Here is a 144,179-nt window from a genome sequence, read left to right on the forward strand (position 1 = left end):
ACATAGTAGACTCTTCTTGTTTGTTAAGTGGACAGATATGCTAGTATACACAAATAACAACATCAACTACCTCTCTGTTACTTGTATTGAATTTCTCAGCAAAGCTGAACATACATATGAGAAGGTGCTTTGAGGCACAGAACAAGGCAGTGGCCCTAACTCAAGGCTGGAAAGCATGCAAGGCTGCTTCTTCAGACAGTTTATCTTGCATCTCTTCTAAAAACAAGCTAAATGGTGCTGCTAAGGAGGGACTATTGAATAGGCTGCGAAGGGAGGTTGGGATCTAGACAGAACCCAGGGTTGAGGTGAATGGTTCTGCCAAATAGTCAACACAAGTATGCCAAGGACAAAAACTGGAATGCTGCTGCATCATCTTTAATAGGATAAACAATGGAGGCAATACATTCCAAGCGAAAAAACAAGGAATAGGTCTGGAGCAAGCTCAAGGAGATCAGTGTAAAACAGCATTCTATTTGAGGAAAGAATGGGAGAGGGCCTATTAGAGAAACATGGAAGTATATTTTTATATGATCTGGACAAGGGCATGTTGTATTTACTAGAAACATGTGAAGCAATAATAACTTAACACAGGCCCAAAGTGGTAGGATCCTCCAGAACTGAACTTGAGGTAGAGTGCAGAGATACCCAAGTGAAGATCCCATAACATCCATATACTTTCATAGCCAATGTTTCCCACTCCCTTTCATTACATATGAAATTCCTATGAACTCACTTTCCATATCATCTAATTCCTTTTAATATTCCACATGGATTAAAATTCCATACCATCCAAAGGGTTATAATTTCTCTGACTCCTAGGACCCTAGGTTAGTATCCCTGTTTTTAAATTTTATGGAAATGAAGAGGCACGATAATACTTTGTGTCTAGTTCCTTTCACTCATTGCTACACTTGTGTAATTCATCCATGTGGTACGTGATGTTAATTTTGTTCCTTTTTGGTATATGTATATCATTTCACAAATATTATTTCTTCATTGATTATAATCTTCTGATCACTCAGGTTGCTTTGACTTTGGACTACTTGAAAATGTGATGTTCTGGGCAATCTATTACATATATTTTTCAATATGACCAAAATTCTATGTGGTGAATGCTGAAAAATTAGAATGCTAGGCCATAGAGGCCATATTCATTTTAACCTCCTCGAAAGTCAATATTTCACATTTTACTTTCTAATGCAATTTGCTGTAATGGCATATTACAAAATATTCTCTGCATTCTCTGCCTTTCTTTTTAAAGCATAGGTATTTTTTCTCTTATAAACTTTCATTTCACATCCCCACATTCTATAACTATTGTCTCACATTTTGGAAATATACTAACTGCTCTAGTCTCAAAGACAATATTCTTAGTGATAACATTCCTTATCTAAACAACATAATATATAAAGCACGTGAGTACATTATTATTGATAATGCAATCTACACATTATGCAATAACTATGTGCTGAACTAACACAGTGACAGAAAGCACACATACCCTCCTCAGTCACACAAAGCTCATTCCACATTTACATTTGCAAACACCAAATCAATAACACATTATACCTCAACCCAGTTTTAACCAACGCATCAGAAATGTAAACACTAAGCACATTACATTCACCATGGCATTTAGCTGTAAATATGAATAATACTATAGTACACACATTCAAGAGGCATGAAGATAATCTTAAACAGTGAATTAAGCAGCACTGAGCTTGCTAAGATTGAAACAGGGACAGTGACAAAATAGTGTATAATTTTTTCAAAACTAAAAATTTATCCTTTTACATCTCTGTCTTTATACTGGTGTGTATATATATATATACACACCAGTATAAAGAGCAATGTAAGTATATGCATATTCATTAAGAACTTCATAAAAGTCACACCATATGTCTGCTAAATGCACAATTTTTCATGAGGAATTTGAATTGATATCCACCTTTTAATCCCTGCATATTGTCTTTCAGGCATGATTCGTAGTTGTTGGTAATGTGTATAGATAGATCTCCAGAAATATCACATGCAAGATACCCAATCCAACTGACATCCACCAAACACACCATTCAATAAGAGTTTACCAATAGTTTGGAATAAATATAATTTTAAATGGGAAAGTCCCCTGAATTACTGTGAGAGCAAGTGTCAAGTGAAATGATGATACCTGAAATGTATTGTCCACTGAACATGCAGTTTTTGAATTGACAAAAATGCCAGAAAATGCCTCATCTCAGTGTTCTTTTTTATTCCATTGCCCAGGACCCTGCAATACTCAAGACAAGGCACCTCTACCCATGTCACCAATGGAGGCCCCAGCCTGTAGTCAAGCAGCAGGGAATCAGTCTGCCTTCTGTAAACCTTTGGCCGTTGTTTTCGGACCATCTAAGCCCTGTAGGAAGGTATTCGTGTACGGAGATATGAGACTGGATGAGGATGGTAAGGAATAAACAAAGCAGCGATCTGCACTTGATCGAGAGATATAGCTTAATTGCTCAGCATACTCTCTACTTAGTTCATTTTCCCCTCAAAAGCAGGAAAGGGCTACAGGAAAGAGCAACTAGGACGAAGGCTCCTGCAGAGGGACAAACAGGCAGTGTGCCTTCAAGGACAGGGCAAGGTCGCTCAGCACAAATTTCCAACATAGCGCCAGCTGAAACTGAGGCAATAGACAGTGCTGATGTGTGTACATGACATTTTACTCAGAACTTACTCTCTGAGAAGCACAAACTGAGATCCCCACACACACACTCACTCATCTGTCATCCCCAATATCAAGTAAGGCTCTGTATGTCCTTCTTTTCCCTTGTTCTCCCATATACACAGGCTTTCCCGCTTCATGTCTCTTTCCCATTCTCCATTCCCATTACAGAGATACAGTCTTACCTTCACTGAATCACAAAATCATTATCAGATTCACTAATTCCATAATATGCACACACTAATCCCATGAATATGCCACATCCCCTCACATAGAAAACCTCTTTAGGTCAAAGTCTAATAAATTTATATGCCCTGAAGAGAATTTACTTTCATCTGTTTCCTTTCTAATCTATATGGCACTTCAGCTACCAGGCCTTCAGATCTTCACTGAACTGAACACTCTGAGATCTCATACACCTTTCCCCTAATACTGTCCGTCTCACTGTCTTACAGTAAGAACAAGTACCAGTCCTGCACCATTCACATATGCTGTCATACCACATTGCAAACATGCACACACTCATTGCCCATCCTCTTTACCAACATGGAAAACACTCACCAGAAATACTCTAATACATGCATACAATTCCAAAAATACTTGCACACAAAAATACATCCTTATTCCCACATTGATATGCCATGTAAACAACTCTAAGTATCCCACACATAGAATTCTGAAATATAATATGCATATGAACTTTCACTCCAAATTCTCGAGTGCGTCTTGGACATCTTAAACCCTATAGACTTCACACACATCTTCTGGCTTGCTTATGTTAAAAAATTTTCTTTCCCAGTAATCCATCAACTATATCAAAAAATTGCGTCTACTGGAGCCTCTGAGATGCCTGCAATCCAGCCAGTCAGGAAGCAGAAGAGCACAGAGGGTCACATTCAAGGTTTGTATGGCGAAGCCTGAAATGGCACATGTCATTTCCATTTATTTTCCATTGTAGAAAAGTAATCTCATGGTCAGAACTACCTTCAAGGGAAGCTAACAAAGATAACATAGTTTTATGTCCAGGTTGAAAGCAGACAGCAATCTCTGTTCCATTTTCAAAGAAGCCACTTTGAACAAACCCAGGACATATATTAGCACAATAACTACTCCGTGCATTGAATATTTTAAAGGAACCATATAACAGTACCCATCCATGCCGTGTGTGCTCAATGAATGTGGTACACGGTCAACTCTTTGTTTAATGGACTGGTAAATACAGGAATTACAAGAATGTTCTGTATATCTATTATTTGTATTTAATTTCTCAGCAAAGCAGAATTCAGGAGATGCTTTGAAGCGCAGGCACAAGGCAGTGGCGCCAACTCAATGCCAGAAAGCATGGAAGGCCTCTTCTATAGAGAGTTTTACCTCCATCTCTTCTAAAGTAAAGCAAAATGATGCTGGTAAAGAGGGACTATTGTGTAGGATGCAAAGGGAGGAGGGATCTAGATAGAACCCATGGTTGAGCCAAGTGTTTCTGCCCATTAACCGACAAAAAGCTGCCCAGTACAAACAGATACTCCAATGATTCTGCATCTTCTTAGTAAGATCAGCACTGGAAGCAAGGGAAAACACCGAAAACAGCTGGAGGGAGCCCAAGGCGATCAGTGGAGAACAGTGTTCTATTGGAGGAAATAATGGGAGAGGGCCTAAGGGGATGAGAGTTTTATCAGAGAAACATGGAAGAACATGCTCCTATGAGTTGGCCAAGCACTTGTAATATTATCAGGATCCTGTGAAGCACTAAGAACTTACCACAGGCCCAACGTAGTAGGATCCTCAAGAACTGAACTTGAGGTAGAGTGCAGAGATACCCAAGTGAAGATCCCATAACATCCATATACTTTCATAGCCAATGTTTCCATTCCCATTCATTACATATGAAATTCCTATGAACTCACTTTCCCTATCAACTAATTCCTTTTAATATTCCATGTGGATTAAAATTCCATATTATCCAAAGAGTTATAATTTCTCTGACTCCTAGGACCCTAGGTTAATATCCCTGTTTTTAAATTTTATGGAAATAGAGAGGCATGATAATACTTTGTGTGTAGTTCCTTTCACTCATTACTATCTTTGTGTAATTCATTCGTGTTGTACGTGATGTTAATTTTGTTCCTTTTTGGTATATGTATATCATTTCACGAATATAATTTCTTCCTTGATTATACTCTTCTGATCATTCATGTTGCTTTGACTTTGAACTACTTGAAAATGTGATGTTCTGGGCAACCTATTACATATATTTTTCAATATGACCATAATTCTCTGTGGTGAATGCTGAAGAATTAGAATGCTAGGCCATAGGGGCCATATTCTATTTTAATCTCCTCAAAAGACAATATTTCACATTTTACTTTCTAATGCAATTTCTTGTTATTGCATATCTAATATTAAAAAATATTCACTGCCATGAATTTCAAAGCACAGGTATTCTTTCTCTTATAAACCTTTATTTTCACATCCCCAGATTCTATAACTATTGTCTCACATTTTGGAAATATACTAAGTGCTCTAGTCTCAAAGACAATTTTCTTAGTGATAACATTCCTTTTCTAAATAACATAAAATATAAAGCATGTAAGTCCATTATTATTGATAATGCAATCTACACATTACGCAATAACTATGTGCTGAACTAACACAGTGACAGAAAGCACACATACCCTCCTCAGTCACACAAAGCTCATTCCACATTTACAATTACAAACACCAAATCAATAACACATTATACCTCAACCCAGTTTTAACCAACGCATCAGAAATGTAAACACTAAGCACATTACATTCACCACGGCATTTTGCTGTAAATATGAATAGTACCCATGTTCAAGAGACATGAAGATCATCTTAAACAGTGAATTAAGCAGCAGTGAGCTTGCTAAGATTGAAACAGGGACAGTGACAAAATAGTGCACAATTTCTTCAAAAATAAAAATTCATTATTTTACAGCTCAGTCTGTATATATATATACAGTATATATATATATATATCAGTATAAAGAGCAATTAAATATATTGATATTCATTAAGAACTTCATAAAAGTCACACCATATATCTGCTTACTGCACAATTTTTCCTGAGGAATTTGAGTTGATATCCCCCTTTGAATCCCTGCATACTGTCTTTCAGGCATGATTCGAAGTTGTTGATAATGTGTATAGATAGATCTCCAGAAATATCAATGCAAGATACCCAATCCAACTGACATCCACCAAGCACACCATTTGCTAAGAGTTTACTTATAATTTGGAATAAATATAAACTTATAGTTTTAAATGGGAAAGTCCCCTGAATTACCGTGAGAGCAAGTGTCAAGTGAAATAATGATGCCTGACATGTAATGTCCACTGAACATGCAGTTTCTGAATTGACAAAGACCCCAGAAAATGCCTCATCTCAGTGTTCTTTTTCATTCCATTGCCCAGGACCCTGCAATACCCAAGACAAGGAACCTCTACTCATGTCACCATTGGAGGCTCCAGCCTGTGGTCAGGCAGCCAGGCAAAATTCTGCCTTCTGTGAACCTCTCACCTCTGTTTCATCACCGTCTATGCCGTGTATGAAGATAAACGTGTACGGAAAAACACCTCTTGATCAGGATGGTAAGGAACAAACAAAGGAGGGATCTGTACTTGATCAAGAGATGTAGCTTAATTGCTCAGCCTACTTTTCACTTAGTTCATTTTCCCCTCAAAAGCAGGAAAGGGCTTCAGGAAAGAGGAACTAGGACTAAGGCTCCTGCAGAGGGACAAACAGGCAGTGTGCCTTCAAGGACAGGGCAAGGTCGCTCAGCACAAATTTCCAACATAGCGCCAGCTGAAACTGAGGCAATAGACAGTGTTGATGTGTGTATATGACATTTTACTCAGACCTTACTCTCTGAGAAGCACAAACTGAGATCCCCACACACACTCACTCATCTGTCATCCCCAATAACAAGTAAGGCTCTGTATGTCCTTCTTTTCCCTTGTTCTCCCATATACACAGGCATTCCTTCTTCATCTGTATTTCCCATTCTCTAGCAGCATTACGGAGATATACTCTTACCTTCGCTTCATCACAAAATCATCATCAGATTCACTAATTCCATAATATGCACATACTAATCCCATAAATAATCCACTTCGCCTCACACAGAAAATCTCTTGAGGTCAAAGTCTAATAAACTTATATGCCCTGAAGATAATTTACTTTCATCTGTTTCCTTTTTAATCTATATGGCACTTCAGTTAACAGGCCTTCAGATCTTCACTGAACTGAACACTCTGAGATCTCATACACCTTTCCCCTAATACTCTCCGTCTCACTGTCTTCCAGAAAGAAAAAGGACCAGTCCTGCACCATTCACATATGCGGTCATACCACATTGCAAACATGCACACACTCATTCCCCATCCTCTTTACCGACAAGAAAAACACTCACCACAAATATTCTAATACATGCATACAATTCCACAAATACTTGCACACAAAACTACATCCTCATTCCAACACATGGATATGCCATGTAATCACCTCAAAGTATCCCACACATAGAATTCTGAAATATAATTTGCATATGAACTTTCATTCCAAATTCTCATGTGGGTCATGGACATCTGAACCCCTATAGACTTAACACACATCTTCTATCTTGCTTATGTTAAAAATTTTCTTTCCCAGTATTCCATCAACCAAATCAAAATGTTTCCTCTACTGGAGCCTCGGAGGTGCCTGCATTTCAGTCAGGTATGAAACAGAAGAGCACAGAGCAGCACTTAGGAGGTTTGTATGGAGAAGCCTGAAATGGCACATGTCATTTCCACTCATTTTCCATTGCAGAAAAGTAATCTCATGGTCAGAACTACCTTCAAGGGAAGCTAACAAAGATAACATAGTTGTATGTCCAGGTTGACAGAAGACAGCAATCTCTGTTCCATTTTCAAAGAAGACACTTTGAACAAAACCAGTCACCCAGGACATATATTAACATAATAACTAATTCCGTACATTTAATATTTTTATAGGAACCACATAACACTACCCCTTCAGGGCTGTGTGAGTTCATAAATGTGGTCGATGGTAGATTCTTTGTTTAAGGGACAGGTAAATACACAAATTACAAGAATGGGCTGCCTACCTATTATTTTTATTTAATTTCTCAGCAAAGCTGAATTCAGGAGATGCTTTGCAGCGCAGGCACATGGCAGTGGCCCCAACTCAACGCCAGAAAATATGGAAGGCCTCTTCTACAGAGAGTTTTGCCTCCAGCTCTTCTAAAGACAAGCAAAATGATGCTGGTAAGGAGGGAGTATTGAGTAGGATGCCAAGGGAGGTGGGATCTAGACAGAACCCATGGTTGAGCTGAGTGTTTCTGCCCATTAACCAACAACAAGCTGCCCAGCACAAACAGATACTACAGTGATTCTGCATTTTCTTAGTACATTGATGGCGAACCTATGACACACCTGTCAGAGGTGACAAACGACCTCATTTTTTTTGGTTGGTTTTTCTTTGTTAAATGGAACTTCAATATATAAAATAAATATTAAAAATATAAATCTTTGTTTTACTATGTATTAAAATATCAAAAAATTTCTGTATGTGACATGGCACCACAGTTAAGGGAGGGTTTTTCCAAATACTAACAGGCTGAGCTCAAAAGGTTCACCATTACCGCCTTAGTAGGATCAGCAGTGGAAGCAGAGAAAACACCAAAAACAGCTGGAGGGAGCCCAAGGAGATCAGTGGAGAACAGTGTTCTATTGGAGGAAATAATGGGAGAGGGCCTAAGGGGAGGAGAGTTTTATCAGAGAAACATGGAAGAACATGTTCCTATGAGTTGGCCAAGCACAGGTCACATTACCAGGATCTCGTGAGGCACTAATCACTTAACACAGGCCCAATGTGGTAGGATCCTCAAGAACTGAACTTGAGGTAGAGTGCAGAGATTCCCAGGCAAAGTCACGATCAGATCTATGTATTTACATAGCCAGAGTTTCCCATTCACATTCATCTCATATAAGACCCCTTTGCTGTCACTGTCCCTGTCATTCATTTCCCTACAACATTCCACTTGCATCTAATTTCTTCATGCTGGATTTTTGTCCATGCCATGCAAACCGTTATAATTTGTCTGACTCTTAAGTAGCTAGGTTAGTATCCTTGTTTTTAAATTTTATGGCAATACAAGGGCACAATATATACTTTTGTCTAGCTCCTTTCACTAATCAATATATTTGTGGAATTTCTCCATGTTGTGTATGACATAAATTTTGTTCCTTTTGGGTACCTGTATATCATGGCATGAATATTATATTTCCATTGACTATAATTATCTGGTCATTAGGGTTGCTTCCAATCTGAGCAACTTGAAAAGTGATATTGTGGGTAATATATTGCATGTATTTTTCACTACGCATACATTTCTGTTTGGCGAATGCTTAAGAGTGAGTTTGCTGGGCCTTAGATCCCATATTGTATCTTAATCCCTTCAGAACTCAATCTTTCATACTTTTCATTTCTAATGTTACACATCCTCCCCTGAACTCTCTGCCATTTTTTTCAAAGCACAGGTAAGTTTTATTTTATAGAACTTCATTTCCACATCCCCTTTAATTATTCCCTCACATTTTCACAATACACTAATTGCTCTCGTCTCAAAGAGTATATTCTCAATAATAACACGCCTTATCTAAACAACATAATATATAAAGCACATAAATACATCATTATTTTTAAAGCATTCTACATACATAAATGTGTGCTGAACTAACATCAGACAGAAAGCACACATAACCTTAACCTTTTCAGTCACACAAAGTTCATCCCATATTCACATTAGCTAATACCAAATCAACCTCACTTTAAACCTTAACCCAGTTTTAAGCAACACATTATGCATTGAAACAGCAAGCACATTACATTCAAATTTCATTTTAATACCCAATCCCACTGATATTCACGAAACACACCATTTAGTAAGTTTACTAATAGTTTGGAGTGAATGGAATTTTAAATGGAAAACTCATATTTCTATGAGAAGAGGTGTCATGTGTAGCAACGATGCCTCACATGTCATATCCACTCAACATGTACTTCTTGAATTGACACAGACCCCAGGAAATGCCTCGTCTCAATGTTCTATTTCATTCCATTGCGCAGAAGGCCGCATCAGCCAAGACAATGTGCCTCAGCCCGAGTCAACCGTGGAAGCCCGAGCCTGCAGTGAGGCTGCAGGAGAAAAGACTACCTTCTCACAACATCCTATCGGTGTCTCCACCCCATCCAAGCGTACCCGTCGTGATGAGGATGGTAAGGAATAAACAAAGGTGGGATCTGATCTTGGTCATGAGCTGTAGCTCAATTCCTCAGCCTGCTCCCTATTAGTTCACTTTCACCTCAAAAACAGGAAAGGGCTTTAGGGCAGAAGGACTAAGACTGAGGCTTCTGTGGAGGCACAGGTAGAGAGTGTGCCTTGCAGAACTGGGCAAAGTCCTGCAGCACAAATCCCCAACACACAGCACTGGGGCAGATGTGCCTGAGGTAGAGCACAGTGTGACATGGATATGAGAGTTTCCTCAGAACCTTCCCCTCAGATGAGCACAAAATCAGATCCTCACACAGTCACACATCGGTCCTGCTCCATACCAGGTAATGCTCTCATGTCCTTCTTTTCCCTTGTTCTCACATACACACAGGCTTTCTCTCTTCTTCTCTTTCCTATTCTCTAACAGCATTACCAAGATACACTCTTACCTTCGCTTCCTCACATAATCATTATCAGATTCACTAATTTCGTAATATGCACACATTAATACCATAAAAAAGCCACATCCCCTCACACAGAAAACCTCTTCGAATCAAAGTCTAATAAACTTATATGCCCTGATGAGAATTTACTTTCATCTGTTTCCTTTCTAATCTATATGGCACTTCAGCTACCAGGCCTTCAGATCTTCACTGAACTGAATGAACACTCAGAGATCTCATAAGCCCTTCCCCTAATACTGTCCGTCTCACTGTCTTCCAGTAAGCACAAGGACCAATTCCTGCACCATTCACATATGCTGTCATACCACATTGCAAACATGCACACACTCATTCCCCATCCTCTTTACCACCTTGGAAAACACTCACCAGAAATACTCTAATACATGCATACAATTACAAAAATACTTGCACACAAAACTACATCCTCATTCCCACATGGATATGCCATGTAATCTCCTCAAAGTATTCCACACATAGAATTCTGTAATATAATATGCATATGAGCTTTCACTCCAAATTCTCGTGTGGGTCATAGACATCTTAAAACCTATAGACTTCACACACATCTTCTAGCTTGCTTATGTTAAAAATTTTCTTTTCCAGGATTCCATCAACTATATCAAAAAATTCCCTGTAAACGACCCTCTGAGATGCCTGTATTCCAGCCAGTCAGGAAGCTGAAGAGCACAGAGGGTCACATTCAAGGTCTGTATGGCGAAGCCTGAAATGGCACATGTCATTTCCATTCATTTTCCATTGTAGAAAAGTAATCTCATGGTCAGAACTACCTTCAAGGGAAGCTGACAAAGATAACAGAGTTTTATGTCCAGGTTGAAAGCAGACAGCAATCTCTGTTCCATTTTCAAAGAAGCCAACTTTGAACAAACCCAGGACATATATTAGCACAATAACTACTCCGTGCATTGAATATTTTCATAGGAACCACATAACAGTACCCATCCATGCCGTGTGTGCTCAATGAATGTGGTACATGGTAGACTCGTTGCTTAATGGGCAGGTAAATAGAAGACTACAAGAATGTTCTGTATATCTATTATTTGCATTTAATTTCTCAGCAAAGCTGAATTCAGGTGATGCTTTGCAGCACAGGCAAAAGGCAAGGGCCCTAACTCAAGCCCAGAAAGCATGGAGGGCCTCTTCTTCAGAGAGTTTGCCTCCATCTCTTCTAAAGACAAACAAAATGATGCTGGTAAGGCGGAACTATTGAGTAGGATGCAAAAGGAGATGGGATCTATACAGAACCCATGGTTCAGCTGAGTGCTTCTTCCCATTAATCGACAACAAGCTGCCCAGAACAAATAGATACTCCAAGGATTCTGCATCTTCATAGTAGGATCAGCAGTGGAAGCAGGGAAAGTGCCAAAAACAGCTGGAGGGAGCCCAAGGAGATCAGTGGAGAACAGTGTTCTATTGGAGGAAATAATGGGAGAGGGCCTATGGGGAGGAGAATTTTATCAGAGAAATATGGAAGATTATGTTCCTATGAGCTGGCCAAGCACAGGCCACATTACCAGTTTCCTGTGAAGCACTAAGAACTTAACACAGGCCCAATGTGGTAGGATCCTCAACAACTGAACTTGAGGTAGAGTGCAGAGATTCCCAGGCAAAGTCACGATCAGATCCTTATATTTAAGTAGCCAGAGTTTCCCATTCACATTCATCTCATATAAAACCACTTTGCTGTCACAGTCCCCATAATTCATTTCCCTACAACATTCCACTTGCATCTAAATTCTCCATTCCGGATTTTTGTCCATGCCATGCAAACCGTTATAATTTCTCTGACTCTTAAGAGGCTAGATTTGTATCCTTGTTTTTAAATTTTACGGCAATACAAGGGAGCAATATATACTTTGTGTCTACCTCCTTTCACTAATCAATATATTTGTGGAATTTCTCCATGTTGTGTATGACATAAATTTTGTTCCTTTTTGGTACCTGTATATCATTGCATGAATATTATATTTCCATGACTATAATTATGTGGTCATTTGGGTTGCTTCCAGTCTGAGCCGCTTGTAGCGTGATATTGTGGGTAATATATTGCATGAATTTTTCACTAAGCATACATTTCTGTTTTCGAATGCTTAAGTGTTAGATTGCTGGGCCTTAGTTCCCATATTCTATCTTAATCCCATCAGAACTCAATCTTTCATACCTTTCATTTCTAATGTTACACATCCTCATCTGAACTCTCCGACATTTTTTTCAAACTTCAGGTAAGTTTTATTTTATATAACTTCATTTTCACATCCTTTTCAATTATTCCCTCACATTTTGCAAATACACTAACTGCTCTCTTCTCAAAGAGCATATTCTCAGTAATAACATACCTTATCTAAACAACATAATATATAAAGCACATAAATACATCATTATTGATAACGCATTGTACATGCATAAATGTGTGCTGAACTAACATCAGACAGAAAGCACCCATAACCTTATCCTTTTCAGTCACACAAAGTTCATCCAATATTCACATTAGCTAATACCAAATCAACCTCACTTTAAACCTTAACCCATTTTGAAGCCACACATTATGCACTGAAACAGCAAGCCCATTACATTCAAATATCATTTTGATACCCAATCCCACTGATATTCACAAAATACACCATCTAGTAAGTTTCCTTATAGTTTGGCGTTAATGGAATTTTAAATGGAAAACTCATATTCCTATGAGAAGAGATGTTATGTGTAGCAACGATGCCTCACATGTCATATCCACTCAACAAGTACTTTTTGAATTGACACAGACCCCAGCAAATGCCTCGTCTCAATGTTCTATTTTATTCCATTGCCCAGAACGCCGCATAAGCCAAGACAATGTGCCTCAGCCCGAGTCAACCGTGGAAGCCCCAGCCTGCAGTGAGGCTGCAGGAGTAAAGACTACCTTCTCACAACATCCTATCGGTGTCTCCACACCATCCAAGCGTACCCGTCGTGATGAGGATGGTAAGGAATAAACAAAGGTGGGATCTGATCTTGGTCATGAGCTGTAGCTCAATTCCTCAGCCTGCTCCCTATTAGTTCACTTTCACCTCAAAAACAGGAAAGGGCTTTAGGGCAGAAGGACTAAGACTGAGGCTTCTGTGGAGGCACAGGTAGAGAGTGTGCCTTGCAGAACTGGGCAAAGTCCTGCAGCACAAATCCCCAACACACAGCACTGGGGCAGATGTGCCTGAGGTAGAGCACAGTGTGACATGGATATGAGAGTTTCCTCAGAACCTTCCCCTCAGATGAGCACAAAATCAGATCCTCACACAGTCACACATCGGTCCTGCTCCATACCAGGTAATGCTCTCATGTCCTTCTTTTCCCTTGTTCTCACATACACACAGGCTTTCTCTCTTCTTCTCTTTCCTATTCTCTAACAGCATTACCAAGATACACTCTTACCTTCGCTTCCTCACATAATCATTATCAGATTCACTAATTTCGTAATATGCACACACTAATACCATAAAAAAGCCACATCCCCTCACACAGAAAACCTATTCAGATCAAAGTCTAATAAACTTATATGCCCTGATGAGAATTTAGTTTCATCTGTTTCCTTTCTAATCTATATGGCACTTCAGCTACCAGATCTTCACTGAACTGAACACTCTGAGATCTCATACGCCCTTCCCCTAATACTGTCCGTCTCACTGCCTTCCAGTAAGGACAAGGACCAGTCCTGCACCATTCACATATGCTGTCATACCACATTGCAAACATGCACACACTCATTCCCCATCCTCTTTACCGACAAGAAAAACACTCACCACAAATATTCTAATACATGCATACAATTCCACAAATACTTGCACACAAAACTTCATCTTCATTCCAACACATGGATATGCCATGTAATCACCTCAAAGTATCCCACACATAGAATTCTGAAATATAATTTGCATATGAACTTTCATTCCAAATTCTCATGTGGGTCATGGACATCTGAACCCCTATAGACTTAACACACATCTTCTATCTTGCTTATGTTAAAAATTTTCTTTCCCAGTATTCCATCAACCAAATCAAAATGTTTCCTCTACTGGAGCCTCGGAGGTGCCTGCATTTCAGTCAGGTATGAAACAGAAGAGCACAGAGCAGCACTTAGGAGGTTTGTATGGAGAAGCCTGAAATGGCACATGTCATTTCCACTCATTTTCCATTGCAGAAAAGTAATCTCATGGTCAGAACTACCTTCAAGGGAAGCTAACAAAGATAACATAGTTTTATGTCCAGGTTGACAGAAGACAGCAATCTCTGTTCCATTTTCAAAGAAGACACTTTGAACAAAACCAGTCACCCAGGACATATATTAACATAATAACTAATTCCGTACATTTAATATTTTTATAGGAACCACATAACACTACCCCTTCAGGGCTGTGTGAGTTCATAAATGTGGTCGATGGTAGATTCTTTGTTTAAGGGACAGGTAAATACACAAATTACAAGAATGGGCTGCCTACCTATTATTTTTATTTAATTTCTCAGCAAAGCTGAATTCAGGAGATGCTTTGCAGCGCAGGCACATGGCAGTGGCCCCAACTCAACGCCAGAAAATATGGAAGGCCTCTTCTACAGAGAGTTTTGCCTCCAGCTCTTCTAAAGACAAGCAAAATGATGCTGGTAAGGAGGGAGTATTGAGTAGGATGCCAAGGGAGGTGGGATCTAGACAGAACCCATGGTTGAGCTGAGTGTTTCTGCCCATTAACCGACAACAAGCTGCCCAGCACAAACAGATACTACAGTGATTCTGCATTTTCTTAGTACATTGATGGCGAACCTATGACACACCTGTCAGAGGTGACAAACGACCTCATTATTTTTGGTTGGTTTTTCTTTGTTAAATGGAACTTCAATATATAAAATAAATATTAAAAATATAAATCTTTGTTTTACTATGTATTAAAATATCAAAAAATTTCTGTATGTGACATGGCACCACAGTTAAGGGAGGGTTTTTCCAAATACTAACAGGCTGAGCTCAAAAGGTTCACCATTACCGCCTTAGTAGGATCAGCAGTGGAAGCAGAGAAAACACCAAAAACAGCTGGAGGGAGCCCAAGGAGATCAGTGGAGAACAGTGTTCTATTGGAGGAAATAATGGGAGAGGGCCTAAGGGGAGGAGAGTTTTATCAGAGAAACATGGAAGAACATGTTCCTATGAGTTGGCCAAGCACAGGTCACATTACCAGGATCTCGTGAGGCACTAATCACTTAACACAGGCCCAATGTGGTAGGATCCTCAAGAACTGAACTTGAGGTAGAGTGCAGAGATTCCCAGGCAAAGTCACGATCAGATCTATGTATTTACATAGCCAGAGTTTCCCATTCACATTCATCTCATATAAGACCCCTTTGCTGTCACTGTCCCTGTCATTCATTTCCCTACAACATTCCACTTGCATCTAATTTCTTCATGCTGGATTTTTGTCCATGCCATGCAAACCGTTATAATTTGTCTGACTCTTAAGTAGCTAGGTTAGTATCCTTGTTTTTAAATTTTATGGCAATACAAGGGCACAATATATACTTTTGTCTAGCTCCTTTCACTAATCAATATATTTGTGGAATTTCTCCATGTTGTGTATGACATAAATTTTGTTCCTTTTGGGTACCTGTATATCATGGCATGAATATTATATTTCCATTGACTATAATTATCTGGTCATTAGGGTTGCTTCCAATCTGAGCAACTTGAAAAGTGATATTGTGGGTAATATATTGCATGTATTTTTCACTACGCATACATTTCTGTTTGGCGAATGCTTAAGAGTGAGTTTGCTGGGCCTTAGATCCCATATTGTATCTTAATCCCTTCAGAACTCAATCTTTCATACTTTTCATTTCTAATGTTACACATCCTCCCCTGAACTCTCTGCCATTTTTTTCAAAGCACAGGTAAGTTTTATTTTATAGAACTTCATTTCCACATCCCCTTTAATTATTCCCTCACATTTTCACAATACACTAATTGCTCTCGTCTCAAAGAGTATATTCTCAATAATAACACGCCTTATCTAAACAACATAATATATAAAGCACATAAATACATCATTATTTTTAAAGCATTCTACATACATAAATGTGTGCTGAACTAACATCAGACAGAAAGCACACATAACCTTAAACTTTTCAGTCACACAAAGTTCATCCCATATTCACATTAGCTAATACCAAATCAACCTCACTTTAAACCTTAACCCAGTTTTAAGCAACACATTATGCATTGAAACAGCAAGCACATTACATTCAAATTTCATTTTAATACCCAATCCCACTGATATTCACAAAACACACCATTTAGTAAGTTTACTAATAGTTTGGAGTGAATGGAATTTTAAATGGAAAACTCATATTTCTATGAGAAGAGGTGTCATGTGTAGCAACGATGCCTCACATGTCATATCCACTCAACATGTACTTCTTGAATTGACACAGACCCCAGGAAATGCCTCGTCTCAATGTTCTATTTCATTCCATTGCGCAGAAGGCCGCATCAGCCAAGACAATGTGCCTCAGCCCGAGTCAACCGTGGAAGCCCGAGCCTGCAGTGAGGCTGCAGGAGAAAAGACTACCTTCTCACAACATCCTATCGGTGTCTCCACCCCATCCAAGCGTACCCGTCGTGATGAGGATGGTAAGGAATAAACAAAGGTGGGATCTGATCTTGGTCATGAGCTGTAGCTCAATTCCTCAGCCTGCTCCCTATTAGTTCACTTTCACCTCAAAAACAGGAAAGGGCTTTAGGGCAGAAGGACTAAGACTGAGGCTTCTGTGGAGGCACAGGTAGAGAGTGTGCCTTGCAGAACTGGGCAAAGTCCTGCAGCACAAATCCCCAACACACAGCACTGGGGCAGATGTGCCTGAGGTAGAGCACAGTGTGACATGGATATGAGAGTTTCCTCAGAACCTTCCCCTCAGATGAGCACAAAATCAGATCCTCACACAGTCACACATAGGTCCTGCTCCATACCAGGTAATGCTCTCATGTCCTTCTTTTCCCTTGTTCTCACATACACACAGGCTTTCTCTCTTCTTCTCTTTCCTATTCTCTAACAGCATTACCAAGATACACTCTTACCTTCGCTTCCTCACATAATCATTATCAGATTCACTAATTTCGTAATATGCACACATTAATACCATAAAAAAGCCACATCCCCTCACACAGAAAACCTCTTCAAATCAAAGTCTAATAAACTTATATGCCCTGATGAGAATTTACTTTCATCTGTTTCCTTTCTAATCTATATGGCACTTCAGCTACCAGGCCTTCAGATCTTCACTGAACTGAATGAACACTCAGAGATCTCATAAGCCCTTCCCCTAATACTGTCCGTCTCACTGTCTTCCAGTAAGCACAAGGACCAATTCCTGCACCATTCACATATGCTGTCATACCACATTGCAAACATGCACACACTCATTCCCCATCCTCTTTACCACCTTGGAAAACACTCACCAGAAATACTCTAATACATGCATACAATTACAAAAATACTTGCACACAAAACTACATCCTCATTCCCACATGGATATGCCATGTAATCTCCTCAAAGTATTCCACACATAGAATTCTGTAATATAATATGCATATGAGCTTTCACTCCAAATTCTCGTGTGGGTCATAGACATCTTAAAACCTATAGACTTCACACACATCTTCTAGCTTGCTTATGTTAAAAATTTTCTTTTCCAGGATTCCATCAACTATATCAAAAAATTCCCTGTAAACGACCCTCTGAGATGCCTGTATTCCAGCCAGTCAGGAAGCTGAAGAGCACAGAGGGTCACATTCAAGGTCTGTATGGCGAAGCCTGAAATGGCACATGTCATTTCCATTCATTTTCCATTGTAGAAAAGTAATCTCATGGTCAGAACTACCTTCAAGGGAAGCTGACAAAGATAACAGAGTTTTATGTCCAGGTTGAAAGCAGATAGCAATCTCTGTTCCATTTTCAAAGAAGCCAACTTTGAACAAACCCAGGACATATATTAGCACAATAACTACTCCGTGCATTGAATATTTTCATAGGAACCACATAACAGTACCCATCCATGCCGTGTGTGCTCAATGAATGTGGTACATGGTAGACTTGTTGCTTAATGGGCAGGTAAATAGAAGACTACAAGAATGTTCTGTATATCTATTATTTGCATTTAATTTCTCAGCAAAGCTGAATTCAGGTGATGCTTTGCAGCACAGGCAAAAGGCAAGGGCCCTAACTCAAGCCCAGAAAGCATGGAGGGCCTCTTCTTCAGAGAGTTTGCCTCCATCTCTTCTAAAGACAAACAAAATGATGCTGGTAAGGCGGAACTATTGAGTAGGATGCAAAAGGAGATGGGATCTATACAGAACCCATGGTTCAGCTGAGTGCTTCTTCCCATTAATCGACAACAAGCTGCCCAGAACAAATAGATACTCCAAGGATTCTGCATCTTCATAGTAGGATCAGCAGTGGAAGCAGGGAAAGTGCCAAAAACAGCTGGAGGGAGCCCAAGGAGATCAGTGGAGAACAGTGTTCTATTGGAGGAAATAATGGGAGAGGGCCTATGGGGAGGAGAATTTTATCAGAGAAATATGGAAGATTATGTTCCTATGAGCTGGCCAAGCACAGGCCACATTACCAGTTTCCTGTGAAGCACTAAGAACTTAACACAGGCCCAATGTGGTAGGATCCTCAACAACTGAACTTGAGGTAGAGTGCAGAGATTCCCAGGCAAAGTCACGATCAGATCCTTATATTTAAGTAGCCAGAGTTTCCCATTCACATTCATCTCATATAAAACCACTTTGCTGTCACAGTCCCCATAATTCATTTCCCTACAACATTCCACTTGCATCTAAATTCTCCATTCCGGATTTTTGTCCATGCCATGCAAACCGTTATAATTTCTCTGACTCTTAAGAGGCTAGATTTGTATCCTTGTTTTTAAATTTTACGGCAATACAAGGGAGCAATATATACTTTGTGTCTACCTCCTTTCACTAATCAATATATTTGTGGAATTTCTCCATGTTGTGTATGACATAAATTTTGTTCCTTTTTGGTACCTGTATATCATTGCATGAATATTATATTTCCATGACTATAATTATGTGGTCATTTGGGTTGCTTCCAGTCTGAGCCGCTTGTAGCGTGATATTGTGGGTAATATATTGCATGAATTTTTCACTAAGCATACATTTCTGTTTTCGAATGCTTAAGTGTTAGATTGCTGGGCCTTAGTTCCCATATTCTATCTTAATCCCATCAGAACTCAATCTTTCATACCTTTCATTTCTAATGTTACACATCCTCATCTGAACTCTCCGACATTTTTTTCAAACTTCAGGTAAGTTTTATTTTATATAACTTCATTTTCACATCCTTTTCAATTATTCCCTCACATTTTGCAAATACACTAACTGCTCTCTTCTCAAAGAGCATATTCTCAGTAATAACATACCTTATCTAAACAACATAATATATAAAGCACATAAATACATCATTATTGATAACGCATTGTACATGCATAAATGTGTGCTGAACTAACATCAGACAGAAAGCACCCATAACCTTATCCTTTTCAGTCACACAAAGTTCATCCAATATTCACATTAGCTAATACCAAATCAACCTCACTTTAAACCTTAACCCATTTTGAAGCCACACATTATGCACTGAAACAGCAAGCCCATTACATTCAAATATCATTTTGATACCCAATCCCACTGATATTCACAAAATACACCATCTAGTAAGTTTCCTTATAGTTTGGCGTTAATGGAATTTTAAATGGAAAACTCATATTCCTATGAGAAGAGATGTTATGTGTAGCAACGATGCCTCACATGTCATATCCACTCAACAAGTACTTTTTGAATTGACACAGACCCCAGCAAATGCCTCGTCTCAATGTTCTATTTTATTCCATTGCCCAGAACGCCGCATAAGCCAAGACAATGTGCCTCAGCCCGAGTCAACCGTGGAAGCCCCAGCCTGCAGTGAGGCTGCAGGAGTAAAGACTACCTTCTCACAACATCCTATCGGTGTCTCCACACCATCCAAGCGTACCCGTCGTGATGAGGATGGTAAGGAATAAACAAAGGTGGGATCTGATCTTGGTCATGAGCTGTAGCTCAATTCCTCAGCCTGCTCCCTATTAGTTCACTTTCACCTCAAAAACAGGAAAGGGCTTTAGGGCAGAAGGACTAAGACTGAGGCTTCTGTGGAGGCACAGGTAGAGAGTGTGCCTTGCAGAACTGGGCAAAGTCCTGCAGCACAAATCCCCAACACACAGCACTGGGGCAGATGTGCCTGAGGTAGAGCACAGTGTGACATGGATATGAGAGTTTCCTCAGAACCTTCCCCTCAGATGAGCACAAAATCAGATCCTCACACAGTCACACATCGGTCCTGCTCCATACCAGGTAATGCTCTCATGTCCTTCTTTTCCCTTGTTCTCACATACACACAGGCTTTCTCTCTTCTTCTCTTTCCTATTCTCTAACAGCATTACCAAGATACACTCTTACCTTCGCTTCCTCACATAATCATTATCAGATTCACTAATTTCGTAATATGCACACACTAATACCATAAAAAAGCCACATCCCCTCACACAGAAAACCTATTCAGATCAAAGTCTAATAAACTTATATGCCCTGATGAGAATTTACTTTCATCTGTTTCCTTTCTAATCTATATGGCACTTCAGCTACCAGATCTTCACTGAACTGAACACTCTGAGATCTCATAAGCCCTTCCCCTAATACTGTCCGTCTCACTGCCTTCCAGTAAGGACAAGGACCAGTCCTGCACCATTCACATATGCTGTCATACCACATTGCAAACATGCACACACTCATTCCCCATCCTCTTTACCGACAAGAAAAACACTCACCACAAATATTCTAATACATGCATACAATTCCACAAATACTTGCACACAAAACTTCATCTTCATTCCAACACATGGATATGCCATGTAATCACCTCAAAGTATCCCACACATAGAATTCTGAAATATAATTTGCATATGAACTTTCATTCCAAATTCTCATGTGGGTCATGGACATCTGAACCCCTATAGACTTAACACACATCTTCTATCTTGCTTATGTTAAAAATTTTCTTTCCCAGTATTCCATCAACCAAATCAAAATGTTTCCTCTACTGGAGCCTCGGAGGTGCCTGCATTTCAGTCAGGTATGAAACAGAAGAGCACAGAGCAGCACTTAGGAGGTTTGTATGGAGAAGCCTGAAATGGCACATGTCATTTCCACTCATTTTCCATTGCAGAAAAGTAATCTCATGGTCAGAACTACCTTCAAGGGAAGCTAACAAAGATAACATAGTTTTATGTCCAGGTTGACAGAAGACAGCAATCTCTGTTCCATTTTCAAAGAAGACACTTTGAACAAAACCAGTCACCCAGGACATATATTAACATAATAACTAATTCCGTACATTTAATATTTTTATAGGAACCACATAACACTACCCCTTCAGGGCTGTGTGAGTTCATAAATGTGGTCGATGGTAGATTCTTTGTTTAAGGGACAGGTAAATACACAAATTACAAGAATGGGCTGCCTACCTATTATTTTTATTTAATTTCTCAGCAAAGCTGAATTCAGGAGATGCTTTGCAGCGCAGGCACATGGCAGTGGCCCCAACTCAACGCCAGAAAATATGGAAGGCCTCTTCTACAGAGAGTTTTGCCTCCAGCTCTTCTAAAGACAAGCAAAATGATGCTGGTAAGGAGGGAGTATTGAGTAGGATGCCAAGGGAGGTGGGATCTAGACAGAACCCATGGTTGAGCTGAGTGTTTCTGCCCATTAACCGACAACAAGCTGCCCAGCACAAACAGATACTACAGTGATTCTGCATTTTCTTAGTACATTGATGGCGAACCTATGACACACCTGTCAGAGGTGACAAACGACCTCATTTTTTTTGGTTGGTTTTTCTTTGTTAAATGGAACTTCAATATATAAAATAAATATTAAAAATATAAATCTTTGTTTTACTATGTATTAAAATATCAAAAAATTTCTGTATGTGACATGGCACCACAGTTAAGGGAGGGTTTTTCCAAATACTAACAGGCTGAGCTCAAAAGGTTCACCATTACCGCCTTAGTAGGATCAGCAGTGGAAGCAGAGAAAACACCAAAAACAGCTGGAGGGAGCCCAAGGAGATCAGTGGAGAACAGTGTTCTATTGGAGGAAATAATGGCAGAGGGCCTAAGGGGAGGAGAGTTTTATCAGAGAAACATGGAAGAACATGTTCCTATGAGTTGGCCAAGCACAGGTCACATTACCAGGATCTCGTGAGGCACTAATCACTTAACACAGGCCCAATGTGGTAGGATCCTCAAGAACTGAACTTGAGGTAGAGTGCAGAGATTCCCAGGCAAAGTCACGATCAGATCTATGTATTTACATAGCCAGAGTTTCCCATTCACATTCATCTCATATAAGACCCCTTTGCTGTCACTGTCCCTGTCATTCATTTCCCTACAACATTCCACTTGCATCTAATTTCTTCATGCTGGATTTTTGTCCATGCCATGCAAACCGTTATAATTTGTCTGACTCTTAAGTAGCTAGGTTAGTATCCTTGTTTTTAAATTTTATGGCAATACAAGGGCACAATATATACTTTTGTCTAGCTCCTTTCACTAATCAATATATTTGTGGAATTTCTCCATGTTGTGTATGACATAAATTTTGTTCCTTTTGGGTACCTGTATATCATGGCATGAATATTATATTTCCATTGACTATAATTATCTGGTCATTAGGGTTGCTTCCAATCTGAGCAACTTGAAAAGTGATATTGTGGGTAATATATTGCATGTATTTTTCACTACGCATACATTTCTGTTTGGCGAATGCTTAAGAGTGAGTTTGCTGGGCCTTAGATCCCATATTGTATCTTAATCCCTTCAGAACTCAATCTTTCATACTTTTCATTTCTAATGTTACACATCCTCCCCTGAACTCTCTGCCATTTTTTTCAAAGCACAGGTAAGTTTTATTTTATAGAACTTCATTTCCACATCCCCTTTAATTATTCCCTCACATTTTCACAATACACTAATTGCTCTCGTCTCAAAGAGTATATTCTCAATAATAACACGCCTTATCTAAACAACATAATATATAAAGCACATAAATACATCATTATTTTTAAAGCATTCTACATACATAAATGTGTGCTGAACTAACATCAGACAGAAAGCACACATAACCTTAACCTTTTCAGTCACACAAAGTTCATCCCATATTCACATTAGCTAATACCAAATCAACCTCACTTTAAACCTTAACCCAGTTTTAAGCAACACATTATGCATTGAAACAGCAAGCACATTACATTCAAATTTCATTTTAATACCCAATCCCACTGATATTCACGAAACACACCATTTAGTAAGTTTACTAATAGTTTGGAGTGAATGGAATTTTAAATGGAAAACTCATATTTCTATGAGAAGAGGTGTCATGTGTAGCAACGATGCCTCACATGTCATATCCACTCAACATGTACTTCTTGAATTGACACAGACCCCAGGAAATGCCTCGTCTCAATGTTCTATTTCATTCCATTGCGCAGAAGGCCGCATCAGCCAAGACAATGTGCCTCAGCCCGAGTCAACCGTGGAAGCCCGAGCCTGCAGTGAGGCTGCAGGAGAAAAGACTACCTTCTCACAACATCCTATCGGTGTCTCCACCCCATCCAAGCGTACCCGTCGTGATGAGGATGGTAAGGAATAAACAAAGGTGGGATCTGATCTTGGTCATGAGCTGTAGCTCAATTCCTCAGCCTGCTCCCTATTAGTTCACTTTCACCTCAAAAACAGGAAAGGGCTTTAGGGCAGAAGGACTAAGACTGAGGCTTCTGTGGAGGCACAGGTAGAGAGTGTGCCTTGCAGAACTGGGCAAAGTCCTGCAGCACAAATCCCCAACACACAGCACTGGGGCAGATGTGCCTGAGGTAGAGCACAGTGTGACATGGATATGAGAGTTTCCTCAGAACCTTCCCCTCAGATGAGCACAAAATCAGATCCTCACACAGTCACACATCGGTCCTGCTCCATACCAGGTAATGCTCTCATGTCCTTCTTTTCCCTTGTTCTCACATACACACAGGCTTTCTCTCTTCTTCTCTTTCCTATTCTCTAACAGCATTACCAAGATACACTCTTACCTTCGCTTCCTCACATAATCATTATCAGATTCACTAATTTCGTAATATGCACACATTAATACCATAAAAAAGCCACATCCCCTCACACAGAAAACCTCTTCGAATCAAAGTCTAATAAACTTATATGCCCTGATGAGAATTTACTTTCATCTGTTTCCTTTCTAATCTATATGGCACTTCAGCTACCAGGCCTTCAGATCTTCACTGAACTGAATGAACACTCAGAGATCTCATAAGCCCTTCCCCTAATACTGTCCGTCTCACTGTCTTCCAGTAAGCACAAGGACCAATTCCTGCACCATTCACATATGCTGTCATACCACATTGCAAACATGCACACACTCATTCCCCATCCTCTTTACCACCTTGGAAAACACTCACCAGAAATACTCTAATACATGCATACAATTACAAAAATACTTGCACACAAAACTACATCCTCATTCCCACATGGATATGCCATGTAATCTCCTCAAAGTATTCCACACATAGAATTCTGTAATATAATATGCATATGAGCTTTCACTCCAAATTCTCGTGTGGGTCATAGACATCTTAAAACCTATAGACTTCACACACATCTTCTAGCTTGCTTATGTTAAAAATTTTCTTTTCCAGGATTCCATCAACTATATCAAAAAATTCCCTGTAAACGACCCTCTGAGATGCCTGTATTCCAGCCAGTCAGGAAGCTGAAGAGCACAGAGGGTCACATTCAAGGTCTGTATGGCGAAGCCTGAAATGGCACATGTCATTTCCATTCATTTTCCATTGTAGAAAAGTAATCTCATGGTCAGAACTACCTTCAAGGGAAGCTGACAAAGATAACAGAGTTTTATGTCCAGGTTGAAAGCAGACAGCAATCTCTGTTCCATTTTCAAAGAAGCCAACTTTGAACAAACCCAGGACATATATTAGCACAATAACTACTCCGTGCATTGAATATTTTCATAGGAACCACATAACAGTACCCATCCATGCCGTGTGTGCTCAATGAATGTGGTACATGGTAGACTCGTTGCTTAATGGGCAGGTAAATAGAAGACTACAAGAATGTTCTGTATATCTATTATTTGCATTTAATTTCTCAGCAAAGCTGAATTCAGGTGATGCTTTGCAGCACAGGCAAAAGGCAAGGGCCCTAACTCAAGCCCAGAAAGCATGGAGGGCCTCTTCTTCAGAGAGTTTGCCTCCATCTCTTCTAAAGACAAACAAAATGATGCTGGTAAGGCGGAACTATTGAGTAGGATGCAAAAGGAGATGGGATCTATACAGAACCCATGGTTCAGCTGAGTGCTTCTTCCCATTAATCGACAACAAGCTGCCCAGAACAAATAGATACTCCAAGGATTCTGCATCTTCATAGTAGGATCAGCAGTGGAAGCAGGGAAAGTGCCAAAAACAGCTGGAGGGAGCCCAAGGAGATCAGTGGAGAACAGTGTTCTATTGGAGGAAATAATGGGAGAGGGCCTATGGGGAGGAGAATTTTATCAGAGAAATATGGAAGATTATGTTCCTATGAGCTGGCCAAGCACAGGCCACATTACCAGTTTCCTGTGAAGCACTAAGAACTTAACACAGGCCCAATGTGGTAGGATCCTCAACAACTGAACTTGAGGTAGAGTGCAGAGATTCCCAGGCAAAGTCACGATCAGATCCTTATATTTAAGTAGCCAGAGTTTCCCATTCACATTCATCTCATATAAAACCACTTTGCTGTCACAGTCCCCATAATTCATTTCCCTACAACATTCCACTTGCATCTAAATTCTCCATTCCGGATTTTTGTCCATGCCATGCAAACCGTTATAATTTCTCTGACTCTTAAGAGGCTAGATTTGTATCCTTGTTTTTAAATTTTACGGCAATACAAGGGAGCAATATATACTTTGTGTCTACCTCCTTTCACTAATCAATATATTTGTGGAATTTCTCCATGTTGTGTATGACATAAATTTTGTTCCTTTTTGGTACCTGTATATCATTGCATGAATATTATATTTCCATGACTATAATTATGTGGTCATTTGGGTTGCTTCCAGTCTGAGCCGCTTGTAGCGTGATATTGTGGGTAATATATTGCATGAATTTTTCACTAAGCATACATTTCTGTTTTCGAATGCTTAAGTGTTAGATTGCTGGGCCTTAGTTCCCATATTCTATCTTAATCCCATCAGAACTCAATCTTTCATACCTTTCATTTCTAATGTTACACATCCTCATCTGAACTCTCCGACATTTTTTTCAAACTTCAGGTAAGTTTTATTTTATATAACTTCATTTTCACATCCTTTTCAATTATTCCCTCACATTTTGCAAATACACTAACTGCTCTCTTCTCAAAGAGCATATTCTCAGTAATAACATACCTTATCTAAACAACATAATATATAAAGCACATAAATACATCATTATTGATAACGCATTGTACATGCATAAATGTGTGCTGAACTAACATCAGACAGAAAGCACCCATAACCTTATCCTTTTCAGTCACACAAAGTTCATCCAATATTCACATTAGCTAATACCAAATCAACCTCACTTTAAACCTTAACCCATTTTGAAGCCACACATTATGCACTGAAACAGCAAGCCCATTACATTCAAATATCATTTTGATACCCAATCCCACTGATATTCACAAAATACACCATCTAGTAAGTTTCCTTATAGTTTGGCGTTAATGGAATTTTAAATGGAAAACTCATATTCCTATGAGAAGAGATGTTATGTGTAGCAACGATGCCTCACATGTCATATCCACTCAACAAGTACTTTTTGAATTGACACAGACCCCAGCAAATGCCTCGTCTCAATGTTCTATTTTATTCCATTGCCCAGAACGCCGCATAAGCCAAGACAATGTGCCTCAGCCCGAGTCAACCGTGGAAGCCCCAGCCTGCAGTGAGGCTGCAGGAGTAAAGACTACCTTCTCACAACATCCTATCGGTGTCTCCACACCATCCAAGCGTACCCGTCGTGATGAGGATGGTAAGGAATAAACAAAGGTGGGATCTGATCTTGGTCATGAGCTGTAGCTCAATTCCTCAGCCTGCTCCCTATTAGTTCACTTTCACCTCAAAAACAGGAAAGGGCTTTAGGGCAGAAGGACTAAGACTGAGGCTTCTGTGGAGGCACAGGTAGAGAGTGTGCCTTGCAGAACTGGGCAAAGTCCTGCAGCACAAATCCCCAACACACAGCACTGGGGCAGATGTGCCTGAGGTAGAGCACAGTGTGACATGGATATGAGAGTTTCCTCAGAACCTTCCCCTCAGATGAGCACAAAATCAGATCCTCACACAGTCACACATCGGTCCTGCTCCATACCAGGTAATGCTCTCATGTCCTTCTTTTCCCTTGTTCTCACATACACACAGGCTTTCTCTCTTCTTCTCTTTCCTATTCTCTAACAGCATTACCAAGATACACTCTTACCTTCGCTTCCTCACATAATCATTATCAGATTCACTAATTTCGTAATATGCACACACTAATACCATAAAAAAGCCACATCCCCTCACACAGAAAACCTATTCAGATCAAAGTCTAATAAACTTATATGCCCTGATGAGAATTTACTTTCATCTGTTTCCTTTCTAATCTATATGGCACTTCAGCTACCAGATCTTCACTGAACTGAACACTCTGAGATCTCATAAGCCCTTCCCCTAATACTGTCCGTCTCACTGCCTTCCAGTAAGGACAAGGACCAGTCCTGCACCATTCACATATGCTGTCATACCACATTGCAAACATGCACACACTCATTCCCCATCCTCTTTACCGACAAGAAAAACACTCACCACAAATATTCTAATACATGCATACAATTCCACAAATACTTGCACACAAAACTTCATCTTCATTCCAACACATGGATATGCCATGTAATCACCTCAAAGTATCCCACACATAGAATTCTGAAATATAATTTGCATATGAACTTTCATTCCAAATTCTCATGTGGGTCATGGACATCTGAACCCCTATAGACTTAACACACATCTTCTATCTTGCTTATGTTAAAAATTTTCTTTCCCAGTATTCCATCAACCAAATCAAAATGTTTCCTCTACTGGAGCCTCGGAGGTGCCTGCATTTCAGTCAGGTATGAAACAGAAGAGCACAGAGCAGCACTTAGGAGGTTTGTATGGAGAAGCCTGAAATGGCACATGTCATTTCCACTCATTTTCCATTGCAGAAAAGTAATCTCATGGTCAGAACTACCTTCAAGGGAAGCTAACAAAGATAACATAGTTTTATGTCCAGGTTGACAGAAGACAGCAATCTCTGTTCCATTTTCAAAGAAGACACTTTGAACAAAACCAGTCACCCAGGACATATATTAACATAATAACTAATTCCGTACATTTAATATTTTTATAGGAACCACATAACACTACCCCTTCAGGGCTGTGTGAGTTCATAAATGTGGTCGATGGTAGATTCTTTGTTTAAGGGACAGGTAAATACACAAATTACAAGAATGGGCTGCCTACCTATTATTTTTATTTAATTTCTCAGCAAAGCTGAATTCAGGAGATGCTTTGCAGCGCAGGCACATGGCAGTGGCCCCAACTCAACGCCAGAAAATATGGAAGGCCTCTTCTACAGAGAGTTTTGCCTCCAGCTCTTCTAAAGACAAGCAAAATGATGCTGGTAAGGAGGGAGTATTGAGTAGGATGCCAAGGGAGGTGGGATCTAGACAGAACCCATGGTTGAGCTGAGTGTTTCTGCCCATTAACCGACAACAAGCTGCCCAGCACAAACAGATACTACAGTGATTCTGCATTTTCTTAGTACATTGATGGCGAACCTATGACACACCTGTCAGAGGTGACAAACGACCTCATTTTTTTTGGTTGGTTTTTCTTTGTTAAATGGAACTTCAATATATAAAATAAATATTAAAAATATAAATCTTTGTTTTACTATGTATTAAAATATCAAAAAATTTCTGTATGTGACATGGCACCACAGTTAAGGGAGGGTTTTTCCAAATACTAACAGGCTGAGCTCAAAAGGTTCACCATTACCGCCTTAGTAGGATCAGCAGTGGAAGCAGAGAAAACACCAAAAACAGCTGGAGGGAGCCCAAGGAGATCAGTGGAGAACAGTGTTCTATTGGAGGAAATAATGGCAGAGGGCCTAAGGGGAGGAGAGTTTTATCAGAGAAACATGGAAGAACATGTTCCTATGAGTTGGCCAAGCACAGGTCACATTACCAGGATCTCGTGAGGCACTAATCACTTAACACAGGCCCAATGTGGTAGGATCCTCAAGAACTGAACTTGAGGTAGAGTGCAGAGATTCCCAGGCAAAGTCACGATCAGATCTATGTATTTACATAGCCAGAGTTTCCCATTCACATTCATCTCATATAAGACCCCTTTGCTGTCACTGTCCCTGTCATTCATTTCCCTACAACATTCCACTTGCATCTAATTTCTTCATGCTGGATTTTTGTCCATGCCATGCAAACCGTTATAATTTGTCTGACTCTTAAGTAGCTAGGTTAGTATCCTTGTTTTTAAATTTTATGGCAATACAAGGGCACAATATATACTTTTGTCTAGCTCCTTTCACTAATCAATATATTTGTGGAATTTCTCCATGTTGTGTATGACATAAATTTTGTTCCTTTTGGGTACCTGTATATCATGGCATGAATATTATATTTCCATTGACTATAATTATCTGGTCATTAGGGTTGCTTCTAATCTGAGCAACTTGAAAAGTGATATTGTGGGTAATATATTGCATGTATTTTTCACTACGCATACATTTCTGTTTGGCGAATGCTTAAGAGTGAGTTTGCTGGGCCTTAGATCCCATATTGTATCTTAATCCCTTCAGAACTCAATCTTTCATACTTTTCATTTCTAATGTTACACATCCTCCCCTGAACTCTCTGCCATTTTTTTCAAAGCACAGGTAAGTTTTATTTTATAGAACTTCATTTCCACATCCCCTTTAATTATTCCCTCACATTTTCACAATACACTAATTGCTCTCGTCTCAAAGAGTATATTCTCAATAATAACACGCCTTATCTAAACAACATAATATATAAAGCACATAAATACATCATTATTTTTAAAGCATTCTACATACATAAATGTGTGCTGAACTAACATCAGACAGAAAGCACACATAACCTTAACCTTTTCAGTCACACAAAGTTCATCCCATATTCACATTAGCTAATACCAAATCAACCTCACTTTAAACCTTAACCCAGTTTTAAGCAACACATTATGCATTGAAACAGCAAGCACATTACATTCAAATTTCATTTTAATACCCAATCCCACTGATATTCACGAAACACACCATTTAGTAAGTTTACTAATAGTTTGGAGTGAATGGAATTTTAAATGGAAAACTCATATTTCTATGAGAAGAGGTGTCATGTGTAGCAACGATGCCTCACATGTCATATCCACTCAACATGTACTTCTTGAATTGACACAGACCCCAGGAAATGCCTCGTCTCAATGTTCTATTTCATTCCATTGCGCAGAAGGCCGCATCAGCCAAGACAATGTGCCTCAGCCCGAGTCAACCGTGGAAGCCCGAGCCTGCAGTGAGGCTGCAGGAGAAAAGACTACCTTCTCACAACATCCTATCGGTGTCTCCACCCCATCCAAGCGTACCCGTCGTGATGAGGATGGTAAGGAATAAACAAAGGTGGGATCTGATCTTGGTCATGAGCTGTAGCTCAATTCCTCAGCCTGCTCCCTATTAGTTCACTTTCACCTCAAAAACAGGAAAGGGCTTTAGGGCAGAAGGACTAAGACTGAGGCTTCTGTGGAGGCACAGGTAGAGAGTGTGCCTTGCAGAACTGGGCAAAGTCCTGCAGCACAAATCCCCAACACACAGCACTGGGGCAGATGTGCCTGAGGTAGAGCACAGTGTGACATGGATATGAGAGTTTCCTCAGAACCTTCCCCTCAGATGAGCACAAAATCAGATCCTCACACAGTCACACATCGGTCCTGCTCCATACCAGGTAATGCTCTCATGTCCTTCTTTTCCCTTGTTCTCACATACACACAGGCTTTCTCTCTTCTTCTCTTTCCTATTCTCTAACAGCATTACCAAGATACACTCTTACCTTCGCTTCCTCACATAATCATTATCAGATTCACTAATTTCGTAATATGCACACATTAATACCATAAAAAAGCCACATCCCCTCACACAGAAAACCTCTTCGAATCAAAGTCTAATAAACTTATATGCCCTGATGAGAATTTACTTTCATCTGTTTCCTTTCTAATCTATATGGCACTTCAGCTACCAGGCCTTCAGATCTTCACTGAACTGAATGAACACTCAGAGATCTCATAAGCCCTTCCCCTAATACTGTCCGTCTCACTGTCTTCCAGTAAGCACAAGGACCAATTCCTGCACCATTCACATATGCTGTCATACCACATTGCAAACATGCACACACTCATTCCCCATCCTCTTTACCACCTTGGAAAACACTCACCAGAAATACTCTAATACATGCATACAATTACAAAAATACTTGCACACAAAACTACATCCTCATTCCCACATGGATATGCCATGTAATCTCCTCAAAGTATTCCACACATAGAATTCTGTAATATAATATGCATATGAGCTTTCACTCCAAATTCTCGTGTGGGTCATAGACATCTTAAAACCTATAGACTTCACACACATCTTCTAGCTTGCTTATGTTAAAAATTTTCTTTTCCAGGATTCCATCAACTATATCAAAAAATTCCCTGTAAACGACCCTCTGAGATGCCTGTATTCCAGCCAGTCAGGAAGCTGAAGAGCACAGAGGGTCACATTCAAGGTCTGTATGGCGAAGCCTGAAATGGCACATGTCATTTCCATTCATTTTCCATTGTAGAAAAGTAATCTCATGGTCAGAACTACCTTCAAGGGAAGCTGACAAAGATAACAGAGTTTTATGTCCAGGTTGAAAGCAGACAGCAATCTCTGTTCCATTTTCAAAGAAGCCAACTTTGAACAAACCCAGGACATATATTAGCACAATAACTACTCCGTGCATTGAATATTTTCATAGGAACCACATAACAGTACCCATCCATGCCGTGTGTGCTCAATGAATGTGGTACATGGTAGACTCGTTGCTTAATGGGCAGGTAAATAGAAGACTACAAGAATGTTCTGTATATCTATTATTTGCATTTAATTTCTCAGCAAAGCTGAATTCAGGTGATGCTTTGCAGCACAGGCAAAAGGCAAGGGCCCTAACTCAAGCCCAGAAAGCATGGAGGGCCTCTTCTTCAGAGAGTTTGCCTCCATCTCTTCTAAAGACAAACAAAATGATGCTGGTAAGGCGGAACTATTGAGTAGGATGCAAAAGGAGATGGGATCTATACAGAACCCATGGTTCAGCTGAGTGCTTCTTCCCATTAATCGACAACAAGCTGCCCAGAACAAATAGATACTCCAAGGATTCTGCATCTTCATAGTAGGATCAGCAGTGGAAGCAGGGAAAGTGCCAAAAACAGCTGGAGGGAGCCCAAGGAGATCAGTGGAGAACAGTGTTCTATTGGAGGAAATAATGGGAGAGGGCCTATGGGGAGGAGAATTTTATCAGAGAAATATGGAAGATTATGTTCCTATGAGCTGGCCAAGCACAGGCCACATTACCAGTTTCCTGTGAAGCACTAAGAACTTAACACAGGCCCAATGTGGTAGGATCCTCAACAACTGAACTTGAGGTAGAGTGCAGAGATTCCCAGGCAAAGTCACGATCAGATCCTTATATTTAAGTAGCCAGAGTTTCCCATTCACATTCATCTCATATAAAACCACTTTGCTGTCACAGTCCCCATAATTCATTTCCCTACAACATTCCACTTGCATCTAAATTCTCCATTCCGGATTTTTGTCCATGCCATGCAAACCGTTATAATTTCTCTGACTCTTAAGAGGCTAGATTTGTATCCTTGTTTTTAAATTTTACGGCAATACAAGGGAGCAATATATACTTTGTGTCTACCTCCTTTCACTAATCAATATATTTGTGGAATTTCTCCATGTTGTGTATGACATAAATTTTGTTCCTTTTTGGTACCTGTATATCATTGCATGAATATTATATTTCCATGACTATAATTATGTGGTCATTTGGGTTGCTTCCAGTCTGAGCCGCTTGTAGCGTGATATTGTGGGTAATATATTGCATGAATTTTTCACTAAGCATACATTTCTGTTTTCGAATGCTTAAGTGTTAGATTGCTGGGCCTTAGTTCCCATATTCTATCTTAATCCCATCAGAACTCAATCTTTCATACCTTTCATTTCTAATGTTACACATCCTCATCTGAACTCTCCGACATTTTTTTCAAACTTCAGGTAAGTTTTATTTTATATAACTTCATTTTCACATCCTTTTCAATTATTCCCTCACATTTTGCAAATACACTAACTGCTCTCTTCTCAAAGAGCATATTCTCAGTAATAACATACCTTATCTAAACAACATAATATATAAAGCACATAAATACATCATTATTGATAACGCATTGTACATGCATAAATGTGTGCTGAACTAACATCAGACAGAAAGCACCCATAACCTTATCCTTTTCAGTCACACAAAGTTCATCCAATATTCACATTAGCTAATACAAAATCAACCTCACTTTAAACCTTAACCCATTTTGAAGCCACACATTATGCACTGAAACAGCAAGCCCATTACATTCAAATATCATTTTGATACCCAATCCCACTGATATTCACAAAATACACCATCTAGTAAGTTTCCTTATAGTTTGGCGTTAATGGAATTTTAAATGGAAAACTCATATTCCTATGAGAAGAGATGTTATGTGTAGCAACGATGCCTCACATGTCATATCCACTCAACAAGTACTTTTTGAATTGACACAGACCCCAGCAAATGCCTCGTCTCAATGTTCTATTTTATTCCATTGCCCAGAACGCCGCATAAGCCAAGACAATGTGCCTCAGCCCGAGTCAACCGTGGAAGCCCCAGCCTGCAGTGAGGCTGCAGGAGTAAAGACTACCTTCTCACAACATCCTATCGGTGTCTCCACACCATCCAAGCGTACCCGTCGTGATGAGGATGGTAAGGAATAAACAAAGGTGGGATCTGATCTTGGTCATGAGCTGTAGCTCAATTCCTCAGCCTGCTCCCTATTAGTTCACTTTCCTCTCAAAAACAGGAAAGGGCTTTAGGGCAGAAGGACTAAGACTGAGGCTTCTGTGGAGGGACAGGTAGAGAATGCGCCTTGCAGAACTGGGCAAAGTCCTGCAGCACAAATGCCCAACATACAGCACTGGGGCAGCTGTGCCTGAGGTAGAGCACAGTGTGACATGGATATGAGAGTTTCCTGAGAACCTTCCCCTCAGAGGAGCACAAAATCAGATCCTCACACACTCACACATCTGTCCTCCTCCATACCAGGTAATGCTCTTTTGTCCTTCTTTTCCCTTGTTCTGTCTTGTACACAGGCCTTTCTTCTTCATCTATATTTCCCATTCTCTAGCAGCATTACCTAGATGCACTCTTACCCTCATTCCTTCACACAATCATTTCCAGACTCACATATTTACACACTAGTTCCATAAGGAATCTACTTCCCCTCACACAGATAAACTCTTTAGGGCAAACTGTAGAAAACTCACATGCCCTGAAGGAAATGAACTTTCATGTGTTTTGACGCTACTAATCATATGTCACTTCATCCACCAGGCCATAAGACCTTCATAGAGCTGAACATTCTCAAAGCACATAACACACTCAGTCTCACTCTCTCACATTAAAGCAGGCACCATTCCTACACAGTTCACATGTGCTGCCACACTACATAACAAGCATGCATTCACCAACTTGCCATTCTCTTTTTGAAACACAGAAACCCTTCCAAGTTATGGCTAAGAATATACATACAACTGTACAAGAACATGCTACACAACCCATATCCTCATTCTGATATAGTTATACCATGTAAACACGTTAGATATAGCACACCACGTACAGAATTCTGAAATGTCACATATATATTTACTTCACATGGTCACATACAGCATGTGTACTTTAACTCCTACAGTCCTTACATATATTTTGTAATCTTTTTATGTTTCAAATTTTCTTTCCTAGAAATCAAGGAGATGCCTGTATCCCAGGACTCGGAGCAAACGGACAACTCCTCTGACTATTCACATACCTACATTCCTTCCCCTGCACCTAATAATGACGAGCCCTTTATGTCCCCAGTACATGGGACAGATGTAAGGCCCATGAAAATTTACTATATGCATGTACAGCTGAAAAGGGGTGTGGCCGTCTTATACCATACAAAGGAAGGGTGGGAGCCCCCCTCAAAAAAAATCAAAATGGAAGAAATGACCTACATTGGAAAGGTCCATAAAAATGTCCCCGTCTATCACATGTCTGAGAAGAAACACCTAATTGCCCATGAGCCCATGTTAGACAGCGGAGCCCAGGAGAACAGGGAGGAGGCTCACACTCCTGGACAGCCTCCAGCTCTGGGCGGATATCCCAGAGCTAAGACGCCTGAGTGGCTGGTGGCCCAGAACTTTGGGTTCAGGTGCATGGCCTGCTGCAGGGTCTTCCCCAGCTTAGCAATCCTCCGGGACCATGTCGAGTATGGGGTCAGGGAGGGCTTCAGCTGCCATGTGTTCCATAATGCCATGGCTCATGTAAAGTTCAAAGCACGTAAGAGGAGGAACAAGGAGAAAAAAGAGAAGGCGCTCTTTAGACGCTAAATGACAAACATTTTGCCATGAAGACAACCTTGTACAACTAGAGAGACTGTCTTTCAGCCCCTAAAAGAGAGGATGTGAAGCTTAGACTCCCCTGAGGAGGCTCATTCCCTTCCAGCAGACAGAGTGTCCAACCTGGATACTCACATCTACCGCCACCATCTCTACACCCTACCACCTGTCTCCGCAGACAGCCCCTTTGAATACCATCCACCATTTCCTAAGGGACAAGAAGTCACACCACACCATTCCAGATACTGCCTTTCCTCTCTCCAACTTTATTATATACCATCGATGAAAACATTCTTAATGCATGAGACTGCTAACACTACACTAACTTGATAGTACAGATTGTAATTCTTCTCCCCTGTATTCACCCCCACGTTTCTATGCAATTGGTCTTTGTTAACAAATTTACAAATTTACATATTTCTCTATATCCCTTTTTCCAATATCTTCCTCTAATGTATTCAGTTGCACCATTATTTGGCTAGAAGATAGACATTGTGGAAGTATAAAAAGGTACTGCATGGATGAAAGCAAAAGCAATTATACTCCACCTCTAAACTTCTATGAACTTGTGGAAACACAGGTGCATATACACCCCTTATACATATGTATCCATGGGGAAGGATGAGCTCACAATGAACAATTACAAGACATTCTAATATTTAGATTAACGTGTATATATACAGGTTTCTAAAATGCCATAGTGCATATTTAAGTTTAGTAACTGTAGAAGCGTGACAGCTACCAACAGTTGAAAAACACAATTTCCATTTTTATTTTCATGCATGTCATTTATACTTATTTGACTTTGTATATTTTTAACTACCAATGTTATTTTTACTCTCTGCCATCTTCAGAGAATATGAAATAAAAAATTAAAATTCAAAAAGTATTACTTATAATTCCCAAAACTATACAGGAAAATGGAAAATAAAATAGATCCACTTTTAAATGATCTATAATTTGTAGCTTTTACCCTTTTAAAATTATTAAAGCTTAAACCTGTACTATGATATTTTGGACACCTTTATGTATACATATTAGATTATCTTGTAACTTTTCATTTTCTGCTGCATTATTCCCCATAAAAACACACGTAAAGGAACTATATGTGCACCCGTGTGTCCACAAGTACACAGAAGCTAAGAGGTGGATTACAGTTGCTGTTGTTTTTATCTGAGTACTTTTTACTTCTTCCTTTGAAAACAGGCTCTGTTTTCTGCCAAATATGTACTCAAGCCAGACTAGTTAAGTAAAGTCATTACTTCTCTACCCTCCTGTCATCATCCGACCTAGTTATCCCGAGTAAACAACTATCCATGACCAATCTGTACTGATAACTTGGAAGAGTAAAACAGGAGAGCGAGAGATTGGAGATGGTGGTAGTGGTGAGTTATCCTTTGTCTGCAACTCAAATGAAGGTTTTTCCACTGCTTGGCTTGCTTCAACTCCTCTCCTTTGAAATACTGGGCTGTTTAAACTGTGACTAAGTCATTAGCCTTCCTTTGCTAAGTTCAGTTAAGTTCCTGATTTTTTTTCCTCAATTAGCCTAAGCCATTTCCTATAGTTTGGAACATAGAGTTCCTTAATTAATGCAAGTTTTTTTCCACAGAAGAACTTCTTCCATTTTAATAGCTGAAATGATATAACCTAGAAAGGAAGAACACATTCTACTCCTCTGACTTTATATTGAAAGAGTAAGGGCTATACTGGTAGTCAGTACGTATACTATGTCCTTGATTAATTAGGAAAGTGCATTTGCAGATCTAGAGCCAGCATTGTTATGCACATCTACCACCTCCATCTCTACAACCATCCCAGCAATATGAGCAGACGGCCCCTTTTAATACCACACAGCACTTCCCTGAGGAAGAACAAGGCAGAGCACACATCCCAGATACGGCCTTACCCTGTATCCAACTTACTATACCCCCTACAAATGCCAGCCATGAATACATTCATGATGCAAAAGACTTTATAAACACTTTAGAATTTTTAGGATAGAAACTGCAATACCCCTCCCTTCCACTCAGCCCTAACATTTCTATGATGGTGTACTTTGTTAAGATAGCATGTACTGGAGCCTAGAATGTCATTGCAAAGTATTATATATTGATCTGTTCCACAAGCAATTTTGTTAAATGGGCAAAGCAAATAAAATTTCTTACATGCTACCAATTTCATTGTTGGCATTTATTATTTGTTCTTATTTTCTATATGATGTCTAATAAGTATTTTCTGTATATATTATACCAAGTTATTTCCACCACTTTCTAAAAAAAATGGCATATATATATATATATATATATATATATATATATATATATATATATCTCCTGTTGAGATTCAAAATCCTCTCTATGCTTGTCATCATTTTATGCCTCATTCCGGTATACCTAATACTAAGTACACTATAAAACACTTTTTAAAAAGTCTCGTAGCCGAACCGGTTTGGCTCAGTGGATAGAGCGTCGGCCTGCGGACTGAAGGGTCCCAGGTTCAATTCCGGTCAAGGGCATGTGCCTGGGTTGCGGGCACATCCCCGGTGGGGGATGTGCAGGGGGCAGCTGATCAATGTTTCTCTCTCATCGATGTTTCTAGCTCTCTATCTCTCTCCCTTCCTCTCTGTAAAAAATCAATAAAATATATTTAATAAAAAAAAAAAAGTCTCGTACTCTCTACAGTGTCTACCCAAGAATGATTAAAGTACCTAAAATGATGTTTTGTATAAGGATATCTTTAGTTTTTCTACAGTGCATCGAGTGCACTCTAAAAACATTTTCCCTTATTATTGAGTTGGCCTTTGTTTTAAATTCGTAGTAATTTTATATTGTATAATTTTTATTTATTCATAGTATAGTAATGTTTTGAAAGTTTTCTCTTGAAGATACCACATGATCTCGCTCATTTGTGGAATATAGTGAACAACATAGACTGAAGAACGGGGACAGATCCAGAGTCAGAGAAGCAGCAATCAGACTGTCAAACCTCAGAGGGAAAGTAGGGGAGGGTGCGGGTAAAGGGGAGAGATCAACCAAAGGACTTGTATGCATGCATATAAGCCCAACCAATGGACACAGACAACAGGGGGATGAGAGCATGAGTGTGGGGGGGGAGGGTGCGGGTTAAGGGGGGATGAAGACATGATTACATATGATTACACATATGTAATACCTTAACCAATAAAGAAGGTAAAGATTAAAAATTAAAAAAAGAACAATACTGGTAATTAATTAAAAAGAAACAATTATTAAAAGGTCTCACTTGCATTTCAGTATGCAATTCTTTTTATTAAAAAGTCTTGTGGAAATAAAAAACAATCAAACTGTAACATTTTCCCAAAGAATAAACCATTTCAGAACGTGGTGGAATATTTTATATTACTCATGCAGAGAAGCCTACAACTTAAAACTTATTTTCTTGTTTAAAATATATAGATCTATAACTCAAAGTTTTTTCTATGAATATTATAAAGAGCTTACATCTATATGAACAATGTGAAGTGAACAACTGAATTTCACAAATTGAGAACAAATATATTGACATACTGAGAAGTTACCATTTGACTCATAACTTGGTTTATGAACTACATTCTGTAACTTATTGGAAGGTTTAACACAAATTATGAAGTGATCCCTTTCACTTGTCTCATTATTGCTATATATGATATATTTCCTAGCGGCAGAGCAAACTGAGTCAAGTGTGATTAAAGCAGATACTACTCGCCCCCCTCCTCTGGCCTGCCAGACAAACTAATTTTCATCCTAAAAGACAACTCAAATATGACCTCCTCAGTGTAGATTTCTGGGATTTTTTTTTTCTTGCACACTCCATCTGTGCTTCTAGAACATTAGTACATAGAGCTGCACTTGCTGCATATTCTGGTGGTTTGCTCGCTGTTCTGTGCTCCTTGAGAGCACCTCTGCATCCAGCAATCTCCATTTTGCTGTGTTATGACCTGACAAATAAATAGTAAAGATCTGAGATTTCCAAAACCACATTATTGGTTTTCTGATTGTAAAGACTCTTAACTTTCTGAATGAATAGTAACTGAAAGTGACTTCTTAAGAACTCTCCATCACACAGATTGTTCCTATATATCATTCAGATTTTTCACTATTGATTTAAATGTATCATCTATTATAAAACACTAGAGGCCCAGTACACAAAAAATTTGTGCACTCAGGGGAGAGGGAGGGTCCCTCAGCCCAGCCTGTGCCCTCTCACAGTCTAGGACCCCTCCGGAGATAATGACCTGCTGGCTTAGGCCTGCTCCCTGGTGGCAGAGGGCAGGCCCAATCCCTAGGTGCAGCCCCTGGTCAGGCTCAGAGCAGGGCTGATTGGGGAGTTAGGGCGCCGCCCCCTGTCATGCACAGAGCAGGGTGGATCTGGAGGTTGTGATGCCGCCCTCAGTCACGCCCAGGGTAGGGCCGATTGGGGATTGGGGCACCGCCCCCTGTCACACTCAAGGCAGGGTCAATGGGGAGGTTGCAGTGCCACCCCCTGTCCCACACAGAGCAGGGCCAATCAGGGGATTGGGGCACTGTCCACTGTCACTCACAGAGCAGGGCCCATCAGGGAGGTTGGAGAGCCCCCCCATCACGCACAGAGCAGGGTGGGTCAGGGGGTTGGGGCGCCACACCCTGTCATACTCAGGTCAGGGCCGATGGGGAGGTTATGGCTCTATACCATCACACACAGGGCAGGGACCGTGGGGGGTGGGGGAGTTGGGGCACTGCACCCTGTCACACACAGAGCATGGTCAATCAGGGGGTTGGGGCGCTGCACCCTGTCACACACAGAGCGGCAGGGCGATCCGGAGGTTGGGGATCTCCCCCCTATCAGGAACAGAGCAGGGCTGATCAGGGTATTGGGGTGCATTTCTCTGTCACGAACACAGCAGGCAGAAAGGGAGGTTGTAGCCGCACAGAGCCGCAGGGCGATCAGGGGGTTTGGGCACTGCCCCAGTCATGCTGATCTGGTGCCTGGAGGCCTCGCGGCTCCGCTGATCCCGGTGCTGGGAGGCATATTACCCTTTGACTATATAGGATAGAGGCCTGGTGCACGGGTGGGGGCCGGCTGGTTTTACCCGAAGGGTGTCCTGTATGACGGTGGGGGTCCCCACTGGGGGGTCCTGGCCAGCCTGGATGAGGACATGATGGCTGTTTACAGCTGGTCACACACCCTTCAGGGTGAGGGTCCCCACTGGGGTGCCTGGCCAGTCTGGGTGAGGGGCTGAGGGCAGTTTTCAGGCTGGTAGGTGACTGTAGCTCCCAACCTCTCCTATTATTCTTTTCTCTTTTTTTATTCTTGGCCAGCTTTAGCTCTGAAGCAATTACCAGGACACTAAGATGCGGTGCCCCTTAGGGCAGGGCTGAGGATCATCCATAGCTGCTTACTCTGCCCTGTTGATTCCCTGAGAGACCTTGCCCCACTCAGGCTGTGGCAGAGGCTTTGCATATGAATGCCCTGGCCCTTTACAATCTGAAAATTACCTAAAAAATTGCAGCTGTGGCAGATAGACCCAGAACTTCAAAGAGAAGGCCCAAGGCCCTACAGCAGCTTGCAATTTTTCACAGCTGGGCCTCATCTGGGCACCACCAAACCCCAAACAAGGAAAGGGAATCTACAGATCTCTTTGTAGCTCCAGCTGGGTATCCACAGGCAGAGGAGAAATTAGCACCTCCTTAGGTCCAAGAGCCAGTGTACCCAGTGGTCAGAGTGGGACCATCCAGATTACAACTCCTCAGACCCATAAGGGACAGACTCAGGGGGCAGACTCAGTGAGTACCAAAGCCCCACTGAAGCAATTCTTGCCCCAGAAGGGTATCTTCAGCACACAAGTTCTCCCACTGCAGACACAGCTGATTCTCACAGCCAATTCGCCTGGAGGTCAATTCCTCCCAGTGATACCTACAGCAATCAAGGCTTAACTACAACAAGACTGTGTACAAAGCCCACAAAGGGGTGCACCAAGAGTGTCCACCTCAGGTAATTGGGGAGGCTGAGCCACTGGACCCTATAGGACACCTAGCACACAAAGCCACTCTACCAACACAGGGAAGCATAAAAAATGCGGAGACAAAGAAACAGGTCACAAATGACAGAAATGGAGGAAAGCAAATGACTGGATAGAGAGTTCAAAACCACGGTTATAAGGTTTTTCAAGAATTTTCTGGAAACCGCCAATAAATTTAGGGAGACCCTGGAGAATATGAAAAAAGACCAACTAGAAATTAAGCATACACTGACTGAAATAAAGAATAATATACGGAGATCCAACAGCAGACAAGAGGATCCCAAGAATCAAGTCAAAGATTTGAAATACGAAGAAACAAAAAATACCCAATCGGAAAAGCAAAAAGAAAAAAGAATCCCAAAATATGAAGATAGTGTAAGGAGCCTCTGGAACAACTTCAAGCGTACCAACATCTGAATTATAGGGGTGCCAGAAGAAGAGAGAGGGCAAGATATTGAAAACCTATTTGAAGAAATAATGACAGAAAACTTCCCCCACCTGGTGAAAGAAATAGACTTACAAGTCCAGGAAGTGCAGAGAACCCAAACAAAAGGAATCCAAAGAGGACCACACCAAGACACATCATAATTAAAATGTCAAGAGCAAAGACAAAGAGAGAATCTTAAAAGCAGCAAGAGAAAAACCGCCAGTTACCTACAAGGGAGTACCCATACAACTGTCAGCTGATTTTTCAACAGAAACTATGCAGGCCAGAAGAGAGTGGCAAGAAATATTCAAAGTGATGAATGCCAAGAACCTACAACCAAGATTACTTTATCCAGCAAAGCTATCATTCAGAATTGAAGGTCAGATAAAGAGTTTCACAGATAAGAAAAAGCTAAAGGAGTTCATCACCACCAAACTAGCATTATATGAAATACTGAAATGTATTCTTTAAGAAGAGGAAGAAGACAATGGTAAAGATATAAATTACGAACAGCAAATACATATCTATCAACAAGCGAATCTAAAAATCAAATGAATAAGAAATCTGATGAACAGAGTAAACTGGTGAATATAATAGAACCAGGGATATGGAAATCGAGTAGACTGACAATTCTTGGGGGGAAAGCGGTGTGGGGGTGCAGGAAGAGACTGGACAAAAATTGTACACCTATGGATGAGGACAGTGGGAGGAGTAAGGGCAGAGGGTGGTGGTGGGAACTGTGTGGAGGGGAGCTCTGGGGGCAAAAAAGAGGAACAACTGTAATAATCTGAACAATAAAGATTTAATTTAAAATAATGACATTTTGCCAAGTCCAAACATAGAGGTGACCCTTAAATTCAAAATCAAATTGTGGAGGATGAAGTCTAGTAATTGCTTTGGTATTCTTTTACAAAGATTTTACAATTGACAACTGACTTATTCTAAATGACACAACACTAAGATGAGGGGTGGTATAATATAATACCAGGAGAATATAGCATAGAGTACATTTCTCCAAAACCAAAATATAAAGACTATAATCTCTAAGGCTTTTGAAAAAGTTGGCAGAGTAAAACATAGGGTAAGACATGGAAAAATAAAAAGATCTTTTTGTTTCATCAGTAAGCATAGAAACAGAAGATCAGACTGTAAGGATTCATAGGAAGAATGCAATATAACCTTCAATTTACAGGTAAGAACACTGAGGAAAAAGAAAAGGAAGAATATCGCCAAGAGCATAGGACAGAAATAAAAGAGCAAAACTTGAGAACTTGAAATTGGTGTCATATGTAAAAACAGCTGCAATACCTGGCTTAGGTATTGGCACAGTGTAGGCCTCCAAAACACTTTCATTCTCTTATTCCTTCCCTTCACCTGTTCACTGCTGTGAAGGGTGTTGTAACACAGTGATTGAGAAGAGTGGGATTTCACAAGCCAGACTTCCTGGGAATGTAATTAGTGTTCTGTCCCCAGGAGAAGGGAAACCTGTCCGTGCCTTGGATTCCTCATGTGTAAATAAATTGTAAGTCATGACTTTTATTATAGTGTTCCTGGGAAAATTAAGTTAATAAACACAAAAATGCTTAGAAGAATACCTGGCATGTAGAAAATGATAATGAAGTTTACTTATTAATATTATAATAGTAACTAGGGGCCTGGTGCATGAAATTCATGCATGGGGCAGGGGCCCTCAGCCCAGCCTGCCCCCTCTCACATACTGGGAGCCCTAAGGGGATGTCCTACTGAAGGTTTAGGCCTACTCTCTGTTCCCCTTGGGGAGCGGGCCTAAGCCGCAGTCTGGCCTCCCTTTATGGGAGGCAACCAGGCTGATCAGGGGAAGACACCAGCCCCATCACCCTGTTGCTGTAGCCACTGCCAGACTCCGCAGCCACCAAGGTGTTTTCTTCAACACGGACTCCAGGCCCTTTACCATGAAAAAATGACAAGTTTCTTTAGGTATTTTCAAGACGTGTCTTTCATAGGATATGGCATTTCTTTATATTTTTTTATACTCATCTGAGAATATGTTTATATTGATTTTTAGAGAATGTAGAAGAGAAAGGGAAAGACAGAAAGAAACATCAAAGTGACAGGAACACTTTGATTGTTTGCCTCCTGCATGAGCGCTGACCTGAGCCCCAGCAAGGGAGGAGCCTGCAGCCTAGGTACATGCCCTTGGTCAGAATTGAACCCAGACCCTGCAGTAGGCTACTGAGGCATTATCTACTGAGCCAAACCAACTAGGGCAGGATATGATATTTCTTAGCCCCTGCAGCAGCGGACCTTCGTTTTTTCTCCAGGAGTGAGGTGGAAAAACCATACATCACCATCTTGGATTCTTATTACCCAAGTTACTAAGAATATTACCAGTGGCATACAGGAGCTTAGCCAATGAGCGGTCAGAAAAGGTGTTTCCTTTGTAGTTCACACCAATCCCGGCTCAGCCCCTGCCTAGGTCTGCGGCCTTAGGCCGGGTGTTAGGACTGGGTAGGGGACCCCCAGTCCAATCTGATCACCTCCCAAGGCCTAAGATCTCTGGCCTGGGCCTTAGGCCTAGGCAGGGCACACCCAGCCTGCTGCAATCACCTACCCAGGCCTCAGGTCTCTGGCCAGAGCACTTGGCCTGGGCAGGGGACCCTCAGCCCCCTCTGATTGCAGGCTCCGACTTTGCCCAGGCCAGAGGAGCATTAGGTCTGGACAGGGTACCCCCAGACCGCTCTAATCACAGGCTCCGTCCTTGTCCAGGCCTCAGGCATCTGGCGGGGCGTTATGCCTGGGCAGGGGACCCCCAGCCCTGGGAAACTGCCAGCTCCACCCTTATCCAGGCCTAAGGCTTCTGGCTGGGGCGATCGCCAGCTCCGCCTCCCTGGGCAGTGTCTTGCGCTGCCCGCCCCGCCTCCCCAGTCCCTGATGTGGCACAGATCCCACGGGTGGCTTCTGGTGCTGCCTGCCCCAACAACAGTATGCAAATTTAATGGCCATTTTTGTTGGGTTAATTTGCATACACTTCTGACTGTCTGGTGGCTGTAGCAAAGGTATGGTCATTTAGCATCTTTGTCTTTTATTACTGTAGATATCCTATCTAATAAAAGAGAAACATGGCAATTGGCATACGACTGCTACCCTTCCCATTGGCTAATCAGGGTGATATGCAAAGTAACTGCCAGCCAAGATGGCAGGCAGCAGCCAGGCAGCTTAAACTGAACATGAGGTTTGCTTGCTTCAGTGACAGAGGACTGCAATGTTTCCCGCCTGCCTTGCTGGCCTCTGAGCCTGCAGTTTGAAACATTGTAACAAACGTAGAAGCTAAACCAAACCCCAGAAACCAGCTTTCAGTGAGCTGGGTTCTCAGAGCTGGAGTTGATACAGAGTTTTGATTATAGAACCGAAACAAACCAGATACCTGCTTTCAGCAGCTGAGGCCTCAGAGATGGAGCCAAGCCTCAGAGCTAAAGCTGGCCCAGAATAAAAAAAGAAAAAAAGGAGTAGTTTCGAGCTTCAGTCACAGCCTGAAAACAGCCCTCAGCCCCTCACCCAGACTATCCCGGCACCCCAGTAGGGACCCCCTACCCTGAAGGGTGTGTGACCAGCTACAAACAGCCATCATCCCCTCATCCAGGCTGTCAAGGGACCCCAGTGGGGACCCCTACCCTGATCCAGGACACCCTTCAGGGCAAACCAGCCAGCCCCCACTCATGCACCAGGCCTCTCTCCTATATAGTAAAAGGGTTATATGCCTCCCAGCACTGGGACCAGCGGAGCCGAGAGCCCTCTTGGCACCGGGATCAGCGTGACAGGGGGCAGCTCCCAAACCCCCTGATAACCCTGCGGCTCTGTGTGTGACAGGGGGCGGGGCCACAACCTCCTTATCCGCCCTGCTCTTTTCTTGACAGGGGAAGGCGCCCCAACCCTCCCACCCCACGGGCCCTGAGCTCTGTGTGATGGGGTAGAGCCATAACCTCCCCAAAGGCCCTTCCCTGAGTGTGAGAGTCGCGGTGCCCCAACCCCCTGATCCACCCTGCTCTGTGTGTGACAGGGGGCGGTGCACCAACTCCCCTATTGGGGTTAATCATCAGTATTTTTTAATGACCTCTTTAAATACTTTGAGGGTTTAGTTAAGGTTATAACCTTGCTGAAGGCTGCCTGTGTGACATCATACTCTGCTAAGCATTTCCTTTAGCTTCCATATTATCTCTCTTTTATAGACCTCAACCTTTATCATAGCCGCTTCCACAGGGAGTAGGAGTGCATCTAAACCCTCCTAAGTATAGCCAGAGGTACCAGCAGAGGTGAGAAGCCCCCTTGGCTCCCAAAGCACCCCAAAGTTCTGCACTGCTCCAAAAGCACAACATCCGTGATGTTTGCTCTCTGTTTCTTTGCCCCTGGGTTGGTTTTACATCAGGTCGACGACTATGTTTCACAGGATGGAATAAATTGGTGCAGCATGTTCTGCTTGATAACGTCCACTTTCAGGCTTGGTAATGACCCACCAACACAGACTGTTAGGTGAGTCTCTATTACAGCTGAGTGAAGTACAAGAAGAGCTCCGATTGAGGGAAGACAGCCGGCTGTCCCCCGTGTTCTCGGAGGCCAGGAGACGCAGTGAATCCTGAATCGGGGGCTGCAGCAGTGAGTGATAATGCGCATCACAGGGACATTTAGATCGTTTGGTCCAAAGACCTGGGGGAGCAATAGGTGGAGGCTGCGTTGAACCTCTGAGCACGACTGTCCAGGTATATTGTTCACCTCCCTGACTCAAGGCAAAAGGCATTGACATTTCTGGGCTAGAGGCACAGTGAGGAAGATAGAGCAAAATTTACTACAGAGAAGCAGGAATGATGATGCCATTAGGTTGGGGTTATGCATTAAAGCAGAATGGAGGGTGCTGAATTAGTTGGTGGCCTTGATGTCTTGAACAATCAACATCCTTGTCCATTACACTTCTTTCCTGGCAGGACCAGAGTGTTATAGGTCTGGTACAGAGTACGACAAAGGCTTTAAATAGAAGGCATTTACTAAAGGTCTGAGTCCTTCCTTTGCTTCTGGTTTCAAGGAATATTGAGGAAATTTGTATAACAGTTTAGTGGATCTATCTGAACTTTAATAGGTTCTGCTCCAATTATTTTTCCTATTTCAGTGGAATTTTTAATCCCATAAAATATCAGTATGGTGTCAAGAGTTTTACTTGGGATATAAATCAAACATAATGAAGAAGGCAAAAGTATATCCAGAGCAGAAACCACCCAATTATAAGTAGAGGAGTCCGTTAGAATCTCAAGAAATAGTCCATTTGCCAAATAAGTCTCTCCCTATTAAATGTACAGGGATGATATTACAAAGCAGGAAGGAATGTTTGCATTCAAGGGCTAAACATTGCCAGTGAAAGCTGGGAGACTGGAAAGAGCTGTGGGTGACTTAAAATGTCTACCAGCTATTGTAAGTATAACTTGAGGAAATGTTTGAATAAAGGTAGTGGGAGAACTTAGTGTAGAAAGAGTAGCAGCCATATTCACCAGGAGCTGATCAGGTTAGCCATCTATATTGATAGTTAATTCACATTGAGTATTTAAGGGTAAAACAAGAGAGTGGGTAGATTCTTTCCTTGTTGGGTCGCGCTCACACATCTGAATTAAATGATTTTTTTGTCTTGTTTTTACTTTGCACGATTTACAATATCTGTCAGTGTCCTTGTCAGAGGTGATCACCTGGGCAGTGTGCCACCTAACTATTTGACCTGCAGGGCATGCATCTATTTTAGGTCCTATTTCATTTTCACTCTAAATACTTTCCCAGGTGTTGTATTTCAAATAAAGGAGCTGATTCCCACTCTAATTTCTGTTTTTGAATTAGGTCTCACATTTCAGATTTAATTTTATGACACAATAGAATGAAGTGGCCACTGCTCCCCAGGACCCTGCTTTAGCTCCTGGTGCTGCTGGAGAATGTTTTACTGTCAATCCTGAGAATCTCCTAGAGTTGCTTGTTTCTCTGATTTTCACATACTAAACTGAACCAGAGTTTGTCTGCTGGTTCACACACAAAAAGCAGTGTGCAAGCGATAGAGAACTTCCCTGTGATGCACAAGCCGTGCATTAGCATCAATGCCAGTCCAGAGAACAGGGAAGCTTGTGCAGCAACACACCCAGCCCCCCGGCTCACAGACAAGAGGCTCCAAAGAGCCAAAATCATGTCATCAGAAGTAAGGGGTGCTGGAGAAGATGTGGAGCAAAAGGAACACTCGTGCACTGCTGGTGGGAATGCTGACTGGTGCAGCCACTATGGAAGACAGTATGGAGTTTCCTCAAAAAACTACAAATGGCACTCCCATTTGACCCTGTGATCCCACTTCTAGGAATATATCCCAAGAAACCAGAAACACCTATCAGAAAGGATATATGCACCCCTATGTTTATAGCAGCACAATTCACCATAGCTAAGATCTGGAAACAGCCTAAGTGCCCATCAGTAGATGAATGGATTAGAAAACTGTGGTACATCTACATGATGGAATACTATGCTGCTGTAAAAAAGAAGGAACTCTTACCATTTGCAAGGGCATGGATGGAACTGGAGAGCATTATGCTAAGTGAAATAAGCCAGTCAATGAATGAAAAATACCACATGATCTCACTCATTCATGGATAATAAGACCATTATAAACTTATGAACAATAATAGATACAGAGGCAGAGCAGCCTCAAGCAGATTGTGAAACTGCAGCGGGAAGGTCGGGGAGGGTTGGGGGGCAGGAGGGAGGGGGGTAAGAGATCAACCAAAGGACTTGTATACATGCATATAAGTATAACCAATGGACATAAGACACTGGGGGGTAAGGGAGGCCAGGGGACTGTCAAGGGCGGGGGATAAAAAGGGGCACATATGTAATACCCTTTGTAATACTGTAAGCAATAAAAAAAAGAAACAACTAATGAATGCATAAATAAGTGGAACAACAAAGTGATATTTCTCTCTCCCTTTCTCTCTCTCTCTCTCTCTCTCTCTCTCTCTCTCTCTCTCTCTCATAAATAAATAAATAAATAAATAAATAAATAAATAAATACCTCTGTCCCTGAATCTTCCTTCTACGTTAGTATGATCTTTAGTTAATCTTCGCATCTCCTTGTTGTAGTTCACTTAAAAGATAAAAAGGAATGGCAATACATTAGTCTTTGTATTTTCTCATTCATTCATCGAATATGACTACCTATTATATGCCAGAGGCTGTTCTGGTTACTGAGCATATAGAAGAAACTAAAACAGACCAAAAAATTCTTGCCCCATAAAACTTACATTTTCATGGTTTAAATTTTTTCCAGTTTTATTGAGCTATAATTGACATACAAAACTGTGTAAGTTTAAAGTGTACAGCAAGCATGTCAAACGTGCAGCCCATGGGCCGTATGCCTCATTTTATTGGCCCATGTTAGCCTTTGAGTTTGACATGCTTGGTGTACAGCCTACTGACTTGACTATGTATACTGTATATGAACATGTATATTATGAAGTGATGCCCACCTGAAGTTCAGTTAATATCCATTATCTCATACAGATTTTTTAAAAAGTTTTTTTCCTAGAGGTGGTCATCTTTTTGTCATTCATTCTGTTATTGTGGTGTATCACATTGATTAATTTTTCATATTTATTCCCGCATCCCAGGAATAAATCCCACTTAGTCAGGATGTACAATCCTCTCAAAGTGCTGTTGCATTCAAACTGCTAACGTCTCTACATTGTTTCAATTTTAGTATGTGGGCTGCCAAAGCAAAAACTCCAAGTGGCTTTATTTTTGTAACGGGGCACAATGCACTCTGAATTTTATAATACACGTTGGATTTCAGTTATCAACGAGCAAATGCCTCAAGGAGCAAGCAGCTTTTCCCCTGCTTGGAGCATTAACAAAAATGAAGACACACTTGCGACTTCTGATCCTTTTCTTTGCAGACTTGGCATCACCTCCTACACACATACCTCAATGGAATGGAAGGCGCTGTGCAACAATTTGACCCACGGCAGCATCCATATTTGCCGCTGCCACAATACTGTCTGGAACTTGCTTGTAAATACACCAACATGGCTGAAAACCAATAAGATGTACTGGGAATTCAGTTCTCCTCCAACGGACGCAATAATTCGCCCTGTAGCATAAAGCCTGGCCCCAGGAGCCTGGTAATGTGCTGGTGTGCGGGGCGGGGCGTGGCCGGGACACGCTGGCTGCGAGATGCTGGCATTCACCAGGCACGTGGGAGCGTGAAGTCCACGGTTCTTTAGGGGGAAAGTTCCAGGGACCAAACTTTTGGAAACTGGCAACCGCTCCTGGGACGGAATTTCTGCTTCTGTTTCACAAACCTCGGCCTTGCTGGGCCGGGCCCAGAGCTGGGCAAGGGTAAGGGTTTACCTAGGGATGGCCTGTCCACTTCCCGGAAGCCTCCTGCTGGCCGCGTCCCAAGCAGCAGGACACGGAGGAGGATGAGAATCACTCCACAGGGCGCGGATCCAGGAGGAAATAAAACCCAAAGCCATCCCTGAGGAAAGTCCGCGCCCGCTTAAAGGAACTGACCCTCGCCCTCCCCTCCAGTGCAGCGCCAGCATCCCCCAGCGGCGCCTCGCAGCCTCGCGAAGACGCATGCGCCCCGCGCAGCTAAACGCCCTCTGTGCTGGCCTCCGCGCCTGCGCAGCCTGGGTCTCCAGCCTCTTCCCCCGCGTGGGGGGCTGGTGGCGGCCGCGGACCCGAGTGCGCTGCTTGGTTGCACCCCCAGTGGGTAGCTTCCCTGCAGGCGGTGCTCCTGCCCAGAGGGAAAGGGGAACCTGCAGACCAGAGCCCATGTCTCTGGCCTTGTCCGCGCATCCTTTTGTTTTACCCCAGGATGCTCAGGCGCCACTGCCTCTCCTGTTCTCCAGTATCTGCCAAGCAGCTGTAAGTCCTCTCTCGGGGAATTTTTAACTTGTTTGGAGGCAGCCTCGGTGCGGGGTTCCTTTTTTTATTTTTTGTTTAATCTAGAAACATCCAGGGCGGCCCTGGCCGGGTAGTGCAGTTGGTCCTCCCCATCCAAGTTGGCAGTTGGATCCCAGTCAGGGCACAAAAAAGAATCCACCAACGACGAATGCATAACTAGAGCAACAAGTCCGTGTCTCTCTCTCAGATCAACACATTTTTTAAAAAACACAATTTTTTTAAGAATGTTTACAGAAGCATCCCGGACCTGAGGGACGCCTCAAATGTCATTTCTTCAATAGGAAACTGAATTATAAAGTTGAGTGATACTTTGCAGAAAGGAAGTAAAGGAGGAAATCCCCTCCCCACGTTTACATAAGCATATACACAGGGTAATCTCAAAGAATGAACCAGCAACTGCTAACTGATCAGAGTGGGGGGTTTGGGGGGGAGGGTTAGGGTTGTATTGTTTTAAGTTTGTCCAATGCGCATGGATTGTTTTGTAAATGTTTGAATGTTTGACTCCATCAAAATGTAGACACCAAGGAAATTCAGAAATTTAAGAAGTCTGAGTAGAATTGAGTAATGCTTGATAGAATATGTATGTTTGAAGAAGAAATGTCTTGTGTAAAACAAAACAAAACAAAAAAAATCAGGACTGTGGTTTACAACACGGAGGAACAGTGTATCACAGGGAAATTCAACACTCTCCTGAATACCTGGCAGGACTAAGGCAAGCCAGACTGAAGAGCAGAAGAACCGAAGGACCTTCACTACTGCAAATTTTTTTTATTTTTTCACCTTTTAACTACGAAACCAATTTTTTTCTTCTTTTTTCCATCTCCTGATTATACCCTTTTAATTACTACATTTTTATTTTTAACCAATATTATTACTGCTACCATTTTACCATTTTTTAAAGTGCTATTTTATTTTCTCTTTATTTTATTTTGGGATTAGTGTTCTCCACTCTATTTTCATCATTCCTTTAGCATCAATTTTCCCTACCTCAATTTTACCTCTATGCTAAAACCCTTGATCTCACTTTTCCCCTTTTGTTGTCCTGTATCTCTTACCCTAGTCCTGCTTTAGATTTTCCTGAATCCTTCTTTTTACACCCTGTCAAAATTTCACCCTACTTATAAATCCTATTTCCACTCCACTGCTCTAAATCATTATACACCTATCCCTTATCTTTATTCACTATCCAAAGTTTTTTCTTCTTTTATCTTTCTATTGTTTTGTTGCTGTTTGCTTGATTCCTGAGTATATTGTTTTTTGGTGTGTGTGTGTGTGTGTGTGTGTGTGTGTGTGTGTGTGTGTATTGTTTTTTAGGACTGCTTGTGAGGTTGTTTTGCTTTTTCATTTCATTTTTTTTTCTGCTGCTTTTTGCCTCCGTATACCCCCCCACCCCTCCCACCCCCGGTTATTCTTGTGCTCTGTTTTCCCTTCCCTCTCTTGATATTATTGATTATTTGTAGTTTGCATTCATCTCCAGGGATCTGTTGCTGGAATGTTTTGGGATTAGTGGCGGTTCAATCAGAGTTTTCTCCTCATATAAATGGTCTCTTTTCTTCTTCTACTTCATTCTCTCTTTTTGCTCTTTTTTTTTTCTTTTTTCCCCCCTCCTTTTTCACCAATATCATTTTTGCATTCCTTTTTTTCCTTAATTTTCTTTTCTTTTCTTTTTTCTCTTTTATCGTTTTCTATTCTTTCTTCCTTATCCCCTAATCTTGTTAATTCCAGTGTTCACCTTTATTTGGGGTTATTAATATCGTGAATATATTTGTGTTCAGTGCCTGGTACGTGGTTCCTTGTTGTGTTGTACTATGTGCCCTTACATCAACGCAGCAGATCCAAGCAACAGCAGCCTCCTGATCACCACACCCTCTGAGGAACAGCACCTGTACGTGATGCATCCCCCCACCAGCCAGAAGAGCCACCACAGCTGTGAACAACACCCACCAGAGGAGCTGCTGCCAACTGAGGAGCAGCTGCTACCGCAACCACCCGAGGAGCAACCACAGCCCAAGGAGCCACTGCCGCTCAGGGAGCAGCCACTGAACGACTCAACGTCTAGTTATGACAGTGAGATCACACATGGGTAGACAAAGAAACCCCCAAAGGAAAGAAAAGGAGGACTCGCCAGAAAAGCAGCTAAGAGATACAGAGGCATGCAACATGACAGAAAAAGAATTCAGAATAAGGGTCCTAGAGGGCATAAACAGGATGGAGGAAAAAATCAACAACATATGCAAGAAGCAAGAAGAAACAGATGAAAAAATCAACCACTTATGCAAGAAGCAAGAAGAAACAGATGAAAATCAACAACTTAAGTAAGACCCAAGAAGAAATGAAGAGCAATATAGCTGCAATAAAAAACACCATTGAAAGTATCAACAGTAGACTAGGAGAAGCGGAGGACCGAATTAGTGAATTAGAAGACAAAGAAGCAAAACACACCCAAACTGTACTGCAATAGGAGAAAAAAAATAAAAGACAGGAGGAGAGCCTAAGGGAGCTTTCGGACAACACGAAACGAAACAACATACGAATAATAGGGGTGCCAGAACAACAAAAAGAGGAACAAGGATTAGAAAACCTATTTGAAGAAATAATATCAGAAAACTTCCCTGAGGTGGGGAAGAAAAAAAGTCACACAAGTGCAGAGAGTCCCAAACAAGGTGAACTCGAAAAGACCCACACCAAGACACATCATAATTGCCATAACAAATGTTCAGGACAAAGAGAGAATCTTACAGGCTGCAAGAGAGAGACGGAAAGTTACATACAAGGGATCTCCCACTAGATTATCAAATGATTTCTCAACAGAAACACATCAGGCCAGAAAAGAATGGATGGAAATTTACAAAGTGATGCAAAGCAAAGGACTGAACCCAAGAATACTCTATCCAGCCAGGCTCTCATTCCAAATTGAGGGGGAAATAAGAAGCTTCACAGACAAAAACAGGCTAAGGGAGTTTATCACCACCATGCCAGCAATGCAAGAAATGCTAAAGGGACTGGTGTAAAAAGAACTAAAAAGCTCAGAAAGAAAACAGCCACACACAAAAAAGAATTGGCTACAAACAAGTACCTTTCAATAATAACTTTAAACTTAAACGGACTAAATGCTCCCACCAAAAGACATCGAGTGGCTGAATGGATAAAAGAACAGGACCCATACATTTGCTGTCCACAAGAGACCCACCTCATTAGAAAGGACTCACACAGATTGAAAGTGAAGGGATAGAAAAATATCTTTCAGGCAAATGGAAAGGAAAAGTAAGCTGGGGTAGCAATACTTATATCGGACTAAATAGACCTCAAAGTGAAGGCCATAGCAAGAGATAAGGAAGGCCACTTGATAATACTAAAGGGATCAATACAACAAGATACACCCCTGATAAACATATATGCACCCAATGCAGGAGAATGCAAATACATGAAAAAAGTATTGGAAGATATCAAAGGAGAGACCGACAACAACACAATCATAGTAGGGGACTTTAATACACCACTGACATCACTGGATAAATCCTCTAGACAAACACTCAGCAAAGAAACAGCAATTCTAAATGACTCACTAGATCAGATGGACTTAATTGACATCTTCAGAACGCTTCACCCCAAAGCCATGGAATATACATTCTAGTCAAGTGCTCATAAGACACACTCAAAAATAGACCACATATTGGGTCACAAACACAAAGTCTCCCCAAACTCAAGAAGATTGAAATCATACCAAGCATCTTTTCACACCACGGTAGCATAATATTAGAAGTAAGCTACAATGAAAACAACCCCAAATACTCAAACACTTAGAAGCTGAATAGCATGTTATTAAATAATGATTGGGTTACCCACGAGATCAAAGAAGAAATTAAAAACCTCCTGGGAACTAATGACAATGAAAACACAACAGTCCAAAACGTATGGGACGCAATGAAACCAGTCCTGAGAGGGAAGTTTATAGCCGTACAGGCATATCACATTAAACAAGAAAAAATGGTAGTAAATCATCTAACTCTACAATTCAAAGAATGAAAAGAGAGCAACAAGAAAACCCCAGAGTGAGCAGAAGGAAGGAGATAATAAAGATTAGAGCAGAAATAAAAGAATTAGAGACCAAAAAATCAATACAGAAAATCAATGAAACCAAGAGCTGGTTCTTCGAAAGGATAAACAAGATTGACAAACCTCTAGCCAGGCTCACCAAGAAGCAAAGAGACAGGACCCACATAAACAAAATCATGAATGATAGACCCCACAGAAATACAAATGCTCGTTAAAAAATACTATGGACAGCTCTACTCCAACAAACTAGACAACCTGGAGGAAATGGACAAATTCGTAGAAAAATACAACATTCCAAAACTCAAACAGGAAGAATCAAAAATCTCAATAGGCCAATAACTATGGAAGAAATTGAAGCAGTCATCAAAAAGCTTCCAGCAAACAAAAGCCCAGGAGCAGATGGCTTCACAGGGGAGTTTTACCAAACATTCAAGGAAGAACTAAAACCTATCCTACGCAGACTACTACAGAAAATTCAAGAGGAAGGAACACTTCCAAGCTCATTCTATGAAGCCAGCATCACCCTAATACCAAAACCAGGTAAAGACAACACAATGGAAGAGAATTACAGGCCAATATCCCTATGAACACAGATGCCAAAATCCTCAACAAAATCTTAGCAAATCGGATCCAGCAGTACATAAGAAAGATCATACAACATGACCAAGTAGGATTTATCCCAGGGATGCAAGGATGGTACAATATCCGCAAATCAATAAAAGTGATACATCACATAAACAAATTGAAAGAAAAAAACCACATAGTCATATCAAATGATGTAGAAAAAGCATTTGACAAAATCCAACACCCATTTTTGATAAAAACTCTCAGCAAGGTGGAAATAGAAGGATCATACCTCAACAAAATAAAAGCCATACATGACAGGCCCACCGCCAACATCATACTCAATGGACAAAAACTAACACCATTTCCCCTAAGGACAGGAACAAGACAGGGATGCCCACTCTCACCACTCCTGTTAAACATAGTACTGGAAGTATTAGCCATTGCAATTAGACAAGAAGAAGAAATAAAAGGCATCCAAATTGGAAAAGAAGAAGTAAACCTGTCCTTATTTGCAGACGACATGATATTATACATACAAAACCCTAGAGACTCCATCAAAAAACTACAAGACTTAATACATGAATTTGGCAATGTAGCAGGATACAAAATTACCCCCAAGAAATCTGAGGCATTTCTATACACCAATAGTGAACTTTCAGAAAAGAGAATAAAAAACAATCCCATTTACCATCGCACCAAAAAAAATTAAGATACCTAGGAATAAACTAAAGAGGTAAAAGACCTCTACTCAGAAAACTACAGGACATTGATAAAAGAGATAGAGGAAGACATAAACAAATGGAAGAACATACCGTGTTCATGGATTGGTAGAATCAACATCATTAAAATGTCCATACTACCCAAAGCAATCTATAAATTTAACGCACTTCCCATTAAAATACCAATGGCATACTTCACAGATCTAGAACTAACTCTCCAAAAATTCATCTGAAATAACAAGACCCCGAATAGCTGTATCAATCCTGAGAAAGAACAAAGTAGGTGGGATCTCAATACCAGATATCAAGCCGTATTACAAAGCCACTGTTCTCAAAACGGCCTGGTACTGGCACAAGAACAGAAATATAGATCCATGGAATAGAATAGAGAGCCCAGAAATTGGCCCGAACCAATATGCCCAATTAACATTTGACAAAGGAGGCAAGAACATACAATGGAGTCAAGACAGTCTCTTCAATAAATGGTGTTGGGAAAATTGGACAAATATATGCAAGAAAATGAAACTAGATCACCAACTTACACCATACACAAAAATAAACTCAAAATGGATAAAGGACTTAAATATATGGCGGGAAACCATAAAAACTCTAGAAGAATCCAAAGGCAATAAAATCTCAGATATATGCCGAAGCAATTTCTTCACTGATACAGCTCCTATGGCACTTGAAACTAAAGAGAAAATGAACAAATGGGACCACATCAAAATAAAAAGCTTCTGCACAGCAAAAGAAACCATCAACAAAACAACAAGAAAACCCACTACATGGGAAGACATATTTGCCAATGTCATATCTGATAAGGGCCTAATCTCCAACATTTATAGAGAACTCATGCAACTTAACAAAAGGAACATAAACAATCCAATCAAAAAATGGGCAAAGGATCTAAATAGACACCTTTCAAAAGAGGACATTCAGCAAGCCAAGAGACATATGAAAACATGCTCAAAGTCACTAATCATCCGAGAGATGCAAATCAAAACAACAATGAGGTACCATCTCACACCTGTCAGACTGGCTATCATCAACAAATCAACAAACGACAAGTGCTGGAGAGGATGTGGAGCAAAAGGAACACTCGTACACTGCTGGTGGGAATGCTGACTGGTGCAGCCACTATGGAAGACAGTATGGAATTTCCTCAAAAAACTAAAAGTGGAACTCCCATTTGACCCTGTGATCCCACTTCTAGGAATATATCCCAAGAAACCAGAAACACCAATCAGAAAGGATATATGCTAAGTGAAATAAGCCAGTCAATGAAGGAAAAATACCACATGATCTCACTCATTCATGGATAACAGAGACCATTATAAACTTTTGAACAATAATAGATACAGAGGCAGAGCTGCCTCAAACAGATTGTCAAACTGCAGCAGGAAAGCCGGGGAGGGTTGGGGTGCAGGAGGGAGTGGGATAAGAGATCAACCGAAGGACTTGTATGCATGCACATAAGAATAACCAATGGACATTAAGACACTGTGGGGTACGGAAGGCCAGGGGATTTTGCAGGGCAGGGGAAAAAAAGGGACACATATGTAATACCCTTTGTAATACTTTAAGCAATAAATAAATAAAAAAAGAAAGAGGAAGAAACTACAATAAAACAAAACCCCACAGTCAAGAGATGCCGAACTGAGATTAGAACCCAATCTTGTAAGAGAAGAAATCATTTTTTAGTAATTTTACTTACAGTGAATCTTTTAATTTCATTTGTGGTAGTTTCTGAAACACGATTTCTCTTCTTTGAACACTTAAGGGGAAATCTGGTCCTTGGGCAGGCGTTCCTCCCCCGCGGTGTGCTGGCCGAAACACCATCTGGGGGACAGGCTGCTGAGGTGGAGCGGTTCCTGGAAGCCTGGCCCTGGGAGTGCACACAGGAAGTTCCCTGGCTTTCTCCAGCAGCTGGCACCTCCTTACCCACCCCCACCCCCGCTGGGCATGTCTGCAGGGGCAGTTATGCCTCCACCCAGTGCCAGGCTGCCCTGAGGCACCCTGAGCTCTGATTGGCCATTAGCCACATGCCCCGTGGCTGTTGTTGCTGCTGCCCTCCAGGCACCAGCACTGTTGACTGTTGGCCCTGATTTTGTAGAGTCAAGTGCTCTGGGGAAGTGAGCTGTGTCCCCAGGTTTCTGAGCTAGTCAAGTCTTCCTCTTCTCAGAGGAACTGCTTTTTGGCCAAAGTGATCCCAATTTGTGATGGTGGCGCCCTGAGGACATGCTCCGCCCTGACTGCCAGCTGCAGAGGACCAGGGCCACACCCGCTTCCTTTTTTCTCTTGTCCCTGGTGAGCTCACCTGGGAGCAAGCCGCCAAGGGAAGAGGGGAGACCCCCAGTGCAGGAGCAGGGGCCCCGTGGGGAGGAAAGGTCACTCCCTCCCTGAGGGAGAGCCTCGCCCAGCATGACGCTCAGAAATTCCAGGTGCCAGTGTCCCCTGGGCCAGTGGAGGACAGACCCGGGTGAGACTCAGACGGGTGAGACCTGGGACAGCGCAAGGGGCAGCGACATGGATAAGCCCTTGTTAAATGCAGTCTATTTCAGCTTTTTCAAACGAAGCAAGAAATTGGTATTTTGATACAAAATACCCAAATTTATAAACTATTTTAATTTAATGCATCGTGTGGGACAACAACACTCACTTCTGGTCAGATGTGTGGTAGGACCTCCCTAAGCATCCGCTGAGCTGAAAGGTCATTGGGTCTCGCCTGGACTCGGGCTGCCTGCGGGCATTGCCTCGGACCAGTGATCATGGAGGTGAGTGTTCTTGATATTTGAAACTCAGTCTCAGGAAATCACCCTGGAGGCCTGGAAGACATGCAGCCACTGGGAGCAGAACAGTCCTCTTCCTCTGCGGGTGGCGGGGTGAAGGGGGCGCAGGCTCGCAGGTCAGGTCTCTGAGCCTCAGTTTCTCCAACTGTAGACCCATCAGAGGAGCCATCACATTGTAGGGATGACGCTGAGCCTGGGGCAGAGTAGGAGCCTCATGGTAGACGCTCAGTAGACCTACACCTTCATTCCCGCGCCAGCCAAACACCTGTGATGCGGGCGCATCTCTGCACTTCGCTGGCCTTGAGGGCACAGAGGGTGTCTCTATGGTCCCATCTGGACGCCCCACAGGCCTCCTGCTCCCGCGTGCTCCCGGTGACCCCTCGCTCTCTCCAGAGTCACTCAGCTGGCTGTCCCAGCAGGCACCGCAGGACTGCACTCTGCTGAAGGAGTCCTCAGCGAGTCGACTGTGTTTAAAGAGAGAACATAAGAGACCTCCAGACCTTCCAAGGCGCTGTCTGAAGGACCAGTCACTTCAGTCTGGGCTTAATCATCGCACTAAGGTGATATGCGCGCCATCCATCTCCTTCTGAAAGCAGCAGCGTTTCAGCCGCGCTGGGGCTGACCACTGACTTTCCTGGGGTTCTGGGAGCACCAGCTGCGCAGATGAGCGAGGGAACCAGACAGTGCGTCATGAGAGACAGGCGTGCCTTCCCGCAAATAGCTCAGCTCCAAAAGCATGCAGGCCGGGCTCAGAGCCCAGCCCGGACCAGGCCCCCCCGGCCCCTCCAGACATGGGCTCCTGGTACAGAGCCGTCCCCCTTATCCCTGGGGTAGTTCCAGGACCCCCAGGAGGGGCCGGAAACCACAGACAGGTAGTACCAATGCATACCTACCTATGAGAAGTTTCAATTATAAAATAGGCACAGTAAGAAATTGACAACAATAATTATAAAGAGGGCAATGATAACAGTAACTATAATGAAAGTGGTGTGGGTGTGCTCTCTCTTTTTTGTCCTCAAAATACCGTACACGGTACACAGAGCGAGGATGCACAGGATACAGGATGACCTCCCCAGGCTGCTCAGAATGGCTGTCCTTGAGAGCCTCTGAGTTGTTGATTTCTGGAATTAGTTTAACACTTTCAGACTGCACTTGACAGCAGTTCACTGAACCACACTCAGCACTGCTGGCAGGCTAGCCACTCAGCCATCACCCCGCCTCCAGGTGCCATGCTCGCTGTGAACAGCACACAGGGTGGCGGGGTGAGAGGTCACCCTCCGTCTGATGGTGGCTCCACTGGGTTGTCCTACCGCAGGCTCAGGCCCTCTTCTCCACCTGTGCTGTCCCCCTGGGCCAGCAGGCCTCGGGCACAGCCCTGTCATGGTGATGCCAGGAACATAAGGACAGGCCCCTGAAAGCCTCAGCTCAGAACTGGGGCCCTTGGCACTGCTCCCCATATCCTACAGGCCTCAGCAGTCATCTGGCCACACCCGGCAGCCAGGGAGAGAGGGGGACCCCTCCCAGGGCAGGGCAGTGAATAAAATCTGTGACCCTTGAGGCTCCGAGCCTGGGACAACGGGGCCAGCTCCAGAAGGAGTCCCTGAACCGCCGCTCAACCTCCTCTCGTGGCCGGGGACATGTGAAGTACACAGCCCTGGGGAGCACTGGGCGCCGGGCCCACAGGACTCCATTCTGCCTATGTGCATGCTGTGCCTCGCTCGCTCCTGTCCTTTCTGGAGTTGCATTGAGAAAATAGAGCATATGCAGGGTTTGCACTGAGTGAAGGCACTGTGTCTGTGCATCCGCGGTCAGTGGGAACCCCTGGCCACTGCTGCGGGCTGGGCCGAGCGGGCGATGCGATCCAGCCAGTTTCCCAAAAGGGAAACGCCCTGTCGGACATGGCAGTGTGGGCATCTCAGTGCCTCAGCCACCTCGGCGGCCGCCTCCCTCAGCTGAGTGAGAAATGGACAGTCATGTGCAGCCCGCGGTCTTCCCTTCTGGCCAGGCTTACAGGTGGCCGCGGGTGGGAGGGGCTCTGGGAAAGCAGGCCTTTCCATTTCCGGAAGGAGACCTGGGGACTCTGCCCCTGGCGTTCTCTGGGCCTGAGTGTGAAACCTGGAAACAGGATGGCAAGAGGGAGCCACGCTGAGGGCGAAGGTGGCACTAGGGTGAGACGTGGGAGACCCTCCACAGTGTCCTCACTGAGCTTCTGGCTGCAGGGCCCGCCCTGCCCACCGCTGGGCTCTTGTTACAGGCAGTTAGCGCTCATCATCCCAACCGACCAGTCCCAGTCTTCTGTCCCGACAGCCGTGGTCCCCGAGCCCACGGGGCCTGTACCTGCTGGGGCTGAGGAGATGGCGTCCTCCCCAAGCCGGGGGCACTGGCCAAGGCCCTGGCAAACCCTACCTGTGCTCTGTCTTCTCAATGCACACACCAATGAGGCGCGTCATCTATAAAGTAGGCACAGTAAGAAGGAAACAACAATAGCTATAAACTAGGGCAATCATAACAGTAACTATAATAAAACTGAAGTGAGTGGGTCGCCAGGTCTGGAAGAGGGAGTCGGGGTTGAGCCAGGCCCTCCCAGGCAAGGCAGGGGCCCAACGCAGGCAGCCTGGGGCAGGCAGGAGCCTCTGAGTGCCGAGCCAGGCGACCCTGGTGCCTGGTTGGCATTGCCCTGGGGTCATCCCACAGCACGGTTTTGAAAACCATTAGGGGAAATATGCAGCTTAATTGGAGGAGATGCTGCCATATGAATAGGGCCTGTGTGTGGAGGGACACAAGACAGGAAATTCAAAATGTGCAGATGCAAACCCTCTACTCACTGGGGACCTTGGAGGCCCTCACCTCACACCCAGGAGTTAACTGCAGACATGGGCCCTGAGGGCCAGCTCTGCGCGGGGAATACTTCACAGAACACGGTCGGTGCGGTCATGCTGGCGAGCACCGGGCCTGGAACAGCAGCGTTTGCCAGGACAAGGAGTGGCTCCTGTAGTGGGGGTGCCTTCCCGGACACCCCAGCCGCACTGCGCCACGCTGGTCACGGGGGACGGGAGTCAGGTTTCTGACACGCCTGTTTGATCTCCAGGCCTCCTGTGCTCTACACGCGTGATGCCTGTGTCCAAACACATGGGTGACGCTGGCTGCTGACCTCAGCCCCCTCGACACCCGGCACCAGGCAGCCGCTGCTGGGCCCCGGGAAGCTCTGTGTGTTCCGGGGCAGAGGCCTGTGGAGCCTTGAAGATGGATGGCCGCCCTGCAAGGACCCCTGTCAGCAGGGCTGCTTGATGAAGAGGTGAGCTGGAGAGAGGAGCTGACAAGCTTCCCTTCAAATGTGACTCCGAGGGAACTGCTCTACAGCCACAAGCTGCGGGAAGGCTTTTGCCCTTTCTTTGGCACCTTGTTCTTTCACCGCATCAGCGGGCGTGCAGACAAGGCCAAGGCACTCCCTCAGACACCCTCCCACCTGTCTCCATCGCCCTCCAGCCAGCGAGGTGCCCTTCCCGTCAGTGAGGCACTTCTGTAACTGGCCCCATGCTGTGCCATCTGCAAGGCCAGGAGCTGGTCAGGATGAGCTTGGCTCAGAGCATTTTGCAGAAGCAGGGAGCAGGACACCCTGGAACCTGCATCAGAGCCAAAGAGGCTGAATGTGGTGCTCCTCTCCCACAGGAAAGGGGGGGGGGCTGATCTTTTCCACAGGAGAAAGCGCCTTGTGTTAAAGGCATCGGTAATGGGCTGGCAGACAGACTCGGGCTGGCTAAGAAATGGCGCTTCCGCGTCAGCCTGGCCCCTGTGTCCACAAGACGCTGTCGCCCTCCAGGGAACCGGCCGCCTTGGCCCCACGCAGTGGTCAGCGCTCAAGGCACCCCGCTCAGAGCGGAGGCCGCCGGGCTCTCCCAGAGGCCCCTGGGCGGGCCTCCTGGGCCTATCCATCTGCGCTGGTCTCCTGGCAAAAGCGCTCTGATTTACTCCCAGGAACTACACCCTCACACCTCAGATCCCTTAGCTGCAGCGCAAAGACTCAGCCTTGTCCTCGGACATGTGCATGTGAGTGAGGCCTCTGCAGAACTTGAGGCCCTGGCCCCAGCGCTCAGACCAGGGATGCTCGTGGACTGGAACCCGGTCCAAAAAGACTTAATCTCAGAGCTTCAAGCAGAACTGCCAGGAAAGGGGAGTTTATTTCACTTCTGGACACAAGCTCATAAAATCAAAACACTGAAGCCACGGGGCAAAGTCCTGCCTGGGGGTGATACCAAGTCAGACATCATCAACACGGCTGGGAGAGGACACTCGCGTCCCTGTGCAGTGTGACACCATGTTCTGTCCTCTGATATTCTTGGACCGAGATCTGCCTCTGTACCTCCCTGTTTTCTGAGGCAATGAGATCGATTTTAAAGGCTGGCCTGAGTTGAGTTTCTGTCACTTGTAACCCACTCAGCCCAGTGGTCCCAACATGGCCGTCCCCTGGGGGGCTGTCCTGCAGCCGCGGACTGCAGAGCAAGGTCGTGGAAAGTTGCAGCCCACCGGGCCGGGAGGCATCAAGGCAGCTTCTGAGAGGCCAGTTCCACCGACTCCCCACACCAGGAACTTGGAACCCAGCCCACACAGACCACCGAGGAGGACGGAGTCATTGCAGGGTGGCCACAGGGAAGGGACCCTGCAGAGGGAGACCTTTCCCTCGGTGCTGAGAGCCACCAGGGGTGCAGGCCGCAGGCACAAGGTGGAAAAGCAAGCCCAGCCCTGCCGCTGTGCTCAGCACAGATCTGCACCGCCTGCTCCACCACTGCTCGAACCCCACTTCGTTCTCCTGGAGGCCTGGCGTTGCCTTTCCTTCCACCTTCACTCTCCCCAAATTCAACCTTCAGAGTCACCTTCCTGCCTTCCCCTGAGGCTCCCAGCACCCACAGAACTCTACATCCAACTCTGCAACTGCAAGGTTTGATCCAGCCGTTGAAACACCTTCTGCGGTGAAAAGCTTCCACTGGCCTTAGACTAGTTCCTTAAAAGGGTCTGGTCACAAGCTCACAATGTTGTAACTCATTTTGCAGCCCTTGATGTCTGGGTGTGAATGCAGATTGGTATTTTCCTTGGGGTCAGGGCTCCTTGGAGACATAGCTGAGTTGGTTTCTGATGGCAGAATAAAAATCTTCTTTCCCTGTTATTATAGACTAGAGGCCCGGTGCACAAAATTCGTGCACTGGAGGGGTGGGTGCCCCTCAGCCCAGCCTTCACCCTCTCCTATCTTGGACCTCTCAAGAGATGTCCAACTGCTGGTTTAGGCCTGATCCCGGACATCCCTCTCACAATCTGGGACTGCTGGCTCCCAACCACTTGCTTGGCTGCCTGCCTGATTGCCCCTGACTGCTTCTGCCTGCCATCTTGATCACCCCTAACTGCTCCCCTACTGGCCTGGTCACCCCTAACTGATCTCCCTTGCCAGCCTGGTCACCCCTAACTTCCCTCCTCTGCCAGCCTGGTCACCCCTAACTGCCCTCCCCTTCAGGACTAGTCCCCCCCAACTGCCCTCCCCTGTCAGCCATCTTGTGGTGTCCATCTTGTGCCCACATGGAGGCAACCATCTTGTGTGAGGGCATGATGGTCAATTTGCGTATTACCTCTTTATTATATAGGATGCCATAAAAATGCCAACACTCTCCCTGTTGCTGTAATATTGGGGTTAAAATATTAATCAGGAAAAATCTGTATGTGTTATTCATAATTCATACATTGTGGGCATAGATGCCAAGAAAGTTAACGTTAATAAGGTTTCAAATGTTAAAACCTTATTCTTTTCCAGAGAGCTCACATGGCAGTCACCATACCAAAGGGGACATTTGGGCTCCTTCCTTGGAATGTGCCAAGATAACAGAGTGCAACTGAGCCCCCACTATTAGTAACCGATGCCCCTCATGAGCACTATTTCAAAACCTCCCAGCACATACCCCACTCACTCCTTGGCTTCAGCCCTCTCCTGGCTTTCATGCCCAAAAGAAAACATATTAGAGAAAAAAGGATGTCAGTGTTTCTATTTAAAAAAACAAAACACAACTCTGACAAATCCCATAGAGAATCATTCCCTTTATCAGCTTTCAAGAAATCATGGGAAATCTGTTAACTTTTAAGAACTGTTACATAGTGTTTTCACCACTATAGAAGAAATGAACTATGTCATTTTTCTGTCCTTGGAAATTGCCTTTTAAGCAGAACATTTGTGAAACTATTTCTAGTGAGAGAAGACTTTTGCCAATTCAAGGTGTCTCTTTATCTCCTGCCTACACTCCCAGACAGCTAGTTCCCAGATGCCTCCTGACTCCTCTGCAGCAGGTCACCACTTGTCACAGCCTCCCAGTGTCTCCTCGCCAGGGCCTTCGCACTGGGGAATTTCTGTGGGTATTCGTCACCAATTCCAACTTCCTAAGTCCCCACAGATTGCACAGAGGGCAGAGGCCAGAACGTATGTTTCCCAGACTCGGTGCCAGTGTGGCTCTTTTTGTCAGATCTTCCATCTGAAGAAGAAATAGCCGCACTCTCATAGCCCCAGCAGCAGGTGGCAAGGGCCTGGGACCGTTGGCCAGCAGGAGGCTCTGTAGCAGTGGCTAGAGAGCCTCCTACAAGCCAGGTCTCGGGATGACAGTCAGCTGAGAGTGTCAACAGCTCTGTGCGCTTTCCCCTGGAATCTGTTGAGTTCCGGCTGAGGTTGTGGTCTGAAGGCAATGCAAGGCTATGGGAAGGGAACTCGAGGGTGTCTACACTCCCTGTGAGTGGAACACCACGGTGAGGACATGGCAGAGCGTGCACAGGGGAAGGCTGACCTCCCAGAGGGGAGAGGGGAGAAGTCTCAGCAGAATGGAGATTTGGAAAGTCAGCTTCATCAGAATTCTCACAACAATGCCCATTCTGAGTCTCAGGTCCTCCTCTTTCTCAATTGGTGTGCTAACTTTTATATTTAAAAACTGGGTGGGCTGTAATGTCAACTTGAGTTATAATACCACAATCTACAGATCAAACCATGCCAAGAGAAAGAAGTGGTCACAGGTGTAGAGCTGCACTGATTCATGAGCAGCAACCGATGGTTGGCTCCCTGGCTGGAGGCTAGAAGGCGATGCCAGAGAAATGGAGGACGGAGTCCTGAGGAAGAAGTCCAGTAATGCACCTGTCAGGCTGAGCAGAGAGTCGGGCGGTCTGCACTCCACACAACGCTTCACCTCGGGGCTCTCACTGCAAAGACGGTCTCAGCACCAGAGCAGAGAAGTTTAATCCGCTCTGGACAAGCCAGCCTCTTTCCCCAGCTGTCCCAGGGCGTGCTCCCCAGGCCCCTGGGCAGTGTGGCCAGGACAGAGACGGATGTTATGCCTCAGTCCAATGGTATGGGTCCTGCTGGCTGCTATGATCACAAATGCCCCACCTGCCCCGTGCAGGGATGGGAAACGATGCTCACAACATGACATCATTCCCTAGAGAAGCAGCGGACACCTGGTGGCAGTGGATGTATATGCTGATGGAGGGTCAGCTCTTCGTCTCCACTAGAATAGACTCACTCTGGATTTGGACTTGCCTCCTCTGTCCCTGATGTTTCTGCTGGGTAATCAACACCCCTGACCAGCTGAGTGCCTTTGTTAGTGGCACAATATTCCTTCCATGTAACATTGCTTCTCACAAAAAAGTTCATTTCATCAGAATGAGTGAGACAATGAACTTGTGCCCATGGCATTCACAGTTTTTGCTATTTTCCCATTAAGCAGGAACAGCTGACCTAGAAAAATCACAGTGGCCTGTTAGCAACTCAGTTATGGCTCTGGCTTAGGGACACCACTCAGCAGAGGTGGGAAGCAATCTCATAAAATGCAGCGCATACTGTGAACCAGCATCCTACAGGGCACTCCTTCTCTACAGCCAAAATGTAGGTGGGAGACCGAACAGTAAACACACGGTGGCCACCCTGGACCTCCTATGACCAGCTTGGAAACCTGCACAGCCTTGGGGTCTCTGGTTTAGAGGTCTCCGTGCCCAGGGCAGAAATGCTTTCACTGGAAGGACACAGCTACTGTCCTATTGAACTTTCACTGGAGGTGGCTACCTGCCCATTTTCAGCTCCTCCTTCCACTAAACCAACAAGCAAAAAAGAGGGTTGCTGAAGCTCCTTGAATGATATCTCCTGATGATCAAATAGAAATACAGCTGCTGTTAAGCCATGGGGCAGCCCAATTGGTGTGGTGCAGTGACTGAGTGTCTACCCATGAACTAGGATGTTACAGTTCAATTCTCAGTCAGGGCACATGCCTGAGTTGCCAGCTCGATCCCCAGTGGGGGGCCTGAGGGAGGCAGCCAATAGATAATTCTCTTTCATCATTGATATTTCTATATTTCTATCCCTCTCACTTCCTCTCTCTAAAATCATAAAAAATGTATTTAAAAACAAACAAACGAACAATGGGGTCAGAGAAGAATGGATCAAGAATCCAGAGTATTCCCTGGGGAACCATACAGTGATTCCATGCCAGATGGCAAAATTTATTGCAACACTATCACCAAGGGTACAAATTCCTCAAAAGTAAAGATTCAATCATCCCACCAGCTAAAAAACTATGATCAGCTAGCATGTTGTATAAGGTAGGACAAGAGAGCAAAGGTAATTTGTAATGGATAGCAAAATAAATAAATAAATAAATAAATAAATAAATAAATAAATAAATAAATAAATTACAAGTGCGTAGGATGGCCTTGTCACCAATTGTATAAACAGGGCTACAACAACTATGCACACCCCTTGCTTATTATTTCTATATTTATATATATTAACCAATTCTCTCCACCTACTCTTTCTTTATCATTTTATATATGTGACTAGAGGCCCAATGCACAAAATTCGTGCATGGGTTGGGAGCCTAGGCCTGGCTGGTGATGAGGGCCAATCTGTGGGGTAACAGGCAGGGCGACTGGGGGGCTCCCGCTGGCACACACCTTGGCCAGCCTAGCGAAGGCTACACGCCGGCCTCGCCCCTCCCCCCGCCACTGCCACCTGTGGCCTCCCTCTGTGGGGTGACTAGTGGGACAATCAGGAGGCCTCCGCTGGCACCCGCCTTGGCTGGCCTGGGGCCTGTGGGATGGGGGAAGCTCTTGCATTGAGCATCTGACCCTGGTGGGCAGTGTGCATCATAGCAACTGGTCATTCCACCGGTTGTTCTGATGTTTGGTCGATTTGCATATTAGGCTTTTATTATATAGGATAATGTTTGAGTAACGATTTAATCTTTAAGTGGTAAGATATTACAGGGGAATTGTGACTGATAGAGAAGGCCATGATCATCCCTCAGAGTCAGGTATATGGCTGCTGTGAATTTATTTCCACCATTTTGTGGTGAGCATAAGAAATCATTGTTTTAAGAGAGATCATTGCATTGGTATTAGGTAGAAGCATGTTATGTCTGTTACTGTTGTTCTTTGGGAGTTGAAACATGAACAGGGACGTGTTGATGGATGCTGAGGACGCCGAGGAGATCTGTGCTGGGTGCAGTTGTGGCATTCGCACTGCCCTGCCCTAGCCTCCACCCTGAGTGCAAGGCCTAGATGTCTGAGAAGCACATTTCCAAAACTCTCTTCAAATATGGCTCCCATTAACACTGCCAAGGAGGATTCCTTCATAAGACGGGGAATGCAAAAGAGTAATAAAGAGAGTAAATGGTTTTTTATATTTGGCATCATGAGGTTTGTCATCAGTTTCCAGTGACCCTGAGCAGAGAACATGACTGCCTACTCTGGCATACAAACTTAGACAATACTCTTTTGACTAGATGGATTCATTAATTTAAATTTGCTATAGACAACGGCAATCACTTGTAATAAATTCCCTGAGTAAATGTGAAAACACAAAAAAGTATCTTTAGAATGGAAGTCCCTGAGCCTTTTTCCAAGGAGAATGGAGAAGGATGGGGCTGGGTTAGCCTAGTAACCTTTTGTTATCATCGCTACTTAGATGCATTTCCGTATTGATATGAAACCTAGAGAAACAGCTTTGGGCTCTAGTGAAGAAAGAACTTTTTAGCCCACGGAGACCATTAACCATGGAAGTGTGAGCCTCTGTCCACAGTAGCTTACCCACAGCAGACAGGCGGCAGGAAATGGAAATACTACAAAAAGGACTCTTGGCCTGTGAGGGAGCTGGACAATCATTCCAAGATCCTTCCCAAGTCCAACTCCCCAGTTTCTTTTGTGCGCTCCTAGGATAGTTTGGTGCTTGCACTGTCCTGGACACAAGGCGTCCTGCAGACACACTGGGCAGCTACTTTTGGATGCAGGCCCACCCAGCCCTCCTTATCACCACACAGGAGAAGTTGTCGCCTCTGCCTGCGCAGGAGAGAGGGGGGTGTGAAGAGTGTCGCTAAAGGAAGGAGCCTAATTAATAAAGCAACTGTCGAGTGTGTGGAGGCTAATTTTACCTAGTTGTGTTCTCAAGTGGCCCATATAGGCCATCATCTCACCCAAGTAAAGTGGCTCCTAAATTATCTTTCAAGGGAGTGACAAGTGTACAAATCACAGTGAAATAGGGGAGATGCTGGAGGTTGCAAGTGTCTGCCACTCTGAGCATGTGCCTCTGATCTTTCCTTTTAGAAGGTAATTTCCACCTGCAGCCCCAGCCCTGCAGCCCCAGCCTAAGGACCCCCCAGCCTATGCCCACCAACCCTGAGGCCCCCCAGGATATAGCCCCCCAGCTCATAGCCCCCAGCCTACAGCCCCCCCGCCTATAGCCCCCAGCCTACAGCTCCCTCTCCTACAGCCCCCCAGCCTACAGCCCCCCAGCCTATACCCCCCAGCCTACACCCCCCAGCCTACAGCCCCCACCTACACCACCCAGCATATACCCCCCAGCCTACAGCCCCCAGGAAATACCCCCCAACCTACACCCCCCAGCCTACACCTCCCAGCTTACAGCCCCAAGTCCAGCAGCACCCCAGCCCAGAAGCTCCCCAGCCCCCCAGCCCTGTGGCCCCCAAGCACAGCAGCCCCCATCCCACTGCAGCCCCAGCCCTGAGCACCCCTGAGGCTGGGGAACAGTGGTGGCAGGGATGCCCCCTGTCTCAGGCCTGAAACCCTCCTACAAGGGCTGAGTGAGCTCTCCAGCAGAGCAGGGTGCTCCGCTTCCTTAGGGCGAAGGGGCTCTGGGTTCCCAGCCGGAAGCTAGGACGGTAATCCTGGAGTTCGGCTCAGCGTCCAGCCCACGTGCACTGCTACCAGGCTGTGAGATTCACACAAATGGCTCATCTTCTCAGAGCTTCCATGTTTTATCTATAAACTGGGGTCGATGTTGCTGCAGAGTGTATGTGAACATTAAGTGAGGGAATATATGCAACGCTCTGAGGACAGCGCCTGTCACCGCAGATTCTTACGAAAATATCGCCCGCCCGCTAACCTTAACATCATTGGCAACTGGGAAATCCAAAGGTCTTATATTTTCTCTCAAGTGTTGGCATCTCTTCATTCTTAAGTGGCTTTTGCATCTATAAAGTCTTGTCTTTGGTAACTCCGGGCTCACTCATTCCTTAAATATATATTAATTGAGGACCAAAGACAGACCAGGCCGTGTGACTCAGGCTTTGACTTGCAGAAACAAACCAGACATAAGTCCTGCCCTCTTCACCGATCCAGGCAGACAGGCAGACAGGCAGACACCGTAGCTACTGTCTGAAGAGCCACTTGGGGCACTCCCATCTCTGGACTTGCAGCTGTTGCTGGTGTCAGGGCGGTGGCATCAGCCCTGAGATAGGGCTACGTTAAAGACCTCAGATGTAGTTGTAACCCCGTAACCTGACAAGTGCTTTTTGCCAGAAGGGGTGATGTATATCCCCCAAGGGCTCCCGGGCTGCCAGAGGGCTGTCTGACTGCCAGCTTAGGCCCAATCCCCCGAGGAGCGGGCCTAAGCCAGCAGGTGGTCATCCCCTGACAGGTCCCAGACTGCGAGGGCACAGACCGGGCACAAATTTTTGTGCACCAGGCCTCTAGTATTGTATATATTTAATTAAGTATTTTCATGCATGTAGCAAGTACAAGTATATCCACTAGACATTTTAATCTACATCCAAACATATGTTCTTGTCTATCTTTCCCATTACCGTGTTTTGTCTTGGTATATTCTTATCTTTCTAAAGTCAGTGTTCAACATTCAGGCTTTACTCTATAAATTGTTTTATACATTTGAATATTTCCCAATAACTATATTGTTATTAACTCTTGCATAAAATGCAACTGATTTTTTTCAATTAAAGTTATGTTCACTTCATAAAAAGCACTGTGTTTTATATAGTGTTGGAGCTGTGGTGGAGGGGGCGTTCATTAAATATTATTCTGCTGAGCTTCATCCATATTGGGCTTGTTACCATAGTTAGTTTTTTTTACCACTTTATGATAATCCATTATGTGATTACCCCATAGTTTTTTTGTGTTCTCATCATGAACACTAGGAGTGTTTCCCATTTGTTTCCCTGTTCTGAACAAAATTGCTATGAACATTGTTGCATATGGCTTCCATTGTACACAGACAAGAGTTTCCTGTATAATTTTAATGATATATTTTAGGAGTGGAAATATTTCCCTATAAAATATGCAGTGTTCAGCCTTAGGAGGTAATGCTAAACTATCTTGAATATATTTGCATCTGAATAAGAGATTCTGTTTGGCCATATATACTCTAACATTTCATATTGTCACATAGTTTTTATTAATTGAGTAATGTAAAAGGGCGTCTCAGTATGATACTGATTTAAATTTCCTGATTTCTAATAATTTTGTTTCTTATATTTCTTCTTCAGCAAAATTCCTATTCATATACTTTGCCTTTTTTTGTTTAAGTAGTTTTCTTTTTCTTACCTATTTATACATATTTTTAAAATATGCTTGACGCTATTCCTTTTGGTTATGAAAATTGTAAATATAGTCCCCCATTTATAATTTGTCTTTTTACTTTTTTTCTGGTGAAAAAGTTAGTAAACTAATAAAGAATGCAAATACCATCTTTATCAATCATTTCCATTTTATTTCAAGTATTAATGTTAACCTAGTGAAACTTTGAAAAGCATCTTAATTACATTGTACCTTACCCATCTTGCATCACCTTTTCTGTTCACTCCAATTTTACTTTTACTTTCTAGTAGAAACATTAAGACAGCATCATAGGCATGATCAAATGTCCCTAGTGGCATACAATGGGGCAAGTTCCAGCCTCTCCAATAATGCTTTATTCTAATCAGAAGTTTTCTAACCAACCTTATACATCAATCCATATGTCCTTAATATTCAGCTAAGTCTATTGCTACTATGTGGAAACTGAATAGAGGGCATAGCAAACTAAAATGAAATGAATCACAAAACTGTCTAGAATATTTTCAGAGCACTAGTAGCCCATATTGTCAAACCTCTTTACCTGTTTTTCTTCCTCATTAAAATAAACTCCTTGAAAGTAGAGGTTGCATCTTTTCAAGAGCATCAGCAATTCCTAGTGAGTGCCTGGAACTCTGCAGAGATCTTTATAATAAATTAATTAATTAATGCTATTATCTCATCATATGTGATGTTATATATATTTCTTTGAAGGTAAGAAATTGGTTAGAAAGATATAAAAACAGTAATTTTGAAGGAGTAACAAAATACGATGCTTCCTCAAAGTGAAATTGAAAGACATGTTTCTGGTGAGATAGTATGCATTTATATGCAATGTAAATACAGTGTTCTCACAAATATTTGAGGATGTAATATGCTATTATTCGTGAATAGTAGTTTGAGAATCGTTTCTTCCTTCAGATTCTTTAGTAGAGCTCTCCTTAATTAACCTGGTTATTGTTCCCATTTCATTTCAGAAGTGCATTCTCTGTCTCTCAAACACAGGAGCTATCACAATGCCCTGAATAGTTCCCAGCTTGGCCACTCTGCCTTAGCAAAACTGTCTGCTACAAGAAGTGAAGATTTAGGTAGAGATAATTCAGCCCAACAGCACAAGAGTGGATGGTCACACACATGTACACACTGAAGAGGAGAGGGAGGAATGGGATGGATTGGTTAAACGGCACCACGGAGCCTCAGATAAAATGATTGGACGGTAGAGCCAAAAACTGATGAAAGTAAATACCACCTCCAACTTCACAAGAACAATATAATAGTTAATGACAATGGAAGCTACAAAACTCAGGCAATATCAGGTCTTTGGATCATTTGTTTCTCTGCAAGGGGATCATTTGTTCCTCTAGCTTTAAAATGTTTTGTATAGCACTAGAGGCCTGATGAATGAAATTCATGCAAGAGTAGGCCTTCCTTCCCCTGGCTTCCCTCTGGCACCCGGAACCTGGGCTTCCCTCCAGCCATGAGCAGGCACCTGGGATCCGGGCTTCCCTGGCAGCCCTGGCTTCTTCTGAAAGGTTGTCTGGAAGGACTTCCAGTCTAATTAGCATATTATGCTTGTATTATTATATTTTATATAATATTACAATTTTACCCTATTAATTCTTATGTCCTCCTTATGAAATCTAATAACGGGTGTTTTAATGAGGCTGTCATCTTAGCCATATCATTAGTAGTAAAAGATGATCCAAAAGTTTTTCTTAGATTATATATATAGGGATGACTACAGCAATTAAGTGATTATGGAAATCTCAAATATCATGTGGAAAGACAAAATATTGTTCCCATACACCAAATGACCAGGGTTTACACTCATTGATCCTGCTCACTCCTTCTTTATTTATTAAGCACATCACTAAATTCTCTAGGATTATAAACTCTACATTTATAATTTAGGTCAAGAAACTTTGAAGGAAAAGAAAAATGGGAAGCAATAAGCACAAAATACAAATAATAATGCAGGTGGTAGAGCGTTATTCACACATGAAGGTAAAAAATCCCTTCTCAAATAAACCTAGTGCCAAGACAAAACTGAAGAAACACTTGAAGGAGTCCAGTGTTAAGTTATAGATAAATAACATGGAGAAAAGTAGAAGAGCCTAGAAGTAACAAAATTCTTTGAAAATGTAATTTTTTAATGACATATATTGGTTTGTAGTTTCTTTTATTTTTATTGAGATTACTAGAGTTATATTGGTTTTAAAATATGTTATAAGGATACAATTCTATAATACATCATCTCTATTGTTTTCACCACCACAAGTGCAGTCTCTTTCCACCACTGTTTATAATAGTGTGTTGGTGATAGCACTGGAAAATACTGCCCATGATTACATGGGGTAAGACCCAGAGGTAGGGCCTACTGGGCATAAGGAAGACTGAGAAGGCTAAGTCAGCCAAGTTCTAATGTAACTGCTAAGGAAATACATATTGCTCTTAAGGGATGAGGCATATTCTGTGGTGGGTGGGATGTAGAATGGACTCTATAGAGTCCAAACCCTGTTTAGAGCCCAACCGTTTCCAGAAGATCTAGATGGGGGCCTAGAACAGAGCCTGGAAAATGAGACCTTCTAGCTTGACAAGAACAGGATTCATGACAAGGGCCAGAGGCTCCCGCTATCCCCAAGCCTCTGGGGACATGATAAGGAAAAGCATAGCTAAAGAGAAAATGGCTTGTTGTAAAAATGCATGAGACTATTCCCCATACTGGGCGATACTCGATACATGATAGAGTTGTATGGAATTTTCAAATCCACACATATTAGTATACACCAATACATACCTCACATATAACTCATGTTTATACATTAGTTAAACAGAACTGCCAATAGCATATACTACATAAAAATACCACTGTCTGTGAGACAGGCATGGTTCTAAGCATACTTTTCTCAGGCATTTCTTAGCCTCACCACTGGGGAGAATTAGTAATGTGCTTATCCTAGACATATAAAATCATTTCTTTTGTTTCATTCAGGTCACCTATCCTCTCGTTTTGATATGAAGTAAACAATAAAAAATTCAAGTTCATGGTAGTGTTTCCATTGGATATAGGGATCACTCTGGCCAGTGGGTGTGGCAGCCTTGTAGTTCTGTGAATACTGGTTGGGTGGCTTGGGTGCACTGATGTCATACACAGGTCATAGAACACCACTGAAACCATGGTGATGACGTGCATCATAACTGCCCTGGTGGAGTCCAAAGCACTGGTCAGAGTAGTGATTTGGTGAGAGGAGAGGTCTCTCAAGTGTCTTATTATTGATAGTAATTTGTTTATATTAATTGTATTTGTTAATTTTATTCTTTGTCTTCACCAACTGACACTCTCCCCCAAACTCTGAGAGCAGAGTTTGGGGGAGAACCCCATTTGGGGGAGAACCCCCAAACTCTGCTGTTTGGGGGAGAAAGGTATCTGATTTGAGTGACTCTTTAACGAGTTCAACCATGAATCATAAAGAGAAACAGAAACATCTGGAAGGCAGGCATTTCATCAAAACTGCAAGCATGTCAAGAGGTATGTGTTATGCACATTCTCGGGGCATAGGGTAACCAGGTGCTCTTTTCTAAAGAAAGACATAGAGAATTCCTAGTTTTGATGGTGGATAGAGAGAGTGAGAGAGTGAGGAAAGAAGAGGGAGGATGGGAGAGGAGAGAGGAAAGGGAGTGAGTTGTGGGTGGGAGAGAGAAGAGAGAGAATGAAGAGGAGAAAGATGATAAACCAGGGGAAGAGGGAGAGGGTGGTGGGAGGGAGGGAAGAGAGACCTTGAGAGACTGAGATGGATGTGTGCCTGCTGATCTTTTTAGGGCCCAGGGAGTCTGAGAGTAAACTTAGATGTCCAGGGCCTCGTCACTGTGGGTTAGGACATGTGCTACCTGCATCATGTCCCTCTGGGTTGCTCTGTTAGAGACATAGTGGTTGATTAGTATAATATTTCTTAGGAAATGTATTTCCCTGTATTTGATTTCTGCCTAAGGGCATTGGTAAAGTAAATGCTGTTGTTGCTAGTTTTTTAATAGTATATTCTCCTGTTAATCAGGAAGAAAGTCTGGCTCCTAGAGGTGAGCAGTAAATTGGGGGTGGGGGGAGAAGGACATTGAACACTGATAGTTACTGTGCAAGGATGAGTGTTTAATGTCAGATAGAATTTATTGACTCAGGGGTAAAAATGAATTGTTATGATTTAGATTATGAAGATGTAAGTGTGGGCCTACTATGTGAAATGTAAGAAAAAATGGGTCACATACACACACACACACACACACACAAAAAAAAAACAACAACAACAACAACAAAAAAACAACTATTAACAATGATGGTTAAATTAAGAAGAAAGTTTGGCTCTTTCTGAAAACTGGAAAACTAGAATGCTTTGGTTACTATGGAGATTGAAAGTAAACAAGCAACCAGTATCTGGAAGAACTGTTGGTCAGGTGTGGGAGGGTGGCAGATTGGAGCCAACACCAAAGTTCTAATGGTAGCTCACATTCCTCAAGGGAACTGGTATTTCCAACTTGTTTGGGATTTCTGCGTCTTCCAGGGGACCTTTGGCAACATCATATTGTAACTGTATTTTTATCATTGGTACTATTACTACAAGTGTTGTCATTGCCCAACGGCCTTAAGTCTTGCCCACCTCCCCCACAACCACTCCCCCTTTCCTGTGGCCATCACAACACTGTTGTCTGTGTTTATCAATTATGCATATGTGCTCTTTGGCTAATCCCTTTACCTTCTCTCATCCCATCTCCTCTCTCCTCCTCTGTGAGAGGGGTCAGGCTATTCCAAGTGTCCATGCCCCTGTTTCTATTTTGTTTGTGAGATTGGTATCCCTGCTTTTGAATTTTAGGTAAACAGAAGTGCAAAATACATACTTTGTGTCTGGTTCCTTTCTCTCTTTGTTATATTTATGATATTCATTCATGTAGCATTTGACTTTAGCTTTTACAGTCTTGTTATCTGTATGGCATTACATGAATATAATTTCTCCATTGATTATACTTTTCTGAGCATTTCTGTTGCTCTGTGTCTGAACTACATGAAAAGGTGATGTTCTGGGCATTCTAGTACAAGTACTTTTCAGTGCGGACACATTTCTACTTGGGGAATGCTGAAGAGCTAGACTGCTGGGCCTAAGGTGCCATATTCTATCTTAACCCCTTGAGAACTCAATCTTTCATGCTTTTAACTTCTAAGGCAATTACATGTTACTGGCCTCCTAATTTGCACACTCTTTGTTGTACTCTTTGCATCTTTTTTTAAGCAAAGGTATTCTTTCTCTTATACACCTTCATTTTTACATCTTCACATCTTTAATTATGCCCTCACACATTTTGCAACTTCACTAGTCTGAAAGAGAATATGTTCAGTAATAAAATTCCCTATCTAAACTGCATGATATGAAAAACACACAAATCCTTCATTATAGGAAATTCAATCTACACACATAAATACGTGCTGAACTACCACACAAAGAGCACAGATGCCCTCTCAGTCACACAGAGCCCAGCCCATATTCAGATTTGCAAACTCCAAATCAATCACACATTAAACCTTAATCTCGTTTTAACCAACACATTATAAACTTAAACACCACGTACATTACCTTCACCATAGCATTTTGCTACAAATATGAATAATATACATAGCACACATTCATGAGACATGATGATAATAATGAGCATTGAGCTTGGCTAACATTGAAACTGGGACAGTGACATAATCATATAATTTCTTCAAAAATAAAAATTCATCTGTTTGTAGCTCTGTCTGTATATTAATATCACTATAGGTAGCAATATAAATATATGGATACATGCAGGATGCTTCATGAAATGCACACCACGTACTTCCAAATTGTACACTTTTTCATGAGGAAATTGGGTTGATAGCCAACATTTGTTCCTGCACACTGTCTTTCACACAAGACATTAAGTTGTTGATAATCTATGTAGATCTTCAGAAATATCACATGCAGAAATACCCAATGCCACTGACATCCACAAACATACCATTTAATAAGTGCTTGCTTAGAGTTTGGGGTAAATGGAATATTAGGTGTGATAGTCACCTTAATTTCTGTGAGAGCAAGTGTCATTTGAAGTGAAGATGCCTGACAAGTAATATCCACTCAACATGTAGTTTTTGAGTGGACACGGACCTCAGAAAATGCCTCACATCAATGTTCTTTTTTATTCTATTGCCCAGGACAATGCAACATCCAAGAGGATACATCTCAGCGTCAGACATCTGCGGAGGCCCCAGCCCGTAATCAGGCAGCAGGAGAAAGGATTGACATCTCTAAACCTTTCATCTGTATCCTCTCCCCACCAACGCATCCCTGTCTCGATAAGGATGGTAAGGAATACACAAAAGTGGGATCTGAGTTTGGTCATGAGATGAAGCTTAACTCTCAGGCTATTCTCTACGTAGCTCACTTTTCTCTCAAAAACAGGAAAAGGTTTCAAGGCAGAAGAATGAGTACTAATGCTTCTGCAGAGGGACAAGTAGGGAGTGTACATTCTAGAACTGGGCAAAGTCCTTCAGCACAAATCCCCAACATAGCAGCACTGGGGCAGCTGTGGCTGAGGTAGAGGACCATGCCAATCGGTGTAAGAAAGTTTAATTAGAACCTAAGACTCAAATGAGTACAGACAAAGATTCTCACAGGCTCACACTTCTGTCCTCTTTCATACCCAGTAAGGCTCCATTTCTCCTTCTTTTCCCTCGTTCTCTCATATACAGAGGCCTTCACCATGCACCTATCTTTCCCACTCTCTAGCAGCATTACCTAGGTACACTCTTGTCTTCATTCCTTCACACAATCATTTTCAGACTCACACATTTACACACTAATTCCATATATAATCCATACAGATAACCTAACATGCCCAGAAGGAAATGAAATTTCACCTGTTGTGTGTGTAACCATATGGCTCTTCAGCAGCCAGGCCTTCAGTCCTTCATGGAGTGAACATTCTGAGAGTGCACGCACATGTTCCCTAATGGGCTCCCTCTCAAAATCTCAAGTTGAACAGGTACCACTCCTGCAGTTGTTCACATGTGCTGTCACACTACATAGCAAAGATGCACACCCTCAGTCACCATCCCTTTTCACAGACATGGAAAACACACCCAGGTAAGTCCCGGAATATGCATCCCACTCAGCAAAAACTTGCACACAAAGTACATCCTCATTCCCACAGTGTTATACCATGTAATCACATCAAACAAAGTAACCCACACACAGAATTCTGAAATACCATATGTACGTGAACTTTCACTCCACATGCTCATGTAGGTCATGGCCATCTTAACTCCTACCACCTTCACACACATCTTCTAGTTTTCTTACGTTTGAAAATGTCTTTCCTGGGATTCCATCAATCACATCGAAATGTTTTCTGTCCTGGAACCTTTAACATGCCTGTATCCCAGTCAGTTAGGAAATAGAAGAGCCCGCAGGAGCACAAAGGAGGTTTGTATAGTGATGCCTGGAAGTATAACCTATCATTTCCCTTCATTTCCTATTGTAGAAATGTAACCACGTGATCAGAAGTACCTGCAAGGGAAGCTAATAAACATAACATAGCAGTATGTCCAGACTGAAAGGAGACAGCAGTCTCTGTCCATTTCAAAGAACATTCTTTGTGCAAACCCAGTCACGCATGACATTTATTAACAATAAATATTTCTGTGCATTTAATATTTTCATGAGAACCGTATTACACTATCAGGGAAGATGAAGGCCATGTGTGCTCACTGAACAGGGCACATAGTAGACTCTTCTTGTTTGTTAAATGGACAGATATACTAGTATACACAAATAACAACATCAACTACATCTCTATTACTTTTATTGAATTTCTCAGCAAAGCTGAACATACATATGAGAAGGTGCTTTGAGGCACAGAACAAGGCAGTGGCCCTAACTCAAGGCTGGAAAGCATGCAAGGCTGCTTCTTCAGACAGTTTATCTTGCATCTCTTCTAAAAACAAGCTAAATGGTGCTGCTAAGGAGGGACTATTGAATAGGCTGTGAAGGGAGGTTGGGATCTAGACAGAACCCAGGGTTGAGGTGAATGGTTCTGCCAAATAGTCAACACAAGTATGCCAAGGACAAAAACTGGAATGCTGCTGCATCATCTTTAATAGGATAAACAATGGAGGCAATACATTCCAAGCGAAAAAACAAGGAATAGTTCTGGAGCAAGCTCAAGGAGATCAGTGGAAAACAGCATTCTATTTGAGGAAAGAATGGGAGAGGGCCTATTAGAGAAACATGGAAGTATATTTTTATATGATCTGGACAAGGGCATGTTGTATTTACTAGAAACATGTGAAGCAATAATAACTTAACACAGGCCCAAAGTGGTAGGATCCTCCAGAACTGAACTTGAGGTAGAGTGCAGAGATACCCAAGTGAAGATCCCATAACATCCATATACTTTCATAGCCAATGTTTCCCATTCCCTTTCATTACATATGAAATTCCTATGAACTCACTTTCCATATCATCTAATTCCTTTTAATATTCCACATGGATTAAAATTCCATACCATCCAAAGGGTTATAATTTCTCTGACTCCTAGGACCCTAAGTTAGTATCCCTGTTTTTAAATTTTATGGAAATGGAGAGGCACGATAATACTTTGTGTCTAGTTCCTTTCACTCATTACTACACTTGTGTAATTCATCCATGTTGTACGTGATGTTAATTTTGTTCCTTTTTGGTATATGTATATCATTTCACAAATATTATTTCTTCATTGATTATAATCTTCTGATCACTCAGGTTGCTTTGACTTTGGACTACTTGAAAATGTGATGTTCTGGGCAATCTATTACATATATTTTTCAATATGACCAAAATTCTATGTGGTGAATGCTGAAAAATTAGAATGCTAGGCCATAGAGGCCATATTCATTTTAACCTCCTCGAAAGTCAATATTTCACATTTTACTTTCTAATGCAATTTGCTGTTATGGCATATTACAAAATATTCTCTGCATTCTCTGCCTTTCTTTTTAAAGCATAGGTATTTTTTCTCATAAACTTTCATTTCACATCCCCACATTCTATAAATATTGTCTCACATTTTGGTAATATACTAACTGCTCTAGTCTCAAAGACAATATTCTTAGTGATAACATTCCTTATCTAAACAACATAATATATAAAGCACGTGAGTACATTATTATTGATAATGCAATCTACACATTATGCAATAACTATGTGCTGAACTAACACAGTGACAGAAAGCACACATACCCTCCTCAGTCACACAAAGCTCATTCCACATTTACATTTGCAAACACCAAATCAATAACACATTATACCTCAACCCAGTTTTAACCAACGCATCAGAAATGTAAACACTAAGCACCTTACATTGACCATGGCATTTAGCTGTAAATATGAATAATACTATAGTACACACATTCAAGAGACATCTTAAACAGTGAAGTAAGCAGCAGTGAGCTTGCTAAGATTGAAACAGGGACAGTGACAAAATAGTGTATAATTTTTTCAAAACTAAAAATTTATCCTTTTACAGCTCTGTCTTTATACTGGTGTGTATATATATATACATACCAGTATAAAGACAGAGCTGTAAAAGGATAAATTTTATACATACCAGTATAAAGAGCAATGTAAGTATATGCATATTCATTAAGAACTTCATAAAAGTCACACCATATGTCTGCTAAATGCACAATTTTTCATGAGGAATTTGAATTGATATCCACCTTTTAATCCCTGCATACTGTCTTTCAGGCATGATTCGTAGTTGTTGGTAATGTGTATAGATAGATCTCCAGAAATATCATATGCAAGATACCCAATCCAACTGACATCCACCAAACACACCATTCAATAAGAGTTTACCAATAGTTTGGAATAAATATAATTTTAAATGGGAAAGTCCCCTGAATTACTGTGAGAGCAAGTGTCAAGTGAAATGATGATACCTGAAATGTATTGTCCACTGAACATGCAGTTTTTGAATTGACAAAAATGCCAGAAAATGCCTCATCTCAGTGTTCTTTTTTATTCCATTGCCCAGGACCCTGCAATACTCAAGACAAGGCACCTCTACCCATGTCACCAATGGAGGCCCCAGCCTGTAGTCAAGCAGCAGGGAATCAGTCTGCCTTCTGTAAACCTTTGGCCGTTGTTTTCGGACCATCTAAGCCGTGTAGGAAGGTATTCGTGTACGGAGATATGAGACTGGATGAGGATGGTAAGGAATAAACAAAGCAGCGATCTGCACTTGATCGAGAGATATAGCTTAATTGCTCAGCATACTCTCTACTTAGTTCATTTTCCCCTCAAAAGCAGGAAAGGGCTACAGGAAAGAGCAACTAGGACGAAGGCTCCTGCAGAGGGACAAACAGGCAGTGTGCCTTCAAGGACAGGGCAAGGTCGCTCAGCACAAATTTCCAACATAGCGCCAGCTGAAACTGAGGCAATAGACAGTGCTGATGTGTGTACATGACATTTTACTCAGAACTTACTCTCTGAGAAGCACAAACTGAGATCCCCACACACACACTCACTCATCTGTCATCCCCAATATCAAGTAAGGCTCTGTATGTCCTTCTTTTCCCTTGTTCTCCCATATACACAGGCTTTCCCGCTTCATGTCTCTTTCCCATTCTCCATTCCCATTACAGAGATACAGTCTTACCTTCACTGCATCACAAAATCATTATCAGATTCACTAATTCCATAATATGCACACACTAATCCCATGAATATGCCACATCCCCTCACACAGAAAACCTCTTTAGGTCAAAGTCTAATAAATTTATATGCCCTGAAGAGAATTTACTTTCATCTGTTTCCTTTCTAATCTATATGGCACTTCAGCTACCAGGCCTTCAGATCTTCACTGAACTGAACACTCTGAGATCTCATACACCTTTCCCCTAATACTGTCCGTCTCACTGTCTTACAGTAAGAACAAGTACCAGTCCTGCACCATTCACATATGCTGTCATACCACATTGCAAACATGCACACACTCATTGCCCATCCTCTTTACCAACATGGAAAACACTCAGCAGAAATACTCTAATACATGCATACAATTCCAAAAATACTTGCACACAAAACTACATCCTTATTCCCACATTGATATGCCATGTAAACAACTCTAAGTATCCCACACATAGAATTCTGAAATATAATATGCATATGAACTTTCACTCCAAATTCTCGAGTGCGTCTTGGACATCTTAAACCCTATAGACTTCACACACATCTTCTGGCTTGCTTATGTTAAAAATTTTCTTTCCCAGTAATCCATCAATTATATCAAAAAATTGCGTCTACTGGAGCCTCTGAGATGCCTGCAACCCAGCCAGTCAGGAAGCGGAAGAGCACAGAGGGTCACATTCAAGGTTTGTATGGCGAAGCCTGAAATGGCACATGTCATTTCCATTTATTTTCCATTGTAGAAAAGTAATCTCATGGTCAGAACTACCTTCAAGGGAAGCTAACAAAGATAACATAGTTTTATGTCCAGGTTGAAAGCAGACAGCAATCTCTGTTCCATTTTCAAAGAAGCCACTTTGAACAAACCCAGGACATATATTAGCACAATAACTACTCCGTGCATTGAATATTTTAAAGGAACCATATAACAGTACCCATCCATGCCGTGTGTGCTCAATGAATGTGGTACACGGTCAACTCTTTGTTTAATGGACTGGTAAATACAGGAATTACAAGAATGTTCTGTATATCTATCATTTGTATTTAATTTCTCAGCAAAGCAGAATTCAGGAGATGCTTTGCAGCGCACGCACAAGGCAGTGGCGCCAACTCAATGCCAGAAAGCATGGAAGGCCTCTTCTATAGAGAGTTTTACCTCCATCTCTTCTAAAGTAAAGCAAAATGATGCTGGTAAAGAGGGACTATTGTGTAGGATACAAAGGGAGGAGGGATCTAGATAGAACCCATGGATGAGCCAAGTGTTTCTGCCCATTAACCCACGACAAGCTGCCCAGTACAAACAGATACTCCAATGATTCTGCATCTTCTTAGTAAGATCAGCACTGGAAGCAAGGGAAAACACCGAAAACAGCTGGAGGGAGCCCAAGGCGATCAGTGGAGAACAGTGTTCTATTGGAGGAAATAATGGGAGAGGGCCTAAGGGGATGAGAGTTTTATCAGAGAAACATGGAAGAACATGCTCCTATGAGTTGGCCAAGCACTTGTAATATTATCAGGATCCTGTGAAGCACTAAGAACTTACCACAGGCCCAACGTAGTAGGATCCTCAAGAACTGAACTTGAGGTAGAGTGCAGAGATACCCAAGTGAAGATCCAATAACATCCATATACTTTCATAGCCAATGTTTCCATTCCCATTCATTACATATGAAATTCCTATGACCTCACTTTCCCTATCAACTAATTCCTTTTAATATTCCATGTGGATTAAAATTCCATATTATCCAAAGAGTTATAATTTCTCTGACTCCTAGAACCCTAGGTTAATATCCCTGTTTTTAAATTTTATGGAAATAGAGAGGCATGATAATACTTTGTGTGTAGTTCCTTTCACTCATTACTATCTTTGTGTAATTCATTCGTGTTGTACGTGATGTTAATTTTGTTCCTTTTTGGTATATGTATATCATTTCACGAATATAATTTCTTCCTTGATTATACTCTTCTGATCATTCATGTTGCTTTGACTTTGAACTACTTGAAAATGTGATGTTCTGGGCAACCTATTACATATATTTTTCAATATGACCATAATTCTCTGTGGTGAATGCTGAAGAATTAGAATGCTAGGCCATAGGGGCCATATTCTATTTTAATCTCCTCAAAAGACAATATTTCACATTTTACTTTCTAATGCAATTTCTTGTTATTGCATATCTAATATTAAAAAATATTCACTGCCATGAATTTCAAAGCACAGGTATTCTTTCTCTTATAAACCTTTATTTTCACATCCCCAGATTCTATAACTATTGTCTCACATTTGGGAAATATACTAAGTGCTCTAGTCTCAAAGACAATTTTCTTAGTGATAACATTCCTTTTCTAAATAACATAAAATATAAAGCATGTAAGTCCATTATTATTGATAATGCAATCTACACATTACGCAATAACTATGTGCTGAACTAACACAGTGACAGAAAGCACACATACCCTCCTCAGTCACACAAAGCTCATTCCACATTTACAATTACAAACACCAAATCAATAACACATTATACCTCAACCCAGTTTTAACCAACGCATCAGAAATGTAAACACTAAGCACATTACATTCACCACGGCATTTTGCTGTAAATATGAATAGTACCCATGTTCAAGAGACATGAAGATCATCTTAAACAGTGAATGAAGCAGCAGTGAGCTTGCTAAGATTGAAACAGGGACAGTGACAAAATAGTGCACAATTTCTTCAAAAATAAAAATTCATTATTTTACAGCTCAGTCTGTATATATATATACAGTATATATATATATATATATATATATATATATATATATATATATATATATATCAGTATAAAGAGCAATTAAATATATTGATATTCATTAAGAACTTCATAAAAGTCACACCATATATCTGCTTACTGCACAATTTTTCCTGAGGAATTTGAGTTGATATCCCCCTTTGAATCCCTGCATACTGTCTTTCAGGCATGATTCGAAGTTGTTGATAATGTGTATAGATAGATCTCCAGAAATATCAATGCAAGATACCCAATCCAACTGACATCCACCAAGCACACCATTTGCTAAGAGTTTACTTATAATTTGGAATAAATATAAACTTATAGTTTTAAATGGGAAAGTCCCCTGAATTACCGTGAGAGCAAGTGTCAAGTGAAATAATGACGCCTGACATGTAATGTCCACTGAACATGCAGTTTCTGAATTGACAAAGACCCCAGAAAATGCCTCATCTCAGTGTTCTTTTTCATTCCATTGCCCAGGACCCTGCAATACCCAAGACAAGGAACCTCTACTCATGTCACCATTGGAGGCTCCAGCCTGTGGTCAGGCAGCCAGGCAAAATTCTGCCTTCTGTGAACCTCTCACCTCTGTTTCATCACCGTCTATGCCGTGTATGAAGATAAACGTGTACGGAAAAACACCTCTTGATCAGGATGGTAAGGAACAAACAAAGGAGGGATCTGTACTTGATCAAGAGATGTAGCTTAATTGCTCAGCCTACTTTTCACTTAGTTCATTTTCCCCTCAAAAGCAGGAAAGGGCTTCAGGAAAGAGGAACTAGGACTAAGGCTCCTGCAGAGGGACAAACAGGCAGTGTGCCTTCAAGGACAGGGCAAGGTCGCTCAGCACAAATTTCCAACATAGCGCCAGCTGAAACTGAGGCAATAGACAGTGTTGATGTGTGTATATGACATTTTACTCAGACCTTACTCTCTGAGAAGCACAAACTGAGATCCCCACACACACTCACTCATCTGTCATCCCCAATAACAAGTAAGGCTCTGTATGTCCTTCTTTTCCCTTGTTCTCCCATATACACAGGCATTCCTTCTTCATCTGTATTTCCCATTCTCTAGCAGCATTACGGAGATATACTCTTACCTTCGCTTCATCACAAAATCATCATCAGATTCACTAATTCCATAATATGCACATACTAATCCCATAAATAATCCACTTCGCCTCACACAGAAAATCTCTTGAGGTCAAAGTCTAATAAACTTATATGCCCTGAAGATAATTTACTTTCATCTGTTTCCTTTCTAATCTATACGGCACTTCAGCTAACAGGCCTTCAGATCTTCACTGAACTGAACACTCTGAGATCTCATACACCTTTCCCCTAATACTCTCCGTCTCACTGTCTTCCAGAAAGAAAAAGGACCAGTCCTGCACCATTCACATATGCGGTCATACCACATTGCAAACATGCACACACTCATTCCCCATCCTCTTTACCGACAAGAAAAACACTCACCACAAATATTCTAATACATGCATACAATTCCCAAATACTTGCACACAAAACTTCATCCTCATTCCAACACATGGATATGCCATGTAATCACCTCAAAGTATCCCACACATAGAATTCTGAAATATAATTTGCATATGAACTTTCATTCCAAATTCTCATGTGGGTCATGGACATCTGAACCCCTATAGACTTAACACACATCTTCTATCTTGCTTATGTTAAAAATTTTCTTTCCCAGTATTCCATCAACCAAATCAAAATGTTTCCTCTACTGGAGCCTCGGAGGTGCCTGCATTTCAGTCAGGTATGAAACAGAAGAGCACAGAGCAGCACTTAGGAGGTTTGTATGGAGAAGCCTGAAATGGCACATGTCATTTCCACTCATTTTCCATTGCAGAAAAGTAATCTCATGGTCAGAACTACCTTCAAGGGAAGCTAACAAAGATAACATAGTTTTATGTCCAGGTTGACAGAAGACAGCAATCTCTGTTCCATTTTCAAAGAAGACACTTTGAACAAAACCAGTCACCCAGGACATATATTAACATAATAACTAATTCCGTACATTTAATATTTTTATAGGAACCACATAACACTACCCCTTCAGGGCTGTGTGAGTTCATAAATGTGGTCGATGGTAGATTCTTTGTTTAAGGGACAGGTAAATACACAAATTACAAGAATGGGCTGCCCACCTATTATTTTTATTTAATTTCTCAGCAAAGCTGAATTCAGGAGATGCTTTGCAGCGCAGGCACATGGCAGTGGCCCCAACTCAACGCCAGAAAATATGGAAGGCCTCTTCTACAGAGAGTTTTGCCTCCAGCTCTTCTAAAGACAAGCAAAATGATGCTGGTAAGGAGGGAGTATTGAGTAGGATGCCAAGGGAGGTGGGATCTAGACAGAACCCATGGTTGAGCTGAGTGTTTTTGCCCATTAACCGACAACAAGCTTCCCAGCACAAACAGATACTACAGTGATTCTGCATTTTCTTAGTACATTGATGGCGAACCTATGACACACCTGTCAGAGGTGACAAACGACCTCATTTTTTTTTGGTTGATTTTTCTCTGTTAAATGGAACTTCAATATATAAAATAAATATTAAAAATATAAATCTTTGTTTTACTATGTATTAAAATATCAAAAAATTTCTGTATGTGACATGGCACCACAGTTAAGGGAGGGTTTTTCCAAATACTAACAGGCTGAGCTCAAAAGGTTCACCATTACCGCCTTAGTAGGATCAGCAGTGGAAGCAGAGAAAACACCAAAAACAGCTGCAGGGAGCCCAAGGAGATCAGTGGAGAACAGTGTTCTATTGGAGGAAATAATGGGAGAGGGCCTAAGGGGAGGAGAGTTTTATCAGAGAAACATGGAAGAACATGTTCCTATGAGTTGGCCAAGCACAGGTCACCTTACCAGGATCTCCTGAGGCACTAATCACTTAACACAGGCCCAATGTAGTAGGATCCTCAAGAACTGAACTTGAGGTAGAGTGCAGAGATTCCCAGGCAAAGTCACGATCAGATCTATGTATTTACATAGCCAGAGTTTCCCATTCACATTCATCTCATATAAGACCCCTTTGCTGTCACTGTCCCTGTCATTCATTTCCCTACAACATTCCACTTGCATCTAAATTCTCCATGCTGGATTTTTGTCCATGCCATGCAAACCGTTATAATTTGTCTGACTCTTAAGTAGCTAGATTAATATCCTTGTTTTTAAATTTTATGGCAATACAAGGGCACAATATATACTTTTGTCTAGCTCCTTTCACTAATCAATATATTTGTGGAATTTCTCCATGTTGTGTATGACATAAATTTTGTTCCTTTTGGGTACCTGTATATCATGGCATGAATATTATATTTCCATTGACTATAAATTATCTGGTCATTAGGGTTGCTTCCAATCTGAGCAACTTGAAAAGTGATATTGTGGGTAATATATTGCATGTATTTTTCACTACGCATACATTTCTGTTTGGCGAATGCTTAACAGTGAGTTTGCTGGGCCTTAGATCCCATATTGTATCTTAATCCCTTCAGAACTCAATCTTTCATACTTTTCATTTCTAATGTTACACATCCTCCCCTGAACTCTCTGCCATTTTTTTCAAAGCACAGGTAAGTTTTATTTTATAGAACTTCATTTCCACATTCCCTTTAATTATTACCTCACATTTTCACAATACACTAATTGCTCTCGTCTCAAAGAGTATATTCTCAATAATAACATGCCTTATCTAAACAACATAATATATAAAGCACATAAATACATCATTATTTTTAAAGCATTCTACATACATAAATGTGTGCTGAACTAACATCAGACAGAAAGCACACATAACCTTAACCTTTTCAGTCACACAAAGTTCATCCCATATTCACATTAGCTAGTACCAAATCAACCTCACTTTAAAGCTTAACCCAGTTTTAAGCAACACATTATGCATTGAAACAGCAAGCACATTACATTCAAATTTCATTTTAATACCCAATCCCACTGATATTCACGAAACACACCATTTAGTAAGTTTACTAATAGTTTGGAGTTAATGGAATTTTAAATGGAAAACTCATATTTCTATGAGAAGAGGTGTCATGTGTAGCAACGATGCCTCACATGTCATATCCACTCAACATGTACTTCTTGAATTGACACAGACCCAAGGAAATGCCTCGTCTCAATGTTCTATTTCATTCCATTGCGCAGAAGGCCGCATCAGCCAAGAAAATGTGCCTCAGCCCGAGTCAACCGTGGAAGCCCCAGCCTGCAGTGAGGCTGCAGGAGAAAAGACTACCTTCTCACAACATCCTATCGGTGTCTCCACCCCATCCAAGCGTACCCGTCGTGATGAGGATGGTAAGGAATAAACAAAGGTGGGATCTGATCTTGGTCATGAGCTGTAGCTCAATTCCTCAGCCTGCTCCCTATTAGTTCACTTTCACCTCAAAAACAGGAAAGGGCTTTAGGGCAGAAGGACTAAGACTGAGGCTTCTGTGGAGGCACAGGTACAGAGTGTGCCTTGCAGAACTGGGCAAAGTCCTGCAGCACAAATCCCCAACACACAGCACTGGGGCAGATGTGCCTGAGGTAGAGCACAGTGTGACATGGATATGAGAGTTTCCTCAGAACCTTCCCCTCAGATGAGCACAAAATCAGATCCTCACACAGTCACACATCGGTCCTGCTCCATACCAGGTAATGCTCTCATGTCCTTCTTTTCCCTTGTTCTCACATACACACAGGCTTTCTCTCTTCTTCTCTTTCCTATTCTCTAACAGCATTACCAAGATACACTCTTACCTTCGCTTCCTCACATAATCATTATCAGATTCACTAATTTCGTAATATGCACACACTAATACCATAAAAAAGCCACATCCCCTCACACAGAAAACCTATTCAGATCAAAGTCTAATAAACTTACATGCCTTGATGATAATTTACTTTCATCTGTTTCCTTTCTAATCTATATGGCACTTCAGCTACCAGATCTTCACTGAACTGAACACTCTGAGATCTCATACGCCCTTCCCCTAATACTGTCCGTCTCACTGCCTTCCAGTAAGGACAAGGACCAGTCCTGCACCATTCACATATGCTGTCATACCACATTGCAAACATGCACACACTCATTCCCCATCCTCTTTACCGACAAGAAAAACACTCACCACAAATATTCTAATACATGCATACAATTCCCAAATACTTGCACACAAAACTTCATCTTCATTCCAACACATGGATATGCCATGTAATCACCTCAAAGTATCCCACACATAGAATTCTGAAATATAATTTGCATATGAACTTTCATTCCAAATTCTCATGTGGGTCATGGACATCTGAACCCCTATAGACTTAACACACATCTTCTATCTTGCTTATGTTAAAAATTTTCTTTCCCAGTATTCCATCAACCAAATCAAAATGTTTCCTCTACTGGAGCCTCGGAGGTGCCTGCATTTCAGTCAGGTATGAAACAGAAGAGCACAGAGCAGCACTTAGGAGGTTTGTATGGAGAAGCCTGAAATGGCACATGTCATTTCCACTCATTTTCCATTGCAGAAAAGTAATCTCATGGTCAGAACTACCTTCAAGGGAAGCTAACAAAGATAACATAGTTTTATGTCCAGGTTGACAGAAGACAGCAATCTCTGTTCCATTTTCAAAGAAGACACTTTGAACAAAACCAGTCACCCAGGACATATATTAACATAATAACTAATTCCGTACATTTAATATTTTTATAGGAACCACATAACACTACCCCTTCAGGGCTGTGTGAGTTCATAAATGTGGTCGATGGTAGATTCTTTGTTTAAGGGACAGGTAAATACACAAATTACAAGAATGGGCTGCCCACCTATTATTTTTATTTAATTTCTCAGCAAAGCTGAATTCAGGAGATGCTTTGCAGCGCAGGCACATGGCAGTGGCCCCAACTCAACGCCAGAAAATATGGAAGGCCTCTTCTACAGAGAGTTTTGCCTCCAGCTCTTCTAAAGACAAGCAAAATGATGCTGGTAAGGAGGGAGTATTGAGTAGGATGCCAAGGGAGGTGGGATCTAGACAGAACCCATGGTTGAGCTGAGTGTTTCTGCCCATTAACCGACAACAAGCTTCCCAGCACAAACAGATACTACAGTGATTCTGCATTTTCTTAGTACATTGATGGCGAACCTATGACACACCTGTCAGAGGTGACAAACGACCTCATTTTTTTTTGGTTGATTTTTCTTTGTTAAATGGAACTTCAATATATAAAATAAATATTAAAAATATAAATCTTGGTTTTACTATGTATTAAAATATCAAAAAATTTCTGTATGTGACATGGCACCACAGTTAAGGGAGGGTTTTTCCAAATACTAACAGGCTGAGCTCAAAAGGTTCACCATTACCGCCTTAGTAGGATCAGCAGTGGAAGCAGAGAAAACACCAAAAACAGCTGGAGGGAGCCCAAGGAGATCAGTGGAGAACAGTGTTCTATTGGAGGAAATAATGGGAGAGGGCCTAAGGGGAGGAGAGTTTTATCAGAGAAACATGGAAGAACATGTTCCTATGAGTTGGCCAAGCACAGGTCACATTACCAGGATCTCGTGAGGCACTAATCACTTAACACAGGCCCAATGTGGTAGGATCCTCAAGAACTGAACTTGAGGTAGAGTGCAGAGATTCCCAGGCAAAGTCACGATCAGATCTATGTATTTACATAGCCAGAGTTTCCCATTCACATTCATCTCATATAAGACCCCTTTGCTGTCACTGTCCCTGTCATTCATTTCCCTACAACATTCCACTTGCATCTAAATTCTCCATGCTGGATTTTTGTCCATGCCATGCAAACCGTTATAATTTGTCTGACTCTTAAGTAGCTAGATTAATATCCTTGTTTTTAAATTTTATGGCAATACAAGGGCACAATATATACTTTTGTCTAGCTCCTTTCACTAATCAATATATTTGTGGAATTTCTCCATGTTGTGTATGACATAAATTTTGTTCCTTTTGGGTACCTGTATATCATGGCATGAATATTATATTTCCATTGACTATAAATTATCTGGTCATTAGGGTTGCTTCCAATCTGAGCAACTTGAAAAGTGATATTGTGGGTAATATATTGCATGTATTTTTCACTACGCATACATTTCTGTTTGGCGAATGCTTAACAGTGAGTTTGCTGGGCCTTAGATCCCATATTGTATCTTAATCCCTTCAGAACTCAATCTTTCATACTTTTCATTTCTAATGTTACACATCCTCCCCTGAACTCTCTGCCATTTTTTTCAAAGCACAGGTAAGTTTTATTTTATAGAACTTCATTTCCACATTCCCTTTAATTATTACCTCACATTTTCACAATACACTAATTGCTCTCGTCTCAAAGAGTATATTCTCAATAATAACATGCCTTATCTAAACAACATAATATATAAAGCACATAAATACATCATTATTTTTAAAGCATTCTACATACATAAATGTGTGCTGAACTAACATCAGACAGAAAGCACACATAACCTTAACCTTTTCAGTCACACAAAGTTCATCCCATATTCACATTAGCTAGTACCAAATCAACCTCACTTTAAAGCTTAACCCAGTTTTAAGCAACACATTATGCATTGAAACAGCAAGCACATTACATTCAAATTTCATTTTAATACCCAATCCCACTGATATTCACGAAACACACCATTTAGTAAGTTTACTAATAGTTTGGAGTTAATGGAATTTTAAATGGAAAACTCATATTTCTATGAGAAGAGGTGTCATGTGTAGCAACGATGCCTCACATGTCATATCCACTCAACATGTACTTCTTGAATTGACACAGACCCAAGGAAATGCCTCGTCTCAATGTTCTATTTCATTCCATTGCGCAGAAGGCCGCATCAGCCAAGAAAATGTGCCTCAGCCCGAGTCAACCGTGGAAGCCCCAGCCTGCAGTGAGGCTGCAGGAGAAAAGACTACCTTCTCACAACATCCTATCGGTGTCTCCACCCCATCCAAGCGTACCCGTCGTGATGAGGATGGTAAGGAATAAACAAAGGTGGGATCTGATCTTGGTCATGAGCTGTAGCTCAATTCCTCAGCCTGCTCCCTATTAGTTCACTTTCACCTCAAAAACAGGAAAGGGCTTTAGGGCAGAAGGACTAAGACTGAGGCTTCTGTGGAGGCACAGGTACAGAGTGTGCCTTGCAGAACTGGGCAAAGTCCTGCAGCACAAATCCCCAACACACAGCACTGGGGCAGATGTGCCTGAGGTAGAGCACAGTGTGACATGGATATGAGAGTTTCCTCAGAACCTTCCCCTCAGATGAGCACAAAATCAGATCCTCACACAGTCACACATCGGTCCTGCTCCATACCAGGTAATGCTCTCATGTCCTTCTTTTCCCTTGTTCTCACATACACACAGGCTTTCTCTCTTCTTCTCTTTCCTATTCTCTAACAGCATTACCAAGATACACTCTTACCTTCGCTTCCTCACATAATCATTATCAGATTCACTAATTTCGTAATATGCACACACTAATACCATAAAAAAGCCACATCCCCTCACACAGAAAACCTATTCAGATCAAAGTCTAATAAACTTACATGCCTTGATGATAATTTACTTTCATCTGTTTCCTTTCTAATCTATATGGCACTTCAGCTACCAGATCTTCACTGAACTGAACACTCTGAGATCTCATACGCCCTTCCCCTAATACTGTCCGTCTCACTGCCTTCCAGTAAGGACAAGGACCAGTCCTGCACCATTCACATATGCTGTCATACCACATTGCAAACATGCACACACTCATTCCCCATCCTCTTTACCGACAAGAAAAACACTCACCACAAATATTCTAATACATGCATACAATTCCACAAATACTTGCACACAAAACTTCATCTTCATTCCAACACATGGATATGCCATGTAATCACCTCAAAGTATCCCACACATAGAATTCTGAAATATAATTTGCATATGAACTTTCATTCCAAATTCTCATGTGGGTCATGGACATCTGAACCCCTATAGACTTAACACACATCTTCTATCTTGCTTATGTTAAAAATTTTCTTTCCCAGTATTCCATCAACCAAATCAAAATGTTTCCTCTACTGGAGCCTCGGAGGTGCCTGCATTTCAGTCAGGTATGAAACAGAAGAGCACAGAGCAGCACTTAGGAGGTTTGTATGGAGAAGCCTGAAATGGCACATGTCATTTCCACTCATTTTCCATTGCAGAAAAGTAATCTCATGGTCAGAACTACCTTCAAGGGAAGCTAACAAAGATAACATAGTTTTATGTCCAGGTTGACAGAAGACAGCAATCTCTGTTCCATTTTCAAAGAAGACACTTTGAACAAAACCAGTCACCCAGGACATATATTAACATAATAACTAATTCCGTACATTTAATATTTTTATAGGAACCACATAACACTACCCCTTCAGGGCTGTGTGAGTTCATAAATGTGGTCGATGGTAGATTCTTTGTTTAAGGGACAGGTAAATACACAAATTACAAGAATGGGCTGCCTACCTATTATTTTTATTTAATTTCTCAGCAAAGCTGAATTCAGGAGATGCTTTGCAGCGCAGGCACATGGCAGTGGCCCCAACTCAACGCCAGAAAATATGGAAGGCCTCTTCTACAGAGAGTTTTGCCTCCAGCTCTTCTAAAGACAAGCAAAATGATGCTGGTAAGGAGGGAGTATTGAGTAGGATGCCAAGGGAGGTGGGATCTAGACAGAACCCATGGTTGAGCTGAGTGTTTCTGCCCATTAACCGACAACAAGCTTCCCAGCACAAACAGATACTACAGTGATTCTGCATTTTCTTAGTACATTGATGGCGAACCTATGACACACCTGTCAGAGGTGACAAACGACCTCATTTTTTTTGGTTGATTTTTCTTTTTTAAATGGAACTTCAATATATAAAATAAATATTAAAAATATAAATCTTTGTTTTACTATGTATTAAAATATCAAAAAATTTCTGTATGTGACATGGCACCACAGTTAAGGGAGGGTTTTTCCAAATACTAACAGGCTGAGCTCAAAAGGTTCACCATTACCGCCTTAGTAGGATCAGCAGTGGAAGCAGAGAAAACACCAAAAACAGCTGCAGGGAGCCCAAGGAGATCAGTGGAGAACAGTGTTCTATTGGAGGAAATAATGGGAGAGGGCCTAAGGGGAGGAGAGTTTTATCAGAGAAACATGGAAGAACATGTTCCTATGAGTTGGCCAAGCACAGGTCACATTACCAGGATCTCGTGAGGCACTAATCACTTAACACAGGCCCAATGTGGTAGGATCCTCAAGAACTGAACTTGAGGTAGAGTGCAGAGATTCCCAGGCAAAGTCACGATCATCTATGTATTTACATAGCCAGAGTTTCCCATTCACATTCATCTCATATAAGACCCCTTTGCTGTCACTGTCCCTGTCATTCATTTCCCTACAACATTCCACTTGCATCTAAATTCTCCATGCTGGATTTTTGTCCATGCCATGCAAACCGTTATAATTTGTCTGACTCTTAAGTAGCTAGATTAATATCCTTGTTTTTAAATTTTATGGCAATACAAGGGCACAATATATACTTTTGTCTAGCTCCTTTCACTAATCAATATATTTGTGGAATTTCTCCATGTTGTGTATGACATAAATTTTGTTCCTTTTGGGTACCTGTATATCATGGCATGAATATTATATTTCCATTGACTATAATTATCTGGTCATTAGGGTTGCTTCCAATCTGAGCAACTTGAAAAGCGATATTGTGGGTAATATATTGCATGTATTTTTCACTACGCATACATTTCTGTTTCGCGAATGCTTAAGAGTGAGTTTGCTGGGCCTTAGATCCCATATTGTATCTTAATCCCTTCAGAACTCAATCTTTCATACTTTTCATTTCTAATGTTACACATCCTCCCCTGAACTCTCTGCCATTTTTTTCACAGCACAGGTAAGTTTTATTTTATAGAACTTCATTTCCACATTCCCTTTAATTATTCCCTCACATTTTCACAATACACTAATTGCTCTCGTCTCAAAGAGTATATTCTCAATAATAACACGCCTTATCTAAACAACATAATATATAAAGCACATAAATACATCATTATTTTTAAAGCATTCTACATACATAAATGTGTGCTGAATTAACATCAGACAGAAAGCACAGATAACCTTAACCTTTTCAGTCACACAAAGTTCATCCCATATTCACATTAGCTAATACCAAATCAACCTCACTTTAAAGCTTAACCCAGTTTTAAGCAACACATTATGCATTGAAACAGCAAGCACATTACATTCAAATTTCATTTTAATACCCAATCCCACTGATATTCACGAAACACACCATTTAGTAAGTTTACTAATAGTTTGGAGTTAATGGAATTTTAAATGGAAAACTCATATTTCTATGAGAAGAGGTGTCATGTGTAGCAACGATGCCTCACATGTCATATCCACTCAACATGTACTTCTTGAATTAACACAGACCCCAGGAAATGCCTCGTCTCAATGTTCTATTTCATTCCATTGCGCAGAAGGCCGCATCAGCCAAGACAATGTGCCTCAGCCCGATTCAACCGTGGAAGCCCGAGCCTGCAGTGAGGCTGCAGGAGAAAAGACTACCTTCTCACAACATCCTATCGGTGTCTCCACCCCATCCAAGCGTACCCGTCGTGATGAGGATGGTAAGGAATAAACAAAGGTGGGATCTGATCTTGGTCATGAGCTGTAGCTCAATTCCTCAGCCTGCTCCCTATTAGTTCACTTTCACCTCAAAAACAGGAAAGGGCTTTAGGGCAGAAGGACTAAGACTGAGGCTTCTGTGGAGGCACAGGTACAGAGTGTGCCTTGCAGAACTGGGCAAAGTCCTGCAGCACAAATCCCCAACACACAGCACTGGGGCAGATGTGCCTGAGGTAGAGCACAGTGTGACATGGATATGAGAGTTTCCTCAGAACCTTCCCCTCAGATGAGCACAAAATCAGATCCTCACACAGTCACACATCGGTCCTGCTCCATACCAGGTAATGCTCTCATGTCCTTCTTTTCCCTTGTTCTCACATACACACAGGCTTTCTCTCTTCTTCTCTTTCCTATTCTCTAACAGCATTACCAAGATACACTCTTACCTTCGCTTCCTCACATAATCATTATCAGATTCACTAATTTCGTAATATGCACACACTAATACCATAAAAAAGCCACATCCCCTCACACAGAAAACCTCTTCGAATCAAAGTCTAATAAACTTATATGCCCTGATGAGAATTTACTTTCATCTGTTTCCTTTCTAATCTATATGGCACTTCAGCTACCAGGCCTTCAGATCTTCACTGAACTGAATGAACACTCAGAGATCTCATAAGCCCTTCCCCTAATACTGTCCGTCTCACTGTCTTCCAGTAAGCACAAGGACCAATTCCTGCACCATTCACATATGCTGTCATACCACATTGCAAACATGCACACACTCATTCCCCATCCTCTTTACCACCTTGGAAAACACTCACCAGAAATACTCTAATACATGCATACAATTACAAAAATACTTGCACACAAAACTACATCCTCATTCCCACATGGATATGCCATGTAATCTCCTCAAAGTATTCCACACATAGAATTCTGTAATATAATATGCATATGAGCTTTCACTCCAAATTCTCGTGTGGGTCATAGACATCTTAAAACCTATAGACTTCACACACATCTTCTAGCTTGCTTATGTTAAAAATTTTCTTTTCCAGGATTCCATCAACTATATCAAAAAATTCCCTGTAAACGACCCTCTGAGATGCCTGTATTCCAGCCATTCAGGAAGCTGAAGAGCACAGAGGGTCACATTCAAGGTCTGTATGGCGAAGCCTGAAATGGCACATGTCATTTCCATTCATTTTCCATTGGAGAAAAGTAATCTCATGGTCAGAACTACCTTCAAGGGAAGCTGACAAAGATAACAGAGTTTTATGTCCAGGTTGAAAGCAGACAGCAATCTCTGTTCCATTTTCAAAGAAGCCAACTTTGAACAAACCCAGGACATATATTAGCACAATAACTACTCCGTGCATTGAATATTTTCATAGGAACCACATAACAGTACCCATCCATGCCGTGTGTGCTCAATGAATGTGGTACATGGTAGACTCGTTGCTTAATGGGCAGGTAAATAGAAGACTACAAGAATGTTCTGTATATCTATTATTTGCATTTAATTTCTCAGCAAAGCTGAATTCAGGTGATGTTTTGCAGCACAGGCAAAAGGCAAGGGCCCTAACTCAAGCCCAGAAAGCATGGAGGGCCTCTTCTTCAGAGAGTTTGCCTCCATCTCTTCTAAAGACAAACAAAATGATGCTGGTAAGGCGGAACTATTGAGTAGGATGCAAAAGGAGATGGGATCTATACAGAACCCATGGTTCAGCTGAGTGCTTCTTCCCATTAATCGACAACAAGCTGCCCAGAACAAATAGATACTCCAAGGATTCTGCATCTTCATAGTAGGATCAGCAGTGGAAGCAGGGAAAGTGCCAAAAACAGCTGGAGGGAGCCCAAGGAGATCAGTGGAGAACAGTGTTCTATTGGAGGAAATAATGGGAGAGGGCCTATGGGGAGGAGAATTTTATCAGAGAAATATGGAAGATTATGTTCCTATGAGCTGGCCAAGCACAGGCCACATTACCAGTTTCCTGTGAAGCACTAAGAACTTAACACAGGCCCAATGTGGTAGGATCCTCAAGAACTGAACTTGAGGTAGAGTGCAGAGATTCCCAGGCAAAGTCACGATCAGATCTATGTATTTACATAGCCAGAGTTTCCCATTCACATTCATCTCATATAAAACCACTTTGCTGTCACAGTCCCCATAATTCATTTCCCTACAACATTCCACTTGCATCTAAATTCTCCATTCCGGATTTTTGTCCATGCCATGCAAACCGTTATAATTTCTCTGACTCTTAAGAGGCTAGATTTGTATCCTTGTTTTTAAATTTTACGGCAATACAAGGGAGCAATATATACTTTGTGTCTACCTCCTTTCACTAATCAATATATTTGTGGAATTTCTCCATGTTGTGTATGACATAAATTTTGTTCCTTTTTGGTACCTGTATATCATTGCATGAATATTATATTTCCATGACTATAATTATGTGGTCATTTGGGTTGCTTCCAGTCTGAGCCGCTTGTAGCGTGATATTGCATGAATTTTTCACTAAGCATACATTTCTGTTTTCGAATGCTTAAGTGTTAGATTGCTGGGCCTTAGTTCCCATATTCTATCTTAATCCCATCAGAACTCAATCTTTCATACCTTTCATTTCTAATGTTACACATCCTCATCTGAACTCTCCGACATTTTTTTCAAACTTCAGGTAAGTTTTATTTTATATAACTTCATTTTCACACCCTTTTCAATTATTCCCTCACATTTTGCAAATACACTAACTGCTCTCTTCTCAAAGAGCATATTCTCAGTAATAACATACCTTCTCTAAACAACATAATATATAAAGCACATAAATACATCATTATTGATAACGCATTGTACATGCATAAATGTGTGCTGAACTAACATCAGACAGAAAGCACCCATAACCTTATCCTTTTCAGTCACACAAAGTTCATCCAATATTCACATTAGCTAATACCAAATCAACCTCACTTTAAACCTTAACCCGTTTTGAAGCCACACATTATGCACTGAAACAGCAAGCCCATTACATTCAAATATCATTTTGATACCCAATCCCACTGGTATTCACAAAATACACCATCTAGTAAGTTTCCTTATAGTTTGGCGTTAATGGAATTTTAAATGGAAAACTCATATTCCTATGAGAAGAGGTGTTATGTGTAGCAACGATGCCTCACATGTCATATCCACTCAACAAGTACTTTTTGAATTGACACAGACCCCAGCAAATGCCTCGTCTCAATGTTCTATTTTATTCCATTGCCCAGAACGCCGCATCAGCCAAGACAATGTGCCTCAGCCCGAGTCAACCATGGAAGCCCCAGCCTGCAGTGAAGCTGCAGGAGTAAAGACTACCTTCTCACAACATCCTATCGGTGTCTCCACCCCATCCAAGCGTACCCGTCGTGATGAGGATGGTAAGGAATAAACAAAGGTGGGATCTGATCTTGGTCATGAGCTGTAGCTCAATTCCTCAGCCTGCTCCCTATTAGTTCACTTTCCTCTCAAAAACAGGAAAGGGCTTTAGGGCAGAAGGACTAAGACTGAGGCTTCTGTGGAGGGACAGGTAGAGAATGCGCCTTGCAGAACTGGGCAAAGTCCTGCAGCACAAATGCCCAACATACAGCACTGGGGCAGCTGTGCCTGAGGTAGAGCACAGTGTGACATGGATATGAGAGTTTCCTGAGAACCTTCCCCTCAGAGGAGCACAAAATCAGATCCTCACACACTCACACATCTGTCCTCCTCCATACCAGGTAATGCTCTTTTGTCCTTCTTTTCCCTTGTTCTGTCTTGTACACAGGCCTTTCTTCTTCATCTATATTTCCCATTCTCTAGCAGCATTACCTAGATGCACTCTTACCCTCATTCCTTCACACAATCATTTCCAGACTCACATATTTACACACTAGTTCCATAAGGAATCTACTTCCCCTCACACAGATAACCTCTTTAGGGCAAACTGTAGAAAACTCACATGCCCTGAAGGAAATGAACTTTCATGTGTTTTGACGCTACTAATCATATGTCACTTCATCCACCAGGCCATAAGACCTTCATAGAGCTGAACATTCTCAAAGCACATAACACACTCAGTCTCACTCTCTCACATTAAATCAGGCACCATTCCTACACAGTTCACATGTGCTGCCACACTACATAACAAGCATGCATTCACCGATTTGCCATTCTCTTTTTGAAACACAGAAACCCTTCCAAGTTATGGCTAAGAATATACATACAACTGTACAAGAACATGCTACACAACCCATATCCTCATTCTGATATAGTTATACCATGGAAACACGTTAGATATAGCACACCACGTACAGAATTCTGAAATGTCACATATATATTTACTTCACATGGTCACATACAGCATGTGTACTTTAACTCCTACAGTCCTTACATATATTTTGTAATCTTTTTATGTTTCAAATTTTCTTTCCTAGAAATCAAGGAGATGCCTGTATCCCAGGACTCGGAGCAAACGGACAACTCCTCTGACTATTCACATACCTACATTCCTTCCCCTGCACCTAATAATGACGAGCCCTTTATGTCCCCAGTACATGGGACAGATGTAAGGCCCATGAAAATTTACTATATGCATGTACAGCTGAAAAGGGGTGTGGCCATCTTATACCATACAAAGGAAGGGTGGGAGCCCCCCTCAAAAAAAATCAAAATGGAAGAAATGACCTACATTGGAAAGGTCCATAAAAATGTCCCCGTCTATCACATGTCTGAGAAGAAACACCTAATTGCCCATGAGCCCATGTTAGACAGCGGAGCCCAGGAGAACAGGGAGGAGGCTCACACTCCTGGACAGCCTCCAGCTCTGGGCGGGTATCCCAGCGCTAAGACGCCTGAGTGGCTGGTGGCCCAGAACTGTGGGTTCAGGTGCATGGCCTGCTGCAGGGTCTTCCCCAGCTTAGCAATCCTCCGGGACCATGTCGAGTATGGGGTCAGGGAGGGCTTCAGCTGCCATGTGTTCCATAATGCCATGGCTCATGTAAAGTTCAAAGCACGTAAGAGGAGGAACAAGGAGAAAAAAGAGAAGGCGCTCTTTAGACGCTAAATGACAAACATTATGCCATGAAGACAACCTTGTACAACTAGAGAGACTGTTTTTCAGCCCCTAAAAGAGAGGATGTGAAGCTTAGACTCCCCTGAGGAGGCTCATTCCCTTCCAGCAGACAGAGTGTCCAACCTGGATACTCACATCTACCGCCACCATCTCTACACCCTACCACCTGTCTCCGCAGACAGCCCCTTTGAATACCATCCACCATTTTCCTAAGGGTCAAGAAGTCACACCACACCATTCCAGATACTGCCTTTCCTCTCTCCAACTTTATTATATACCATCCAGGAAAACATTCTTAATGCATGAGCCTGCAAACACTACACTAAGTTGATAGTACAGATTGTAATTCTTCTCCCCTGTATTCACCCCCACGTTTCTATGCAATTGGTCTTTGTTAACAAATTTACAAATTTACATATTTCTCTATATCCCTTTTTCCAATATCTTCCTCTAATGTATTCAGTTGCACCATTATTTGGCTGGAAGATAGACATTGTGGAAGTATAAAAAGGTACTGCATGGATGAAAGCAAAAGCAATTATACTCCACCTCTAAACTTCTATGAACTTGTGGAAACACAGGTGCATATACACCCCTTATACATATGTATCCATGGGGAAGGATGAGCTCACAATGAACAATTACAAGACATTCTAATATTTAGATTAACGTGTATATATACAGGTTTCTAAAATGCCATAGTGCATATTTAAGTTTAGTAACTGTAGAAGCGTGACAGCTACCAACAGTTGAAAAACACAATTTCCATTTTTATTGTCATGCATGTCATTTATACTTATTTGACTTTGTATATTTTTAACTACCAATGTTCTTTTTACTCTCTGCCATCTTCAGAGAATATGAAATAAAAAATTAAAATTCAAAAAGTATTACTTATAATTCCCAAAACTATACAGGAAAATGGAAAATAAAATAGATCCACTTTTAAATGATCTATAATTTGTAGCTTTTACCCTTTTAAAATTATTAAAGCTTAAACCTGTACTATGATATTTTGGACACCTTTATGTATACATATTAGATTACCTTGTAACTTTTCATTTTCTGCTGCATTATTCCCCATAAAAACACACGTAAAGGAACTATATGTGCACCCGTGTGTCCACAAGTACACAGAAGCTAAGAGGTGGATTACAGTTGCTGTTGTTTTTATCTGAGTATTTTTTACTTCTTCCTTTGAAAACAGGCTCTGTTTTCTGCCAAATATGTACTCAAGCCAGACTAGTTAAGTAAAGTCATTACTTCTCTACCCTCCTGTCATCATCCGACCTAGTTATCCCGAGTAAACAACTATCCATGACCAATCTGTACTGATAACTTGGAAGAGTAAAACAGGAGAGCGAGAGATTGGAGATGGTGGTAGTGGTGAGTTATCCTTTGTCTGCAACTCAAATGAAGGTTTTTCCACTGCTTGGCTTGCTTCAATTCCTCTCCTTTGAAATACTGGGCTGTTTAAACTGTGACTAAGTCATTAGCCTTCCTTTGCTAAGTTCAGTTAAGTTCCTGATTTTTTTCCTCAATTAGCCTAAGCCATTTCCTATAGTTTGGAACATAGAGTTCCGTAATTAATGCAAGTTTTTTTCCACAGAAGTACTTCTTCCATTTTAATAGCTGAAATGATATAACCTAGAAAGGAAGAACACATTCTACTCCTCTGACTTTATATTGAAAGAGTAAGGGCTATACTGGTAGTCAGTACGTATACTATGTCCTTGATTAATTAGGAAAGTGCATTTGCAGATCTAGAGCCAGCATTGTTATGCACATCTACCACCTCCATCTCTACAACCATCCCAGCAATATGAGCAGACGGCCCCTTTTAATACCACACAGCACTTCCCTGAGGAAGAACAAGGCAGAGCACACATCCCAGATACGGCCTTACCCTGTATCCAACTTACTATACCCCCTACAAACGCCAGCCATGAATACATTCATGATGCAAAAGACTTTATAAACACTTTAGAATTTTTAGGATAGAAACTGCAATACCCCTCCCTTCCACTCAGCCCTAACATTTCTATGATGGTGTACTGATACATGTACTGGAGCCTAGAATGTCATTGCAAAGTATTATATATTGATCTGTTCCACCAGCAATTTTGTTAAATGGGCAAAGCAAATAAAATTTCTTACATGCTACCAATTCCATTGTTGGCATTTATTATTTGTTCTTATTTTCTATATGATGTCTAAGAAGTATTTCCTGTATATATTATACCAAGTTATTTCCACCACTTTCTAAAAAAAATGGTATATATATATATATATATATATATATATATATCCTGTTGAGATTCAAAATCCTCTCTATGCTTGTCATCATTTTATGCCTCATTCCGGTATACCTAATACTAAGTACACTCTAAAACACTTTTTAAAAAGTCTCGTACTCTCTACAGTGTCTACCCAAGAATGATTAAAGTACCTAAAATGATGTTTTGTATAAGGATATCTTTAGTTTTTCTACAGTGCATCGAGTGCACTCTAAAAACATTTTCCCTTATTATTGAGTTGGCCTTTGTTTTAAATTCGTAGTAATTTTATATTGTATAATTTTTATTTATTCATAGTATAGTAATGTTTTGAAAGTTTTCTCTTGAAGATACCACATGATCTCACTCATTTGTGGAATATAGTGAACAACATAGACTGAAGAACGGGGACAGATCCAGAGACAGAGAAGCAGCAATCAGACTGTCAAACCTCAGAGGGAAAGTAGGGGAGGGTGCGGGTAAAGGGGAGGGATCAACCAAAGGACTTGTATGCATGCATATAAGCCCAACCAATGGATACAGACAACAGGGGGATGAGAGCATGAGTGTGGGGGGGGAGGGTGCGGATTAAGGGGGGATGAAGACATGATTACATATGATTACACATATGTAATACCTTAACCAATAAAGAAGGTAAAGATTAAAAATTAAAAAAAGAACAATACTGGTAATTAATTAAAAAGAAACAATTATTAAAAGGTCTCACTTGCATTTCAGTATGCAATTCTTTTTATTAAAAAGTCTTGTGGAAATAAAAAAAAATCAAACTGTAACATTTTCCCAAAGAATAAACCATTTCAGAACGTGGTGGAATATTTTATATTACTCATGCAGAGAAGCCTACAACTTAAAACTTATTTTCTTGTTTAAAACATATAGATCTATAACTCAAAGTTTTTTCTATGAATATTATAAAGAGCTTACATCTATATGAACAATGTGAAGTGAACAACTGAATTTCACAAATTGAGAACAAATATATCGACATACTGAGAAGTTACCATTTGACTCATAACTTGGTTTATGAACTACATTCTGTAACTTATTGGAAGGTTTAACACAAATTATGAAGTGATCCCTTTCATTTGTCTCATTATTGCTATATATGATGTATTTCCTAGCGGCAGAGCAAACTGAGTCAAGTGTGATTAAAGCAGATACTACACGCCCCCCTCCTCTGGCCTGCCAGACAAACTTATTTTCATCCTAAAAGACAACTCAAATATGACCTCCTCAGTGTAGATTTCTGGGATTTTTTTTTTCGTGCATACTCCATCTGTGCTTCTAGAACATTAATACATAGAGCTGCACTTGCTGCATATTCTGGTGGTTTGCTCGCTGTTCTGTGCTCCTTGAGAGCACCTCTGCATCCAGCAATCTCCATTTTGCTGTGTTATGGCCTGACAAATAAATAGTAAAGATCTGAGATTTCCAAAACCACATTATTGGTTTTCTGATTGTAAAGACTCTTAACTTTCTGAATGAATAGTAACTGAAAGTGACTTCTTAAGAACTCTCCATCACACAGATTGTTCCTATATATCATTCAGATTTTTCACTATTGATTTAAATGTATCATCTATTATAAAACACTAGAGGCCCAGTACACAAAAAATTTGTGCACTCAGGGGAGAGGGAGGGTCCCTCAGCCCAGCCTGTGCCCTCTCACAGTCTAGGACCCCTCCGGAGATAATGACCTGCTGGCTTAGGCCTGCTCCCTGGTGGCAGAGGGCAGGCCCAATCCCTAGGTGCAGCCCCTGGTCAGGCTCAGAGCAGGGCTGATTGGGGAGTTAGGGCACCGCCCCCTGTCATGCACAGAGCAGGGTGGATCTGGAGGTTGTGATGCTGCCCTCAGTCACGCCCAGGGTAGGGCCGATTGGGGATTGGGGCACCGCCCCCTGTCACACTCAAGGCAGGGTCAATGGGGAGGTTGCAGTGCCACCCCCTGTCCCACACAGAGCAGGGCCAATCAGGGGATTGGGGCACTGTCCACTGTCACTCACAGAGCAGGGCCCATCAGGGAGGTTGGAGAGCCCCCCCATCACGCACAGAGCAGGGCCCATAGGGGAGGTTGGAGAGCCCCCCCATCACGCACAGAGCAGGGTGGGTCAGGGGGTTGGGGCGCCACACCCTGTCATACTCAGGTCAGGGCCGATGGGGAGGTTATGGCTCTATACCATCACACACAGGGCAGGGACCGTGGGGGGTGGGGGAGTTGGGGCACTGCACCCTGTCACACACAGAGCATGGTCAATCAGGGGGTTGGGGCGCTGCACCCTGTCACACACAGAGCGGCAGGGCGATCTGGAGGTTGGGGATCTCCCCCCTATCAGGAACAGAGCAGGGCTGATCAGGGTATTGGGGTGCATTCCTCTGTCACGAACACAGCAGGCAGAAAGGGAGGTTGTAGCCGCACAGAGCCGCAGGGCGATCAGGGGGTTTGGGCACTGCCCCAGTCATGCTGATCTGGTGCCTGGAGGCCTCGCGGCTCCGCTGATCCCGGTGCTGGGAGGCATATTACCCTTTGACTATATAGGATAGAGGCCTGGTGCACGGGTGGGGGCCGGCTGGTTTTACCCGAAGGGTGTCCTGTATGACGGTGGGGGTCCCCACTGCGGGGGGCCTGGCCAGCCTGGATGAGGACATGATGGCTGTTTACAGCTGGTCACACACCCTTCAGGGTGAGGGTCCCCACTGGGGTGCCTGGCCAGTCTGGGTGAGGGGCTGAGGGCAGTTTTCAGGCTGGTAGGTGACTGTAGCTCCCAACCTCTCCTATTATTCTTTTCTCTTTTTTTATTCTTGGCCAGCTTTAGCTCTGAAGCAATTACCAGGACACTAAGATGCGGTGCCCCTTAGGGCAGGGCTGAGGATCATCCATAGCTGCTTACTCTGCCCTGTTGATTCCCTGAGAGACCTTGCCCCACTCAGGCTGTGGCAGAGGCTTTGCATATGAATGCCCTGGCCCTTTACAATCTGAAAATTACCTAAAAAATTGCAGCTGTGGCAGATAGACCCAGAACTTCAAAGAGAAGGCCCAAGGCCCTACAGCAGCTTGCAATTTTTCACAGCTGGGCCTCATCTGGGCACCACCAAACCCCAAACAAGGAAGGGGAATCTACAGATCTCTTTGTAGCTCCAGCTGGGTATCCACAGGCAGAGGAGAAATTAGCACCTCCTTAGGTCCAAGAGCCAGTGTACCCAGTGGTCAGAGTGGGACCATCCAGATTACAACTCCTCAGATCCATAAGGGACAGACTCAGGGGGCAGACTCAGTGAGCACCAAAGCCCCACTGAAGCAATTCTTGCCCCAGAAGGGTATCTTCAGCACACAAGTTCTCCCACTGCAGACACAGCTGATTCTCACAGCCAATTCGCCTGGAGGTCAATTCCTCCCAGTGATACCTACAGCAATCAAGGCTTAACTACAACAAGACTGTGTACAAAGCCCACAAAGGGGTGCACCAAGAGTGTCCACCTCAGGTAATTGGGGAGGCTGAGCCACTGGACCCTATAGGACACCTAGCACACAAAGCCATTCTACCAACACAGGGAAGCATAAAAAATGCGGAGACAAAGAAACAGGTCACAAATGACAGAAATGGAGGAAAGCAAATGACTGGATAGAGAGTTCAAAACCACGGTTATAAGGTTTTTCAAGAATTTTCTGGAAACCGCCAATAAATTTAGGGAGACCCTGGAGAATATGAAAAAAGACCAACTAGAAATTAAGCATACACTGACTGAAATAAAGAATAATATACGGAGATCCAACAGCAGACAAGAGGATCCCAAGAATCAAGTCAAAGATTTGAAATACGAAGAAACAAAAAATACCCAATCGGAAAAGCAAAAAGAAAAAAGAATCCCAAAATATGAAGATAGTGTAAGGAGCCTCTGGAACAACTTCAAGCGTACCAACATCTAAATTATAGGGGTGCCAGAAGAGAGAGGGCAAGATATTGAAAACCTATTTGAAGAAATAATGACAGAAAACTTCCCCCACCTGGTGAAAGAAATAGACTTACAAGTCCAGGAAGTGCAGAGAACCCAAACAAAAGGAATCCAAAGAGGACCACACCAAGACACATCATAATTAAAATGTCAAGAGCAAAGACAAAGAGAGAATCTTAAAAGCAGCAAGAGAAAAACCGCCAGTTACCTACAAGGGAGTACCCATACGACTGTCAGCTGATTTTTCAACAGAAACTATGCAGGCCAGAAGAGAGTGGCAAGAAATATTCAAAGTGATGAATGCCAAGAACCTACAACCAAGATTACTTTATCCAGCAAAGCTATCATTCAGAATTGAAGGTCAGATAAAGAGTTTCAAAGATAAGAAAAAGCTAAAGGAGTTCATCACCACCAAACTAGCATTATATGAAATACTGAAATGTATTCTTTAAGAAGAGGAAGAAGACAATGGTAAAGATATAAATTACGAACAGCAAATACATATCTATCAACAAGCGAATCTAAAAATCAAATGAATAAGAAATCTGATGAACAGAGTAAACTGGTGAATATAATAGAACCAGGGATATGGAAATCGAGTAGACTGACAATTCTTGGGGGGAAAGCGGTGTGGGGGTGCAGGAAGAGACTGGACAAAAATTGTACACCTATGGATGAGGACAGTGGGAGGAGTAAGGGCAGAGGGTGGTGGTGGGAACTGTGTGGAGGGGAGCCCTGGGGGCAAAAAAGAGGAACAACTGTAATAATCTGAACAATAAAGATTTAATTTAAAATAATGACATTTTGCCAAGTCCAAACATAGAGGTGACCCTTAAATTCAAAATCAAATTGTGGAGGATGAAGTCTAGTAATTGCTTTGGTATTCTTTTACAAAGATTTTACAATTGACAACTGACTTATTCTAAATGACACAACACTAAGATGAGGGGTGGTATAATATAATACCAGGAGAATATAGCATAGAGTACATTTCTCCAAAACCAAAATATAAAGACTATAATCTCTAAGGCTTTTTAAAAAGTTGGCAGAGTAAAACATAGGATAAGACATGGAAAAATAAAAAGATCTTTTTGTTTCATCAGTAAGCATAGAAACAGAAGATCAGACTGTAAGGATTCATAGGAAGAATGCAATATAACCTTCAATTTACAGGTAAGAACACTGAGGAAAAAGAAAAGGAAGAATATCGCCAAGAGCATAGGACAGAAATAAAAGAGCAAAACTTGAGAACTTGAAATTGGTGTCATATGTAAAAACAGCTGCAATACCTGGCTTAGGTATTGGCACAGTGTAGGCCTCCAAAACACTTTCATTCTCTTATTCCTTCCCTTCACCTGTTCACTGCTGTGAAGGGTGTTGTAACACAGTGATTGAGAAGAGTGGGATTTCACAAGCCAGACTTCCTGGGAATGTAATTAGTGTTCTGTCCCCAGGAGAAGGGAAACCTGTCCGTGCCTTGGATTCCTCATGTGTAAATAAATTGTAAGTCATGACTTTTATTATAGTGTTCCTGGGAAAATTAAGTTAATAAACACAAAAATGCTTAGAAGAATACCTGGCATGTAGAAAATGATAATGAAGTTTACTTATTAATATTATAATAGTAACTAGGGGCCTGGTGCATGAAATTCATGCATGGGGCAGGGGCCCTCAGCCCAGCCTGCCCCCTCTTACATACTGGGAGCCCTAAGGGGATGTCCTACTGAAGGTTTAGGCCTACTCTCTGTTCCCCTTGGGGAGCGGGCCTAAGCCGCAGTCTGGCCTCCCTTTATGGGAGGCAACCAGGCTGATCAGGGGAAGACACCAGCCCCATCACCCTGTTGCTGTAGCCACTGCCATACTCCGCAGCCACCAAGGTGTTTTCTTCAACACGGACTCCAGGCCCTTTACCATGAAAAAATGACAAGTTTCTTTAGGTATTTTCAAGACGTGTCTTTCATAGGATATGGCATTTCTTTATATTTTTTTATACTCATCTGAGAATATGTTTATATTGATTTTTAGAGAATGTGGAAGAGAAAGGGAAAGACAGAAAGAAACATCAAAGTGACAGGAACACTTTGATTGTTTGCCTCCTGCATGAGCGCTGACCTGAGCCCCAGCAAGGGAGGAGCCTGCAGCCTAGGTACATGCCCTTGGTCAGAATTGAACCCAGACCCTGCAGTAGGCTACTGAGGCATTATCTACTGAGCCAAACCAACTAGGGCAGGATATGATATTTCTTAGCCCCTGCAGCAGCGGACCTTCGTTTTTTCTCCAGGAGTGAGGTGGAAAAACCATACATCACCATCTTGGATTCTTATTACCCAAGTTACTAAGAATATTACCAGTGGCATACAGGAGCTTAGCCAATGAGCGGTCAGAAAAGGTGTTTCCTTTGTAGTTCACACCAATCCCGGCTCAGCCCCTGCCTAGGTCTGCGGCCCTAGGCCAGGTGTTAGGACTGGGTAGGGGACCCCCAGTCCAATCTGATCACCTCCCAAGGCCTAAGATCTCTGGCCTGGGCCTTAGGCCTAGGCAGGGCACACCCAGCCTGCTGCAATCACCTACCCAGGCCTCAGGTCTCTGGCCAGAGCACTTGGCCTGGGCAGGGGACCCTCAGCCCCCTCTGATTGCAGGCTCCGACTTTGCCCAGGCCAGAGGAGCATTAGGTCTGGACAGGGTACCCCCAGACCGCTCTAATCACAGGCTCCGTCCTTGTCCAGGCCTCAGGCATCTGGCGGGGCGTTATGCCTGAGCAGGGGACCCCCAGCCCTGGGAAACTGCCAGCTCCACCCTTATCCAGGCCTAAGGCTTCTGGCTGGGGCGATCACCAGCTCCGCCTCCCTGGGCAGTGTCTTGCGCTGCCCGGCCCGCCTCCCCAGTCCCTGATGTGGCACAGATCCCACGGGTGGCTTCTGGTGCTGCCTGCCCCAACAACAGTATGCAAATTTAATGGCCATTTTTGTTGGGTTAATTTGCATACACTTCTGACTGTCTGGTGGCTGTAGCAAAGGTATGGTCATTTAGCATCTTTGTCTTTTATTACTGTAGATATCCTATCTAATAAAAGAGAAACATGGCAATTGGCATACGACTGCTACCCTTCCCATTGGCTAATCAGGGTGATATGCAAAGTAACTGCCAGCCAAGATGGCGGGCAGCAGCCAGGCAGCTTAAACTGAACATGAGGTTTGCTTGCTTCAGTGACAGAGGACTGCAATGTTTCCCGCCTGCCTTGCTGGCCTCTGAGCCTGCAGTTTGAAACATTGTAACAAACGTAGAAGCTAAACCAAACCCCAGAAACCAGCTTTCAGTGAGCTGGGTTCTCAGAGCTGGAGTTGATACAGAGTTTTGATTATAGAACCGAAACAAACCAGATACCTGCTTTCAGCAGCTGAGGCCTCAGAGATGGAGCCAAGCCTCAGAGCTAAAGCTGGCCCAGAATAAAAAAAGAAAAAAAAAGTAGTTGCGAGCTTCAGTCACAGCCTGAAAACAGCCCTCAGCCCTTCACCCAGACTGTCCCGGCACCCCAGTAGGGACCCCATACCCTGAAGGGTGTGTGACCAGCTACAAACAGCCATCATCCCCTCATCCAGGCTGGCCAGGCACCCCAGTGGGGACCCCTACCCTGATCCAGGACACCCTTCAGGGCAAACCAGCCAGCCCCCACTCATGCAACAGGCCTCTCTTCTATATAGTAAAAGGGTTATATGCCTCCCAGCACTTGGACCAGCGGAGCCGAGAGCCCTCTTGGCACCAGGATCAGCGTGACAGGGGGCAGCTCCCAAACCCCCTGATAACCCTGCGGCTCTGTGTGTGACAGGGGGCGGGGCCACAACCTCCTTATCCGCCCTGCTCTTTTCTTGACAGGGGAAGGCGCCCCAACCCTCCCACCCCACGGGCCCTGAGCTCTGTGTGATGGGGTAGAGCCATAACCTCCCCAAAGGCCCTTCCCTGAGTGTGAGAGTGGCGGTGCCCCAACCCCCTGATCCGCCCTGCTGTGTGTGTGATAGGGGGCGGTACACCAACTCCCCTATTGGGGTTAATCATCAGTATTTTATAATGACCTCTTTAAATACTTTGAGGGTTTAGTTAAGGTTATAACCTTGCTGAAGGCTGCCTGTGTGACATCATACTCTGCTAAGCATTTCCTTTAGCTTCCATATTATCTCTCTTTTATAGACCTCAACCTTTATCATAGCCGCTTCCACAGGGAGTAGGAGTGCATCTAAACGCTCCTAAGTATAGCCAGAGGTGCCAGCAGAGGTGAGAAGCCCCCTTGGCTCCCAAAGCACCCCAAAGTTCTGCACTGCTCCAAAAGCACAACATCCGTGATGTTTGCTCTCTGTTTCTTTGCCCCTGGGTTGGTTTTACATCAGGTCGACGACTATGTTTCACAGGATGGAATAAATTGGTGCAACATGTTCTGCTTGATAACGTCCACTTTCAGGTTTGGTAATGACCCACCAACACAGACTGTTAGGTGAGTCTCTATTACAGCTGAGTGAAGTACAAGAAGAGCTCCGATTGAGACAAGACAGCCGGGCTGTCCCCCGTGTTCTCGGAGGCCAGGAGACGCAGTGAATCCTGAATCGGGGGCTGCAGCAGTGAGTGATAATGCGCATCACAGGGACATTTAGATCGTTTGGTCCAAAGACCTGGGGGAGCAATAGGTGGAGGCTGCGTTGAACCTCTGAGCACGACTGTCCAGGTATATTGTTCACCTCCCTGACTCAAGGCAAAAGGCATTGACATTTCTGGGCTAGAGGCACAGTGAGGAAGAAAGGGCAAAATTTACTACAGAGAAGCAGGAATGATGATGCCATTAGGTTGGGGTTATGCATTAAAGCAGAATGGAGGGTGCTGAATTAGTTGGTGGCCTTGATGTCTTGAACAATCAACATCCTTGTCCATTACACTTCTTTCCTGGCAGGACCAGAGTGTTATAGGTCTGGTACAGAGTACGACAAAGGCTTTAAATAGAAGGCATTTACTAAAGGTCTGAGTCCTTCCTTTGCTTCTGGTTTCAAGGAATATTGAGGAAATTTGTATAACAGTTTAGTGGATCTATCTGAACTTTAATAGGTTCTGCTCCAATTATTTTTCCTATTTCAGTGGAATTTTTAATCCCATAAAATATCAGTATGGTGTCAAGAGTTTTACTTGGGATATAAATCAAACATAATGAAGAAGGCAAAAGTATATCCAGAGCAGAAACCACCCAATTATAAGTAGAGGAGTCCGCTAGGATCTCAAGAAATAGAACATTCGCCAAATAAGTCTCTCCCTATTAAATGTACAGGGATGATATTACAAAGCAGGAAGGAATGTTTGCATTCAAGGGCTAAACATTGCCAGTGAAAGCTGGGAGACTGGAAAGAGCTGTGGGTGACTTAAAATGTCTACCAGCTATTGTAAGTATAACTTGAGGAAATGTTTGAATAAAGGTAGTGGGAGAACTTAGTGTAGAAAGAGTAGCAGCCATATTCACCAGGAGCTGATCAGGTTAGCCATCTATATTGATAGTTAATTCACATTGAGTATTTAAGGGTAAAACAAGAGAGTGGGTAGATTCTTTCCTTGTTGGGTCGCGCTCACACATCTGAATTAAATGATTTTTTTGTCTTGTTTTTACTTTGCATGATTTACAATATCTGTCAGTGTCCTTGTCAGAGGTGATCACCTGGGCAGTGTGCCACCTAACTATTTGACCTGCAGGGCATGCATCTATTTTAGGTCCTATTTCATTTTCACTCTAAATACTTTCCCAGGTGTTGTATTTCAAATAAAGGAGCTGATTCCCACTCTAATTTCTGTTTTTGAATTAGGTCTCACATTTCAGATTTAATTTTATGACAAAATAGAATGAAGTGGCCACTGCTCCCCAGGACCCTGCTTTAGCTCCTGGTGCTGCTGGAGAATGTTTTACTGTCAATCCTGAGAATCTCCTAAAGTTGCTTGTTTCTCTGATTTTCACATACTAAACTGAACCAGAGTTTGTTTGCTGGTTCACACACAAAAAGCAGTGTGCAAGCGATAGAGAACTTCCCTGTGATGCACAAGCCGTGCATTAGCATCAATGCCAGTCCAGAGAACAGGGAAGCTTGTGCAGCAACACACCCAGCCCCCCGGCTCACAGACAAGAGGCTCCAAAGAGCCAAAATCATGTCATCAGAAGTAAGGGGTGCTGGAGAAGATGTGGAGCAAAAGGAACACTCGTGCACTGCTGGTGGGAATGCTGACTGGTGCAGCCACTATGGAAGACAGTATGGAGTTTCCTCAAAAAACTACAAATGGCACTCCCATTTGACCCTGTGATCCCACTTCTAGGAATATATCCCAAGAAACCAGAAACACCAATCAGAAAGGATATATGCACCCCTATGTTCACAGCAGCACAATTTACCATAGCTAAGATCTGGAAACAGCCTAAGTGCCCATGAGTAGATGAATGGATTAGAAAACTGTGGTACATCTACACGATGGAATACTATGCTGCTCTAAAAAAGAAGGAACTCTTACCATTTGCAAGGGCATGGATGGAACTGGAGAGCATTATGCTAAGTGAAATAAGCCAGTCAATGAATGAAAAATACCACATGATCTCACTCATTCATGGATAATAAGACCATTATAAACTTATGAACAATAATAGATACAGAGGCAGAGCAGCCTCAAGCAGATTGTGAAACTGCAGCGGGAAGGTCGGGGAGGGTTGGGGGGCAGGAGGGAGGGGGGTAAGAGATCAACCAAAGGACTTGTATACATGCATATAAGTATAACCAATGGACATAAGACACTGGGGAGTAAGGGAGGCCAGGGGACTGTCAAGGGCAGGGGATAAAAAGGGACACATATGTAATACCCTTTGTAATACTGTAAGCAATAAAAAAAAGAAACAACTAATGAATGCATAAATAAGTGGAACAACAAAGTGATATTTCTCTCTCCCTTTCCCTCTCTCTCTCTCTCTCTCTCTCTCTCTCTCTCTCTCTCTCTCTCTCATAAATAAATAAATAAATAAATAAATAAATAAATCCCTCTGTCCCTGAATCTTCCTTCTACGTTAGTATGATCTTTAGTTAATCTTCGCATCTCCTTGTTGTAGTTCACTTAAAAGATAAAAAGGAATGACAATACATTAGTCTTTGTATTTTCTCATTCATTCATCGAATATGACTACCTATTATATGCCAGAGGCTGTTCTGGTTACTGAGCATATAGAAGAAACTAAAACAGACCAAAAAATTCTTGCCCCATAAAACTTACATTTTCATGGTTTAAATTTTTTCCAGTTTTATTGAGCTATAATTGACATACAAAACTGTGTAAGTTTAAAGTGTACAGCAAGCATGTCAAACGTGCAGCCCATGGGCCGTATGCCTCATTTTATTGGCCCATGTTAGCCTTTGAGTTTGACATGCTTGGTGTACAGCCTACTGACTTGACTATGTATACTGTATATGAACATGTATATTATGAAGTGATGCCCACCTGAAGTTCAGTTAATATCCATTATCTCATACAGATTTTTTAAAAAGTTTTTTTCCTAGACGTGGTCATCTTTTTGTCATTCATTCTGTTATTGTGGTGTATCACATTGATTAATTTTTCATATTTATTCCCGCATCCCAGGAATAAATCCCACTTAGTCAGGATGTACAATCCTCTCAAAGTGCTGTTGCATTCAAACTGCTAACGTCTCTACATTGTTTCAATTTTAGTATGTGGGCTGCCAAAGCAAAAACTCCAAGTGGCTTTATTTTTGTAACGGGGCACAATGCACTCTGAATTTTGTAATACACGTTGGATTTCAGTTATCAACGAGCAAATGCCTCAAGGAGCAAGCAGCTTTTCCCCTACTTGGAGCATTAACAAAAATGAAGACACACTTGCGACTTCTGATCCTTTTCTTTGCAGACTTGGCATCGCCTCCTACACACATACCTCAATGGAATGGAAGGCGCTGTGCAACAATTTGACCCACGGCAGCATCCATATTTGCCGCTGCCACAATACCGTCTGGAACTTGTTTGTAAATACACCAACATGGCTGAACACCAGTAAGATGTACTGGGAATTCAGTTCTCCTCCAACGGACGCAATAATTCGCCCTGTAGCATAAAGCCTGGCCCCAGGAGCCTGGTAATGTGCTGGTGTGCGGGGCGGGGCGTGGCCGGGACACGCTGGCTGCGAGATGCGGGCATTCACCAGGCACGTGGGAGCGTGAAGTCCACGGTTCTTTAGGGGGAAAGTTCCAGGGACCAAACTTTTGGAAACCGGCAACCGCTCCTGGGACGGAATTTCTGCTTCTGTTTCACAAACCTCGGCCTTGCTGCCGGGCCCAGAGCTGGGCCAGGGTAAGGGTTTACCTAGGGATGGCCTGTCCACTTCCCGGAAGCCTCCTGCTGGCCGCGGCCCAAGCAGCAGGACACGGAGGAGGATGAGAATCACTCCACAGGGCGCGGATCCAGGAGGAAATAAAACCCAAAGCCATCCCTGAGGAAAGTCCGCGCCCGCTTAAAGGAACTGACCCTCGCCCTCCCCTCCAGTGCGGCGCCAGCATCCCCCAGCTGCGCCTCGCAGCCTCGCGAAGACGCATGCGCCCTGCGCAGCTAAACGCCCACTGTGCTCGCCTCCGCGCCTGCGCAGCCTGGGTCTCCAGCCTCTTCCCCCGCGTGGGGGGGCTGATGGCGGCCGCGGACCCCAGTGGGCTGCTTGGTTGCACCCCCAGTGGGTAGCTTCCCGGCAGATGGTGCTCCTGCCCAGAGGGAAAGGGGAACCTGCAGACCAGAGCCCATGTCTCCGGCCTTGTCCGCGCATCCTTTTGTTTTACCCCAGGATGCTCAGGCGCCACTGCCTCTCCTGTTCTCCAGTATCTGCCAAGCAGCTGGAAGTCCTCTCTCGGGGAATTTTTAACTTGTTTGGAGGCAGCCTCGGTGCGGGGTTCCTTTTTTTATTTTTTGTTTAATCTAGAAACATCCAGGGCGGCCCTGGCCGGGTAGTGCAGTTGGTCCTCCCCATCCAAGTTGGCAGTTGGATCCCAGTCAGGGCACAAAAAAGAATCCACCAACGACGAATGCATAACTAGAGCAACAAGTCCGTGTCTCTCTCTCAGATCAACACATTTTTTAAAAAACACAATTTTTTTAAGAATGTTTACAGAAGCATCCCGGACCTGAGGGACGCCTCAAATGTCATTTCTTCAATAGGAAACTGAATTATAAAGTTGAGTGATACTTTGCAGAAAGGAAGTAAAAGAGGAAATCCCCTCCCCACGTTTACATAAGTATATACACAGGGTAATCTCAAAGAATGAACCAGCAACTGCTAACTGATCAGAGTGGGGGGTTTGGGGGGGAGGGTTAGGGTTGTATTGTTTTAAGTTTGTCCAATGCGCATGGATTGTTTTGTAAATGTTTGAATGTTTGACTCCATCAAAATGTAGACACCAAGGAAATTTGGAAATTTAAGAAGTCTGAGTAGAATTGAGTAATGCTTGATAGAATATGTATGTTTGAAGAAGAAATGTCTTGTGTAAAACAAAACAAAACAAAAAAAATCAGGACTGTGGTTTACAACACGGAGGAACAGTGTATCACAGGGAAATTCAACACTCTCCTGAATACCTGGCAGGACTAAGGCAAGCCAGACTGAAGAGCAGAAGAACCAAAGGACCTTCACTACTGCAAATTTTTTTTATTTTTTCACCTTTTAACTACGAAACCAATTTTTTTCTTCTTTTTTCCATCTCCTGATTATACCCTTTTAATTACTACATTTTTATTTTTAACCAATATTATTACTGCTACCATTTTACCATTTTTTAAAATGCTATTTTATTTTCTCTTTATTTTATTTTGGGATTAGTGTTCTCCACTCTATTTTCATCATTCCTTTAGCATCAATTTTCCCTACCTCAATTTTACCTCTATGCTAAAACCCTTGATCTCACTTTTCCCCTTTTGTTGTCCTGTATCTCTTACCCTAGTCCTGCTTTAGATTTTCCTGAATCCTTCTTTTTACACCCTGTCAAAATTTCACCCTACTTATAATTCCTATTTCCACTCCACTGCTCTAAATCATTATACACCTATCCCTTATCTTTCTTCACTATCCAAACTTTTTTCTTCTTTTATCTTTCTATTGTTTTATTGCTGTTTGCTTGATTCCTGAGTATATTGTTTTTTGGTGTGTGTGTGTGTGTGTGTGTGTGTGTGTGTGTGTGTGTATTGTTTTTTAGGACTGCTTGTGAGGTTGTTTTGCTTTTTCATTTCATTTTTTTTTCTGCTGCTTTTTGCCTCCGTATACCCCCCCACCCCTCCCACCCCCGGTTATTCTTGTGCTCTGTTTTCCCTTCCCTCTCTTGATATTATTGATTATTTGTAGTTTGCATTCATCTCCAGGGATCTGTTGCTGGAATGTTTTGGGATTAGTGGCGGTTCAATCAGAGTTTTCTCCTCATATAAATAGTCTCTTTTCTTCTTCTACTTCATTCTCTCTTTTCGCTCTTTTTTTTTCTTTTTTCCCCCCTCCTTTTTCACCAATATCATTTTTGCATTCCTTTTTTTCCTTAATTTTCTTTTCTTTTCTTTTTTCTCTTTTATCGTTTTCTATTCTTTCTTCCTTATCCCCTAATCTTGTTAATTCCAGTGTTCACCTTTATTTGGGGTTATTAATATCGTGAATATATTTGTGTTCAGTGCCTGGTACGTGGTTCCTTGTTGTGTTGTAATATGTGCCCTTACATCAACACAGCAGATCCAAGCAACAGCAGCCTCCTGATCACCACACCCTCTGAGGAACAGCACCTGTACGTGATGCATCCCCCCACCAGCCAGAAGAGCCACCACAGCTGTGAACAACACCCACCAGAGGAGCTGCTGCCAACTGAGGAGCAGCTGCTACCGCAACCACCCGAGGAGCAACCACAGCCCAAGGAGCCACTGCCGCCCAGGGAGCAGCCACTGAACGACTCAACGTCTAGTTATGACAGTGAGATCACACATGGGTAGACAAAGAAACCCCCAAAGGAAAGAAAAGGAGGACTCGCCAGAAAAGCAGCTAAGAGATACAGAGGCATGCAACATGACAGAAAAAGAATTCAGAATAAGGGTCCTAGAGGGCATAAACAGGATGGAGGAAAAAATCAACAACATATGCAAGAAGCAAGAAGAAACAGATGAAAAAATCAACCACTTATGCAAGAAGCAAGAAGAAACAGATGAAAATCAACAACTTAAGTAAGGCCCAAGAAGAAATGAAGAGCAATATAGCTGCAATAAAAAACACCATTGAAAGTATCAACAGTAGACTAGGAGAAGCGGAGGACCGAATTAGTGAATTAGAAGACAAAGAAGCAAAACACACCCAAACTGTACTGCAATAGGAGAAAAAAATTAAAAGACAGGAGGAGACCCTAAGGGAGCTTTGGGACAACACGAAACGAAACAACATACGAATAATAGGGGTGCCAGAACAACAAAAAGAGGAACAAGGATTAGAAAACCTATTTGAAGAAATAATATCAGAAAACTTCCCTGAGGTGGGGAAGAAAAAAAGTCACACAAGTGCAGAGTCCCAAACAAGGTAAACTTGAAAAGACCCACACCAAGACACATCATAATTGCCATAACAAATGTTCAGGACAAAGAGAGAATCTTACAGGCTGCAAGAGAGAGACGGAAAGTTACATACAAGGGATCTCCCACTAGATTATCAAATGATTTCTCAACAGAAACACATCAGGCCAGAAAAGAATGGATGGAAATTTACAAAGTGATGCAAAGCAAAGGACTGAACCCAAGAATACTCTATCCAGCCAGGCTCTCATTCCAAATTGAGGGGGAAATAAGAAGCTTCACAGACAAAAAAAGGCTAAGGGAGTTTATCACCACCATGCCAGCAATGCAAGAAATGCTAAAGGGACTGGTGTAAAAAGAACTAAAAAGCTCAGAAAGAAAACAGCCACACACAAAAAAGAATTGGCTACAAACAAGTACCTTACAATAATAACTTTAAACTTAAACGGACTAAATGCTCCCACCAAAAGACATCCAGTGGCTGAATGGATAAAAGAACAGGACCCATACATTTGCTGTCCACAAGAGACCCACCTCATTAGAAAGGACTCACACAGATTGAAAGTGAAGGGATAGAAAAATATCTTTCAGGAAAATGGAAAGGAAAAGTAAGCTGGGGTAGCAATACTTATATCGGACTAAATAGACCTCAAAGTGAAGGCCATAGCAAGAGATAAGGAAGGCCACTTGATAATACTAAAGGGATCAATACAACAAGATACACCCCTGATAAACATATATGCACCCAATGCAGGAGAATGCAAATACATGAAAAAAGTCCTGGAAGATATCAAAGGAGAGACCGACAACAACACAATCATAGTAGGGGACTTTAATACACCACTGACATCACTGGATAAATCCTCTAGACAAACACTCAGCAAAGAAACAGCAATTCTAAATGACTCACTAGATCAGATGGACTTAATTGACATCTTCAGAACGCTTCACCCCAAAGCCATGGAATATACATTCTAATCAAGTGCTCATAAGACACACTCAAAAATAGACCACATATTGGGTCACAAACACAAAGTCTCCCCAAACACAAGAAGATTGAAATCATACCAAGCATCTTTTCACACCACGGTAGCATAATATTAGAAGTAAGCTACAATGAAAACAACCCCAAATACTCAAACACTTAGAAGCTGAATAGCATGTTATTAAATAATGATTGGGTTACCCACGAGATCAAAGAAGAAATTAAAAACCTCCTGGAAACTAATGACAATGAAAACACAACAATCCAAAACGTATGGGACGCAATGAAACCAGTCCTGAGAGGGAAGTTTATAGCCCTACAGGCATATCACATTAAACAAGAAAAAATGATAGTAAATCATCTAACTCTACAACTCAAAGAATTAAAAGAGAGCAACAAGAAAACCCCAGAGTGAGCAGAAGGAAGGAGATAATAAAGATTAGAGCAGAAATAAAAGAATTAGAGACCAAAAAATCAATACAGAAAATCAATGAAACCAAGAGCTGGTTCTTCGAAAGGATAAACAAGATTGACAAACCTCTAGCCAGGCTCACCAAGAAGCAAAGAGACAGGACCCAAATAAACAAAATCATAAATGATAGAGGCGAAATAACAACAGACCCCACAGAAATACAAATGCTTGTTAAAAAATACTATGAACAGCTCTACTCCAACAAACTAGACAACCTGGAGGAAATGGACAAATTCGTAGAAAAATACAACATTCCAAAACTCAATCAGGAAGAATCTAAAAATCTCAATAGGCCAATAACTATGGAAGAAATTGAAGCAGTCATCAAAAAGCTTCCAGCAAACAAAAGCCCAGGACCAGACGGCTTCACGGGGGAGTTTTACCAAACATTCAAGGAAGAACTAAAACCTATCCTCCTCAGACTACTACAAAAAATTCAAGAGGAAGGAACACTTCCAAGCTCATTCTATGAAACCAGCATCACCCTAATACCAAAACCAGGTAAAGACAACACAATGGAAGAGAATTCCAGGCCAATATCCCAATGAACACAGATGCCAAAATCCTCAACAAAATCTTAGCAAATCGGATCCAGCAATACATCAGAAAGATCATACACCATGACCAAGTAGGATTTATCCCAGGGATGCAAGGATGGTACAATATCCGCAAATCAATAAAAGTGATACATCACATAAACAAATTGAAAGAAAAAAACCACATAGTCATATCAATTGATGTAGAAAAAGCATTTGACAAAATCCAACACCCATTTTTGATAAAAACTCTCAGCAAGGTGGAAATAGAAGGATCATACCTCAACAAAATAAAAGCCATACATGACAGGCCCACCGCCAACATCATACTCCATGGACAAAAACTAACACCATTTCCCCTAAGGACAGGAACAAGACAGGGATGCCCACTCTCACCACTCCTGTTAAACATAGTACTGGAAGTATTAGCCATTGCAATTAGACAAGAAGAAGAAATAAATGGCATCCAAATTGGAAAAGAAGAAGTAAACCTGTCCTTATTTGCAGACGACATGATATTATACATACAAAACCCTAGAGACTCCATCAAAAAACTACTAGACTTAATACATGAATTTGGCAATGTAGCAGGATACAAAATTAACCCCAAGAAATCTGAGGCATTTCTATACACCAATAGTGAACTTTCAGAAAGAGAGAATAAAAAACAATCCCATTTACCATCGCACCAAAAAAATTAAGATACCTAGGAATAAACTTAACTAAAGAGGTAAAAGACCTCTACTCAGAAAACTACAGGACGTTGATAAAAGAGATAGAGGAAGACATAAACAGATGGAAGAACATACCGTGTTCATGGATTGGTAGAATCAACATCATTAAAATGTCCATACTACCCAAAGCAATCTATAAATTCAACACACTTCCCATTAAAATACCAACAGCATACTTCAGAGATCTAGACCAAACTCTCCAAAAATTCATCTGGAATAAAAAGACCCCGAATAGCTGTATCAATCCTGAGAAAGAACAAATTAGGTGGGATCTCAATACCAGATATCAAGCCGTATTACAAAGCCACTGTTCTCAAAACGGCCTGGTACTGGCAGAAGAACAGGAATATAGATCCATGGAATAGAATAGAGAGCCCAGAATTTGGCCCGAACCAATATGCCCAATTAATATTTGACAAAGGAGGCAAGAACATACAATGGAGTCAAGACAGTCTCTTCAATAAATGGTGTTGGGAAAATTGGACAAATATATGCAAGAAAATGAAACTAGATCACCAACTTACACCATACACAAAAATAAACTCAAAATGGATAAAGGACTTAAATATATGGCGGGAAACCATAAAAACTCTAGAAGAATCCAAAGGCAATAAAATCTCAGATATATGCCGAAGCAATTTCTTCACTGATACAGCTCCTATGGCACTTGAAACTAAAGAGAAAATGAACAAATGGGACTACATCAAAATAAAAAGCTTCTGCACAGCAAAAGAAACCATCAACAAAACAACAAGAAAACCCACTACATGGGAAGACATATTTGCCAATGTCATATCTGATAAGGGCCTAATCTCCAACATTTATAGAGAACTCATGCAACTTAACAAAAGGAACATAAACAATCCAATCAAAAAATGGGCAAAGGATCTAAATAGACACCTTTCAAAAGAGGACATTCAGAAAGCCAAGAGACATATGAAAACATGCTCAAAGTCACTAATCATCCGAGAGATGCAAATCAAAACAACAATGAGGTACCATCTCACACCTGTCAGACTGGCTATCATCAACAAATCAACAAACGACAAGTGCTGGAGAGGATGTGGAGCAAAAGGAACACTCGTACACTGCTGGTGGGAATGCTGACTGGTGCAGCCACTATGGAAGACAGTATGGAATTTCCTCAAAAAACTAAAAGTGGAACTCCCATTTGACCCTGTGATCCCACTTCTAGGAATATATCCCAAGAAACCAGAAACACCAATCAGAAAGGATATATGCACCCATATGTTCATAGCAGCACAATTCACCATAGCTAAGATCTGGAAACGGCCTAAGTGCATATCAGTAGATGAATGGATTAGAAAACTGTGGTACATCTATACGATGGAATACTATGCTGCTGTAAAAAAGAAGGAACTCTTACCATTTGCAATGGCATGGATGGAACTGGAGAGCATTATGCTAAATGAAATAAGCCAGTCAATGAAGGAAAAATACCACATGATCTCAATCATTTATGGATAATAAGACCATTATAAACTTATGAACAATAATAGATACAGAGGCAGAGCAGCCTCAATCAGATTGTGAAACTGCAGCAGGAAGGCCAGGGAGGGTTGGGGTGCAGGAGGAAGTGGGGTAAGAGATCAACCGAAGGACTTGTATGCATGCACATAAGCATAACCAATGGACATAAGACACTGTGGGGTACAGAAGGCCAGGGGATTTTCCAGGGCAGGGGAAAAAAAGGGACACATATGTAATACCCTTTGTAATACTTTAAGCAATAAAATAAATAAATAATAAAAATAAAAAAATTAAAAAATGATGGATGGAAAAAAAAGAAGAAATAAAAGGCATCCAAAGTCAAAAGGAGGAAGTCCAACCCTCATTATTCCCAGATGACATGATATTGTACTTAGAAAACCTGAAAGATTCCACAAAAAAACTGCTAGATTTAATAAAGGAATTTAACAGGATATAAAATCAACAAGCCAAAATAGATAGCTTTTGTAATACACCGATAATGAATTCTCAGAAAGAGAAACTAAATAATCCGTTTTACCATTGCAACAAAAAAAATTAAGATACTAAGGAATAAACTTAACCAGAAGGTAAATGACTTGTACTTGTAAAGTTATAGGATGTTGAAAAAAGAGATAGAAGAAGATATAAACAAGTGGAAGAATATACCATGTTCATGGATTGGTAGAATCAACATCATTAAAATGCCCGTACTACCCAATGCAATCTACAGATTCAATGCAATCCCTTTTAAAATACCAATGGCATATTTCAGATCTAGAAATAATACTCCAAAATTTATATGGAACCAAAAAAGACCCTGAATTACTGAAGCAATCTTGAGAAAGAATAACAAAGTTGCAGGAAACCCAATACCAGATTTCAAGTTATACTACAAAGCCACCGTGATCAAAACAGCCTTGTATTAGCACAAGAACAGGCATATAGACGAATGGAACAGAACAGAGACCCCAGAAATCAACCCAAGACATTACTCTAATTAATATTTTACAACGGAGGCAAGAGCAAACAATGAAGTCAAGACAGTCTCTTCGATAAATGGTGCTGGGAAAATTGGACAGATACATGCAAAAAAATGAAGTAGACCATGAGCTTACACCATACACAAGAATAAATTCAAAATGGATAAAAGACTGAAATGTAAGTTGGGAAACCATAAAAATCCTAGAAGAATCCAGAGGCAGCAAAATATCAGAAATCTCTCTTAGGAATATGTTTAGGATACATCTCCTAGGGCAGTGATGGCGAACCTATGACACACGTGTCAGAGGTGACACGCGAACTCACTTTTTTGGATGATTTTTTTTTTGTTAAATGGCATTTACATATTTAAATAAATATCAAATATATAAGACTTTGTTTTACTATGGTTGCGAATATCAAAAATATCTATATGTGACACTGCACCAGAGTTAAGTTAGGGTTTTACAAAATGCTGACACGCCCAGCTCAAAAGGTTCGCCATCACTGTCCTAGGGAAAAGGAAACTAAGGAGAAAATAAACAAATGGGACTACATCAAAGTAAAAATCTTTTTTACAACAAAAGAAACCATCAACAAAATGAAAAGGGTGCCCACTATAGTGGAGAACATATTAGGCAATGATACATCTGATAAAAGGTTAATATCCAAAACATATAAGGAAGTCATAAAACTTAAAAAAAGGAAGATGATCCAATTAAAAATGGGCCAAGGACCTAAATAGATACTTCTCTGAAGCGGACATACATATGGCCAAGGGGCATATGAAAAAATGCTCAAAATCACTGATCATCAGAGAGATGCAATTAAATGACAATGAGGTATCACCTCACACCTGTCAGAATGGCTACCATCAACTCAACAAATGGCAAGTGCTGGTGAGGATCTGGAGAAAAGGGGACCCTCGTACAACTGCTGGTGGGAATGCAGACTGGTGCTGCCACTGTGGAAAACAGTATGGAGTTTCCTCAGAAAATTAAATATGGAACTGCCTTTTGACCCACAGCCCCACTTCTAGGAATATATCCTAAGAATCCTGAAACACAATCAGAAAGAATATATGCACCCCTATGTTCATAGCAGTGTTATAACAATAGCCAAGGTCTAAAAGTGGCTCAGGTACCCATCGAGAGATGAATGGATTAAAAGCTGTGGTATATTTACACCATGGAATAATACTGTGAGGCTTTAAAAAGGAAAGAATCTTACCTTTTGTGACAGCATAGATGGACCTGGGGATTGTGATGCTAAGCAAAATAAGACAAATACCATATTATCTCCCTTGCATGTGGAGTCGAATGAACAAAATAAACTGGCAAACAAGATAAAACCAGAGGCATGGAAACATGGCACAGACTGACATGTCTGTCAGAGGGGAGGTGGGTGGGATGGACTGGATGAAAGAAGGTGAAGAGGCGTATGCACACAGCCACCGGGCACACACAACAGTGTGGTGAGGGCCAGAAGGAGGAGGTGGTGGGGGGAATTGGGGAACATCTGTAATAAAATGGACAATAAAAACAAAATATACTTTAAAAAATCAAATTAGGGAAGATGGCGGCGATATAGGCAGACGCGTCCCAGGTCGTGTCCGGGAGCAAATGGAATGAGCAGCTGAAACTAGTAACACCCACACCAAATTGGCGAAATTGCTCAGCTGGTGAGACGGTTTGCAGCCGGGAAGAGCAGAACTCCCCTGGAAAGGTAAAAAAACCAGAGATTTGGGCAGGAAAGTTTGCCAGACCTCTGAGCCCAGAGGGTCGGAGGGAGACCGCGTGGCAGACAGCCCCGTCCCTTGGGACAGGCACAGCCCCTGGTGGGGGAAAGGAGAACCTCGGGATTCCTGGCGCAGCCAGGGAAATTGAGAGCTGGGTTCTGTGATCACGGAGGACTGAGCCTAAAGGGGGCAGCCTGAAGAGCTGACCTGACCATGCAGTCCCGGTAAGAGAAGAAGCTTACAGAAACCAAGCCTTCCCCGTTTCCGTGGCCGGCGTTTGTTTGTTTGTTTTCACTGAATCCTGTTCATGGGACATTTCGGATACAGACACTCACCTGTGCTGAAGAGAGGGAGAGTGTGCGGAGGGGTGGAATCTGGGGAGAGAGAGGGAGCTGGGAGAGGTGGCAGCGAATTGAGTGCTGAGACACCCCTGAGCCCAGGACTGGGGCAGCCATTCTCTCCAGAGAGTGAGACTCCTCCCCCCAGCCCCCAGGCAAGGAGCACAGCCACACCCAGATTCCACCCTGTACGAGATCAAGGATTAAAATAACCTTATCAGTCCCTGGGAGTTAACAGGGTCTGGCCTATAGAGGGATTTTCAATCCCAGCAACAACACAGCACCGGTAACTAACTATTACGCAGTCAGCTCTGGGCAGTGAACTTCCACTGGACAGAGAGGCCCTATAGCCTCAGAGGCCAACCCCAGAACACTGCCACCCAGAGGCTGACCCACAAACTGACTCTTTGCTAAACACAAAATAAGGCAGTCTGGGAAATAAATGCGGCCTGCTTTACAATAAGGACTGTGGCTTACAACACAGAGGAACAGTATATCGCAGGGAAACTCAACACTCTCCTGAATACCTGGAAGGTCTAAGGCGAGCCACACTGAAGAATAGAAGAACCAAAGGACCTTCACTACTGCAATTTTTTTTTCTTTTTTCACCTTTTAACTAAGAAACCAATTTTTTTTCTTTTTTTTTTCTTTTCTTTTTTTTTCCTTCTTTTTCCATCAACTGATTTTACCCTTTTAATTACTACCTTCTTATTTTTAACCAGTATTATTACTGCTACCATTTTACCATTTTTTAAAGTGCCATTTTATTTTCTCTTTATTTTATTTTGGGATTAGTGTTCTCCATTCTATTTTCATTGTTATATTATTGGTTGTTTCTAGTTTGCATTCATCTCCAGGGAACTGTTGCTGGAATTTGTTGGGATTAATGGCTGTTCTATAGGAGTATTCTCCTCATATAAAAAGTCTCTTCTCCTCTTCCAATTCATTCTCTCTTTTCGCTCTATTTTTTTTTTCTTTTCTTTTCTTTTCTCGCTTTTATTTTCCCCCCTCCTTTTTCCCAATTTTATTTTTGCACTCCTTTTTTTGGTCCCTACTTTTCTTTTTTTTTTCTCTTTTATCTTTTTCTCTTCCTTCTTCCTTATCCCCTAATACTCTTAATTCGGGTGGTGGTCACCTTTATTTGGGGTTATTAATATCGTGAATATATTTGTGTATAGTGCCTGGTACGTGGTGCCTTGTTGTGTTGTATTTTGTGCCTTTAAATCAACGCAGCAGATCCAAGCAACAGCAACCTCCTGAGCACCACATCCTCTGCTAAGGAACAGCAGCTGTACGTGAAACCTCGCCCCACCAGCCAGAAGAGCCACCACAGCTGTGAACAACACCCACCAGAGGAGCTGCTGCCAACTGAAGAGCAGCTGCTACCGCAACCGCCCGAAGAGCAACCACAGACCAAGGAGTCACTGCCACCAAGGGAGCAACCACTGAACGACTCAACGTCTAGATATGTCAGTGAGATCAAACATGGGTAGACAAAGAAACCCCCAAAGGAAAGAAAAGGAGGACTCTCCAGAAAAGCAGCTAAGTAATACAGAGGCATGCAACATGACAGAAAAAGAATTCAGAATAAGGGTCCTAGAGTGCATAAACCGGATGGAGGAAAAAATCAACAACCTCTGCAAGAAGCAAGAAGTAACAGATGAAAAAATCGACAACCTCTGCAAGAAGCAAAAAGAAACAGATGAAAAAAATCGATAACATATGGAAGAAGCTAGAAGAAACAGATGAAAAAATCAACAACTTAAGTAAGACCCAAGAAGAAATGAAGAGTGATATAGCTGCAATGAAAAACTCCATTGAAAGTATCAACAGTAGACTAGGAGAAGTGGAGGACCAAATTCGTGAATTAGAAGACAAGGAAGCAAAACACACCCAAAATGTACTGCAATTGGAGAAAAAAATTAAAAGACAGGAGGAGACCCTAAGGGAGCTTTGGGACAACATGAAACGAAACAACATACGAATAATAGGAGTACCAGAACAACAGAAGGATGAACAAGGATTAGAAAACCTATTTGAAGAAATAATATCAGAAAACTTCCCTGAGGTGGGGAAGAAAAAAGTCACACAAGCCCAGAGAGTCCCAAACAAGGTGAACCCGAAAAGACCCACACCAAGACACATCATAATTACCATGGCAAATGTTCAGGACAAAGAGAGAATCTTACAGGCTGCAAGAGAGAGACGGAAAGTTACATACAAGGGATCTCCCATTAGATTGTCAAATGATTTCTCAACAGAAACACATCAGGCCAGAAAAGAATGGACTGAAATTTACAAAGTGATGCAAAGCAAAGGACTGAATCCAAGAATACTCTATCCAGCAAGGCTATCATTCAAACTTGAAGGGGAAATAAGAAGCTTCACAGACAAAAAAAAGGCTAAGGGAGTTTATCACCACCAAACCAGCAATGAAAGGAATGCTAAAGGGACTGGTATAAAAAGAAGAAATAAAAAGCTCAGAAAGAAAACAGCCACACACACACAAAAAAAGAAATGGCTACAAACAAGTACCTTTCAATAATAACTTTAAATGTAAATGGACTAAATGCTCCAACCAAAAGACATCGAGTGGCTGAATGGATAAAAAAACATGACCCATACATCTGAAGTATACAAGAAACCCACCTCATTAGAAGGGACTCACACAGACTGAAAGTGAAAGGATGGAAAAATATCTTTCAGGCAAATGGAAAGGAAAAGAAAGCTGGGGTAGCAATACTTATATCGGACAAAATAGACCTCAAAGTGAAGGCCATAACAAGAGATAAGGAAGGCCATTTCATAATACTAAAGGGTTCAATACACAAGAAGATATAACCCTGGTAAACATATATGCACCCAATGCAGGAGCACCCAAATTCATAAAAAAAACTCCTGGAAGATATCAAAGGAGAGATCGACAACAATACAATCATAGTAGGAGACTTTAATACACCACTGACAGCACTGGATAAGCCCTCTAAACAAACAATCAGCAAAGATACAGCAATCCTAAATGACTCACTAGATCAGATGGACTTAATAGACATCTTCAGAACACTTCACCCCAAAGCCAGGGAATATACATTCTACTCAAATGCTCATAAGACATATTCAAAAATAGACCATATATTGGGTCACAAGCAAAGTATCCCCAAATTCAAGAAGATTGAAATCATAAAAAGCATCTTCGCAGACCACGATGGCATAATATTAGAAATAAACTACAATAAAAACAACCCAAAATACTCAAACACCTGGAAGCTGAATAGCATGCTATTAAATATTGATTGGGTTACCAATGAGATCAAAGAAGAAATTAAAAACATCCTGGAAACTAATGACAATGAAAACACAACAATCCAAAACCTATGGGACACAATGAAAGCAGTCCTGAGAGGGAAGTTTATAGCTCTACAGGCCTATCTCAAAAAACAAGAAAAAAATTGTAGTAAATCATCTAACTCTACAACTCAAAGAATTAGAAAGAGAGCAACAAGAAAACCAAAGAGTGAGCAGAAGGAAGGAGATAATAAAGCTTAGAGCAGAAATAAATGACATAGAGACCAAAAAAACAATACAGAAAATCAATGAAACCAAGAGCTGGTTCTTTGAAAGGATAAACAAGATTGACAAACCTCTAGCCAGACTCACCAAGAAGCAGAGAGAGAAGACCCAAATAAACAAAATCAGAAACGATAGAGGCGAAATAACAACAGACCCCACAGAAATACAAATGATTGTTAAAAAATACTATGGACAGCTCTACTCCAACAAACTAGACAACCTGGAGGAAATGGACAAATTCGTAGAAAAATACAACATTCCAAAACTCAATCAGGAAGAATCTAAAAATCTCAACAGACCAATAACCATGGAAGAAATTGAAGCAGTCATCAAAAAGCTTCCATCAAACAAAAGCCCAGGACCAGACGGCTTCACAGGGGAGTTTTACCAAACATTCAAGGAAGAACTAAAACCTATCCTCCTCAGACTACTACAAAAAATTCAAGAGGAAGGAACATTTCCAAGCTCATTCTATAAAGCCAGCATCACTCTAATACCAAAACCAGATAAAGACAACACAATGGAAGAGAATTACAGGCCAATATCCCTCATGAACATAGATGCCAAAATCCTCAACAAAATCTTAGCAAATCGGATCCATCAGAAAGATCATACACCATGACCAAGTAGGATTTATCCCAGGGATGCAAGGATGGTACAATATCCGCAAATCAATAAACGTGATACATCACATAAACAAATTGAAAGAAAAAAACCACATGGTCTTATCAATTGATGCAGAAAAAGCATTTGACAAAATTCAACACCCATTTTTGATAAAAAACTCTCAGCAAGGTGGGAGTAGAAGGATCATACCTCAACATAATAAAAGCCATATATGACAGGCCCACAGCCAACATCATACTCAATGGACAAATCTAACACCATTTCCCCTAAGAACAGGAACAAGACAGGGATGCCCCCTCTCACCACTCCTGTTAAACATAGTACAGGAAGTGTTAGCCATTGCAATTCGGCAAGAAGAAGAAATAAAAGGCATCCAAATTGGAAATGAGGAAGTCAAACTGTCCTTATTTGCAGACGACATGATATTATACATACAAAACCCTAGAGACTCCATCAAAAAGCTACTAGACTTAATACATGAATTTGGCAATGTAGCAGGATACAAAATTAACCCCAAGAAATCTGAGGCATTTCTATACACCAATAATGAACTTTCAGAAAGAGAGATTATAAAAACAATCCCATTTACCATAGCACCAAAAAAATTAAGCTACCTAGGAATAAACTTAACTAAAGAGGTAAAAGACCTCTACTCAGAAAACTACAGGACGTTGAAAAAAGATATAGAGGAAGACATAAACAGATGGAAGAACATACTGTGTTCATGGATTGGTAGAATCAACATCATTAAAATGTCCATACTACCCAAAGCAATCTATAAATTCAACACACTTCCCATTAAAATACCAACAGCATACTTCAGAGATCTAGACCGAACTTTCCAAAAATTCATCTGGAATAAAAAAAGACCCCGAATAGCTGCAGTGATCCTGAGAAAGAAGAACAAAGTAGGTGGGATCTCAATACCAGATATCAAGTTGTATTACAAAGCCACTGTTCTCAAAACTGCCTGGTACTGGCACAAGAATAGGCATATAAATCAATGGAATAGAATAGAGAGCCCAGAAATCGGCCCGAACCAATATGCTCAATTAATATTTGACAAAGGAGGCAAGAACATACAATAGAGCCAAGATAGTCTCTTCAACAAATGGTGTTGGGAAAATTGGACAGATATATGCAAGAAAATGAAACTAGACCACCAACTTACACCATACACAAAAATAAACTCAAAATGGATAAAGGACTTAAATGTACGACAGGAAACCATAAAAATTCTAGAAGAATCCAAAGGCAACAAAATCTCAGACATATGCCGAAGCAATTTCTTCACTGATACAGCTCCTAGGGCACTTGAAACTAAAGAAAAAATGAACAAATGGGACTACATCAAAATAAAAAGCTTCTGCACAGCAAAAGAAACCATCAACAAAACAACAAGAAAACCCACTACATGGGAAAACATATTTGCCAATGTCATATCTGATAAGGGCCTAATCTCCAAAATTTATAGGGAACTCATACAACTTAACAAAAGGAAGATAAACAATCCAATCAAAAAATGGGCAAAGGACCTAAATAGACACCTTTCAAAAGAGGACATTCACAAAGCCAAGAGACATATGAAAACATGCTCAAAGTCACTAATCATCCGAGAGATGCAAATCAAAACAACAATGAGGTACCATCTCACACCTGTCAGACTGGCTATCATCAACAAATCAACAAACGACAAGTGCTGGAGAGGATGTGGAGAAAAAGGAACACTTGTGCACTGCTGGTGGGAATGCAGACTGGTGCAGCCACTATGGAAGACAGTATGGAGTTTCCTTAAAAAACTGAAAATGGAACTCCCATTTGACCCTGTGATCCCACTTCTAGGAATATATCCCAAGAAACCAGAAACACCAATCAGAAAGGATATATGCACCCCTATGTTCATAGCAGCACAATTCACCATAGCTAAGATCTGGAAACAGCCTAAGTGCCCATCAGTAGATGAATGGATTAGAAAACTGTGGTACATCTACACGATGGAATACTATGCTGCTCTAAAAAGGAAGGAACTCTTACCATTTGCAACATCATGGATGGAACTGGAGAGCATTATGCTAAGTGAAATAAGCCAGTCAATAAAGGAAAAATACCACATGATCTCACTCATTCATGGACAATAGAGACCATTATAAACTTTTGAACAATAATAGATACAGAGGCAGAGCTGCCTCAAACAGATTGTCAAACTGCAGCGGGAAGGCTGGGGAGGGTTGGGGGGCAGGAGGTAGGGGGGTAAGAGATCAACTAAAGGACTTGTATGCATGCATATAAGCATAACCAATGGACATAAGACACTGGGGAATAGGGGAGGCTAGGGGACTGTCTAGGGCGGGGGGATAAAATGGACACATATGTAATACCCTTTGTAATACTTTAAGCAATAAAAAAATAAATATAAATAATAAATAATAAATAATAAATAATAAATAAATCAATTAAAATGTAAGAAATAAAATCATGATCCCTAGGAAAATAAGGAAATATATTTATAATCCTAGAGAAAAGAAAGCCTTTATGAGCATGACATTATTTGAGGAGCCATAAAGGAGATATTAATAAATCTGATCATATAAATATTTAAAACATCTAAATATAGCCAAAAGACAAAATTGGAAAATTATTTATAACTTTTGGCACATGAAAGGCTCATTTCCTTAATATAGAAAAGCGCTTATAAATCAATACAAGAAAATGAACCCAAGAGAAAAAAAAAAGTTGTCAAGGCGAATTGAAGAAAATGAAATGCATTTGATCATCACATAAGAACAAATGACCAGCCTCACTCAAAATTAAATAAATGTAAATTACAGCAATATAAGAGCTAACCCAACCATCTTTTCTTTTCAAAGAACAAATCTGATAATGCCACTCCCCTATTTAAACCTCTCAAATGGTTTTCCATTCCTCTTAGGAAAGAATAGAAACTCTTAGTAGGTCCTGTGTGGTCTGGCCCTGATCCCACCTCTCCTGTCAACTTCTCCCCACCCGGGTTTTTTCAGGACTTCATCCATCGTACATTCCCTCTGCTGGCAATGTTCTTTCCCTATCCTTTTTCTTTCTTCACTTCAGGAGTTTTTACTCATTCTTCAGGTTGCAGCTCTATTGTCCTGTCTTGGGGAAAGCTTGTCCTGGCTACCCAGCCATTCTCTAACTAAAGCAGCTCTCTTTTGTATGTTTCCCTAACTCTTATGTATTTATCTTCATAGCACCTTTTTATGTATGTGACTATTGAGTTAATATTAGTCCCCCCATCTGCACCATGACCCCACTAGGAAAGGGTCCTGCCATTTGCCTTTCTTTTTTCATTGCATTCCCAGAACTAACACACATATTTGGCTTATAGTGGTATTACAGTAAGCATTTAGTTAGATATTAATGAAAGGGAAGGGAGCCAGACATCTGATTAAGCTAGATCAACTAGGAAGGGGCAGTTTCACAGTCATTCCAAGGACTAGCTGCCATTGCTCAGCCAAAGGGATTAACATCTGAGTGGGCAGGAGAGACCTATTTCCCAACTATGCCATGGAACAACTGGAACTGTTCCCCAGATTAACTGGGCAGGGGAAGGGGAGAAGGTTGTGCGGGGGAAAGTCCCTTTGAAACCAAACCTGAGTTGGCTGCATGCCAAAAAAGGAAACTCATGAGACAAGTGCTGGTGAGAAGGAAAGTGGTTTATTCAATTGCCAGCGACTTGAGAAAATGGGAATTCCCGTCCCAACGCCTATCTCAACAGCTCTTGTGAAGCCAGCTAATTATATAGGATGAAAAGGAAGTGGTCGTTGAGTTAAGGGGAGCAGCAGAGGGTTTTTCTGCAAACGTGCAGTTTGACTTGTCTGGTCATCGTGTTCCTGATACTAACTTTGTTCTCCTGTGGTCACCTGGTGAATCTGCACATGTGGTGACTGGAAACAGGAACACTGTGCTTTACCAAGACACTTAAGCAAAAATATGTCATTTCTCAAGTATAGAAATTTTTACTTGTTTGTTCACTCTTGTCAGAATTGCAAGGTTGGCTTAGCAGTAGCACTTTCAATGGGTGCATGCACAGTAGAAGCCAAAATGGCAACATTAAGAGGAAGAGACAAATTTGGGAAAATCTGGGGGGGGGGGGAATCATATAGGATAATGATACAAGCCCCAGAAAAGAGATTGGATAGTTTGAAAAAAGCCTGCTCTCTCCCAAGCCTAAGGAAATATAGGGGTGCTTAACTAAATTCCCAGTCACTTTTGGCAGCAGTGTTGGGCCAAAGCATAGCTGGGATTAGAGACTGTGCTGGACTATCAGCACTGCAGCTCTGGGCCTCGCCCTCCAGGCCCTAGTGGGCACAAGTGTGGGCCTGCATCCCCTGAAGCTGGCCTTCTGCAGCAAGACAGAGCTAATGCAAATCAACTTGGTCCCAGATGAGACATCAGGCCTGGTGTGCCCATGGGCAGACCGACAACATTGACCAGCTTCTGCTGCTAGACCTGCCAGGGAAGTGCCTCATGGAGCGCAGCAGTCTTATAAGAGCATCTGTGCCCTGTGTGCTCTGCTAATAATCTTGCCACTATTGCTCGAATCCTCCTTGGCAAGTATCCCTAAAATGCCTTTCCCATGATGCTACAAGACTCAATTTCCAGACTGGCCCACCTCCGGTAGCAGTGGGTGCTCATTAATATATTTGAGTGACTGAACAAATGAAATAAATTTTTTCTCCTGTGACTTTTGGCAAATATTAGAAAGGTCTAGAAAGAATCAGGAATTTTCATGCACTATTGGCAAGAAAAAATGCATAGGAAATTTCTGGACAGATAAATAAAAAGTGATTAATGATGGTAATTTTGGGGTGAGTGGAATAGAAGACATACTCTTCATCTTATATCCTCTGGACCATTTTAATTTAGCCATGAATATGTCCCTCAATTTTCATAAAATGACTATTTAATAAGTCATCTCAAAACAGGTTCGTTAGCACCACTTTATTACAGAGCCCCATTTTTTCAATTATCTTCCTTCCTCAGTTTTCTTAAAGTTTGGAAGTTCTTAGCCCTGAACTCACATTCTTTGCCCTGTTTGTGCATTTTCAGCATCATTGGTGACTTGTTGGCACTAGAGGCGCTTCAGTTGAAGAAGATGTCTTCATAAGGCAAAAACCCCTCTAGAATTCAAGTGTCCCTAGGTGGTCAGTGCTCTTTGTCTGGGTTTTCATACACAGAGGCTCGCCTGAATCAAAGTTGTCCCGGGAAGTCCCTGGGTTTCACATGTCTTTGAATGTCCTGCTTACGGAAAGTCTATCTAAATAGAACTCCATTCTAGCTCTGCCTGAGCTGGTTCTCCCCTTACCTCGCTTTAGTGTGCTGAATGAGTTTTCATGCTGAGCTGCCAAAAGCTAGCTACTCAAGAAATAAACATATACCTAAAGTAAAACACATCTGCCTGTAATAAGATTGTGGTGCACACCACACTGATCAGAGAAGAAAGGCGTTATGGAGGTCACACTATGATGGAGTGGAGATTGTTTCCATGACTATAAAAATGACAAAACCACATGTCTGCCTTAGGGAGCTGGGAAGGATCCTTGAATTCCTGCAGTTCTATCGGTTGTCGACTTTCTGCTGTACTAATAACGCCGCTCAAGGCAACACTGACACCACTACAGGCCGCCTCCGATTCTGTCTTCCCCTCTGTGCTCCTCAGACGGGCACAGCTGAAGGGAGGTCTGGCCACGCACACGTAGAATTACTCCAGGACCAGTTTCCGGCTCTCTGTCCCCTCCATCCCCACACCTCCTCACAGCAGGTGCTGCTGCATTGACCTCCTGGCTGGCCCAACCACACTCTAATGTGAGGGAGGGAACATGGAGAAAACAGGACAGGCCCAGGTGGCGACCCTAAAACCAAGATGCCAGGACCAAGTGGACTTGTACGCTGAGCCCCAGCTCGGGCTCTCCAACAGGTGGAATCCTCAACCAGTCAATCAGGAACCGTCTGAGCAGCACTGGTCAGTGCTTCCCTGACCCTGCCACACTCAAAGATCCACCTTTTGTCTCAAAATGACCATTTATCATGTTGGGGTTTTTTGGGGTGCTGTGCACATAAGTAGGTGAAACCACAAATATTAAATCAGCCACTATTAAGGGTATAAAGTAATCCTAACTCCAAAATTTCCCACACTCTCATTGCTCTCTCTCTTTCTCTCTCATTCCCTCCCTCCCCCAGCCTCAGAAGAAAAAGTGCAGACATTAGAATCCTGAGCAATAGCCTTACTACTGCTGGAGAAGTGAGCGCCTCAAACAAGTACTAAAAACAACACCCAAAACAAATCAGAATACTAATCACAATTATTTTTTCAAATTATCAACATACCTCACCTCTTGTTATGCCCAGATTTCAAGATCCCCAAAAGACCACCACCAGGGAGCCAGCCGAGTCCAATGCAAAAGCAAAGAGTCTTTATTCAAACTAGTCTGGGCCCCCTGTCAGCCACACTCACCGATGCAGCAGCAAGTGGCCTAGTGAGCACCCAAGCCCCATGGGAAGAGGGATTTAATAGTAAGGGGAGGAGAGATGACTGTGGGCCCTGCCAATTGGCCAGGTGCAAGAGGGTGTCTCGTTACACAGGATGTGGTCATATCTATAACTTGATTGTCATTGGTTAGTTTAAAGAAATCCTAGGTGTGGCTAGCAGAGGCTTGGGCTTCTTCCGGAAAGGGGCTCTTTGCTGAGCACATGGCTCTGCCCAAAAATGGAGGATTCAGGGCAAAATGGAGGGCATAGCCCTCGCCCTTTCACTCTCACTAATATCATTTGTTTCCTCATTAACTTTAAACTTTACCTCATTTTACTTCCTTTTCTCCCCTCAAATACTTGTATGCTGCTCTGTCAGTAAAGTTTGACATGAAGGAAAAGTCAGACTTCTAACACTGAAACTGAGCTTTGCAAACAGTAGTCATGGAGGGCAAACAGAAACCCTTTGTAATAATGGACTCCGACAAAAATGAACCCCGCAATCGGCTACGACAGCCATGGGCAAACTACGGCCCGTTCGGCTGTTCTATCCGGCCCGAGGAGCAGAAAGAGCGGAGGGTTCTCTTGCTCTCCCCTCCGCTCCTTCACCAGCAGCAGTGTTAACATGGCAACGTCGGGAAACACGGCCGCAGCTCCTTCTTCTGAGTGGGCGGATTTATATCCACCCATTCAGTAGAAGGAACAACCTCTCAATCTTCCAGAGGCTCCTTGTAATGCCCCCGGACGCGTCTCCCGACATCACCCCGGGAATGCGTAGACACGTTATCGTGGTGATGAGGGAGACACGCCCCTGGAGAGCACAGTATCAGAGCCTCTCTGAGGTAAGATTAAGAGCTCTACTCAAGCACAATTTTTTCCTGTTCCCACATTCTGTACATCACAATGACGTGTTAATAAAACAACAAAGACTTTCAGCTGTAAAAATGCGTGCTACAGGGCATTTGTGTTAACATGCACCACTGCACATTAGCATCAACGCAAACATGATGGAAACCTGTGTACCCTGCATTAACCCTAGCTGCGCTGCATGGCAGTACCGCACCACACTGCAACAGCAGCATGGCTAGTGTGAACGAACCCTCATTCAGTGGGTTGAACAAAAAGATTGTATAGAAATGTGATGAACTAAAGATTAAAGATTTTATTACAAAATCGCTTAATTTCAGGTTTTCAGAAGTAATTGGACAAATGAAAAACTGAAAATCAAATGTTCATATCTAATACTTGGATGAAACCCTTTCCTGGTAATGACAGCCTGAAGTCTTGTACTTATGGACATCACCAGATGCTGAGTTTTCTCCTTTGTAATGCTCTGCCAGCTGTCACAGTAGGGGTATATATAAATATCCTGCCATTTCCAGCTTTTAATAAGAAAAACTGTTGCAATGGGCATTTAAAAGAGGCACTTGGTTGTTTTGTTTTTATAGAGTCCAGTGGATGCAATCTGACATTGATAATGGGCTCTTTCACACTATGTGCACTGCGGCTGTTTTTTGCCAGTAACGCAAGTGCTAGTGGTAACTACTGGTTACCCATGTTTTGCACTGCCCTAGCACCTCCCATACAAGTGTGTCTGGAAGACACAGCAATGTGCAGCTATGTGTGTTACCATAAACAAAGGGCCTGTGTGAAAGATACACAGGTTTCCTATGGAGGAAAGGGGTTGTTCTCCATGGTCAGGGTGTGCCTCTGTCCCATGTCTGAACTTTTTCAGATGATTTTGTTATATATATATTTTTTTAGAAGACCAAAAATGTTATAGTAGAGCAAATTTAATCACTTGTTTTTATACTTTACTGTCTTATTTTAGTAAAGAATATATATATTTTTAGAAGACCAAAAATGTTATAGTAGAGCAAATTTAATCACTTGTTTTTATATTTTACTGTCTTATTTTAGTAAAGAATTTAATAAGAGAACGGTACTGTTGGTTTTAGCCCAATATTAAACATGAGTGGACCAAAGAAAAGGAAAGTGGACAGTGAATGCCGAGTGTTTAAGAGGGAGTGGACAACAAAATATATTTTCACCGAAGTTCGATCAATGCCGGTATGTCTGATATGCCAGGAAACACTTGCAGTCTTCAAAGAGTACAATCTCAGCCGTCACTTTGCCACAAAGCACGGCAACTATGCTAGCAAGCAGTCACCTCAAGAACAGGAGGCTACTGCACAGAGGTTGATGGCTAAATTACAGGCTCAGCAAAATGTCTTTCACAGACAAACTGCAATTCAAGAGACAACTACCAAAGCAAGTTTTATGCTATCATTCAAATTAGCAAAAGCTAGCAAACCTCTCTCTGAAGGAGAGTTTTTGAAAGAATGTATGATAGAGACAGCAGGTCTCTTGTGTCCAGAGAGCAAAGGCAAGTTTGAAAAACTCAGCTTATCGCGCAGGACAGTGACTCGTCGAGTGGAACTGATTGATGAAGACTTGGCCAGCAAGTTAAATAGTAAGGCAGAGTTCTTTAAGTTTTATTCACTAGCATTGGATGAAAGTAATGACGTAAAGGACACTGCTCAGCTCTTAATTTTTATCCGAGGGATTAGTGACAATTTTGAAATTACGGAGGAGCTTTTAGCCATGGAGCCACTGAAAGGAAAAACACAGAGAGAGGACTTGTATGACCGGGTGTCTACTGTGATCGAGAAAATGAAGCTACCATGGAGTAAACTTGCTAATGTCACGACAGATGGATCTCCAAATTTAACTGGAAAAAATGTTGGACTGCTAAAAAGAATTCAGGATAAAGTGAAAGAGGAGAACCCTAGCCAAGATGTTATTTTTCTTCACTGTATTATTCACCAGGAATCATTCTGCAAGTCTATATTACAACTTAATCATGTTGTTAATCCAGTCGTAAAGCTTGTTAATTTCATTCGAGCAAAGGGACTTCAGCACCGTCAGTTTATTAAGTTTCTAGAGGAAACTGATGCGGATCACCACAACTTACTTTATCACTCTCGTGTCCGCTGGTTGAGTTTGGGCAAAGTTTTCCAACGAGTGTGGGAGCTCAAAGAAGAGATTGGTGCATTTTTGAAATTAAAGGGGAAGTCTGACAGGTGCCTCGTTAGCGCAGTAGGTAGCGCGTCAGTCTCATAAAGGGGAAGTCTGACGAATTTACTGAGCTGAGTGACAAGAATTGGCTGTGTGACTTTGCATTTGCTGTAGATATATTTTCACATTTGAATGAGCTAAATGTGAAGCTACCGGGAAAAGATCAGTATGTACATGACATGTACACTAATGTGAAAGCCTTTAAATCGAAGCTGATTTTCTTTTCCAGACAAATTTCAGACAAAGTCTTCACGCATTTTGCCACACTAGCCACACAGAAGGAGACCATCCAAAACGTGAAGAAATACAGCAAATCACTGGATGACCTGCATGCAGAATTCTGTCGTCGGTTTTCTGATGTTGAAAAAATTGACCAGTCACTTCAACTGGTGGCCTGTCCTTTGTCACAAAACCCTGAAACAGCACCAGAAGAGGTGCAACTGGAACTCATCGATCTTCAGTCTGACTTTGTCCTAAAGGAGAAATTCAGCTCTCTTGAACTAAGAGACTTTTATGCTTCACTTAATGAAGCCACTTTTCCAAACATCCGGAGGATGGCACAGAAGATACTGGTGCTGTTTGGGTCAACCTATGTTTGTGAGCAGACATTTAGCATCATGAACATCAGCAAAGCCCCTCACAGATCCAGCTTCACTGACGAACACCTCAGGTCTATCCTGAGAATAGCCACAACAAAACTAACTCCAGACTTTGATGCATTAGCTAAAAAAGGAGACCAACAACACTGTTCCCACTGAAGTTGATGTTTTAAAGACCAAAAACCTTTCAACCCAGTCTACATTGCCATCTACATCTATGTCCCGGGCATAATTTGGAAGTTGCACTAAAGAAAATGTTTAATTTACTGTTTACACATTTTGTTCTTTTCTATTTGTTTTAGTTTTAAATTATTTTATTATATTTAAGTTTAATTTGAAAGGCTTTTGTACCTTTCCTTTGTTAGGCAATTTTATTTTGCCTTTGCCATCTTCAATATAAGGTATGTTATTGTGCTATGATTCCTCCATTTTTTGAAGTTTCAAATTATAATAATTAGTGTTTACACTCTTTTTGTTAAAATGTTTGAAATGAATAAAACTATTGAAATAAAAAAAAAGACCGTACCCTTTTTTGTAATGATGTTTACTTTGAATTTATATTAGTTCACACAAACACTCCACCCATGCTTTTGTTCCGGCCCTCCGGTCTAGTTTAAGAACCCATTGTGGCCCTCGAGTCAAAAAGTTTGCCCACCCCTGAGCTACGAGAACGTCTGCCTTGCTCCCACGGGGCGCGCTCCCGCAGAGGCCTGGGCTGGTGGCTGGGGTTCTGTCCACGGCCTGGACCAGCGGGGCGTCTGAAAGCCCCTCTGAGCAGGACCGAGTCCACATCAGCGCCCTTCTCCTGCCCACTCCCTGCTCACCCCTGTAATCACTTCCCTCCGGAGCCTGCAGGTGCCTGCACTCGGGCCTGGTGCCTGCTGCTCTGAAAGTGTCACCCGAGATGGGTGCCTTCCCCTTCACAGAAGGCCTCCTGAGGCTGGGGCCTGTGGGCCCATGGGGTCACTGGCAGGAACGTCAGTCTGTTTGCAGAATGTGCTGTATTACTAGTTTGTGCTGCATACAGTGAACCTGACAAGTTAACAAACTTCATTAATTTATTTAAACTTCTGGTTTAGCCCTGGCCGGTTTGTCTCATGGGTAGAGCATCGGCCCATGAACAGAAGGGCTCCCAGGTTCGATTCCTGTCAAGGGCACGTATCTTGTTTGAAGGCTCGATCCACAGGTGCGTGTGGGAGGCAACCAATATATGTGTCTCTCTCACATCCATGTTTCTCTTGCTCTGTCTTTCCCCCTCCTTTCCACTCTAAAATATCAATGGAAAAATCCCCTCGGGTGAGGATCAACAAAACAAACAAATCTGCTTTAGAACTGCACTCTCCAATGGAAATAAAATTTCAGCCACATATTTACTTTTCAATTTTCTAATAGCCACATAAACAGAGGAAAGAAACAGGTGAAATTAATCTCTAAAATATTTTTATTTAATCCAATATGTCCAAAATATTATACCTCAACATGTAGTCAGTGCACCTCCAAATCTGG

This window comes from Myotis daubentonii, chromosome 7 (assembly GCF_963259705.1).
Source record: "Myotis daubentonii chromosome 7, mMyoDau2.1, whole genome shotgun sequence".
Classification (NCBI taxonomy): Eukaryota; Metazoa; Chordata; class Mammalia; order Chiroptera; family Vespertilionidae; genus Myotis; species Myotis daubentonii.